This window comes from Gorilla gorilla, chromosome 20 (genome assembly GCF_029281585.2).
Source record: "Gorilla gorilla gorilla isolate KB3781 chromosome 20, NHGRI_mGorGor1-v2.1_pri, whole genome shotgun sequence".
Lineage (NCBI taxonomy): Eukaryota > Metazoa > Chordata > Mammalia > Primates > Hominidae > Gorilla > Gorilla gorilla.
This window is the reverse complement of record NC_073244.2, coordinates 48691283-48833304: the sequence shown is the minus strand read 5'-3', so window position 1 is coordinate 48833304 and position 142022 is coordinate 48691283. Positions and strand designations below refer to the sequence as shown.

General features: G+C 56.4%; 2 protein-coding genes and 1 long non-coding RNA gene across 5 annotated transcripts; 1 reads left to right on the top strand and 2 right to left on the bottom strand.

Annotated features, from left to right (window-relative positions):
- Positions 1 to 41285: 41285 nt before the first annotated feature.
- On the top strand, positions 41286 to 60507 carry LOC115930085 (zinc finger protein 383). The gene is made up of 5 exons (XM_031006335.3): positions 41286 to 42065; positions 42319 to 42399; positions 47138 to 47264; positions 47568 to 47663; positions 54232 to 60507. The coding sequence occupies exons 2-5, from the start codon at positions 42370 to 42372 to the stop codon at positions 55314 to 55316; spliced, it is 1338 nt and encodes a 445-aa protein (XP_030862195.2). The 5' UTR covers positions 41286 to 42065; positions 42319 to 42369; the 3' UTR covers positions 55317 to 60507.
- LOC129528519 (uncharacterized) lies at positions 46866 to 63573 on the bottom strand. Its single transcript, XR_008673763.2, has 3 exons — positions 63279 to 63573; positions 62493 to 62547; positions 46866 to 47394 (listed from the first exon to the last, which is right to left on the bottom strand). It is a non-coding gene; the product is annotated as an uncharacterized lncRNA (long non-coding RNA).
- Positions 63574 to 77788: 14215 nt separating this feature from the next.
- LOC129528518 (uncharacterized) lies at positions 77789 to 133410 on the bottom strand. Of its 3 annotated transcripts, none has more exons than XR_008673762.2 (3): positions 80592 to 83433; positions 78659 to 78828; positions 77789 to 77929 (listed from the first exon to the last, which is right to left on the bottom strand). XR_008673762.2 is itself a non-coding variant. In XM_055369219.2 (3 exons), the coding sequence occupies exons 1-3, from the start codon at positions 133311 to 133313 to the stop codon at positions 77888 to 77890; spliced, it is 327 nt and encodes a 108-aa protein (XP_055225194.1). In that variant the 5' UTR covers positions 133314 to 133410; the 3' UTR covers positions 77792 to 77887. The 3 variants fall into 3 exon arrangements, 2 of the variants coding, with proteins under 2 accessions (XP_055225194.1, XP_055225193.1); XM_055369219.2 differs by lacking the exon at positions 80592 to 83433 and adding an exon at positions 133199 to 133410 and having other exon boundaries at positions 77792 to 77929; XM_055369218.2 differs by lacking the exon at positions 80592 to 83433 and adding an exon at positions 78948 to 80575 and having other exon boundaries at positions 77793 to 77929.
- Between the last annotated feature and the right edge of the window lie 8612 nt (positions 133411 to 142022).

Below are 142022 nucleotides of genomic sequence, written 5' to 3'. Positions count from 1 at the left end.
CCACACTAAGAAGCCGCCAGGCTTCTCAGAGACGGGGCAGACACAGCAAGAGGGAGGTCAGAGCAGAGGCCAGAGCCCAGGCAGGATACGGGGGGGCCATGCCACCACCACCGGCATCCGGGGAGGGGTGTCAAACGGGTGACTCGGCCAGGAAGGCCAGCCTTTGAGAGACAGACATGCTTGCCCCATCCCCTTGCCGGCTTCCTTCTCCGTCCCTGCGTCGAGCTGTGGCTCCATTTCTCGATGAGGCCAGAGGGCGACAGGCGTGACAACCACCTTCTTGAAGCTCTGCGGGCACCCTCCTGCGGGTGGACAATGAGCGCCTGGGAGGCCGTTGTCCTTGGTTGGGGAGCGCTCGTCTGCATCCAGCCTAGCAAAGAGGCTGCTCCGGATGGGGAGGGGATGAAAACCCCTGCGGGTCCCACGCCGGTGCCCACGTTGCCCAGGCCTTCACAGACCCCCAAACTGGAACCGCCGGGACCACGACTGACAACCGGCCACACGACCCAGGCAGAGACGCGGGGAGAGGCTGACCAGAAGAAAGGCCGACGTGCAAGAAACCCACCCTCCGGCGCACAGGGCACATGTGTCCCAAGGCGCACGCACACACAGACCGACAGAGACAGAAAGAGAGGGCGACGGAAAGAGAGAGAAGGGAGAGAGAGAGAGAGAGAGAGAGAGAGAGAGAGAGAGAGAGGGGTAAGAGAGAGACAGAAGTCGGCAAACAGACACGCACCCACGCACGCACACACACAGACACACACACACAGACACACGCACACACACACACACACACACACACACACACACCCATAACGCACACAGACATACAGCAGGTGACACCCACCCCCAGGCAGCCCCTGAAGCTGCCGGGTTCTCCTCTCCGCGACTAAGAGGCATCGGTGAGAGAGCAGCCCCCGGGCACACAGGCGGACCTGTGCTCGTCATCACAAGGGCTCCACTTTTGGGGAGACTCACCCGCACACCGTCCGCGCACGCCTGAGGCTGGGATCCCGCGCTGCCTCGCCGGCGATCTGTCTGAGGTTTCTTCCTCCTGGGGTTTCTTCCTGCTGGTGGACCCTCCGCGAATCCCGGCGAATTCCGGAGACCGTCCTGGAAACTGCCCTGGCCAGGACTGGTCTCAGCCCAGACTCACACGCACGATCACACAGGGCTCCTACTTCGCCAAGTGTCAGGGACCCATCCCCGGGCAACGGTGGCTTTCACTGTGACCCAAGCGGCGGCTCGGGCCTCGCGCATGCGCACTGGCGAGGCCGACTCCCCCGCACCACCCCCCCTTACTCCGCAGAGGCAGGCTGCGGACCCTGTAAAAAATGGCGGCGGCGCGGCGGCTGCGGGGCCTGGGGCGGCGGTGCTGGAGGTTGCGGCGGCGGCGGCGGCTGCGGCGCAGCCCGAGGCGGCGGGTGGGAAGAGGACTGCCAGAGGGGCCTGCGGGAGACCCAGGGTCGGACCCATAGGAGTCCTGTGGTCAGGACCTCCTTGATCGCTCTTCTGCTTCGGCTCCCGCTGAAGGAGGAGCTTCGGGGTGCCGGCTGGGCTGCGCGGACTCCTCTTGGGGTCCGATGATGGATCCCACCGGGCGATCGGGAATGGGGTTCCAATGCAGTGAGGCGGAAAGGGTCTCGCCGGGGCACAGAAAGATCCCCAGGGCCGCAAGGCGTGCTGTCGGCTGCAAAGGCACCGACCCATGAGCCCACTGCCTCCCTCCTTCCTGGCAGGAGCAGGGGCCAGCCTTCATCTCCAAGGCCCGGGGGCTCCGGCATCCCGACGCGGCTTCCGGCGACACGGGCAAAGAGAGACACAGGCGAGTCCGAGCTGGAGCCAGTGTGACCACACGTGGCACTGTCGTCCCCCAAGAGCACATGCAGGCAGCGTGTGTCTTTGAGGCCGCAGGGGGCGACGACGAGGCGGACAGTGATGTCCAGGCGTGCGCCCCGGGGGCCACTGGAGACCTGCCCCACAAAGCGGAGGAAAAGCCAAGCGCACCTGAAAACCTGCGGGACAGGGCCTGTGCGCGAGTGCAGGCCACGTTCAGGGAGGCCCGCCAGAGGAGCCCAGAGCTTTGGACAAAGTACACCCCACCTCCAGCCCGCCGCCGGCTAGGTACCCGTGACACAACCTCCCCTGCACCCAGCCAAAACCCAGTCCCGTTGGCTCCCTGACATCCGTGGCAGCCAAAAGACTCAGTGCTACAAGGCACTTTCCCCGGGAGCGGAGGAACCGCTTGGCCCTCAAGAATCAGAGAAGAAGTGCAGGTGGGGTGCAACACCGCCTTTCCTAGAAGGCCAATGTCAGGAGGGGTGGGCTTGCCTCCCCCTCTTCCTGGACCGAGCGTGCAGCCATCACTTGGGCCAGGGAGACCAAGAGAGCTTCCCTGTCCCACACAGGTATGGAAGCCCAGAGCTCCAGGAACACCTCAGCTGCCCAATCATCCAGAAAGAGGTGTGGAGAGGGAAACAATCATGACGCGGACCCCCACGAGGTTTCTCCCTGATGGACGGGGAAGTCCTCTTTGTGAAGACACTGAGCCACACTAAGAAGCCGCCAGGCTTCTCAGAGACGGGGCAGACACAGCAAGAGGGAGGTCAGAGCAGAGGCCAGAGCCCAGGCAGGATACGGGGGGGCCATGCCACCACCACCGGCATCCGGGGAGGGGTGTCAAACGGGTGACTCGGCCAGGAAGGCCAGCCTTTGAGAGACAGACATGCTTGCCCCATCCCCTTGCCGGCTTCCTTCTCCGTCCCTGCGTCGAGCTGTGGCTCCATTTCTCGATGAGGCCAGAGGGCGACAGGCGTGACAACCACCTTCTTGAAGCTCTGCGGGCACCCTCCTGCGGGTGGACAATGAGCGCCTGGGAGGCCGTTGTCCTTGGTTGGGGAGCGCTCGTCTGCATCCAGCCTAGCAAAGAGGCTGCTCCGGATGGGGAGGGGATGAAAACCCCTGCGGGTCCCACGCCGGTGCCCACGTTGCCCAGGCCTTCACAGACCCCCAAACTGGAACCGCCGGGACCACGACTGACAACCGGCCACACGACCCAGGCAGAGACGCGGGGAGAGGCTGACCAGAAGAAAGGCCGACGTGCAAGAAACCCACCCTCCGGCGCACAGGGCACATGTGTCCCAAGGCGCACGCACACACAGACCGACAGAGACAGAAAGAGAGGGCGACGGAAAGAGAGAGAAGGGAGAGAGAGAGAGAGAGAGAGAGAGAGAGAGAGAGAGAGGGGTAAGAGAGAGACAGAAGTCGGCAAACAGACACGCACCCACGCACGCACACACACAGACACACACACACAGACACACGCACACACACACACACACACACACACACACACACACCCATAACGCACACAGACATACAGCAGGTGACACCCACCCCCAGGCAGCCCCTGAAGCTGCCGGGTTCTCCTCTCCGCGACTAAGAGGCATCGGTGAGAGAGCAGCCCCCGGGCACACAGGCGGACCTGTGCTCGTCATCACAAGGGCTCCACTTTTGGGGAGACTCACCCGCACACCGTCCGCGCACGCCTGAGGCTGGGATCCCGCGCTGCCTCGCCGGCGATCTGTCTGAGGTTTCTTCCTCCTGGGGTTTCTTCCTGCTGGTGGACCCTCCGCGAATCCCGGCGAATTCCGGAGACCGTCCTGGAAACTGCCCTGGCCAGGACTGGTCTCAGCCCAGACTCACACGCACGATCACACAGGGCTCCTACTTCGCCAAGTGTCAGGGACCCATCCCCGGGCAACGGTGGCTTTCACTGTGACCCAAGCGGCGGCTCGGGCCTCGCGCATGCGCACTGGCGAGGCCGACTCCCCCGCACCACCCCCCCTTACTCCGCAGAGGCAGGCTGCGGACCCTGTAAAAAATGGCGGCGGCGCGGCGGCTGCGGGGCCTGGGGCGGCGGTGCTGGAGGTTGCGGCGGCGGCGGCGGCTGCGGCGCAGCCCGAGGCGGCGGGTGGGAAGAGGACTGCCAGAGGGGCCTGCGGGAGACCCAGGGTCGGACCCATAGGAGTCCTGTGGTCAGGACCTCCTTGATCGCTCTTCTGCTTCGGCTCCCGCTGAAGGAGGAGCTTCGGGGTGCCGGCTGGGCTGCGCGGACTCCTCTTGGGGTCCGATGATGGATCCCACCGGGCGATCGGGAATGGGGTTCCAATGCAGTGAGGCGGAAAGGGTCTCGCCGGGGCACAGAAAGATCCCCAGGGCCACAAGGCGTGCTGTCGGCTGCAAAGGCACCGACCCATGAGCCCACTGCCTCCCTCCTTCCTGGCAGGAGCAGGGGCCAGCCTTCATCTCCAAGGCCCGGGGGCTCCGGCATCCCGACGCGGCTTCCGGCGACACGGGCAAAGAGAGACAGAGGCGAGTCCGAGCTGGAGCCAGTGTGACCACACGTGGCACTGTCGTCCCCCAAGAGCACATGCAGGCAGCGTGTGTCTTTGAGGCCGCAGGGGGCGACGACGAGGCGGACAGTGATGTCCAGGCGTGCGCCCCGGGGGCCACTGGAGACCTGCCCCACAAAGCGGAGGAAAAGCCAAGCGCACCTGAAAACCTGCGGGACAGGGCCTGTGCGCGAGTGCAGGCCACGTTCAGGGAGGCCCGCCAGAGGAGCCCAGAGCTTTGGACAAAGTACACCCCACCTCCAGCCCGCCGCCGGCTAGGTACCCGTGACACAACCTCCCCTGCACCCAGCCAAAACCCAGTCCCGTTGGCTCCCTGACATCCGTGGCAGCCAAAAGACTCAGTGCTACAAGGCACTTTCCCCGGGAGCGGAGGAACCGCTTGGCCCTCAAGAATCAGAGAAGAAGTGCAGGTGGGGTGCAACACCGCCTTTCCTAGAAGGCCAATGTCAGGAGGGGTGGGCTTGCCTCCCCCTCTTCCTGGACCGAGCGTGCAGCCATCACTTGGGCCAGGGAGACCAAGAGAGCTTCCCTGTCCCACACAGGTATGGAAGCCCAGAGCTCCAGGAACACCTCAGCTGCCCAATCATCCAGAAAGAGGTGTGGAGAGGGAAACAATCATGACGCGGACCCCCACGAGGTTTCTCCCTGATGGACGGGGAAGTCCTCTTTGTGAAGACACTGAGCCACACTAAGAAGCCGCCAGGCTTCTCAGAGACGGGGCAGACACAGCAAGAGGGAGGTCAGAGCAGAGGCCAGAGCCCAGGCAGGATACGGGGGGGCCATGCCACCACCACCGGCATCCGGGGAGGGGTGTCAAACGGGTGACTCGGCCAGGAAGGCCAGCCTTTGAGAGACAGACATGCTTGCCCCATCCCCTTGCCGGCTTCCTTCTCCGTCCCTGCGTCGAGCTGTGGCTCCATTTCTCGATGAGGCCAGAGGGCGACAGGCGTGACAACCACCTTCTTGAAGCTCTGCGGGCACCCTCCTGCGGGTGGACAATGAGCGCCTGGGAGGCCGTTGTCCTTGGTTGGGGAGCGCTCGTCTGCATCCAGCCTAGCAAAGAGGCTGCTCCGGATGGGGAGGGGATGAAAACCCCTGCGGGTCCCACGCCGGTGCCCACGTTGCCCAGGCCTTCACAGACCCCCAAACTGGAACCGCCGGGACCACGACTGACAACCGGCCACACGACCCAGGCAGAGACGCGGGGAGAGGCTGACCAGAAGAAAGGCCGACGTGCAAGAAACCCACCCTCCGGCGCACAGGGCACATGTGTCCCAAGGCGCACGCACACACAGACCGACAGAGACAGAAAGAGAGGGCGACGGAAAGAGAGAGAAGGGAGAGAGAGAGAGAGAGAGAGAGAGAGAGAGAGAGAGAGAGGGGTAAGAGAGAGACAGAAGTCGGCAAACAGACACGCACCCACGCACGCACACACACAGACACACACACACAGACACACGCACACACACACACACACACACACACACACACACCCATAACGCACACAGACATACAGCAGGTGACACCCACCCCCAGGCAGCCCCTGAAGCTGCCGGGTTCTCCTCTCCGCGACTAAGAGGCATCGGTGAGAGAGCAGCCCCCGGGCACACAGGCGGACCTGTGCTCGTCATCACAAGGGCTCCACTTTTGGGGAGACTCACCCGCACACCGTCCGCGCACGCCTGAGGCTGGGATCCCGCGCTGCCTCGCCGGCGATCTGTCTGAGGTTTCTTCCTCCTGGGGTTTCTTCCTGCTGGTGGACCCTCCGCGAATCCCGGCGAATTCCGGAGACCGTCCTGGAAACTGCCCTGGCCAGGACTGGTCTCAGCCCAGACTCACACGCACGATCACACAGGGCTCCTACTTCGCCAAGTGTCAGGGACCCATCCCCGGGCAACGGTGGCTTTCACTGTGACCCAAGCGGCGGCTCGGGCCTCGCGCATGCGCACTGGCGAGGCCGACTCCCCCGCACCACCCCCCCTTACTCCGCAGAGGCAGGCTGCGGACCCTGTAAAAAATGGCGGCGGCGCGGCGGCTGCGGGGCCTGGGGCGGCGGTGCTGGAGGTTGCGGCGGCGGCGGCGGCTGCGGCGCAGCCCGAGGCGGCGGGTGGGAAGAGGACTGCCAGAGGGGCCTGCGGGAGACCCAGGGTCGGACCCATAGGAGTCCTGTGGTCAGGACCTCCTTGATCGCTCTTCTGCTTCGGCTCCCGCTGAAGGAGGAGCTTCGGGGTGCCGGCTGGGCTGCGCGGACTCCTCTTGGGGTCCGATGATGGATCCCACCGGGCGATCGGGAATGGGGTTCCAATGCAGTGAGGCGGAAAGGGTCTCGCCGGGGCACAGAAAGATCCCCAGGGCCGCAAGGCGTGCTGTCGGCTGCAAAGGCACCGACCCATGAGCCCACTGCCTCCCTCCTTCCTGGCAGGAGCAGGGGCCAGCCTTCATCTCCAAGGCCCGGGGGCTCCGGCATCCCGACGCGGCTTCCGGCGACACGGGCAAAGAGAGACACAGGCGAGTCCGAGCTGGAGCCAGTGTGACCACACGTGGCACTGTCGTCCCCCAAGAGCACATGCAGGCAGCGTGTGTCTTTGAGGCCGCAGGGGGCGACGACGAGGCGGACAGTGATGTCCAGGCGTGCGCCCCGGGGGCCACTGGAGACCTGCCCCACAAAGCGGAGGAAAAGCCAAGCGCACCTGAAAACCTGCGGGACAGGGCCTGTGCGCGAGTGCAGGCCACGTTCAGGGAGGCCCGCCAGAGGAGCCCAGAGCTTTGGACAAAGTACACCCCACCTCCAGCCCGCCGCCGGCTAGGTACCCGTGACACAACCTCCCCTGCACCCAGCCAAAACCCAGTCCCGTTGGCTCCCTGACATCCGTGGCAGCCAAAAGACTCAGTGCTACAAGGCACTTTCCCCGGGAGCGGAGGAACCGCTTGGCCCTCAAGAATCAGAGAAGAAGTGCAGGTGGGGTGCAACACCGCCTTTCCTAGAAGGCCAATGTCAGGAGGGGTGGGCTTGCCTCCCCCTCTTCCTGGACCGAGCGTGCAGCCATCACTTGGGCCAGGGAGACCAAGAGAGCTTCCCTGTCCCACACAGGTATGGAAGCCCAGAGCTCCAGGAACACCTCAGCTGCCCAATCATCCAGAAAGAGGTGTGGAGAGGGAAACAATCATGACGCGGACCCCCACGAGGTTTCTCCCTGATGGACGGGGAAGTCCTCTTTGTGAAGACACTGAGCCACACTAAGAAGCCGCCAGGCTTCTCAGAGACGGGGCAGACACAGCAAGAGGGAGGTCAGAGCAGAGGCCAGAGCCCAGGCAGGATACGGGGGGGCCATGCCACCACCACCGGCATCCGGGGAGGGGTGTCAAACGGGTGACTCGGCCAGGAAGGCCAGCCTTTGAGAGACAGACATGCTTGCCCCATCCCCTTGCCGGCTTCCTTCTCCGTCCCTGCGTCGAGCTGTGGCTCCATTTCTCGATGAGGCCAGAGGGCGACAGGCGTGACAACCACCTTCTTGAAGCTCTGCGGGCACCCTCCTGCGGGTGGACAATGAGCGCCTGGGAGGCCGTTGTCCTTGGTTGGGGAGCGCTCGTCTGCATCCAGCCTAGCAAAGAGGCTGCTCCGGATGGGGAGGGGATGAAAACCCCTGCGGGTCCCACGCCGGTGCCCACGTTGCCCAGGCCTTCACAGACCCCCAAACTGGAACCGCCGGGACCACGACTGACAACCGGCCACACGACCCAGGCAGAGACGCGGGGAGAGGCTGACCAGAAGAAAGGCCGACGTGCAAGAAACCCACCCTCCGGCGCACAGGGCACATGTGTCCCAAGGCGCACGCACACACAGACCGACAGAGACAGAAAGAGAGGGCGACGGAAAGAGAGAGAAGGGAGAGAGAGAGAGAGAGAGAGAGAGAGAGAGAGAGAGAGAGGGGTAAGAGAGAGACAGAAGTCGGCAAACAGACACGCACCCACGCACGCACACACACAGACACACACACACAGACACACGCACACACACACACACACACACACACACACACCCATAACGCACACAGACATACAGCAGGTGACACCCACCCCCAGGCAGCCCCTGAAGCTGCCGGGTTCTCCTCTCCGCGACTAAGAGGCATCGGTGAGAGAGCAGCCCCCGGGCACACAGGCGGACCTGTGCTCGTCATCACAAGGGCTCCACTTTTGGGGAGACTCACCCGCACACCGTCCGCGCACGCCTGAGGCTGGGATCCCGCGCTGCCTCGCCGGCGATCTGTCTGAGGTTTCTTCCTCCTGGGGTTTCTTCCTGCTGGTGGACCCTCCGCGAATCCCGGCGAATTCCGGAGACCATCCTGGAAACTGCCCTGGCCAGGACTGGTCTCAGCCCAGACTCACACGCACGATCACACAGGGCTCCTACTTCGCCAAGTGTCAGGGACCCATCCCCGGGCAACGGTGGCTTTCACTGTGACCCAAGCGGCGGCTCGGGCCTCGCGCATGCGCACTGGCGAGGCCGACTCCCCCGCACCACCCCCCCTTACTCCGCAGAGGCAGGCTGCGGACCCTGTAAAAAATGGCGGCGGCGCGGCGGCTGCGGGGCCTGGGGCGGCGGTGCTGGAGGTTGCGGCGGCGGCGGCGGCTGCGGCGCAGCCCGAGGCGGCGGGTGGGAAGAGGACTGCCAGAGGGGCCTGCGGGAGACCCAGGGTCGGACCCATAGGAGTCCTGTGGTCAGGACCTCCTTGATCGCTCTTCTGCTTCGGCTCCCGCTGAAGGAGGAGCTTCGGGGTGCCGGCTGGGCTGCGCGGACTCCTCTTGGGGTCCGATGATGGATCCCACCGGGCGATCGGGAATGGGGTTCCAATGCAGTGAGGCGGAAAGGGTCTCGCCGGGGCACAGAAAGATCCCCAGGGCCGCAAGGCGTGCTGTCGGCTGCAAAGGCACCGACCCATGAGCCCACTGCCTCCCTCCTTCCTGGCAGGAGCAGGGGCCAGCCTTCATCTCCAAGGCCCGGGGGCTCCGGCATCCCGACGCGGCTTCCGGCGACACGGGCAAAGAGAGACAGAGGCGAGTCCGAGCTGGAGCCAGTGTGACCACACGTGGCACTGTCGTCCCCCAAGAGCACATGCAGGCAGCGTGTGTCTTTGAGGCCGCAGGGGGCGACGACGAGGCGGACAGTGATGTCCAGGCGTGCGCCCCGGGGGCCACTGGAGACCTGCCCCACAAAGCGGAGGAAAAGCCAAGCGCACCTGAAAACCTGCGGGACAGGGCCTGTGCGCGAGTGCAGGCCACGTTCAGGGAGGCCCGCCAGAGGAGCCCAGAGCTTTGGACAAAGTACACCCCACCTCCAGCCCGCCGCCGGCTAGGTACCCGTGACACAACCTCCCCTGCACCCAGCCAAAACCCAGTCCCGTTGGCTCCCTGACATCCGTGGCAGCCAAAAGACTCAGTGCTACAAGGCACTTTCCCCGGGAGCGGAGGAACCGCTTGGCCCTCAAGAATCAGAGAAGAAGTGCAGGTGGGGTGCAACACCGCCTTTCCTAGAAGGCCAATGTCAGGAGGGGTGGGCTTGCCTCCCCCTCTTCCTGGACCGAGCGTGCAGCCATCACTTGGGCCAGGGAGACCAAGAGAGCTTCCCTGTCCCACACAGGTATGGAAGCCCAGAGCTCCAGGAACACCTCAGCTGCCCAATCATCCAGAAAGAGGTGTGGAGAGGGAAACAATCATGACGCGGACCCCCACGAGGTTTCTCCCTGATGGACGGGGAAGTCCTCTTTGTGAAGACACTGAGCCACACTAAGAAGCCGCCAGGCTTCTCAGAGACGGGGCAGACACAGCAAGAGGGAGGTCAGAGCAGAGGCCAGAGCCCAGGCAGGATACGGGGGGGCCATGCCACCACCACCGGCATCCGGGGAGGGGTGTCAAACGGGTGACTCGGCCAGGAAGGCCAGCCTTTGAGAGACAGACATGCTTGCCCCATCCCCTTGCCGGCTTCCTTCTCCGTCCCTGCGTCGAGCTGTGGCTCCATTTCTCGATGAGGCCAGAGGGCGACAGGCGTGACAACCACCTTCTTGAAGCTCTGCGGGCACCCTCCTGCGGGTGGACAATGAGCGCCTGGGAGGCCGTTGTCCTTGGTTGGGGAGCGCTCGTCTGCATCCAGCCTAGCAAAGAGGCTGCTCCGGATGGGGAGGGGATGAAAACCCCTGCGGGTCCCACGCCGGTGCCCACGTTGCCCAGGCCTTCACAGACCCCCAAACTGGAACCGCCGGGACCACGACTGACAACCGGCCACACGACCCAGGCAGAGACGCGGGGAGAGGCTGACCAGAAGAAAGGCCGACGTGCAAGAAACCCACCCTCCGGCGCACAGGGCACATGTGTCCCAAGGCGCACGCACACACAGACCGACAGAGACAGAAAGAGAGGGCGACGGAAAGAGAGAGAAGGGAGAGAGAGAGAGAGAGAGAGAGAGAGAGAGAGAGAGAGAGAGAGGGGTAAGAGAGAGACAGAAGTCGGCAAACAGACACGCACCCACGCACGCACACACACAGACACACACACACAGACACACGCACACACACACACACACACACACACACACACCCATAACGCACACAGACATACAGCAGGTGACACCCACCCCCAGGCAGCCCCTGAAGCTGCCGGGTTCTCCTCTCCGCGACTAAGAGGCATCGGTGAGAGAGCAGCCCCCGGGCACACAGGCGGACCTGTGCTCGTCATCACAAGGGCTCCACTTTTGGGGAGACTCACCCGCACACCGTCCGCGCACGCCTGAGGCTGGGATCCCGCGCTGCCTCGCCGGCGATCTGTCTGAGGTTTCTTCCTCCTGGGGTTTCTTCCTGCTGGTGGACCCTCCGCGAATCCCGGCGAATTCCGGAGACCATCCTGGAAACTGCCCTGGCCAGGACTGGTCTCAGCCCAGACTCACACGCACGATCACACAGGGCTCCTACTTCGCCAAGTGTCAGGGACCCATCCCCGGGCAACGGTGGCTTTCACTGTGACCCAAGCGGCGGCTCGGGCCTCGCGCATGCGCACTGGCGAGGCCGACTCCCCCGCACCACCCCCCCTTACTCCGCAGAGGCAGGCTGCGGACCCTGTAAAAAATGGCGGCGGCGCGGCGGCTGCGGGGCCTGGGGCGGCGGTGCTGGAGGTTGCGGCGGCGGCGGCGGCTGCGGCGCAGCCCGAGGCGGCGGGTGGGAAGAGGACTGCCAGAGGGGCCTGCGGGAGACCCAGGGTCGGACCCATAGGAGTCCTGTGGTCAGGACCTCCTTGATCGCTCTTCTGCTTCGGCTCCCGCTGAAGGAGGAGCTTCGGGGTGCCGGCTGGGCTGCGCGGACTCCTCTTGGGGTCCGATGATGGATCCCACCGGGCGATCGGGAATGGGGTTCCAATGCAGTGAGGCGGAAAGGGTCTCGCCGGGGCACAGAAAGATCCCCAGGGCCGCAAGGCGTGCTGTCGGCTGCAAAGGCACCGACCCATGAGCCCACTGCCTCCCTCCTTCCTGGCAGGAGCAGGGGCCAGCCTTCATCTCCAAGGCCCGGGGGCTCCGGCATCCCGACGCGGCTTCCGGCGACACGGGCAAAGAGAGACAGAGGCGAGTCCGAGCTGGAGCCAGTGTGACCACACGTGGCACTGTCGTCCCCCAAGAGCACATGCAGGCAGCGTGTGTCTTTGAGGCCGCAGGGGGCGACGACGAGGCGGACAGTGATGTCCAGGCGTGCGCCCCGGGGGCCACTGGAGACCTGCCCCACAAAGCGGAGGAAAAGCCAAGCGCACCTGAAAACCTGCGGGACAGGGCCTGTGCGCGAGTGCAGGCCACGTTCAGGGAGGCCCGCCAGAGGAGCCGAGAGCTTTGGACAAAGTACACCCCACCTCCAACCCGCCGCCGGCTAGGTACCCGTGACACAACCTCCCCTGCACCCAGCCAAAACCCAGTCCCGTTGGCTCCCTGACATCCGTGGCAGCCAAAAGACTCAGTGCTACAAGGCACTTTCCCCGGGAGCGGAGGAACCCCTTGGCCCTCAAGAATCAGAGAAGAAGTGCAGGTGGGGTGCAACACCGCCTTTCCTAGAAGGCCAATGTCAGGAGGGGTGGGCTTGCCTCCCCCTCTTCCTGGACCGAGCGTGCAGCCATCACTTGGGCCAGGGAGACCAAGAGAGCTTCCCTGTCCCACACAGGTATGGAAGCCCAGAGCTCCAGGAACACCTCAGCTGCCCAATCATCCAGAAAGAGGTGTGGAGAGGGAAACAATCATGACGCGGACCCCCACGAGGTTTCTCCCTGATGGACGGGGAAGTCCTCTTTGTGAAGACACTGAGCCACACTAAGAAGCCGCCAGGCTTCTCAGAGACGGGGCAGACACAGCAAGAGGGAGGTCAGAGCAGAGGCCAGAGCCCAGGCAGGATACGGGGGGGCCATGCCACCACCACCGGCATCCGGGGAGGGGTGTCAAACGGGTGACTCGGCCAGGAAGGCCAGCCTTTGAGAGACAGACATGCTTGCCCCATCCCCTTGCCGGCTTCCTTCTCCGTCCCTGCGTCGAGCTGTGGCTCCATTTCTCGATGAGGCCAGAGGGCGACAGGCGTGACAACCACCTTCTTGAAGCTCTGCGGGCACCCTCCTGCGGGTGGACAATGAGCGCCTGGGAGGCCGTTGTCCTTGGTTGGGGAGCGCTCGTCTGCATCCAGCCTAGCAAAGAGGCTGCTCCGGATGGGGAGGGGATGAAAACCCCTGCGGGTCCCACGCCGGTGCCCACGTTGCCCAGGCCTTCACAGACCCCCAAACTGGAACCGCCGGGACCACGACTGACAACCGGCCACACGACCCAGGCAGAGATGCGGGAAGAGGCTGACCAGAAGAAAGGCCGACGTGCAAGAAACCCACCCTCCGGCGCACAGGGCACATGTGTCCCAAGGCGGACGCACACACAGACCGACAGAGACAGAAAGAGAGGGCGACGGAAAGAGAGAGAAGGGAGAGAGAGAGAGAGAGAGAGAGAGAGAGAGGGGGGTAAGAGAGAGACAGAAGTCGGCAAACAGACACGCACCCACGCACGCACACACACAGACACACACACACAGACACACGCACACACACACACACACACACACACACACCCATAACGCACACAGACATACAGCAGGTGACACCCACCCCCAGGCAGCCCCTGAAGCTGCCGGGTTCTCCTCTCCGCGACTAAGAGGCATCGGTGAGAGAGCAGCCCCCGGGCACACAGGCGGACCTGTGCTCGTCATCACAAGGGCTCCACTTTTGGGGAGACTCACCCGCACACCGTCCGCGCACGCCTGAGGCTGGGATCCCGCGCTGCCTCGCCGGCGATCTGTCTGAGGTTTCTTCCTCCTGGGGTTTCTTCCTGCTGGTGGACCCTCCGCGAATCCCGGCGAATTCCGGAGACCGTCCTGGAAACTGCCCTGGCCAGGACTGGTCTCAGCCCAGACTCACACGCACGATCACACAGGGCTCCTACTTCGCCAAGTGTCAGGGACCCATCCCCGGGCAACGGTGGCTTTCACTGTGACCCAAGCGGCGGCTCGGGCCTCGCGCATGCGCACTGGCGAGGCCGACTCCCCCGCACCACCCCCCCTTACTCCGCAGAGGCAGGCTGCGGACCCTGTAAAAAATGGCGGCGGCGCGGCGGCTGCGGGGCCTGGGGCGGCGGTGCTGGAGGTTGCGGCGGCGGCGGCGGCTGCGGCGCAGCCCGAGGCGGCGGGTGGGAAGAGGACTGCCAGAGGGGCCTGCGGGAGACCCAGGGTCGGACCCATAGGAGTCCTGTGGTCAGGACCTCCTTGATCGCTCTTCTGCTTCGGCTCCCGCTGAAGGAGGAGCTTCGGGGTGCCGGCTGGGCTGCGCGGACTCCTCTTGGGGTCCGATGATGGATCCCACCGGGCGATCGGGAATGGGGTTCCAATGCAGTGAGGCGGAAAGGGTCTCGCCGGGGCACAGAAAGATCCCCAGGGCCGCAAGGCGTGCTGTCGGCTGCAAAGGCACCGACCCATGAGCCCACTGCCTCCCTCCTTCCTGGCAGGAGCAGGGGCCAGCCTTCATCTCCAAGGCCCGGGGGCTCCGGCATCCCGACGCGGCTTCCGGCGACACGGGCAAAGAGAGACACAGGCGAGTCCGAGCTGGAGCCAGTGTGACCACACGTGGCACTGTCGTCCCCCAAGAGCACATGCAGGCAGCGTGTGTCTTTGAGGCCGCAGGGGGCGACGACGAGGCGGACAGTGATGTCCAGGCGTGCGCCCCGGGGGCCACTGGAGACCTGCCCCACAAAGCGGAGGAAAAGCCAAGCGCACCTGAAAACCTGCGGGACAGGGCCTGTGCGCGAGTGCAGGCCACGTTCAGGGAGGCCCGCCAGAGGAGCCGAGAGCTTTGGACAAAGTACACCCCACCTCCAGCCCGCCGCCGGCTAGGTACCCGTGACACAACCTCCCCTGCACCCAGCCAAAACCCAGTCCCGTTGGCTCCCTGACATCCGTGGCAGCCAAAAGACTCAGTGCTACAAGGCACTTTCCCCGGGAGCGGAGGAACCGCTTGGCCCTCAAGAATCAGAGAAGAAGTGCAGGTGGGGTGCAACACCGCCTTTCCTAGAAGGCCAATGTCAGGAGGGGTGGGCTTGCCTCCCCCTCTTCCTGGACCGAGCGTGCAGCCATCACTTGGGCCAGGGAGACCAAGAGAGCTTCCCTGTCCCACACAGGTATGGAAGCCCAGAGCTCCAGGAACACCTCAGCTGCCCAATCATCCAGAAAGAGGTGTGGAGAGGGAAACAATCATGACGCGGACCCCCACGAGGTTTCTCCCTGATGGACGGGGAAGTCCTCTTTGTGAAGACACTGAGCCACACTAAGAAGCCGCCAGGCTTCTCAGAGACGGGGCAGACACAGCAAGAGGGAGGTCAGAGCAGAGGCCAGAGCCCAGGCAGGATACGGGGGGGCCATGCCACCACCACCGGCATCCGGGGAGGGGTGTCAAACGGGTGACTCGGCCAGGAAGGCCAGCCTTTGAGAGACAGACATGCTTGCCCCATCCCCTTGCCGGCTTCCTTCTCCGTCCCTGCGTCGAGCTGTGGCTCCATTTCTCGATGAGGCCAGAGGGCGACAGGCGTGACAACCACCTTCTTGAAGCTCTGCGGGCACCCTCCTGCGGGTGGACAATGAGCGCCTGGGAGGCCGTTGTCCTTGGTTGGGGAGCGCTCGTCTGCATCCAGCCTAGCAAAGAGGCTGCTCCGGATGGGGAGGGGATGAAAACCCCTGCGGGTCCCACGCCGGTGCCCACGTTGCCCAGGCCTTCACAGACCCCCAAACTGGAACCGCCGGGACCACGACTGACAACCGGCCACACCACCCAGGCAGAGACGCGGGGAGAGGCTGACCAGAAGAAAGGCCGACGTGCAAGAAACCCACCCTCCGGCGCACAGGGCACATGTGTCCCAAGGCGGACGCACACACAGACCGACAGAGACAGAAAGAGAGGGCGACGGAAAGAGAGAGAAGGGAGAGAGAGAGAGAGAGAGAGAGAGAGAGAGAGAGGGGTAAGAGAGAGACAGAAGTCGGCAAACAGACACGCACCCACGCACGCACACACACAGACACACACACACAGACACACGCACACACACACACACACACACACACACACACACCCATAACGCACACAGACATACAGCAGGTGACACCCACCCCCAGGCAGCCCCTGAAGCTGCCGGGTTCTCCTCTCCGCGACTAAGAGGCATCGGTGAGAGAGCAGCCCCCGGGCACACAGGCGGACCTGTGCTCGTCATCACAAGGGCTCCACTTTTGGGGAGACTCACCCGCACACCGTCCGCGCACGCCTGAGGCTGGGATCCCGCGCTGCCTCGCCGGCGATCTGTCTGAGGTTTCTTCCTCCTGGGGTTTCTTCCTGCTGGTGGACCCTCCGCGAATCCCGGCGAATTCCGGAGACCGTCCTGGAAACTGCCCTGGCCAGGACTGGTCTCAGCCCAGACTCACACGCACGATCACACAGGGCTCCTACTTCGCCAAGTGTCAGGGACCCATCCCCGGGCAACGGTGGCTTTCACTGTGACCCAAGCGGCGGCTCGGGCCTCGCGCATGCGCACTGGCGAGGCCGACTCCCCCGCACCACCCCCCCTTACTCCGCAGAGGCAGGCTGCGGACCCTGTAAAAAATGGCGGCGGCGCGGCGGCTGCGGGGCCTGGGGCGGCGGTGCTGGAGGTTGCGGCGGCGGCGGCGGCTGCGGCGCAGCCCGAGGCGGCGGGTGGGAAGAGGACTGCCAGAGGGGCCTGCGGGAGACCCAGGGTCGGACCCATAGGAGTCCTGTGGTCAGGACCTCCTTGATCGCTCTTCTGCTTCGGCTCCCGCTGAAGGAGGAGCTTCGGGGTGCCGGCTGGGCTGCGCGGACTCCTCTTGGGGTCCGATGATGGATCCCACCGGGCGATCGGGAATGGGGTTCCAATGCAGTGAGGCGGAAAGGGTCTCGCCGGGGCACAGAAAGATCCCCAGGGCCGCAAGGCGTGCTGTCGGCTGCAAAGGCACCGACCCATGAGCCCACTGCCTCCCTCCTTCCTGGCAGGAGCAGGGGCCAGCCTTCATCTCCAAGGCCCGGGGGCTCCGGCATCCCGACGCGGCTTCCGGCGACACGGGCAAAGAGAGACAGAGGCGAGTCCGAGCTGGAGCCAGTGTGACCACACGTGGCACTGTCGTCCCCCAAGAGCACATGCAGGCAGCGTGTGTCTTTGAGGCCGCAGGGGGCGACGACGAGGCGGACAGTGATGTCCAGGCGTGCGCCCCGGGGGCCACTGGAGACCTGCCCCACAAAGCGGAGGAAAAGCCAAGCGCACCTGAAAACCTGCGGGACAGGGCCTGTGCGCGAGTGCAGGCCACGTTCAGGGAGGCCCGCCAGAGGAGCCGAGAGCTTTGGACAAAGTACACCCCACCTCCAGCCCGCCGCCGGCTAGGTACCCGTGACACAACCTCCCCTGCACCCAGCCAAAACCCAGTCCCGTTGGCTCCCTGACATCCGTGGCAGCCAAAAGACTCAGTGCTACAAGGCACTTTCCCCGGGAGCGGAGGAACCGCTTGGCCCTCAAGAATCAGAGAAGAAGTGCAGGTGGGGTGCAACACCGCCTTTCCTAGAAGGCCAATGTCAGGAGGGGTGGGCTTGCCTCCCCCTCTTCCTGGACCGAGCGTGCAGCCATCACTTGGGCCAGGGAGACCAAGAGAGCTTCCCTGTCCCACACAGGTATGGAAGCCCAGAGCTCCAGGAACACCTCAGCTGCCCAATCATCCAGAAAGAGGTGTGGAGAGGGAAACAATCATGACGCGGACCCCCACGAGGTTTCTCCCTGATGGACGGGGAAGTCCTCTTTGTGAAGACACTGAGCCACACTAAGAAGCCGCCAGGCTTCTCAGAGACGGGGCAGACACAGCAAGAGGGAGGTCAGAGCAGAGGCCAGAGCCCAGGCAGGATACGGGGGGGCCATGCCACCACCACCGGCATCCGGGGAGGGGTGTCAAACGGGTGACTCGGCCAGGAAGGCCAGCCTTTGAGAGACAGACATGCTTGCCCCATCCCCTTGCCGGCTTCCTTCTCCGTCCCTGCGTCGAGCTGTGGCTCCATTTCTCGATGAGGCCAGAGGGCGACAGGCGTGACAACCACCTTCTTGAAGCTCTGCGGGCACCCTCCTGCGGGTGGACAATGAGCGCCTGGGAGGCCGTTGTCCTTGGTTGGGGAGCGCTCGTCTGCATCCAGCCTAGCAAAGAGGCTGCTCCGGATGGGGAGGGGATGAAAACCCCTGCGGGTCCCACGCCGGTGCCCACGTTGCCCAGGCCTTCACAGACCCCCAAACTGGAACCGCCGGGACCACGACTGACAACCGGCCACACGACCCAGGCAGAGACGCGGGGAGAGGCTGACCAGAAGAAAGGCCGACGTGCAAGAAACCCACCCTCCGGCGCACAGGGCACATGTGTCCCAAGGCGGACGCACACACAGACCGACAGAGACAGAAAGAGAGGGCGACGGAAAGAGAGAGAAGGGAGAGAGAGAGAGAGAGAGAGAGAGAGAGAGAGAGGGGTAAGAGAGAGACAGAAGTCGGCAAACAGACACGCACCCACGCACGCACACACACAGACACACACACACAGACACACGCACACACACACACACACACACACACACACACACCCATAACGCACACAGACATACAGCAGGTGACACCCACCCCCAGGCAGCCCCTGAAGCTGCCGGGTTCTCCTCTCCGCGACTAAGAGGCATCGGTGAGAGAGCAGCCCCCGGGCACACAGGCGGACCTGTGCTCGTCATCACAAGGGCTCCACTTTTGGGGAGACTCACCCGCACACCGTCCGCGCACGCCTGAGGCTGGGATCCCGCGCTGCCTCGCCGGCGATCTGTCTGAGGTTTCTTCCTCCTGGGGTTTCTTCCTGCTGGTGGACCCTCCGCGAATCCCGGCGAATTCCGGAGACCGTCCTGGAAACTGCCCTGGCCAGGACTGGTCTCAGCCCAGACTCACACGCACGATCACACAGGGCTCCTACTTCGCCAAGTGTCAGGGACCCATCCCCGGGCAACGGTGGCTTTCACTGTGACCCAAGCGGCGGCTCGGGCCTCGCGCATGCGCACTGGCGAGGCCGACTCCCCCGCACCACCCCCCCTTACTCCGCAGAGGCAGGCTGCGGACCCTGTAAAAAATGGCGGCGGCGCGGCGGCTGCGGGGCCTGGGGCGGCGGTGCTGGAGGTTGCGGCGGCGGCGGCGGCTGCGGCGCAGCCCGAGGCGGCGGGTGGGAAGAGGACTGCCAGAGGGGCCTGCGGGAGACCCAGGGTCGGACCCATAGGAGTCCTGTGGTCAGGACCTCCTTGATCGCTCTTCTGCTTCGGCTCCCGCTGAAGGAGGAGCTTCGGGGTGCCGGCTGGGCTGCGCGGACTCCTCTTGGGGTCCGATGATGGATCCCACCGGGCGATCGGGAATGGGGTTCCAATGCAGTGAGGCGGAAAGGGTCTCGCCGGGGCACAGAAAGATCCCCAGGGCCGCAAGGCGTGCTGTCGGCTGCAAAGGCACCGACCCATGAGCCCACTGCCTCCCTCCTTCCTGGCAGGAGCAGGGGCCAGCCTTCATCTCCAAGGCCCGGGGGCTCCGGCATCCCGACGCGGCTTCCGGCGACACGGGCAAAGAGAGACACAGGCGAGTCCGAGCTGGAGCCAGTGTGACCACACGTGGCACTGTCGTCCCCCAAGAGCACATGCAGGCAGCGTGTGTCTTTGAGGCCGCAGGGGGCGACGACGAGGCGGACAGTGATGTCCAGGCGTGCGCCCCGGGGGCCACTGGAGACCTGCCCCACAAAGCGGAGGAAAAGCCAAGCGCACCTGAAAACCTGCGGGACAGGGCCTGTGCGCGAGTGCAGGCCACGTTCAGGGAGGCCCGCCAGAGGAGCCGAGAGCTTTGGACAAAGTACACCCCACCTCCAGCCCGCCGCCGGCTAGGTACCCGTGACACAACCTCCCCTGCACCCAGCCAAAACCCAGTCCCGTTGGCTCCCTGACATCCGTGGCAGCCAAAAGACTCAGTGCTACAAGGCACTTTCCCCGGGAGCGGAGGAACCGCTTGGCCCTCAAGAATCAGAGAAGAAGTGCAGGTGGGGTGCAACACCGCCTTTCCTAGAAGGCCAATGTCAGGAGGGGTGGGCTTGCCTCCCCCTCTTCCTGGACCGAGCGTGCAGCCATCACTTGGGCCAGGGAGACCAAGAGAGCTTCCCTGTCCCACACAGGTATGGAAGCCCAGAGCTCCAGGAACACCTCAGCTGCCCAATCATCCAGAAAGAGGTGTGGAGAGGGAAACAATCATGACGCGGACCCCCACGAGGTTTCTCCCTGATGGACGGGGAAGTCCTCTTTGTGAAGACACTGAGCCACACTAAGAAGCCGCCAGGCTTCTCAGAGACGGGGCAGACACAGCAAGAGGGAGGTCAGAGCAGAGGCCAGAGCCCAGGCAGGATACGGGGGGGCCATGCCACCACCACCGGCATCCGGGGAGGGGTGTCAAACGGGTGACTCGGCCAGGAAGGCCAGCCTTTGAGAGACAGACATGCTTGCCCCATCCCCTTGCCGGCTTCCTTCTCCGTCCCTGCGTCGAGCTGTGGCTCCATTTCTCGATGAGGCCAGAGGGCGACAGGCGTGACAACCACCTTCTTGAAGCTCTGCGGGCACCCTCCTGCGGGTGGACAATGAGCGCCTGGGAGGCCGTTGTCCTTGGTTGGGGAGCGCTCGTCTGCATCCAGCCTAGCAAAGAGGCTGCTCCGGATGGGGAGGGGATGAAAACCCCTGCGGGTCCCACGCCGGTGCCCACGTTGCCCAGGCCTTCACAGACCCCCAAACTGGAACCGCCGGGACCACGACTGACAACCGGCCACACGACCCAGGCAGAGACGCGGGGAGAGGCTGACCAGAAGAAAGGCCGACGTGCAAGAAACCCACCCTCCGGCGCACAGGGCACATGTGTCCCAAGGCGCACGCACACACAGACCGACAGAGACAGAAAGAGAGGGCGACGGAAAGAGAGAGAAGGGAGAGAGAGAGAGAGAGAGAGAGAGAGAGAGAGAGGGGTAAGAGAGAGACAGAAGTCGGCAAACAGACACGCACCCACGCACGCACACACACAGACACACACACACAGACACACGCACACACACACACACACACACACACACCCATAACGCACACAGACATACAGCAGGTGACACCCACCCCCAGGCAGCCCCTGAAGCTGCCGGGTTCTCCTCTCCGCGACTAAGAGGCATCGGTGAGAGAGCAGCCCCCGGGCACACAGGCGGACCTGTGCTCGTCATCACAAGGGCTCCACTTTTGGGGAGACTCACCCGCACACCGTCCGCGCACGCCTGAGGCTGGGATCCCGCGCTGCCTCGCCGGCGATCTGTCTGAGGTTTCTTCCTCCTGGGGTTTCTTCCTGCTGGTGGACCCTCCGCGAATCCCGGCGAATTCCGGAGACCGTCCTGGAAACTGCCCTGGCCAGGACTGGTCTCAGCCCAGACTCACACGCACGATCACACAGGGCTTCTACTTCGCCAAGTGTCAGGGACCCATCCCCGGGCAACGGTGGCTTTCACTGTGACCCAAGCGGCGGCTCGGGCCTCGCGCATGCGCACTGGCGAGGCCGACTCCCCCGCACCACCCCCCCTTACTCCGCAGAGGCAGGCTGCGGACCCTTTAAAAAATGGCGGCGGCGCGGCGGCTGCGGGGCCTGGGGCGGCGGTGCTGGAGGTTGCGGCGGCGGCGGCGGCTGCGGCGCAGCCCGAGGCGGCGGGTGGGAAGAGGACTGCCAGAGGGGCCTGCGGGAGACCCAGGGTCGGACCCATAGGAGTCCTGTGGTCAGGACCTCCTTGATCGCTCTTCTGCTTCGGCTCCGGCTGAAGGAGGAGCTTCGGGGTGCCGGCTGGGCTGCGCGGACTCCTCTTGGGGTCCGATGATGGATCCCACCGGGCGATCGGGAATGGGGTTCCAATGCAGTGAGGCGGAAAGGGTCTCGCCGGGGCACAGAAAGATCCCCAGGGCCGCAAGGCGTGCTGTCGGCTGCAAAGGCACCGACCCATGAGCCCACTGCCTCCCTCCTTCCTGGCAGGAGCAGGGGCCAGCCTTCATCTCCAAGGCCCGGGGGCTCCGGCACCCCGACGCGGCTTCCGGCGACACGGGCAAAGAGAGACAGAGGCGAGTCCGAGCTGGAGCCAGTGTGACCACACGTGGCACTGTCGTCCCCCAAGAGCACATGCAGGCAGCGTGTGTCTTTGAGGCCGCAGGGGGCGACGACGAGGCGGACAGTGATGTCCAGGCGTGCGCCCCGGGGGCCACTGGAGACCTGCCCCACAAAGCGGAGGAAAAGCCAAGCGCACCTGAAAACCTGCGGGACAGGGCCTGTGCGCGAGTGCAGGCCACGTTCAGGGAGGCCCGCCAGAGGAGCCCAGAGCTTTGGACAAAGTACACCCCACCTCCAGCCCGCCGCCGGCTAGGTACCCGTGACACAACCTCCCCTGCACCCAGCCAAAACCCAGTCCCGTTGGCTCCCTGACATCCGTGGCAGCCAAAAGACTCAGTGCTACAAGGCACTTTCCCCGGGAGCGGAGGAACCGCTTGGCCCTCAAGAATCAGAGAAGAAGTGCAGGTGGGGTGCAACACCGCCTTTCCTAGAAGGCCAATGTCAGGAGGGGTGGGCTTGCCTCCCCCTCTTCCTGGACCGAGCGTGCAGCCATCACTTGGGCCAGGGAGACCAAGAGAGCTTCCCTGTCCCACACAGGTATGGAAGCCCAGAGCTCCAGGAACACCTCAGCTGCCCAATCATCCAGAAAGAGGTGTGGAGAGGGAAACAATCATGACGCGGACCCCCACGAGGTTTCTCCCTGATGGACGGGGAAGTCCTCTTTGTGAAGACACTGAGCCACACTAAGAAGCCGCCAGGCTTCTCAGAGACGGGGCAGACACAGCAAGAGGGAGGTCAGAGCAGAGGCCAGAGCCCAGGCAGGATACGGGGGGGCCATGCCACCACCACCGGCATCCGGGGAGGGGTGTCAAACGGGTGACTCGGCCAGGAAGGCCAGCCTTTGAGAGACAGACATGCTTGCCCCATCCCCTTGCCGGCTTCCTTCTCCGTCCCTGCGTCGAGCTGTGGCTCCATTTCTCGATGAGGCCAGAGGGCGACAGGCGTGACAACCACCTTCTTGAAGCTCTGCGGGCACCCTCCTGCGGGTGGACAATGAGCGCCTGGGAGGCCGTTGTCCTTGGTTGGGGAGCGCTCGTCTGCATCCAGCCTAGCAAAGAGGCTGCTCCGGATGGGGAGGGGATGAAAACCCCTGCGGGTCCCACGCCGGTGCCCACGTTGCCCAGGCCTTCACAGACCCCCAAACTGGAACCGCCGGGACCACGACTGACAACCGGCCACACGACCCAGGCAGAGACGCGGGGAGAGGCTGACCAGAAGAAAGGCCGACGTGCAAGAAACCCACCCTCCGGCGCACAGGGCACATGTGTCCCAAGGCGCACGCACACACAGACCGACAGAGACAGAAAGAGAGGGCGACGGAAAGAGAGAGAAGGGAGAGAGAGAGAGAGAGAGAGAGAGAGAGAGAGAGAGAGAGAGAGGGGTAAGAGAGAGACAGAAGTCGGCAAACAGACACGCACCCACGCACGCACACACACAGACACACACACACAGACACACGCACACACACACACACACACACACACACACCCATAACGCACACAGACATACAGCAGGTGACACCCACCCCCAGGCAGCCCCCGAAGCTGCCGGGTTCTCCTCTCCGCGACTAAGAGGCATCGGTGAGAGAGCAGCCCCCGGGCACACAGGCGGACCTGTGCTCGTCATCACAAGGGCTCCACTTTTGGGGAGACTCACCCGCACACCGTCCGCGCACGCCTGAGGCTGGGATCCCGCGCTGCCTCGCCGGCGATCTGTCTGAGGTTTCTTCCTCCTGGGGTTTCTTCCTGCTGGTGGACCCTCCGCGAATCCCGGCGAATTCCGGAGACCGTCCTGGAAACTGCCCTGGCCAGGACTGGTCTCAGCCCAGACTCACACGCACGATCACACAGGGCTCCTACTTCGCCAAGTGTCAGGGACCCATCCCCGGGCAACGGTGGCTTTCACTGTGACCCAAGCGGCGGCTCGGGCCTCGCGCATGCGCACTGGCGAGGCCGACTCCCCCGCACCACCCCCCCTTACTCCGCAGAGGCAGGCTGCGGACCCTGTAAAAAATGGCGGCGGCGCGGCGGCTGCGGGGCCTGGGGCGGCGGTGCTGGAGGTTGCGGCGGCGGCGGCGGCTGCGGCGCAGCCCGAGGCGGCGGGTGGGAAGAGGACTGCCAGAGGGGCCTGCGGGAGACCCAGGGTCGGACCCATAGGAGTCCTGTGGTCAGGACCTCCTTGATCGCTCTTCTGCTTCGGCTCCCGCTGAAGGAGGAGCTTCGGGGTGCCGGCTGGGCTGCGCGGACTCCTCTTGGGGTCCGATGATGGATCCCACCGGGCGATCGGGAATGGGGTTCCAATGCAGTGAGGCGGAAAGGGTCTCGCCGGGGCACAGAAAGATCCCCAGGGCCGCAAGGCGTGCTGTCGGCTGCAAAGGCACCGACCCATGAGCCCACTGCCTCCCTCCTTCCTGGCAGGAGCAGGGGCCAGCCTTCATCTCCAAGGCCCGGGGGCTCCGGCATCCCGACGCGGCTTCCGGCGACACGGGCAAAGAGAGACAGAGGCGAGTCCGAGCTGGAGCCAGTGTGACCACACGTGGCACTGTCGTCCCCCAAGAGCACATGCAGGCAGCGTGTGTCTTTGAGGCCGCAGGGGGCGACGACGAGGCGGACAGTGATGTCCAGGCGTGCGCCCCGGGGGCCACTGGAGACCTGCCCCACAAAGCGGAGGAAAAGCCAAGCGCACCTGAAAACCTGCGGGACAGGGCCTGTGCGCGAGTCCAGGCCACGTTCAGGGAGGCCCGCCAGAGGAGCCGAGAGCTTTGGACAAAGTACACCCCACCTCCAGCCCGCCGCCGGCTAGGTACCCGTGACACAACCTCCCCTGCACCCAGCCAAAACCCAGTCCCGTTGGCTCCCTGACATCCGTGGCAGCCAAAAGACTCAGTGCTACAAGGCACTTTCCCCGGGAGCGGAGGAACCGCTTGGCCCTCAAGAATCAGAGAAGAAGTGCAGGTGGGGTGCAACACCGCCTTTCCTAGAAGGCCAATGTCAGGAGGGGTGGGCTTGCCTCCCCCTCTTCCTGGACCGAGCGTGCAGCCATCACTTGGGCCAGGGAGACCAAGAGAGCTTCCCTGTCCCACACAGGTATGGAAGCCCAGAGCTCCAGGAACACCTCAGCTGCCCAATCATCCAGAAAGAGGTGTGGAGAGGGAAAAAATCATGACGCGGACCCCCACGAGGTTTCTCCCTGATGGACGGGGAAGTCCTCTTTGTGAAGACACTGAGCCACACTAAGAAGCCGCCAGGCTTCTCAGAGACGGGGCAGACACAGCAAGAGGGAGGTCAGAGCAGAGGCCAGAGCCCAGGCAGGATACGGGGGGGCCATGCCACCACCACCGGCATCCGGGGAGGGGTGTCAAACGGGTGACTCGGCCAGGAAGGCCAGCCTTTGAGAGACAGACATGCTTGCCCCATCCCCTTGCCGGCTTCCTTCTCCGTCCCTGCGTCGAGCTGTGGCTCCATTTCTCGATGAGGCCAGAGGGCGACAGGCGTGACAACCACCTTCTTGAAGCTCTGCGGGCACCCTCCTGCGGGTGGACAATGAGCGCCTGGGAGGCCGTTGTCCTTGGTTGGGGAGCGCTCGTCTGCATCCAGCCTAGCAAAGAGGCTGCTCCGGATGGGGAGGGGATGAAAACCCCTGCGGGTCCCACGCCGGTGCCCACGTTGCCCAGGCCTTCACAGACCCCCAAACTGGAACCGCCGGGACCACGACTGACAACCGGCCACACGACCCAGGCAGAGACGCGGGGAGAGGCTGACCAGAAGAAAGGCCGACGTGCAAGAAACCCACCCTCCGGCGCACAGGGCACATGTGTCCCAAGGCGCACGCACACACAGACCGACAGAGACAGAAAGAGAGGGCGACGGAAAGAGCGAGAAGGGAGAGGGAGAGAGAGAGAGAGAGAGGGGTAAGAGAGAGACAGAAGTCGGCACACAGACACGCACCCACGCACGCACACACACAGACACACACACACAGACACACGCACACACACACACACACACACACACACACACCCATAACGCACACAGACATACAGCAGGTGACACCCACCCCCAGGCAGCCCCTGAAGCTGCCGGGTTCTCCTCTCCGCGACTAAGAGGCATCGGTGAGAGAGCAGCCCCCGGGCACACAGGCGGACCTGTGCTCGTCATCACAAGGGCTCCACTTTTGGGGAGACTCACCCGCACACCGTCCGCGCACGCCTGAGGCTGGGATCCCGCGCTGCCTCGCCGGCGATCTGTCTGAGGTTTCTTCCTCCTGGGGTTTCTTCCTGCTGGTGGACCCTCCGCGAATCCCGGCGAATTCCGGAGACCGTCCTGGAAACTGCCCTGGCCAGGACTGGTCTCAGCCCAGACTCACACGCACGATCACACAGGGCTTCTACTTCGCCAAGTGTCAGAGACCCATCCCCGGGCAACGGTGGCTTTCACTGTGACCCAAGCGGCGGCTCGGGCCTCGCGCATGCGCACTGGCGAGGCCGACTCCCCCGCACCCTACCCCCTTACTCCGCAGAGGCAGGCTGCGGACCCTGTAAAAAATGGCGGCGGCGCGGCGGCTGCGGGGCCTGGGGCGGCGGTGCTGGAGGTTGCGGCGGCGGCGGCGGCTGCGGCGCAGCCCGAGGCGGCGGGTGGGAAGAGGACTGCCAGAGGGGCCTGCGGGAGACCCAGGGTCGGACCCATAGGAGTCCTGTGGTCAGGACCTCCTTGATCGCTCTTCTGCTTCGGCTCCCGCTGAAGGAGGAGCTTCGGGGTGCCGGCTGGGCTGCGCGGACTCCTCTTGGGGTCCGATGATGGATCCCACCGGGCGATCGGGAATGGGGTTCCAATGCAGTGAGGCGGAAAGGGTCTCGCCGGGGCACAGAAAGATCCCCAGGGCCGCAAGGCGTGCTGTCGGCTGCAAAGGCACCGACCCATGAGCCCACTGCCTCCCTCCTTCCTGGCAGGAGCAGGGGCCAGCCTTCATCTCCAAGGCCCGGGGGCTCCGGCATCCCGACGCGGCTTCCGGCGACACGGGCAAAGAGAGACACAGGCGAGTCCGAGCTGGAGCCAGTGTGACCACACGTGGCACTGTCGTCCCCCAAGAGCACATGCAGGCAGCGTGTGTCTTTGAGGCCGCAGGGGGCGACGACGAGGCGGACAGTGATGTCCAGGCGTGCGCCCCGGGGGCCACTGGAGACCTGCCCCACAAAGCGGAGGAAAAGCCAAGCGCACCTGAAAACCTGCGGGACAGGGCCTGTGCGCGAGTGCAGGCCACGTTCAGGGAGGCCCGCCAGAGGAGCCGAGAGCTTTGGACAAAGTACACCCCACCTCCAGCCTGCCGCCGGCTAGGTACCCGTGACACAACCTCCCCTGCACCCAGCCAAAACCCAGTCCCGTTGGCTCCCTGACATCCGTGGCAGCCAAAAGACTCAGTGCTACAAGGCACTTTCGCCGGCAGCGGAGGAACCGCTTGGCCCTCAAGAATCAGAGAAGAAGTGCAGGTGGGGTGCAACACCGCCTTTCCTAGAAGGCCAATGTCAGGAGGGGTGGGCTTGCCTCCCCCTCTTCCTGGACCGAGCGTGCAGCCATCACTTGGGCCAGGGAGACCAAGAGAGCTTCCCTGTCCCACACAGGTATGGAAGCCCAGAGCTCCAGGAACACCTCAGCTGCCCAATCATCCAGAAAGAGGTGTGGAGAGGGAAACAATCATGACGCGGACCCCCACGAGGTTTCTCCCTGATGGACGGGGAAGTCCTCTTTGTGAAGACACTGAGCCACACTAAGAAGCCGCCAGGCTTCTCAGAGACGGGGCAGACACAGCAAGAGGGAGGTCAGAGCAGAGGCCAGAGCCCAGGCAGGATACGGGGGGGCCATGCCACCACCACCGGCATCCGGGGAGGGGTGTCAAACGGGTGACTCGGCCAGGAAGGCCAGCCTTTGAGAGACAGACATGCTTGCCCCATCCCCTTGCCGGCTTCCTTCTCCGTCCCTGCGTCGAGCTGTGGCTCCATTTCTCGATGAGGCCAGAGGGCGACAGGCGTGACAACCACCTTCTTGAAGCTCTGCGGGCACCCTCCTGCGGGTGGACAATGAGCGCCTGGGAGGCCGTTGTCCTTGGTTGGGGAGCGCTCGTCTGCATCCAGCCTAGCAAAGAGGCTGCTCCGGATGGGGAGGGGATGAAAACCCCTGCGGGTCCCACGCCGGTGCCCACGTTGCCCAGGCCTTCACAGACCCCCAAACTGGAACCGCCGGGACCACGACTGACAACCGGCCACACGACCCAGGCAGAGACGCGGGGAGAGGCTGACCAGAAGAAAGGCCGACGTGCAAGAAACCCACCCTCCGGCGCACAGGGCACATGTGTCCCAAGGCGCACGCACACACAGACCGACAGAGACAGAAAGAGAGGGCGACGGAAAGAGAGAGAAGGGAGAGAGAGAGAGAGAGAGAGAGAGAGAGAGAGAGGGGTAAGAGAGAGACAGAAGTCGGCAAACAGACACGCACCCACGCACGCACACACACAGACACACACACACAGACACACGCACACACACACACACACACACACACACACCCATAACGCACACAGACATACAGCAGGTGACACCCACCCCCAGGCAGCCCCTGAAGCTGCCAGGTTCTCCTCTCCGCGACTAAGAGGCATCGGTGAGAGAGCAGCCCCCGGGCACACAGGCGGACCTGTGCTCGTCATCACAAGGGCTCCACTTTTGGGGAGACTCACCCGCACACCGTCCGCGCACGCCTGAGGCTGGGATCCCGCGCTGCCTCGCCGGCGATCTGTCTGAGGTTTCTTCCTCCTGGGGTTTCTTCCTGCTGGTGGACCCTCCGCGAATCCCGGCGAATTCCGGAGACCGTCCTGGAAACTGCCCTGGCCAGGACTGGTCTCAGCCCAGACTCACACGCACGATCACACAGGGCTCCTACTTCGCCAAGTGTCAGGGACCCATCCCCGGGCAACGGTGGCTTTCACTGTGACCCAAGCGGCGGCTCGGGCCTCGCGCATGCGCACTGGCGAGGCCGACTCCCCCGCACCACCCCCCCTTACTCCGCAGAGGCAGGCTGCGGACCCTTTAAAAAATGGCGGCGGCGCGGCGGCTGCCGGGCCTGGGGCGGCGGTGCTGGAGGTTGCGGCGGCGGCGGCGGCTGCGGCGCAGCCCGAGGCGGCGGGTGGGAAGAGGACTGCCAGAGGGGCCTGCGGGAGACCCAGGGTCGGACCCATAGGAGTCCTGTGGTCAGGACCTCCTTGATCGCTCTTCTGCTTCGGCTCCCGCTGAAGGAGGAGCTTCGGGGTGCCGACTGGGCTGCGCGGACTCCTCTTGGGGTCCGATGATGGATCCCACCGGGCGATCGGGAATGGGGTTCCAATGCAGTGAGGCGGAAAGGGTCTCGCCGGGGCACAGAAAGATCCCCAGGGCCGCAAGGCGTGCTGTCGGCTGCAAAGGCACCGACCCATGAGCCCACTGCCTCCCTCCTTCCTGGCAGGAGCAGGGGCCAGCCTTCATCTCCAAGGCCCGGGGGCTCCGGCATCCCGACGCGGCTTCCGGCGACACGGGCAAAGAGAGACACAGGCGAGTCCGAGCTGGAGCCAGTGTGACCACACGTGGCACTGTCGTCCCCCAAGAGCACATGCAGGCAGCGTGTGTCTTTGAGGCCGCAGGGGGCGACGACGAGGCGGACAGTGATGTCCAGGCGTGCGCCCCGGGGGCCACTGGAGACCTGCCCCACAAAGCGGAGGAAAAGCCAAGCGCACCTGAAAACCTGCGGGACAGGGCCTGTGCGCGAGTGCAGGCCACGTTCAGGGAGGCCCGCCAGAGGAGCCGAGAGCTTTGGACAAAGTACACCCCACCCCCAGACCGCCGCCGGCTAGGTACCCCTGACGCAACCTCCCCTGCACCCAGCCAAAACCCAGTCCCGTTGGCTCCCTGACATCCGTGGCAGCCAAAAGACTCAGTGCTACAAGGCACTTTCGCCGGCAGCGGAGGAACCGCTTGGCCCTCAAGAATCAGAGAAGAAGTGCAGGTGGGGTACAACACCGCCTTTCCTAGAAGGCCAATGTCAGGAGCGGTGGGCTTGCCTCCCCCTCTTCCTGAACCGAGCGTGCAGCCATCACTTGGGCCAGGGAGACCAAGAGAGCTTCCCTGTCCCACACAGGTATGGAAGCCCAGAGCTCCAGGAACACCTCAGCTGCCCAATCATCCAGAAAGAGGTGTGGAGAGGGAAACAATCATGACGCGGACCCCCACGAGGTTTCTCCCTGATGGACGGGGAAGTCCTCTTTGTGAAGACACTGAGCCACACTAAGAAGCCGCCAGGCTTCTCAGAGACGGGGCAGACACAGCAAGAGGGAGGTCAGAGCAGAGGCCAGAGCCCAGGCAGGATACGGGGGGGCCATGCCACCACCACCGGCATCCGGGGAGGGGTGTCAAACGGGTGACTCGGCCAGGAAGGCCAGCCTTTGAGAGACAGACATGCTTGCCCCATCCCCTTGCCGGCTTCCTTCTCCGTCCCTGCGTCGAGCTGTGGCTCCATTTCTCGATGAGGCCAGAGGGCGACAGGCGTGACAACCACCTTCTTGAAACTCTGCGGGCACCCTCCCGCGGGTGGACAATGAGCGCCTGGGAGGCCGTTGTCCTTGGTTGGGGAGCGCTCGTCTGCATCCAGCCTAGCAAAGAGGCTGCTCCGGATGGGGAGGGGATGAAAACCCCTGCGGGTCCCACGCCGGTGCCCACGTTGCCCAGGCCTTCACAGACCCCCAAACTGGAACCGCCGGGACCACGACTGACAACCGGCCACACCACCCAGGCAGAGACGCGGGCAGAGGCTGACCAGAAGAAAGGCCGACGTGCTAGAAACCCACCCTCCGGCGCACAGGGCACATGTGTCCCAAGGCGCACGCACACACAGACCGACAGAGACAGAAAGAGAGGGCGACGGAAAGAGCGAGAAGGGAGAGGGAGAGAGAGAGAGAGAGAGAGAGAGAGGGGTAAGAGAGAGACAGAAGTCGGCACACAGACACGCACCCACGCACGCACACACACAGACACACGCACACACACACACACACACACACACCCATAACGCACACAGACATACAGCAGGTGACACCCACCCCCAGGCAGCCCCTGAAGCTGCCGGGTTCTCCTCTCCGCGACTAAGAGGCATCGGTGAGAGAGCAGCCCCCGGGCACACAGGCGGACCTGTGCTCGTCATCACAAGGGCTCCACTTTTGGGGAGACTCACCCGCACACCGTCCGCGCACGCCTGAGGCTGGGATCCCGCGCTGCCTCGCCGGCGATCTGTCTGAGGTTTCTTCCTCCTGGGGTTTCTTCCTGCTGGTGGACCCTCCGCGAATCCCGGCGAATTCCGGAGACCGTCCTGGAAACTGCCCTGGCCAGGACTGGTCTCAGCCCAGACTCACACGCACGATCACACAGGGCTCCTACTTCGCCAAGTGTCAGGGACCCATCCCCGGGCAACGGTGGCTTTCACTGTGACCCAAGCGGCGGCTCGGGCCTCGCGCATGCGCACTGGCGAGGCCGACTCCCCCGCACCACCCCCCCTTACTCCGCAGAGGCAGGCTGCGGACCCTGTAAAAAATGGCGGCGGCGCGGCGGCTGCGGGGCCTGGGGCGGCGGTGCTGGAGGTTGCGGCGGCGGCGGCGGCTGCGGCGCAGCCCGAGGCGGCGGGTGGGAAGAGGACTGCCAGAGGGGCCTGCGGGAGACCCAGGGTCGGACCCATAGGAGTCCTGTGGTCAGGACCTCCTTGATCGCTCTTCTGCTTCGGCTCCCGCTGAAGGAGGAGCTTCGGGGTGCCGGCTGGGCTGCGCGGACTCCTCTTGGGGTCCGATGATGGATCCCACCGGGCGATCGGGAATGGGGTTCCAATGCAGTGAGGCGGAAAGGGTCTCGCCGGGGCACAGAAAGATCCCCAGGGCCGCAAGGCGTGCTGTCGGCTGCAAAGGCACCGACCCATGAGCCCACTGCCTCCCTCCTTCCTGGCAGGAGCAGGGGCCAGCCTTCATCTCCAAGGCCCGGGGGCTCCGGCATCCCGACGCGGCTTCCGGCGACACGGGCAAAGAGAGACAGAGGCGAGTCCGAGCTGGAGCCAGTGTGACCACACGTGGCACTGTCGTCCCCCAAGAGCACATGCAGGCAGCGTGTGTCTTTGAGGCCGCAGGGGGCGACGACGAGGCGGACAGTGATGTCCAGGCGTGCGCCCCGGGGGCCACTGGAGACCTGCCCCACAAAGCGGAGGAAAAGCCAAGCGCACCTGAAAACCTGCGGGACAGGGCCTGTGCGCGAGTGCAGGCCACGTTCAGGGAGGCCCGCCAGAGGAGCCGAGAGCTTTGGACAAAGTACACCCCACCTCCAGCCCGCCGCCGGCTAGGTACCCGTGACGCAACCTCCCCTGCACCCAGCCAAAACCCAGTCCCGTTGGCTCCCTGACATCCGTGGCAGCCAAAAGACTCAGTGCTCCAAGGCACTTTCCCCGGGAGTGGAGGAACCGCTTGGCCCTCAAGAATCAGAGAAGAAGTGCAGGTGGGGTGCAACACCGCCTTTCCTAGAAGGCCAATGTCAGGAGCGGTGGGCTTGCCTCCCCCTCTTCCTGAACCGAGCGTGCAGCCATCACTTGGGCCAGGGAGACCATGACAGCTTCCCTGTCCCACACAGGTATGGAAGCCCAGAGCTCCAGGAACACCTCAGCTACCCAATCATCCAGAAAGAGGTGTGGAGAGGGAAACAATCATGACGCGGACCCCCAAGAGGTTTCTCCGTGATGGACGGGGAAGTCCTCTTTGTGAAGACACTGAGCCACACTAAGAAGCCGCCAGGCTTCTCAGAGACGGGGCAGACACAGCAAGAGGGAGGTCAGAGCAGAGGCCAGAGCCCAGGCAGGATACGGGGGGGCCATGCCACCACCACCGGCATCCGGGGAGGGGTGTCAAACGGGTGACTCGGCCAGGAAGGCCAGCCTTGAGAGACAGACATGCTTGCCCCATCCCCTTGCCGGCTTCCTTCTCCGTCCCTGCGTCGAGCTGTGGCTCCATTTCTCAATGAGGGCAGAGGGCAACGGGCGTGACAACCACCTTCTTGAAGCTCTGCGGGCACCCTCCTGCGGGTGGACAATGAGCGCCTGGGAGGCCGTTGTCCTTGGTTGGGGAGCGCTCGTCTGCATCCAGCCTAGCAAAGAGGCTGCTCCGGATGGGGAGGGGATGAAAACCCCTGCGGGTCCCACGCCGGTGCCCACGTTGCCCAGGCCTTCACAGACCCCCAAACTGGAACCGCCGGGACCACGACTGACAACCGGCCACACGACCCAGGCAGAGACGCGAGGAGAGGCTGACCAGAAGAAAGGCCGACGTGCAAGAAACCCACCCTCCGGCGCACAGGGCACATGTGTCCCAAGGCGCACGCACACACAGACCGACAGAGACAGAAAGAGAGGGCGACGGAAAGAGCGAGAAGGGAGAGGGAGAGAGAGAGAGAGAGAGGGGTAAGAGAGAGACAGAAGTCGGCACACAGACACGCACCCACGCACGCACACACACAGACACACACACACAGACACACGCACACACACACACACACACACACACCCATAACGCACACAGACATACAGCAGGTGACACCCACCCCCAGGCAGCCCCTGAAGCTGCCGGGTTCTCCTCTCCGCGACTAAGAGGCATCGGTGAGAGAGCAGCCCCCGGGCACACAGGCGGACCTGTGCTCGTCATCACAAGGGCTCCACTTTTGGGGAGACTCACCCGCACACCGTCCGCGCACGCCTGAGGCTGGGATCCCGCGCTGCCTCGCCTGCGATCTTTCTGAGGTTTCTTCCTCCTGGGGTTTCTTCCTGCTGGGGGACCCTCCGCGAATCCCGGCGAATTCCGGAGACCGTCCTGGAAACTGCCCTGGCCAGGACTGGTCTCAGCCCAGACTCACACGCACGATCACACAGGGCTCCTACTTCGCCAAGTGTCAGGGACCCATCCCCGGGCAACGGTGGCTTTCACTGTGACCCAAGCGGCGGCTCGGGCCTCGCGCATGCGCACTGGCGAGGCCGACTCCCCCGTACCACCCACCCTTACTCCGCAGAGGCAGGCTGCGGACCCTTTAAAAAATGGCGGCGGCGCGGCGGCTGCCGGGCCTGGGGCGGCGGTGCTGGAGGTTGCGGCGGCGGCGGCGGCTGCGGCGCAGCCCGAGGCGGCGGGTGGGAAGAGGACTGCCAGAGGGGCCTGCGGGAGACCCAGGGTCGGACCCATAGGAGTCCTGTGGTCAGGACCTCCTTGATCGCTCTTCTGCTTCGGCTCCCGCTGAAGGAGGAGCTTCGGGGTGCCGGCTGGGCTGCGCGGACTCCTCTTGGGGTCCGATGATGGATCCCACCGGGCGATCGGGAATGGGGTTCCAATGCAGTGAGGCGGAAAGGGTCTCGCCGGGGCACAGAAAGATCCCCAGGGCCGCAAGGCGTGCTGTCGGCTGCAAAGGCACCGACCCATGAGCCCACTGCCTCCCTCCTTCCTGGCAGGAGCAGGGGCCAGCCTTCATCTCCAAGGCCCGGGGGCTCCGGCATCCCGACGCGGCTTCCGGCGACACGGGCAAAGAGAGACAGAGGCGAGTCCGAGCTGGAGCCAGTGTGACCACACGTGGCACTGTCGTCCCCCAAGAGCACATGCAGGCAGCGTGTGTCTTTGAGGCCGCAGGGGGCGACGACGAGGCGGACAGTGATGTCCAGGCGTGCGCCCCGGGGGCCACTGGAGACCTGCCCCACAAAGCGGAGGAAAAGCCAAGCGCACCTGAAAACCTGCGGGACAGGGCCTGTGCGCGAGTGCAGGCCACGTTCAGGGAGGCCCGCCAGAGGAGCCGAGAGCTTTGGACAAAGTACACCCCACCCCCAGACCGCCGCCGGCTAGGTACCCCTGACGCAACCTCCCCTGCACCCAGCCAAAACCCAGTCCCGTTGGCTCCCTGACATCCGTGGCAGCCAAAAGACTCAGTGCTACAAGGCACTTTCCCCGGGAGCGGAGGAACCGCTTGGCCCTCAAGAATCAGAGAAGAAGTGCAGGTGGGGTGCAACACCGCCTTTCCTAGAAGGCCAATGTCAGGAGCGGTGGGCTTGCCTCCCCCTCTTCCTGGACCGAGTGTGCAGCCATCACTTGGGCCAGGGAGACCAAGAGAGCTTCCCTGTCCCACACAGGTATGGAAGCCCAGAGCTCCAGGAACACCTCAGCTGCCCAATCATCCAGAAAGAGGTGTGGAGAGGGAAACAATCATGACGCGGACCCCCACGAGGTTTCTCCCTGATGGACGGGGAGGTCTTTGTGGAAGACACTGAGCCACTCTAAGGATCCGCCAGGCTTCTCAGAGACCTGTCAGACACAGGAAGAGGGAGGTCAGAGCAGAGGCCAGAGCCCAGGCAGGATACGGGGGGGCCATGCCACCACCACCGGCATCCGGGGAGGAGTGTCAAACTACTCAGGAGGCTGAGACAGAGAGTTGCTTGAACCGGGGAGGCAGAGGTTGCAGTGAGCCAAGATCGTGCCACTGCACTCCAGCCTGGGCGGCAGAGTGTGGCTCCATCTCAAAAAATAAAAGTAAAAAATTAATGTTGAAAAATTAATGATGTATGTATTCATCTCAAGAAGCTAAGGAAAAGTCTAGAAAGTTAAACCCCCAAAATTAAAATCTAGGAAATAATAAGAATAAAAGCCCAAATATAAAATTTTTAGTTTATTTTGTATTGCATACATTTAAGGTATACGTGTTTTAATGTACATAACGAACATATATTGAAATACAAAATGAATGTACAGTGACGAAAACTAACAAAGGCAAAAGCTTATTTTTGGGAATTAATAAAATTAATAAATCTCTAACAAAACTTAAAATATGAAGTAACACAAAAATTGCCAATATCTGATAAGAGGAAAATTAAAGCAACCACAGACTTAACTTAAAGGCTGAGGGCTCAATTAATTAATTAGTGTTTGGTACCTGGGACTTGGTTCCACAAAATAAGCTCATTGGAATCTGAGCCACTGATCATTATACTGGGTCCCTTTTTATACTTCATTGAACATGTAGATTTTTCTGGTTTTTTGTTTTTTTCTTTTTTTTAGAGACGGGCCTCTCACTCTGTCACCCAGGCTGGAGTGCAGTGGTGTAGTCACAGCTCACTGCAAACTCGACCTCCCAGGCTCAGGTGATTGTCCCATCACAGCCTCCCGGGTAGCTGGGACTACAGACAATGTGCCACCATGCCCGGCTAGCTTTTTGTTTTTTTCAATGATTTTGTTTTCCTTTTAATTGTGGTATAAAAGACAATGTAAAATTTACCATCTTAATCTTTGTTTTTTTTTTTAGGCGGAGTCTCACTCTGTTGCCCAAGCTGGAGTGCAATGGCATGAGCTCAGCTCACTGCAGCCTCTGCTTCCCGGGTTCAAGCGATTCTCTTGCCTCAGCCTCCTGAGTAGCTGGGATTACAGGTGGGTGCCACCATGCCTGGCTAATTTTTGTGTTTTTAGTAGAGACGGGGTTTCACCATGTTGGTCAGGCTGGTCTTGAACTCTTGACCTCGTGATCACCTGCCTTGGCCTCCCAAAGTGGTGGGATTACAGGCATGCGCCACTACGCCTGGCCATCTTAATAATTTTTTTTTTTGAGACGAGTTTTGATCTTGTTGCCCAGGCTGAAGTGCAATGGTGCGATCTTGGCTCACTGCAACCTCTGCCTCCCAGGTTCAAGTGATCTCCTGCCTCAGCCTCCTGAGTAGCTGGGAATACAGGGATGCGCCACCAAGCCCAGGTAATTTTGTATTTTTAGTAGAGACAGGGTTTCTCCATGTTGGTCAGGCTGGTCCCGAACTCCGACCTCAGGTGATCCACCTGCCTTGGCCTCCCAAAGTGCTGGAATTACAGGTGTGAACCACCACACCAAGCTAATCATTTTTAAATGTACATTCCAGTGTTAAGTATATTCATATTGTACAACAGATCTTTAGAACTTTTTCATCTTGCAAACTGAATTATAGCTATTAAGCTACAATGTCCCATTTCCCTCTTTCCCCAGCCCCTGGCAGCCACTGTTCTACTTTCTGTTTCTATGAGTTTGACTACCTTAGATACCTCTGTAAGTGGAATCATATATAATAGTATTTGTCTTTTTGTGACTGGCTTCTTTCCAGTCACAATACCCCAAGATAGAAAGGGGATTCGCTGCAGTTAGTCAGTAGACACACACAAACCCAAGTAGTAACGGGATACAATATAATAATGAATTAGTTAAATGCTTTGATAAATTAGCTTGACATGTTTTTTTTATTATCATTCAGTTTAATTTTTTTTTTTTTTTTTTTTTGAGAAGGAGTCTCGCTCTTGTCACCAGGCTGGAGTGCAATGGTGCGATCTCAGCTCACTGCAACCTCCGCCTCCTGGGTTCAAGTGATTCCCCTGCCTCAGCCTCCCAAGTAGCTGGGACTACAGGCGTGCACCACCATGCCTAACTAATTTTTTTTGTGTGTATTTTAGTAGAGACGGGGTTTCACCATGTTGCCCAGTATGGTCTCGATCTCCTGACCTCGTAAAATATTTTTAACTTCCATTGCAATTTATTCTTTGAGCCACCAGTTATTTATAAATACATTGCTTGAATCCCTGACTTAGCATAATGTCCTCAGGATTCAAACATGTAGCATGTGACAGGACTTACTTTTTTGTTGTTGTTTATTTGTTTTAATATGCTTTATTTTTTAGGGTACTTTTAGGTTCACAGTAAAATTGAGCAGAAGGTACAGAGATTTCCCATATACGTCTTTCCCCCACACGTATGGTCTCCCCCATCATCAACATCCCCCACCAGAGTGGTACATTTATTACAACTAATGGACCCACATGGACACATCATTATCACTCTGAGTCTATAGTTTACATTAGGGTTCACTCCTGGTGTTACACATCCAGGGGTATGGACAAATGTATAATGACATTTATCTCCATTATGATGTCATCCACATTAATTCCATTGCTCTAAAAGGCCTCTGTGCCCTGACTGATCCTCCCTCCCTGTCAACTCCTAGTCTTTTTATTGTCTCCATAGTTTTGCCTTTTCCAGAATGTTGTAATCATACAGTGTGTAGTCTTTTTGAATTGGCTTCTTTCACTTAGTAATGTGCATTTAAGTTTCCTAAGCTGTTGATCATGAGACTGAGTCTCTTTTTATACTTCAACAGACATGTAAGTTTCTATTTTTAATACAGATTTTAATTTTTGTAAGTTCATTTATTGGACAAGATGTGTGCTTTAAATTTTTGCATGGTGAAATCTGCAGTTTCACTATAAGATATATTGACCTGGGGTAGTCGTATTTTTAAAATTTATTTATTTATTCTTTTTTTGAGAAGTAGTCTTGCTCTGTTGCCAGGCTGGAATGCAGTGGTACGATCTCAGCTCACTGCAACCTCCGCCTCCTGGTTCTCCTGCCTCAGCCTCCCAAGTAGCTGCGACTACAGGCGTGCATCACCATGCCCAGCTAATTTTTGTATTTTTAGTAAAGATAGAATTTCACCATGTTGGCCAGGATGGTCTTGATCTGTTGACCTCGTGATCTGCCCGCCTTAGCCTCCCAAAGTGCTGGGATTACAGGCATGAGCCACTGCACCCAGCCAGGCTTTTTTTTTTTTTTTTTTTGAGACAGAGGTTCGCTCTTTTTGCCCAGGCTGGAGTGCGATGGCGCGACCTCGGCTCACCGCAACCTCCGCCTCCCAGGTTCAAGTGATTCTCCTGCCTCAGCCTCCCTAGTAGCTGGGGTTACAGGCATGTACCACCACGCCCGGCTAATTTTGTATTTTTAGTAGAGACGGGGTTTCTCTGTGTTGGTCGGGCTGGTCTTGAACTCCCGACCTCGGGTGATCAGCCCGCCTCGGCCTCCCCAAGTGCTGGGATTACAGCCATGAGCCACCGCGCCCAGCCATCTGGCCGGGCATTTTTTAAAAAACTTAAATCTCCCTTGTTAATATCACTATGTAATTATTAGGGGTTTAATATTGCTAATAGAATGTTTACTTCCTAGGCGATACCAGCCCTGCAGGGCCTGTGGGATTTTCTCTTTGTGTGTGGAGACGAGAGATTGTAGAAATAAAGACCCAAGACAGAGAGAGAAGAAAAGACAGCTGGGCCTGGGGGACCACTATCACCAAGACACAGAGACCGGTAGTGGCCCCGAATGCCTGGTCGCGCTGTTATTTGTTGTGTATAAGGCAAAGGGGCAGGGTATGGAGTGAGAGTCATCTCCAATGATCGGTAAGGTCGCGTGAGTCACGTGTCCACCAGACAGGGGGCCCTTCCCTATTTGGTAGCCGAGGCAGAGAGAGAGAGGGGACAGTTTACGTCATAATTTTTTTAATGTATTTTAAAGACTTTAGTTTTGTTACTGTCAAACAAAGTTTGTAACTAATTTTGTTACTGTTATTTAGAAGGCAGAGCCAGGTGTACAGGGCGGAACATGAAAGCGGACCAGGAGCGTGACCGCTGAAGCACAGCATCACAGGAGGACAGGCCTCTGGATGGCTGTGGGCGGGCCTGACTAACGTCAGGCCTTTTTACAAGAGATGGTGGAGCAGAGTGTTTTTTAACTCCCCCAGGGAAAGGGAGACTCCTTTTCCTGGTCTGTTAAGTAACGGGTGCCTTCCCAGTTACTGGCGCTACCGCTAGACCAAGGTCGGCTAACAGGTGCCTTCCCAGGTACTGGCGTTACCGGTAGACCAAGGAGCCCTCTAGTGGCCCTATCTGGGCATAACAGAGGGCTCGCATTTTTGTTTTTTGGTCACTTTTTATCGTGTCCCTTTAGTTTTTATCTCTGTACTGTGTTCCTTTAGTTTCTATCTCTGTATGGCTTGGGTTTTTTTAGGTTATAATTGTAGAACAAAGATTATTATTGGAATAAAGAGTAATGCTACAAACTAATGATTAATATTTATATATAATTATAATTTATTTTTAGTAAAACTATTTTTATTCTATATATTTTCTTTATTATACTAAAACAGATTGTGCCCTTGGTCTCTTCCCTTAACACCTGGGTGGCTTGCCGCCCAGAGTATGCAATAAGCTCTCATTTGGAACATTCGGCTAATTTGTTATTTTATTGTATCCCATTTCTACTTGGTTTTGTGTGTGTCTACTAACTGCAGTCAATCCCCTTTTCATCTTGGGATATTGTGTGAGGCCACTGTTGTGATGGGTCCTTCTGCCTTTGGTATAGTTTTTCCTTTTTCTGGGACTAACTGGCTTTTTCAAAGTTCCCGAGTTTATTCTTTTTGTCTTGTGTAGATGGAAACAAGCCACTAATACTAGAACTATAAAAACAGGATAAGAAAAAAACACATATATAATCCTTCTCTAATTATTGTATGTAAAAAAAAATTATTTTATTCGCCCACCTTTTGTGTGCACTTTATAACAATTTTTTTCTTACATATTATTATGGACTTAGAGCATTTCATAGCTATTTCAACTGACTGATAGCTGTTAAAGACTATCATAGTGTGGAGGAGTGGCAGAAGTATTCTGTTTATTGTTGTGTAAGTTTTCATTGGTTGACTAATGGGATCCCCTTTTAGGAGACTCTTAAAAGGAGTTCTTTCAGCACAGATATTTTTAAAAACAGCCTCACCTTTTGGCAACGGCAAAAGGTTGAATTTCTTTTTTTTTTTTTTTTTTTTTTTTTTTGAGACAGAGTTTCGCTCTTGTTGCCCAGGCTGGAGTGCAATGGCGTGATCTCGGCTCATTGCAATCTCCACCTCCTGGGTTCAAGTGATTCTTCTGCCGCAGCCTCCCGAGTAGCTAAGATTACAGGCATGTGTCACCATGCATGGCTAATTTTGTATTTTTTTTTTTTTAGTAGAGATGGTTTCTCCATGTTGATCAGGCTGGTCTCGAACTCCCAACCTCAGGTGGTCTACTTGCCTCAGCCTCCCAAAGTGCTGAGATTACGGGCTGTGAGCCACTGCACCCAGCTTTTTTTTTTTTTTTTTTTTTGAGTCAGAGTCTCACCCTGTCACCCAGGTTGGAGTGTGATGGCACAATCTCAGTTCACTGCAACCTCTGCCTCCCAGGTTCAAGGGATTTTTGTGCCTCAGCCTCCCAAGTAGCTGGGATTACAAGCATATATATATATATATATATTTTTTTTTAATAAAACAGAGATAGAAGAATTAGTGCCCCCCTGCATCCCTGTGTGTTTAGGGGTGGGTGCGGGTGTTGTGTGTGTGCATGTGGTGAGGGAAGTTGACTTCTTGAGGGTTGAGAAACAAAAAGACTTGATTAGGGAAGTCTTTGGTCTTTCTGATCTGAGTGCACTGTGCTCCTGGCCAAAGGGCACCATTTGTGTGAGTCTGGTTTGGGGACCTGAGGGCTGCAAAGGAGGTCATGGTAGCTCAGTCTTGGGTCATAGTAGGTCAGTAGCTCAGGGCAGACCATAATAGCTCAATCGTGGGTTCAGAGCAACATCACTGAGGTGGGACAAGGTCTGGCCCGAATCCCTTGGCTAAGGCAGGAACTTAGGTTGTTTGCATGAGGGAGAATGAATCTGGGTCCTTGTCTTGCTGCAGCTAAAGCCTGAGGTTTGTAGGATTGAGGAAGGAGTAGGATTTGTTCCATATTCCTACTAACTGGAGTTGTATCTTAAGACCAAGAAATATGGAGGTGGTTTTATCTGACCTCTAGTGTGATTTCTAGAGGGTTTTACTTCCCCAGTCATGCAATCTCAGAACACTGTCCTTTTTCAGGAGAACAGCCTCAAGGAAGACTAACCATCTGCAATACTAGAAGCCATGGCTGAGGTGAGTTGATGCTTTTTCTTGCCTTCCTGACATTTAGTTTAAAAAAAAAAAAAAAAGACATGAGCATTTGCTTTCCTTATCCTGACATTTCTGGCTAACAGAGTTCCCCTTCAGAATCCTTGTCCCCATTTTTTCTTAGCTAGATAATCCTATACCATCTCTAAGTATCCCTTTTATTTTTATAAATCAACCAGCATTAATATTTTCATTCCGTAAATACCTGAGCATCTCTTTTTTTGAACTCTTTCCCAAGGACTATGATAGGGGATGAATTATCTCAAGGAAGCAAGAATAGATTCGTAAAATGAACTTACCCTGTCTGGACCATTATTTGGTGAGTTGAAGGTGTGAGTTACTTAGCTGGAAATATAGACAAGCCAAGATTATCTCTACAGAGTAGCATTCTCCAGTAAGACAGGATGAAGTGTGGTGCTGGTAGTTCCAAATGGTGGATTGTTGCAAGATCTGGTTTAGGCACCTTTGGGGATCACGGGGTTGGTGGCTGATACAGATCTCTGCAACTCTGTAAGAACATCCTGGAGAGAAGTCCAATTTAAGGTTGGATAGGAAGTTTGGATTGTAAGGAATTTCTGTGAATCATCGAGTTTTCTGTATCTCAGAATTAAGGATAGTGATAATGGATGTTTACAATGGTTCAGCCAATGCATAAGTCATGTGGATCACACTGTCAGAGCTCAGAAGAACCTTTTAAGTCTTATCCAGTAATATCTGTATTGTAGAAAATTCTACCAGAAAAATAATTATTAAAGAATTTGTAAAACGCCAGGCGCGGTGGCTCATGCCTGTAATCTCAGCACTTTGGGAAGCAGAGGCGGGCGGATCACCTGAGGTCAGGAGTTAGAGACTGGGCTGGCCAACATGGTGAAACCCCATCTCTACTAGAAATACAAAAAATTAGCCAGGTGTGGTGGCACATTCCTGTAGTCCCAGCTACTTGGGAGGCTGAGGCAGGAGAATCCTTGAACCTGGGAGGCAGAAATTGCGGTAAGCCAAGATCACACCACTGTACTCCAGCCTGAGCAACATCTCAAAAAAATAAAAATAAATAAAATAACTTTACATATAACTTTATGTATCTTTTTCGTAGCTTTGATTGATGCTCTAAGATCACATGGGGGTAGTTTAGAATATATTAGATGAAGGACAACTTTGAACATAACACAGACCAAGAGTTGAGAACTTTTGCATCAGGCACAAGCAAACTGATTATAATTGTGTTATACCAGATCATGTAGCTGCTGTGTAACGTGACCTTAAATAGTCTTCCTGCATAGGACGAGCAAAAGGGGATGATTCATCAATAGGATAGAGATTTAAGACATTCTCTGGCTACCCCTTGCATTGTTAGGTGATGTCTTTTAGCAGAATTATGAAGACCTTTTTCTCCCTTAATAAAGGAGAAAAACTGATGGCCTGAGAAATCTTTCTCTGCTTTTCAATTTTATGAATTTTTTCAGAAGTTATAACACTATTACTGACTTTTTACTTATTTGATAAACATTAACTATTTTTGTTTTGGTCAGATAAATTATTGACAAAACTAATTCGTATTTTTTTATAAGTAAAACATTTTCCTCAAAAAGGTTTTTTTTTTTTTTTTTTTTGAGACGGAGTCTCACTCTGTCGCCTAGGCTAGAGTGCAGTGGCACGATCTTGGCTCACTGCAACCTCTGCCTCCCAGGTTCAAGCAATTCTCTGCCTCAGCCTCTCGAGTAGCTGTGACTACAGGCCGCTGCCACCACGCCTGGCTAATTTTTTCGGTTTGAGTAGAGACTGGGTTTCATCCTGTTGGCCAGACTGGTCTTGAATTCCTGACCTCGTGATCCACCCACCTTGGCTTCCCAAAGTTCTGGGATTACAGGTGTGAGCCACCACGCCCGGCCAAAAATGTTTTTTTCACGTAGGTCTATATAGCTAACTGGTAGACCAGAGAATTACCTCATCTTATTTTGGTTTTATACCAATAAAATATATCTTGGATACTCAATAAATAAATACTCAAAAAATAAAAAAATAAGGTCATGATGCATAATTTTATTAGGATGCACATTGTATCTGGTTCTCTTTCTTTTTGTAATATTACCAGTTATTGATAATTTTTAGATTCATTCATTAGGGGTTACAAGTGATCTTTTAATTCTGTCATTCTTCCTTCATAGATTAAGTGGAATACGTCTATCTATAAAGTAAAACTTTCCCTCATCAATTGTTTGGTTACCCTGAAGGACAGTTCATATAGGAAAGAAGAATGTTTGATTCTTTCCATTTAATTACCCGTTTTCCAAATAATGAGTTGGCTTCTTAGACTTGTCCAAAAGTGACCAATAATGTTTTAAAATAGTGTTGTGAACTCATGGATTAAACATTTTTAATATGATCAGTCCGTTGCCATTGTCCATATAATTTGATGTGCAACCAATCCTAGTGAACACGTATTATTCTCTTTTATAATGCTATTGCATTATATTCTCTTATTTTTTTTAATCCTCTTGATTTCTCTGCAGAAAATAGGGAAATTCATCAAAAACAATGGAAAGTTTCCTTGGAAGATTATTATCTAGTCACACTTGCATACAGTCCCCTCTTACAGCATTCTACAGTTTGGGATTTTGTTTGTTTGTTTATTTGTTTTTGTATTTATTTATTTATTTATTGAGATGGAGTCTCACTCTGTCGCCCAGGCTGGAGTGCAGTGGTACTATCTCAGCTCACTGCAAGCTCCGCCTCCTGGGTTCAAGTGATTCTCCTGCTTCAGCCTCCCGAGCAGCTGGGATTACAGGCGCGTGCCACCACGCCCAGCTAATTTTTTTTGTATTTTTAGTAGAGACAGGGTTTCACTGTGTTAGCCAGGATGGTCTTGATCTCCTGACCTCATGATCTGCCTGCCTTGGCCTCCCAAAGTTCTGGGATTACAGGCGTGAGCCACTGCGCCCGGCTGTTTTTATTTTTTTTTTTGAGATGGAGTCTTGCTCTCTTGCCCAGGCTGGAGTGCAGTGGTGCCATCTTGGCTCACTGCAACCTCCGCCTCCCAGGTTCAAGGGATTCTGCTGTCTCAGACTCCCAAGTAGCTGGGACTACAGGCGCACACCACCACGCCTGGCTAATTTTTGTATTTTTAGTAGAGACAGGGTTTCACCATGATGGTCAAACTGGTCTTGAACTCCTGACCTCGTGATCCGCCCGCCTCAGCCTCCCAAAGTGCTGGGATTACCGGTGTGAGCCACCACGCCGGGCCTGGGATTTGTTTTTAATCCTATGGGAAATGTCCTAATAGGGCTTTGGCATATCTTTGTTCCAATTTCTACATTGAGGAGGGGAAGAAGCTTTCTTTTTATTAAATAAAATACACATCTTTTTATTTTTTTTTAATTTTATTTATTTATTTTTTCGAGACGGAGTTTCGCTTTTATCGCCCAGGCTGGAGTGCAATGGTGGAATCTCTGCTCACTGCAACCTCCACCTCCCAGGTTCAAGCGATTCTCCTGCCTCAGCCTCCCAAGTAGCTGGGATTACAGGCATGTGTCACCACGCCCAGCTAATTTTGTATTTTTAGTAAAGACGGGGTTTCTCCATGTTGGTCAGGCTGGTCTTGAACTCCTGACCTCAGGTGATCCGCCCACCTCGGCCTCCCAAAGTGCTGGGATTAGAGGCATGAGCCACCACGCACGGCCCACATCTATTTTATTAAATAGGTGCTTCAAGCATTGGTTGCTCATGAAACAAAAATACAAATGAAACATCTAAATATCCAAATACCACATTTTCTCTAGATTTCCCCCAAAATGTGCCTCATCTCCCTGTACTTTTACATAATATTTCTAGTATCTTCATTTTGTTAGTTTTGCAATGTCACTGTCAAGATAGAATTATTTGATGGCTTAAGACAACTTTTCTTTTCTTTTTTTTTTTTGAGACAGAGTCTTGCTCTGTTGCCCAGGCTGGAGGGCAGTGGCGCAATCTCGGCTCAGTGCAAGCTCCGCCTCCCGGGTTCACGCCATTCTCCTGCCTCAGCCTCCTGAGTAGCTGAGGACTACAGGCGCCCGCCACCACGCCTGGCTAATTTTTTTGTATTTTTAGTAGAGACAGGGTTTCACCGTGTTAGCCAGGATGGTCTCAATCTCCTGACCTCGCGATCAGCCCACCTTGGCGTCCCAAAATGCTGGGATTACAGGCATGAGCCACCATGCCCAGCCAACTTTTGTAAGATTTTCAAACTCTAAATTTATAAATCCTATTACAAAAAAAATTATAATAATTTGACGTGCAAGTTGTAACAGTATTGGTCAGTGGGAGTATCTTCAAGTTGCCTCCTAGTCTCATCAGCATGATCCTAACAGTTTTTGGTTACTTTCTTGCTTTTTGGTATAACAAGACGTTCAGACTCATCCTGTGCATTTTGTAAAAGTTGCTCTTGTGGATTTCGTGAAATCAGTTCTTTTCCCAAAGAACCTTGGTTTCTTTTATTTGCAAATGATATTTAGAAACCACAATATAGGCTGGCTACAGTGGCTCATGCCGTAATCCCAGCACTTTGGGAGGCCGAGGCGGGCAGATCACCTGAGGTCAGGAGTTTGAGACCAGCCTGGCCAACATGGTGAAACCCTGTCTCTACTTGAAATACAAAAATTAGCTAGGTGTGGTGGTGCGTACCTGTAATCCCCGCTACTCGGGAGGCTGAGGCAGGAGAATTGCTTGAACCCAGGAGGCGGAGGTTGCGGTGAGCCGACATCATGCCACTGCACTCTAGTCTGGGTGACAAAAGTGAATTTCTGTCTCAAAAAAAAAAAAAAAGAAAAGAAACCACAATCTAGACTCTAGGGATGCTCGTTGCTACTGGATTAGTCATTATTTCTAGGCCGTTTCAATGGACAGAGTCAGGAATTTGTTTAATATAAACTTCCTACTCTTGCATCTATTTCTGAGATCTAAAGATACAGGTTCTCAGTGACACCAATATAATGACTCATTTTGTATTACCCCACAATACAAGCACCGTAGTCTCTGATACATTTTTTTAATTACACAAGTAATACGTATGTTTATTGTTTCAGGGATCAGTGATGTTCAGTGATGTGTCCATAGACTTCTCTCAGGAGGAGTGGGACTGCCTGGACCCTGTTCAGAGGGACTTATACAGAGATGTGATGTTGGAGAACTACAGCAATCTGGTTTCAATGGGTAAGGGCATCTGTACCAGTGATTCCCAGTTCTCCTCTGGAATGTCTGCTTCTTCCACAGTGAATTTCTCAGCTGCTTTTCAGGTTACTAGCTGAATTTCTGTTCTTTATTACCAAACAAATGGTTTGAGCTGAAATGAAAAGGAAGAGTGGGAAATTGGCAACTCCAGTGGGCTGTGGTTGAAGCTTCATCTTCATCTTTCTTTGGCTGTTCCTGTAGTGGCATCTCTTCCTGTGATCATCAAGGGACTGGATCTCCTTTACCCCCAGCATAACCATGTTCCATATCTTTTCTCGTGAGCAGGACTTTACACTCCTAAGCCTCAAGTGATCTCCTTATTGGAACAAGGGAAAGAGCCCTGGATGGTTGGCAGAGAGCTTACAAGAGGCCTGTGTTCAGGTAAGTGAGAAATGACTGGACAGGAGAAAGTCACGATAGGTCAGAACTCAGCTGGTCAGGGAGGAAACAGCACCTTTGAGATGTTATCCCTGAAGCTCCCATCAAGAAACTAGGCCAGTGGAGAAAATGAAGTCCTTTTAGCATAGTTGTTAAATAACCTGTTTCGCCCTTTTCCTCACTTACCACTATTTCTACTACTCCTCTCCAACCCTCCTCTTAATTTCAAGCAGAATGTACCTTTTAATTCTCTAAAAAAACCCTATTTTACCCATATTTTAGATTCAGCTGCTTGCTAGCTTTTTTTACCTCTCTCTTTTTTTTTCTTTTTTTTAAAGGGTCTGGCTCTGTCACCCAGGCTAGAGTGCAGTGACATGATCATAACTTATTGTAGGCTGAAACTTCTGGGCTTAGGCAGTCTCCCTGCCTCAGCCTTCCAAGTAGCTGGGACCGTAGGCCTGTGCCACCATGCCTGGCTAATTCTTTTTCTTCCTCTTCTGCATTTTTTTTTTTGAGATGGAGTCTCGCTCCATTGCTCAGGCTGGAGTGCAGGGCGCGATCTTGGTTCACTGCAACCTCTGCCTCCTGGGTTCAGGCGATTCTTCTGCCTCAGCCTCCTGAGTAGCTGGGACTACAGGCGCGTGCCACCATGCCCGGCTAATTTTTGTATTTTTAGTTGAGGTGGGGTTTCACCATATTGGCCAGGCTGTTCTTGAACTCCTGACCTCATGATCCACCCGCCTCAGCCTCCCAAAGTGCTGGGATTACAGGCATGAGCCACCGCGTCCGGCCTCTCATCTGCATTTTTTAGACTTGTACAGGTGTTTTCTACTACCGCTCCCCAAAATAATATAATTGCGTCTGTATACACAGATGTGAATACACACACACACACACACACACACACACACAGAGACACACACACACACCCCCCTTGCCCAAGTACTGGTCTTCATTATAGCTGCCTGTCAGTGACCTGTTTTATCAGACTGTCTTCAATGTTTCCTTTATGGAACTTTTTTTAATTTCCTGGTTTGTGTAAGGGAATCTTCCAGGTGCTACAGTTTACTAACTGTGTTACCTTTACAAACTCAAGGTCCAAAAGTGGTGCTAAAATATATACATATATGACTTCCACAAAGTAGAATAGTATAAAAGAGAAATGAGATAAGGAGTTTAGCAGAAAGTCAAAGGCTAACTATGTAGAAGTGGAATTAATCCCTATTGAAGTAGTAGGTGGAGCCTTGGAAGTGACTGCAATCACTATGTATAGAGATATTGTTGGGGCCAAGAAAAAAAAAAGGATCTGTGCCTATATTAAAAAGGAAGAGGTGGCAGAGCAGGAGAGATTTGGGATGAAGTAGGAGAACCAGAAGAGTACTTATTGAGCACTACTATGTACCAAGCATTGGTCCAAGGGCTGGGACTGTAGCATTCATGAAGGCATTCTAAAGTTCTGCACTTCTGAAGCCTACATTCTAGAGGGTAAGAGAGAAAATGTCTTAGTCCATTTTGTGCTGTTACAACAGAATACCTCACAATGAGTAATTTATAAAGAACAGACATTTATTTTCTCATAGATCTGGAGGCTAAGAATTCTAAGATCAAGGCACTGTCCTCTGATGAGGGCCTTCTTGCATCTTCGTGTGGCAGAAGGCAGTAGGGCAAGAGAGCCAACTCCTTCCATCAAGCCCCTTCATAAGAGCACCCAAACCCATTCTTGAGGGATGGGTCCTCGAAGCCCGATCATCTCTTAAAGGCCTCACCTCTTCGTTTTTTGAAATTTTTTTTTTTTTTTTGAGACAGGGTCTCACTCTGTCACCCAGGCTGAAGTGCAGCGGCACAATCATGGCTCACCACAGCCTCAACCTCCCGGGCTCAGGTGATCCTCCCACCTCAGCCTCCCGAGTAGCTGGGCCCACAGGCACACGTCACCACGCCCAGCTAATTTTTCTATTTTTTGGAGAGACAGGGTTTTGCCATGTTGTGCAGGCTGGTCTCTAACTCCTGGGTTCAAGCGATCCACCCACCTTGGCCTCCCAAAGTGCTAGGATTAAAGGCTTGAGCCACTGTGTCTGGCCCCCACCTCTTAATACTATCACATTGGCAACAGCTGAATTTTCAAGGAGAGACATTCAAACCGTAGCAGAAGATAAACATGAATGTCCACTATATATGTATAAAACAATATTAGCATGACATTAATATTATATAATATATAAATATATTTTTAGAATTATATATCACATATTTATCTACATGTAACTAATATATTGGTATAGTATAAATATATATCATATATTAATAATATTTCTATATTATTATATGTCCATGTGTATATGAAATGTCAGGTGGTGGGTGATAGATAAGTGCTGTGAAGAGAGGCTAGAGAGGGCCTCTCTGATGAGGTGTTCTTTTAGTGAAGACTTGAAGGAAGTGAGGGAACAGGTAATGTAAATATCTGCTAGGAGAGATTCAGGCAAAGGGAACAGGAAGAACCAAGTACTCGAGTTCAGAGCTTTTTGGCAGCCACCATTGTGGCTGAAATTGAATGAGCAAAGCGGGAATTGTAGAAGAGGAGATCAGGAAAGTAGCAGGCTTATGAGTGTTTGCATGCTGGGTGCAGGTCAGGATGGGAGTTGGATGTACCTGTAGATGATTTTGGGTCTTGTGGACCTTGAATTTTACTCCGAATGAGGTGTAAATCCATTGAATGATTTAGCAGAGTGATATTATCATGTTTGCAAAGGATCATTCTTGCTCTAGGGGTTCCTAGCTTTGGATTCCTTTAGGTAGAATTCAGGGAGTCCATGAACTTGGATGAGAAGAAAAAAATACATCTTTTTGTTTTTTTTCGAGACAGAGTCTCACTCTGTCACCCAGGCTTGAGTGCAGTGGTGTGATCTCAGCTCACTGTAGCCTCCACCCCGCAGGTTCAAGCGATTCTACTGCCTCAGCCTTCTGAGTAGCTGGGATTATAGGCGCCTGCCACTGCGCCTGGCTCATTTTTGTATTTTTAGTAGAGACGGGGTTTCACCATCTTTGCCAGGCTGGTCTTGAACTCTTGACCTCATGATCCACCTGCCTTGGTCTCCCAAAGTGCTGGGATTACAGGCATGAACCACTGTGCCCAGGCCAAAAATACATCTTTATATTTAATAACCTGTAATTGAGATATAACATTTCTTCCTATCGTGATGTATGGGACAAACCATAGTAGCAGTAGTAGTAGTAGTAGTAGTTACTGTGACTTTGACATTAATGGAAATCACAGATACGTTCATATTATTTTACTGTTATTGTAGGCATATTGAAATATTTATGCTCATCACTACTTCAGAATTAATGTAGTACTAGGCTTGCCACTAGGTCTTGTTTAATGTTTTACTAGAGAAGAAAACTCCAGGCAGAGAGAAGAACCCCTGTGAAGGCTCTGATGGGGAAAAGCTTGGTGTGTTTGAAGGACTAAATGCCAGTGTTGGTGGGCCCCATGATCAAGTGGGAGTGGAGTGTGAGTCAGGGTTTGGACAGACAGGCAGGAGCCACAGCATTCAGCCTTTGCAGGAGATTGTAAGGAGTTCGGACTTTGAGCAGTGGAAACCTAAGCCAAATGATATTATTCCCTGAATAGATTAAAGGGTGAGAGAGCTTGGTGGGGAGACTGGTTGAGGAGGCTACTTCACTGGTCTGGGTAAGAGTTGATTCTGGTTTGGAAGATGACATTGGCAGTGGAAGACAGAAGAGGGCAGTTTCAAAACTTTACTTGGGAGCTTAACTAGATGAAAGTTACTGCAAGATCTGCTGGGCGCGGTGGCTCACGCCTATAATCCCAGCACTTTGGGAGGCCGAGGCGGGAGGATCATGAGGTCAGGAGATTGAGACCATCCTGGCCAACATGGTGAAACCCCATCTTTCCTAAAATACAAAAAAATTAGCCGGGCGTGGTGGTGGTGCACGCCTGTAGTCCCAGCTACTCGGGAGACTGAGGCAGGGGAATCGCTTGAACCCTGGAGGTGGAGGTTGCAGTGAGCCGAGATCACACCACTGCACTCCAGCCTGGCAACAGAGTGACACTGCATTTCAAAAAAAAAAAAAAGTTATTGCAAGAGCATATAGAGATAGGAGGAGAAGGATTGTGTTGGAATGAATTCCCTGTTCCTGTTTTGAGATACTCCAATAGGCTTCATTTTGGTATCTTCAAACCATTTAATTTGCCTAATATCCCCATTTTTAGTAAGAAATTGTTTCATAATACCTGAACTTTACTCCAAAACATGTATATACATTTTCCTGTAACCCCCCAGTAATCATGAGTTAAGGATTATTGCCCTTTTACAGATGAAGAAATGGTAGCCTAGAGATTAAATAATTGCTTGTGAGCACACAACGATTAAGTATCAGAATTGGCAGTCAGCTCTCATCAATCTGCTTCTGGTTCCTGTTATCTTTCTATGGCAGTATGTTGTACTGTGTCTTAATTTCTTTCCATCTTCCTTAAACTTTAGCTCCTTCTCTCTCATTCACTGTGGTGGTACATAAGCAAGTCTCCTCTCCCCTAAGACCAGCATCTCAAAATTCCAAGGCAAACAATATTTCCATTGAATCCCCAGCACATAAAATAATTCTGAGTTTTCCTATCTGCCACTTACACACCTACATCAAATTAGTTCAATACATTAGACTTACATCTGTCTCTTCCCTCATGTGAATAACCCGCTGTTACCAATTCCTTTTTTTTTGTTGTTTTGAGATGGAGTCTCACTCTGTCACCCAGGTGGAGTGCAGTGGTGCGATCTCAGCTCACGGCAGCCTCTGCCTCCTGGGTTCAAGCAGTTCTTCTGCCTCAGCCTCCGGAGTAGCTGGGATTACAGGCACGTGCCACCATGCCTGGCTAATTTTTGTATTTTTAGTAGAGACAGGGTTTCACCATGCTGGCCAGGCTGGTCTGGAGCTCCTGACCTCAGGTGATCTGCCCGCCTCGTCCTCCCAAAGTGCTGGGATTACAGGTGTGAGCCACCATGCCCGGCCACCACATTCAAATTGTATCCACTGTGTATCCTTTATTAAAGACCTTATTCTGTTTCCACCCCAACTGGGTTTGCTGCAGTTCACTTCTGACACTATTCAGGATGTGCAGACCTCACAGTCTTCCTTAGTACTGTCCTCACCTCAGATGCCAGCTGCAAGTCTTGGGAGTCCCCCGGCTACCTGCAGGTCAGCCAGCTAACAGCAATAAATTAAGGGGTTTCCAAGGTCTCAGGTTCAATAATTTGTTAGAATGACTCATAGAAATCAGGAAAGCTCTGTATTTAAAGCTACAGTTTTATTAGGATACATATTTGAGCAAGATCTGGAACTGGACAGTTTCCATGCCCTCTCCCTGTGGAGTCAGTTTGTCACTCTCCTATCACATCAGTGCATTCACCAACCAGAAAGCTCCACTGAATTTACTGCCCAGCATTTTTATGGAGGTTTTATTACACAGGCACAATTGATTAAATCCGTGCCACTCAATCTCTAGCCTCTCTACACTTCTCAGAGGTCAAGCAGCTGCAAGTCCCACCCTTGTAATCACAAGCTAGTGTTTCTGGTAATCAGACCCCACCCTGAAGCTTTCTAAGGTCCTGCCATGAATTACCTTATTAGCATAACAAAGACCTCCTGTCAGGAAATTCCAAGTGTTTTTGAAGCTCAGTGTGGGGCTTTATTATACCTCAGAGCCAAAGATTCTTCCCCATATGCATTTATTTCTCTCAGGAGACCTTTAATGGAGGCTAGAAAATGATCCACTTCATGTTACACATATTGTGTGATATACTTATCTCTTATGTACACACGCATACTTATATAGATATATGTATATCATATATATCTATATAAGTGTATATATACTATATAATGTCTATATATACTATATAAATATATATACTTATCTATATATACTATAAAGATACTATATATAGTATAGATACTATATAGATACTACATATAGTATCTATATATACTATATATAGATACTATATAGTATCTATACTATATAGTATAGTATCTATATATAGAGTATATATATAGTATCTATACTATATAGTATAGTATAGTACTATAGTATCTATACTATATAGATACTATATATACTATATATATACTATATAAGTATACTTTCATAGTATATATAGATACTACATATAGTATCTATATCTATATATGTCTAAGATATATCACATATCTATATAAGTATACTTATATATATATGGCCAGTCATGTTTTAATATGGAAAATAGCCCAACCATTGTATATTTACCAGCCTTTCCAGTTGACTCTGATCCACATCCATATTTGAGTATCATTGTAGTAACTTATTTGCGTAGTTACCTTCCTCTGCTTCCTGCATTATCTTACTAATTTCTTTGTCTTTCTTGTCCATTTTTTCAGAGAACACAGATATCCTTGTGAACCCTGTGTCATTTACCTAGTAGATACTATTCTTACTTTAATTTTTCCATTTCTATTATAAAAGTTTAACTTTTCACAAATAGGAAAAAAGAACATTTACCATTTTATTTTCTTTCAGATCTGGAATCAATGTGTGAAACCAAGTTATTATCTCTAAAGAAGGAAGTTTATGAAATAGAATTATGCCAGAGGGAGATAATGGGACTTACAAAGCATGGCCTTGAGTACTCCAGTTTTGGAGACGTTTTGGAATATAGAAGCCACCTTGCAAAACAACTGGGATATCCAAATGGGCATTTTAGTCAAGAAATATTCACTCCTGAATACATGCCCACATTTATTCAACAGACATTCCTTACTCTCCATCAAATAATTAATAATGAAGACAGACCCTATGAATGTAAGAAATGTGGAAAGGCCTTTAGTCAGAACTCACAATTTATTCAACATCAGAGAATTCATATTGGTGAAAAATCTTATGAATGTAAAGAGTGTGGGAAATTCTTTAGTTGTGGTTCACATGTTACTCGGCATCTGAAAATTCATACTGGCGAAAAACCCTTTGAATGTAAGGAATGTGGAAAGGCCTTCAGTTGTAGCTCATACCTTTCTCAACATCAGAGAATCCATACCGGTAAGAAACCCTATGAATGTAAGGAATGTGGGAAGGCCTTTAGTTATTGCTCAAATCTTATTGACCATCAGCGAATTCACACTGGTGAAAAACCTCATGAATGTAAAGTATGCGGGAAAGCCTTTACTAAGAGCTCACAACTTTTTCAGCATGCACGAATTCATACAGGTGAGAAACCCTATGAATGTAAGGAATGTGGCAAAGCCTTTACCCAGAGCTCAAAGCTTGTTCAACATCAGAGAATTCATACTGGTGAGAAACCCTATGAGTGCAAGGAATGTGGCAAAGCCTTTAGTAGTGGCTCAGCACTTACTAATCATCAGAGAATTCACACTGGTGAGAAACCCTATGATTGTAAGGAATGTGGAAAGGCTTTTACTCAGAGCTCACAGCTTTGTCAACATCAGAGAATTCACGCTGGTGAGAAACCCTTTGAATGTCTTGAATGTGGGAAGGCCTTTACTCAGAACTCACAACTTTTCCAGCATCAGAGAATTCATACAGATGAAAAACCATATGAATGTAATGAATGTGGAAAGGCCTTTAATAAATGCTCAAACCTTACTTGACATCTGAGAATTCACACTGGTGAAAAGCCCTATAACTGTAAGGAATGTGGGAAGGCTTTTAGTAGTGGCTCGGATCTCATTCGTCATCAGGGAATTCATACTAATGAATAATAAAAATTAAAGCCCCTGTCACCTTCCTCATATTTTAAACCAAAAATCATGTCTAATAGTTACCCTCTTCCATAGTTTTTTTAAAACTTTGTATTTAAATTTTGTATCCAAATGTATTTCATTCCAGGTTATAAATTCAGAGTCTGAAGTGACATTCCCTCTCTCCCCCAGTCATATACCGATGCCAGCTGTTCTATAATTCTTTCGTTCATTGTTTTGTTCTCCTTTCTTGGTGACGCATTATACTCATGTTTATATTTGCTTGTGTTTTTAGAGCTATCTTTTCTGATCTGTGTATTTGTGTTTGCACCAGTATCACACTGTTTGAATTGTGTGACCTTTAATATTTTTAAATTCCTTGTGGAGGTTTAACTTTGTTTTTGAAGTTAGTGTTAGTCTTTTTGTTTTATTTTATTATTATTATTATTATTATTTATGTTTTTTGAGACAGAGTTTCACTCTGTTGCCCAGGCTGGAGTGCAGTGGCGCAATCTCGGCTCGCTGCAACCTCCACCTCCCGGCTTCAAGCAATTCTCCTGCCTCAGACTCCTGAGTAGCTGGGATCACAGGCGTGTGCCACCACACCCTGCTAATTTTCTATTTTTAGTAGAGACAGGGTTTCTCCATGTTGGTCAGGATAGTCTTGAACTCCTGACCTCAGGTGATCCACCTGCCTCAGCCTCCCAAAGTGCTGGGATTACAGGCATGAGAGATTGCACCTGGCTTTATTTTTTGTTGAGACGGAGTTTCGCTCTTGTTGCCTAGGCTGGAGTGCAATGGTGCAATCTCGGCTCGTCACAACCTTCGCCTCCCAGGTTCAAGTGGTTCTTCTGCCTCAGCCTTTTGAGTAGTTGGGATTACAGGCATGTGCCACAACACCCAGCTAATTTTTTGTATTTTTAGTAGAGACGGGGTTTCACCATGTTAGCCAGGATGGTCTCAATCTCCTGACTTCAGGTGATCCACCCGCCTCGGCCTCCGAAAGTGCTAGGATTACAGGCGTGAGCCACTGCGGCCGGCCTTTTTATTTTAAAAATGTACATTTTTAATTGTTAAGCCAAAATCACAAAGCAAAAAATTACAAACTAAAAAGCCAAAATTAATTGTAATCACACTTATAGATGGCTGCTCTCAATTTGGTAGAGAAAATCGTGCTATACTTTGCTTTTTTAAGAAAGTGTAATTATGATATGCATGCCGTACCCTTAACTGCTTTTATCATGCCAAAGATTTCATGAGTGCCATTTCAGTAAATATAGATTTTTATTATCTTCATGACATATTTAATGACTTTAAAATGACTATTCCCATTATGGTTGCCTCTAAATTTTTGCAGCTATAAAAGCTGACCTCGGCTGGGCACAGTGGCTCATGCCTGTAATCCCAGCACTTTGGGAGGCCGAGGTGGGCGGATCACAAGGTCTGAAGATTAAGGCCATCCTGGCTAACGTGAAACTCCGTCTCTACTTAGCTGGGCGTGGTGGCATGTACCTGTAATCCCAGCTACTTGGGAGGCTGAGACAGGAGAATTGCTTGAACCTGGGAGGCGGAGGTTGCAGTGAGCTGAGATGGTGCCTCTGCACTCCAGCCTGGGGGACAGAGTGAGATTCCGTCTCTAAAAAACACAAAAACTGCTGACCTCATTGGATGCTTATTTTTACTTTTAAAACGTTTATTTTAATTGCTAAAATTATCCACATTTTCTCCTTGTGAGCTGTTTTGTTCCTTTACATCAATCCTAATCCCAATGCCATACTAGAAAGTAACACTGTTATGAAAGTGTTATTTATCAATCCAGATATTAATTTTGTTTTGTTTTGTTTTGTTTTTTGAGATGGAGTTTCACTCTGTTGCCCAGGCTGAAGTGCAGTGGCACAATCTCAGTTCACCACAACTGCTGCCTCCCGGGTTCAAGCGATTCTCCTGCCTCAGCCTTCCTAGTATCTGAGACTACAGGTGCACGCCACCATGCCTGGCTAATTTTTGTATTTTTAGTAGAGACGGGGTTTCACTATGTTGGCCAGGCTGGTCTTGAACTCTTGACCTTGTGATCCACCTGCCTCGGCCTCCCAAAGTTCGGGGATTACAGGTGTGAGCCACCGTGCCCGGTCAATTATTTTTTCTTATAGCTATTAGTGGTGTTTTTGTTTTTTGAGACAGAGTCTCGCTCTGTTGCCCAGGCTGGAGGGCAGTGGTGCAATCTCGGCTCACTGCAACCTCCGCCTCCCGAGTTCAAGTGAGTCTTCCGCCTCAGCCTCCCGAGTAGCTGGGACTACAGGCGCACGCCACCATGCCCAGCTAATTTTTGTATTATTAGTAGAGATGGGGTTTCACCATATTGGCCAGGCTGCTCTCGAACTCCTGACCTCGTGATCCTCCTGCCTTGGCTTCCCAAAGTGCTGGGATTATAGGTGTGAGCCACCGCCCCTGGCTGTTAGTGGTATTTTAAAAAATTATGTCTAGGCATCTATAATAAGGCTGTATGTATTGGATTGCTGTGAAGAGTCAATGAATTAATAAATGCAAAGTACCTCAAACTGTTATCACATAATACAGGTTTAGTAAAAGTTTTCCACTATTACCAGTGATATACTCATTATCATAAGTATCTTCATTAGGATTTATGGAAAGGATTTTAACCATGTTGTTTACCTTTGGCAAATTTATAATTCATGGTGGAAAAAGAGAAACACTTGTAATGAGTATAACGAAGCCTTTCCCTATCATTATTATTCAGTGTGGAATTTTAAAAGGAAGAGAAAAAGTATGTGTGCATAGTCTTTGTTCAGACTTCATCTTCTATGCTACATAAAGAATACCAGTCTGAGGCTGGGCGCGGTGGCTCACACCTGTAATCCTAGCACTTTGGGAGGCCAAGGTGGGTGGATCACTTGAGGTCAGGAGTTCGAGACCAGCCTGGCCAACATGGTGAAACCCCGTCTCTACTAAAAATACAAAAAGAAAAAAAAAAAAAAAAAGCCAGGCATGGTGTTGCATGCCTGTAATCCTAGCTACTCAAGAGGCTGAGGTGGGAGGATTGCTTGAACCTGGGAGTTGGAGGTTATAGTGAGCTGAGATTGCGCCACTGCACACTCCAGACTGGGTGACAGAGCGAGACTCTGTCTTACAAAATAAAAAATAAAAGGTTACCAATCTGAAACCCTGAAAATATGATGAGTAGTAGAAAGCACAGCTGTCAAAAAAGCAGGAAGAGATTATAAAATTTTTTCTAATATTTCCCCCCCAAATGCAGAAAACATACTGGCAACATTATTTGACCAGAAGAAGCAGTACAATAGGATAACCATCAAATATCTGATTATTAATTCAATATTCCCTCTTAATTAACATGGGTTAAGGAATAAATCCCTAATATATACATTATTTAAATGTACATGAAAATGAAAACAATTGAAAAACCTGTGAGTGGCAGTAAAAGTTGTATTGGAAGTTTTATAACCTAATATTTGTGCATATGTTGTAATACTAGGAAGAAAAAATATAGAACCCAAGGAACTAAAACAAGCTGAAATGAATTGTGGGAGGAAGGAGGTAGTATTATTTTAAAAGGCAGAAATAATTGAAAGAAAAAAACTGGATCTGAATCCAAAATTGATATTTGATGGAAGAGAAAAAAAAGGAGACAAAGTTTAGTGATTCCAGAGGTGAAATAAGGATGACAAATAAACAATATTGTATATGAGAAATTGAAATGGCTATATATTTAAACTTAAAAGAACTGTGTCATTTGGGGTAACGAAAATGTGGCATGGGTAAAGGTTGTACAATTTTGTTTATATACTACAGGTCACTCAACTATACAGTTTAAAAGGGTGAATATTATGCTGTGTGAATTTGATCTCAATTTAAAAACTTAAGGCTGGGTGCAGTGGCTCATGCCTGTAATTCCAGCACTTTGGGAGGCTGAGGTAGGAGAATGGCTTGAGGCCAGGAGTTCAAGACCAGTCTAGGTAACATAATGAGATCCCCCTCCCCTCATCTCTACAGAAAAAAAAAAAAAATTAAAACAACAAACTTAAAAGTTGGTATTATAGACATTTTTATAATATATCTGAAAATCTGGAAAAAGTCTGTGATTTTTAATAAGTTGACGACATCAGAATTAACTGGAGGTGTAAAATCTTAATAGACCTCCCTCCAGAATAAACTTATTTAAAAAAATAAGACTGGCCAGGCATGGTGGCTCACGCCTATAATCTCAGCATTCTGTTAGGCTGAGGCGGGTGGATCACCTGAGGTCGGGGATTTGAGACCAGCCTGACCAACATGGAGAAACCCTGTCTCTACTAAAAATACAAAAAATTAGCTGGGCGTGGTGGCTCATGCCTGTAATCCCGGCTACTCAGGAGGCTGAGGCAGGAGAAAGGCTTGAACCTGGGAGGCAGAGATTGCGGTGAGCGGGGATCATGCCATTGCACTCCAGCCTGGGCAACAAGAGTGAAACTCTCTCAAAAATAAATAAGTGAAATAAAATTTTTCTTAAAATATATTTTAAATGTCAAATTGCTACACTAAAAAAGACACCAAGGTAGAGATTTTTATAGGTGAAATCTATGAAGTGTCTTAGGAAACTCTTCTAGGACATAGACTGAGATAGCAAATTATCTATTTTTTAAATTTGTCATAATCCTGATGTTACAACCTACTAGAAGAACCCAAAACAATTTGTCCAGAATCAGTTATGAAAATACAGCATTATAAATTAGCAAATCAAATCTAGTAACCCATTGAAAATAAATATTTGTCACATTCTGAATTTAGGAAAAAACAATTCTGATAAATCAAACTTTCTACTTTCTGAAACTTGAAAATCAAATTGATTTAGATAAGATTGTATTTCTTAGTGTCTGAACTCAGGAACCAAATAGATGTGGATAGCATGAGATTTTTGGAATACAAGATAAGATAATTCACATGGGATTGCGAAAGTTCAAATAACTAAAGTTCTGTCAATGAAAATATATGCTCTAACCTCAACATCTTCTAGATGAACCCTTTTTTCTAGCAGTATTTGACAGGATGGGATATATTTTATAAATAAACTTGCACTATTATCCTATCTGCTGCAGTATCACTGTTCATTCATTTATGCCCTTTACTTCCTACTTGAAGGGTCTTTAAACATAGCCAACATATCCAGTCATTGCTGTGCATTTTGGATGAGGGTGGATTGCGGGGCTGCATTCAAAGCCATCCTGGGCCACATGCAGCCTATGGGGCGTGGGTTGGATGAGCTTGATGTACCACGTTTTCTTTATCCAGTCTACCATTGATGGGCACCTGGGTTGATTCCATATCATTGCTATTGTGAATAGTGCTGCGATCAACATACAAGTGCATTTGTCTTTTTGGTAGAATGATTTCTTTTCTTTTGGGTAGATACACAGTAATGGGATTGCTGGGTCAAATGGTAGCTCTGTTTTAAGTTCTCTCAGAAGTCTCCAGGCTGCTTTTCACACTGGCTGGACTATTTTATGCTCTCACCAACAGTGTATAAGCATTCTCTTTTCTCCGCAGCCTCACCAGCATCAGTTGTTTTTTGACTTTTCGTTTGAGATAGAGTCTCGCTGTGTCACCCAGGCTGGAGTGCAGTGGCATGATCTTGGCTAACTGCAACCTCCGCCTGTTGGGCTCAAACAATTCTCCCACTTTGGCGTCCCAAGTACGTGGGATTACAGGTGCATGCCACCACACCCACCTAATTTTTGTATTTTTTGTACAGATGGGGTTTCACCATGTTGCCTAGGCTGGTCTCAAACTCCTGGGTTCAAGCAATCCCCTACCTTGGCCTCCCAAACTGCTAGGATTACAGGAGTGAGCCACGGCACCCAGCTTATATTTGTGTATACGTTAAATTGTATATGTTATTTTATGTATGTGTATATATTAAGTTGTAGATTCACATATATAATTATATACACATATATTACATTATATACACATATTACATTATATACACATATATTACAGTATATACACATATATTTGTTTACTCGTGCAATTTGTCCCAGCAGAAGTAAAAACTCATATAAGTAAAATAATATTTACAGGCTGGGCGTGGTGGCTCACATCTGTAATCCCAGCACTTTGGGAGGCTGAGGCGGGAGGATCACCTGAAGTCAGGAGTTTGAGACCAGCCTGGCCAACATGGTGAAACCCCGTCTCTACTAAAAATACAAAAATTAGCCGGGTGTGGTGGCGCATGCTTGTAATCCCAGCTACTCGGGAGGCTAAGGCAGGAGAATCGCTTGAGCCCGGGAGGCAGGGTTTGCAGTAAGCCAAGATCACACCATTGCACTCCAGCCTGGGGTACAAGAGTGAAACTCCATCTCAAAAAAAAAAAAAAAGTATTATTTTTGGTGCAAAAGTACTTTAACATCTTAAATGCTCATATAATGGAAGATACTTTAACTCTTAGAAAGAATGAGTTAGCTCCTTATCTACTCTAAAGGTATCCTAACATCTTTGTACCTGAAGTGGTATCTGATTCAAATTGTTATATTAAAAAAGGAAAATGCTTTATAATAATAATAATAAAAAAAGAAACTTTATATAGTAGCTCTCCCTTATCTGCAGGAGATGTGTTCTAAGACCCGCAGAGGATGTATGAAACCGTGGATAGTATGACCCAATTGCTGTCGATCAGAACACATTTCTGTCTATGTTTTCCAAGCACAAATTTAATGTTTTTTTTTTAATCTTAACTAAGCACTTATCACACACGTGGCTGTATTTTTTAGAGCTTGGGGTTCAAGAAACAAGACTAGCAGAAATTTCTTTTCCTCCTTACACTTTCACAGCTAGAAGATTTGTTCTTACCATAGATCTTAGCAACTTCAGCACACGACTTATTTTCCTTATTCAGTCAAGAATTTTCACATTTTCACTTAAAGAAAACACTTCAGGGCTCCTCTTCTGCATATCTAAATTGACAGCATCACTACTCTTGCATTTTAGGGCTATCATTAGGTACAATTAGCGTCACTTAAACACAAGCGCTGTGATACTGCGGCAGTCAATCTGATAACCAAGTTGGCTACTCACCGACTAAGGGTAGCGCATACAGCATGCATCTGCTGAACAAAGGGGTGTTCATATCCTAGGCAGAACAAAGCAGGACAGTGAGATATTTCATCACGCTCCTCAGAACAGCCCACAGTTTAAAGCTTATGAATTGTTTCTTTCGGGAATCTTGCATTTAATATTTTCAGACCACAATTTACTGTGGGTAACCGAAACTGTGGGAAGTAGAACCATGAATAAAGGGGGGACTACTGTATATGCTTCTGTATGTGTGTAAATACATGAATCGTGGAGAACATAATGGGAAGATGCTCATCATCTTGTTAACTCGTTATTGCAAGAGTGGAACTGGAGGGGGAATACTGCCTTTCCTTTATATTTATTTGTAATATTTCATTTTCATTATGAACATGTGTTATTTTAGTATTTTTAAATATTAATAATAAAGACGGGCAAAACATGTAATTTTAATTCAAGCTGAAATCTTCAAGGCAATCATATATAATTAAACAGAGCAAATAAAACATTCTAAATCCTTGAAGGGAAAGGGGAAAAGAAAGCACAATGTAAAAACCAAGTGAGTCTAAAAGCAACAATATATCATAATGCCTAAGTTCGTGGGACCAATTCCAATCCAGTCCAAGGAAGCAGAGACTGGCGACCAACATTCCCTTTCAGGCCCCTGCAGGGTCAAGAGCATGCTCCTGGAATAGACTGAGAAACTAGAGCAGGCTAAGTGAGGTGCCAGGAATAAAGACACCGCCTGACTGACACATTCTCCACTCTCCCTACACCCGCTCCTCTCACCAGCGCTTCCATCAGGCTCCAATTCCGCCCTCTTCCCAAGAGCCTCAGATCGAAACCTTGCAAGGAAGACACCGATTCTCAAAGTCACAGGCTTGGTAATCTGAGCGGCAAAGGTGAATGATCTCGTGCTCCCCCTAATCCCCTCTACTCCCCTCGCCACTGCTGCCTAGCACCAGCCCCTCCTCCATAATTTGAACTGTCCTCCCAGGACTTGGAGGCGGGTCGGCCCAAGCACTTCTTACTGGCCAACATGGGGCAAACCTCCCCTCTCTTGCACATCCATTGGCTAAAAGATCTGTCTACTTAAGTCTGACTGCCACCTTCCCTTCTTTCTGTGTTGCCTGGATAGGACTGTCAGCTGGTCGCGTTTCCCATTGGTCACCGTTTCTGGAAGCCCGCCCCCACGTTTCCGGGAGCCCGGCGGACGCTGGGTCTGCAGATGCCATCCAGGCGCACGGCGGGTATAGTGGTTCCGCAACCTTGGGATGTTCGGCCGAGCGCCTGCCTAACATGGGAGCGCCTGCCTAACCCTCCTGACTGGAGGGTCAGCGGCGGGGAGTCCTGGCCTTCAATCGGCCATCGCCACGGCAGAAACTGGGGCCCGGGCTGCGTCCAGGCCCTTCCCCGTCCGTCCACAGGTCTCATGGGCGCCCGGACTGGGGCTGATGTAGTTTCCCGACCTCTGACACATAGGATCTGGAGATTAAAGGTATAAAAACGGGGACTTTTCAGCCCACTCAAGTAAAACACCCTTTTATTTTTCGGCAGGTGTTTTGCTGCAGAATGCCCTGAGGGGAGGGAGTGACTGCTGGGTTTCGGTTTATAAAATAAAATAAACTCCTGATTTAGATTATGTATAATATGGCTCCCCAACCTTTAAAAATCCCACTTTTTGCCAGTTGTATTATTTAGTGGGATGTTGAAGGGGGGGGGCTGCGCCTCCACACCTGTGGGCGTTTCTCCTCAGGTGGGATGAGAGACTGAGAAAAGAAAAAGACACAGAGACAAAGTATACAGAAAGAAAAGTGGGCCCAGGGGACCGGCGCTCAGCATATGGAGGACCTGCGCCAGCACTGGTCTCTGAGTTCCCTCAGTATTTATTGATCATTATCTCTACCATCTCGGAGAGGGGAATGTGGCAGGACAGTAGGGTAATAGTGGGGAGAGGGTCAGCAGGAAAACATGTGAACAAAGGTCTGTCATAAACAAGGTTAAGAAAAGGTGCTGTGCTTTGGTGTGCGCGTACACAAACATCTCGGTGCATTAAAGAGCAGTATTGCTGCCAGCGTGTCTCACCTCCAGCCTTAAGGCAGTTTTCGCCTATCTCAGTAAATAGAACATACAATCGGGTTTTACACGGAGACATTCCATTGCCCAGGGATGAGCAGGAGACAGATGCCTTCCTCTTACCTCAACTGCAAAGATGCCCTCCTGTTTCACTAATCCTCCTCAGCACAGACCCTTTATGGGTGTCCGGCTGGGGGATGGTCAGGTCTTTCCCTTTGCTCTGTTACCAGGCTGGAGTGCAGTGGCACAATCTCCACTCACTGCAATCTCTACCTCCCAGATTCAAGTGATTCTCTTACTTCAGCCTCCCGAGTAGCTAGGATTACAGGCGTGTGTCACCACGCCCAGCTAATTTTTGTATTTTTAGTAGAGATGGGGTTTCACCATGTTGGCCAGGATGATCTCGATCTCTTGACCTCATGATTTGCCCGCCTCGGCCTCCCAAAGTGGGTTTTGATTTTTTTTATAGTGGTAATGATTCTGTCTTCTTAACTCCTTTAAAATCTTAGTCAGTGGGCTGGGCGCTGTGGCTCATGCCTGTAATCCTAGCACTTTGGGAGGCCGAGGCGGGTGGATCACTTGAGGTCAGGTGTTTGAGACCAGCCTGGCCAACATGGTGAAACCCCATCTCTACTAAAAATACAAAAATTAGCCGGGCGTGGTGGCGGGCACCTGTAATCCCAGCTACCCAGGAGGCTGAGGCACGAGAATCACTTGAACCTGGGAGGCGGAGGTTTCTTTGAGCCGAGATTGTGCCACTGCACTCCAGCCTGGGCATAGAGCAAGACTCACTCTAAAAATATGTATATATATATATATGTTGGTGGATCTCTTACTTTCACAGGATTTATTTCATAGTGTGAATGAGACACCTCCTATAGGCTCCAGGTCGCTAACTTCATGAGGTGTGAAGATTCGGTGCTTTATAAAACAGCCCCCACATTCTTCATAGGCCTGTCCTTAATTCTCAGCACCCCTCTGCTTCTGACATTGTACCTAAAATTAAGTTTTTTGTGGTTCTATGAGAGCTCTGGAAATGCCCAGCATTAGCCACTAATGTTTCCGTTTGATATTTCCCCATATCTTAATAGTGACCCTCAATCCATTACTCAGATGGGTGTCCTTTTCTTGGATGTCTGGAAACTAATACCAGCTATCCCTCTGACCTCCCTGCTGAGCCACCATTTTATCTTTTCTCTCTTTTCTTGTCTACAGTTGTGTTCGTAACCCTCAGCTCTTTCATGAGCAGCCTTGATGCTTTCGACTGCTTCTAACTCTGAGTTTATTACCCGCAGTTTCCATGAGCCAAGTTTAGGGACCTGTGAGACCGTCCCATGTAAATTTTCACATTCCTCTAACCAAAATGTAGTGTTTCCTTCCATCCAGAATGTAGGCCGTAGACCCTGTGGGTATGGGGCATTGTTAACAGTGAGACCACAGCAGTTTTTATGTCATCTGACAGCATCTCCAAATAGCCTTCATGGTTGTCACTGCTTCCCAATGACAATTCCAAATAACAGTTCCCAGTGATGACTTGCTACTTGATATTGTTACTTAATATGTTAAGGTGGCTGTTGTAGGCACTATTACTGTGTAAGAAATTACACCAAAATTTAGTGGCTCAACACAATCATTATGTTTGTGGATTCTCATGCTCATGGTCAAGATTTCAGACAGGGCACAAGAGTGGCCTGCTGTCTCTGTCCATGATGTCTGGCTTCAGCACGGAAGACTCAACAGCTGGGGGCTGGAACCATTTGGAGGCTTGTTCCCTTATATCTGATACCTGGCTTGGGATGTTGGAAGATGGGGCTCAGCTGGGACTGAGTGCCTACATGTAGTGTTTCCATGTGGCCTTGACTTCCTTACAGCCTGGCAGTCTCAGGGTAGTCAGAATTCTTAGGTGGCACAGGTTCCCAGGGCAGATGCTGAGTGGTCTTTTATGAGGTAGCACAGCAAATCCACCCAGGATCGGGGAGACAGGACATCGATTCTGCCTCTCAAAGGGAGGAGTGGCCATTTTTTAAAAATTGCCACCACAACATGCCTATTAATGTATCAGAAAAATGTGAAGTATCCTGATAGCTGCATTTCTTTTTTTTTTTTTTTTTTTTTTAAACGGAGTCTCTCTCTGTCATCCAGGCTGGAGGAGTGCAGTAGCACGATCTCGGCTCATTGCAACCTCCGCCTCCCGGGTTCAAACGATTCTCCTGCCTCAGCCTCCTGAGTAGCTGGGACTACAGGCACACGTCACCATGCCCAGCTACTTTTGTATTTTTAGTAGAGACAGGGTTTCACTGTGTTGGCCAGGATGGTCTCGATCTCTTGACCTCATGATCTGCCCACCTCAGCCTCCCAAAGTGCTGGGATTACAGGGGTGAGCCACCACGCCTGGCCAATAGCTGCATTTCTAAGTAATTGGTCTCCTTTGAAATTCTATGAATTTTATTTCCTGTAGTTTACAGCATTATTTTGAGAAGGGATCAAAGACTCTTCCATATATCAGAAGGATCCTGGACAGAACAAGCTCACTGCCAACCATTTCCCCCAATATATACATGTATATATGTTTTTTTTTTTTTTTTTTTTTGAGACACAGTCTCACTCTGTTGCCCAGGCTGGAGTGCAGTGGTGCAATCTCGGCTCACTGCAGCTTCCGCCTCATGGGTTTGAGCGATTCTCGTGCCTCAGTCTTCCAAGTAGCTGGGATTACAGTTGTGCACCACCACTCCTGGCTCATTTTTTCTATTTTTAGTAGAGACTGGTTTCATTGTGTTGGCAGGGCTAGTCTTGAACTCCTGGTCTCAGTGATCCGCCCGCCTTGGCCTCCCGTAGTGCTGGGATTATAGGCGGGAGCCACCATGCCCAGTCCACTTCCCCCAGTATTTGAAATGCACAGTTTCTGCTCTGGTTCATTGGTCAGGGCAGGACTTTCTCGTTTGCCTGAAACCTAACAGTAGTTTAGAAATTGGCCTGTAACTTTTTTTGGCATGATTTCCTTCTGTTTGTGCTGATATTTTTCTCACCTCAGTGAGGATCAGGAGCTTCTTTTCCTTTTTTTTTTTTTTTTCCAGGTAGAATCATGTTTTCTTTTAATTGAATACTTAACTCACAATGTTTCCTCTTTTGCAGCTGCTCTGCTAATAATTAGGTTCCCACCTCTCAAGATCATTAGGAGCTTCTTTTCCAATTCCTCTGTTTTGCATGCATTGGAAGGTAAGTTTCCTTGTAAACCAGATTTTGGACTCTGCAGGCTTTGCCAAATGGCCTTTTTACCCTCATGTATATTGCATTTTCTTTGGATAGTCTCATGGATTCTCAAGGATATTGTATTCCCGTATTTTACCATTCATGAGTTTAGAAGTGTGTTTACTTTCCTGAGTTTTCATTTTCTTTTTCTTCTATCATATGTAATTTACAGAGCAAATACCTACCAGAACAGATAACTTGAGAGATGTGGAAAGTGAGTTTCTTTGCGCTTATCTAGTGAGGGTGATTTTTAGTCAATAAGCATTTGGTATATGCCTGGGAATCCAACAGCTGCTATTTAGATTCAGAGCCAGCCTTTATTTATCAGCTTTCTGATGCTGAACCCATCAGTGAACTTCTCTGTATATTTGATTCATCATGAGGAAAATGGTGACGCCGAGGGTGACTGATTTCCAGGTTTACATCGGTTGCCCCAGGGGAAGTGCCTGGCCCCCATCTGGTCCTTGCTGCTCTAACTTTGCCCTGTTAATTGAAGAAATGCAGCTATAAACACTTCCTGGGTTGTTGCTGGCGTTTACTGTCCTCACAGTTTACAGAGAAGCCCATATTTTCAGCCTCTTCCTCTGCTTTCTGTCATTTCTGAACCATCTCGCCCGACCTGGTGTAATTTTCATTGTGTGTGAGTTTGCACAGATGTAATTTGGGCCTACATGTCTCCACATAGCCTAATGCCCACCTCCCACCTCCACTAGGATCTGGAGCTCAGGACCCACTACCTCCCCGGCCCACTGCAAGCTTGAACATTTGATGGTGGACACCCCTCCCTGACTTTGTATTATGGTGAGTTCTCTTGGGTCTTGTTCTCTGTGGGTCTGTCCTGCGCTATAGTGTGTGGAGCCGGGGGGATTTTCCCTGTGTTCCTGAAAGAGGGTCACAAGGAGTTTTTGAGCAAAGAGGGGCTGATAGTTCTTAAGGGTATCCCACAGAAGGGAGAGGCCAGACATATTCAGGAAAATCTTGTTTTTTTTATTCTTGTAGGTCCAGATTTTGGATGAATCTCTATAATAGAGATTGAACAGGTAAGGCTCACCTTTCAATAGTTACACCAAGAAAGGCCTAGGTGGTGACTTAAGCTATGGTTTTGGGCAGCACGAGAGTGGTCAGGTGGACAGTAGGGAAGTCTACATGTAACCCAAACGGAAAAGAGAAAAGGCCCCTGAGAAATCAGGGCAAAGTCCCACAGTGTCTCTTTCCCCATAGTGTCACTGGCGTGGGGGTTACCTTCCCACTGTGTCCCCCAGAAGACATGAGGCCACAGACTGCAGTGCCCGTGGACAGAGGAGCTGTGGGGATGGAAGTGTGATTGCTTCATTCAAATGCACGCCCCGGTGCGTGTGCGTCTCTTCTGATGCAGTGCCCCATGGGTAAGCTCTGTGCTTCTCCACACAGTGGATCAGGAATGGAAGCATTCTGTCTGTTTAGCACTTGACGGTTTGGTGGTGACCTGATGTCATGGTGATAATAGAGGCAATGATCCTAACAGCTTAGAACTGTTCAGCTTGGCCGGGCCTGGTGGCTCACACCTGTAATCCCAGCACTTTGGGAGACTGAGGTGGGTGTATCACCTGAGGTCAGGAGTTTGAGACCAGGCTGGCCAACATGGCGAAACCCCGTCTCTACTAAAAATACAAAAATTAGCCGGGTATGGTGGCACATGCCTGTAATCCCAGCTACTTGGGAGGCTGAGGCAGGAGAATCGCTTGAACCCGGAAGGTGGAGGCTTCAGTGAGCTGAGATCTTGCCATTGCACTCCAGCCTGGGTGACGGAGCGAGACTCTGTCTCAAAAAAAAAAAAAAAAAAAATTGTTCAGCTTGTGGGTAGGTATTTGGGAAACATTATATGTATTACCTGGTCTTAGTTATCTGCAGTGGTTTTGTTATTTTTTGCATAAACTGCTGAGAATGTTTAATAATTGTAGATGATAGATCACTAGTCACTCTAAAATCTTCCCATTTCTTGGTCTAGAGCTGGGGCTAGATCCCTCAGCAACGAGGAGACCTGAAAACTAGAGGAAAAAAAGCAGGTCCTCCCTATAAACCACTTATCTGTGCTCTCTTCCAATTTATTCTCCTTTTGTGTACATAATTTTAAGGGGCTATAATCATCTTGTTCAGACCTCAGGATATAAAATGACCCATCTGTAGACCTCCAGCTGTATCCCAAGGTTGTCTGTTTTGTTTTTTTTTGAAATTCCTGACAAGTTTCAGTTGTAGCTGTGCCCTGAGGAAACATTCCCGATTCCCGGAGTAGCTTCCAGGTTAAAGTCCTGTAGGCTTCTTCTGTTTTTAGAAATTCCTATCAGAGAAAGACCTGATTTTGGATTTTTAGCTTTAATGCTTGTGAAAAGCTATAAAAATAATTTTCTACGCCTAGCTTTGAAGTACTGTTAGTGAGAAATTAAAATTCCTTCAGGAGGATTAAACTGCCATTTCTGTTACCCTAATTCCAAAAGTTTTGGTTGTTAGAATTTTCTTTACTGTTCATGAAGAAGTATTTTATGTTTTCCTTCGACATTCATTCTCTTTAGCAGGTAATTTTGAACTTTAGTTTCTTAAATACCCAAATTTGGTTTTTCCTCAGTCTTCTCTCCGCTACAGATTTCTGACTTAACAGGAAAGGCAATTTTCCTCAAAAAGGGCAAAGAACAGCGGGAACAGTAGAGGGCACCTTCAACCCCAGCATGGAATTGAGGTTCCTGCTTCAAAATGAACCATCACAGCAATCTTGGCTTTTTGATTTGGACCCTCATTTCCCTTATAATTTGATCTTATATTGGAGAGAAGGGGCCTGTCTCTTAAGCCAGCTAGTTTTTGTACTGGATATTTATATATCATTTCATTTGTTCCTTAGTGTTTTTTCATTTCTATTATGATTTGTTCTGTGGGCTGTGACTTACCCGTGTGTTTTTCACATGTTTATAAAGCTGAATACTTCTGTATGTCAGCTCAGCACCCCTAGCGTCAGCCATGCTACTCTCCTGCTGTGCATAGATGGGGGCCTGTCCCCCTGCTGAATCTCCTGGGTTCCTGCTGTCAACACCTGAAGGTACCCACCAGATGTGTCTGTCACTTCCCTCCATCCACCTCTCTTGTGTTTCTCATGTTTCTGCCTCCCTAGAGACCATTTCTCTCTAGAGCAGTGCTTTCCAATAGAAATACAATGCCAGACACATACGTCATTTTAGATTTTCTAGTAGTCACTTTAGAAAAGTTAAAAAGAGGCTGGGCATGGTAGCTCACACCTGTAATCCCAGCACTTTGGGAGGCTGAGGTGGGCAGATTAGCTGAGGTCAGGAGTTTGAGACCAGCCTGGCCAACATGGTGAAACCCCGTCACTACTAAAAATACAAAAATTAGCCGGGTATGGTAGCTGGTGCCTGGGATTACAGCCTCCCGAGTAGGCTGAGACATGAGAATCACTTGATTCTGGGAGGTGGAGGCTGCAGTGAGCCGAGGTCATGTGCACCACTGCAATCCAACCTTGGCAACAGAGCAAGACTTTGTCTCACACAAAAAAAGAAAAGAAAGAAAAGAAAGAAAAGTTAAAAGGGAGCAGGTGAAATTAATAATGTGTTTTATTTCACCTAAAATGTTAGTATTATCCAGAATATCACTTCAACGTCTTATCAAAATAAAAATTATTAATGAGATAGTTTGCATTCTTCCTCTTTTTTGAGATGGGCTCCTGCTTTGTTGCCCAGGCTGGAATGCAGTGGCACCAGCATAGCTCACTGCAGCCTCAAACTCCTGGGCTCGAGATCCTCCTGCCTCAGCCTTCCTAGTAGTTAGGACTACAGGCACACACCACCATGCCCAGCTAATTGTTTTTCTTTTTTTGTTTGTTTGTTTTTCTTTTTTTTCTCTTTTCTTTTTTTTTTTTTTGAGAGGAAATCTCACTCTGTCACCCAGGGTGGAGTGCAATGGCATGATCTCAGCTCATTGCAACCTCTGCCTCCCAGGTTTAAGTGATTTTCCTGTCTCAGCCTCCCAAGTAGCTGGGACTACAGGCGTGCGCCACCATGCCTGGCTAATTTTTTTGTATTTTTAGTAGAGACAGGGTTTCACTATGTTGGCCAGGCTGGTCTTGAACTCCTGACCTCAGCTGATCCACCCACCTCGGCCTCCCAAAGTGCTGGGATTACAGGTGTGAGCCACTGTGCCAAGCCTTTTTTTTTTTTTTTTTTTTTTCGAGATAGGGTGATAGGGTCTCACTCTGTCACCCAGGCTGGAGTGCAGTGGTATGATCTTGGCTCACTGCAACCTCTGCCTTCCAGGTTCCAGTGATTTTTCCCACCTCAGCTTCCCTATCAGCTGGGACTACAGGTACACGCCACCAAACCTGGCCAATTTTTGTATTTTTTGTATACATAGGGTTTCACCATGTTGGCCAGGCTGGTCTCGAACTCCTGACGTCAAGTGATCCATCTGGCTTGGCCTCCCAAAGTGCTGGGATTACAGGCGCGAGTCACCGCACTTGGCCTTAGCAATCTTTCAAGTGCTCAGCAGCCACATGTGGCAGTGGCTGCCTTATTGGACAGCGCAGCTCTGAATCGTGATTTTATGTACATCCCCACTGCTCTCTCTGCCTCCTTTATTCCCATCTACCCCACACCCCTGATGTCTATTGGAGGGAGTCTACTGGGAGTGTGGAGGCTTTCCTGTCCCTAGCATGGATGACATCAGCAGGTGGTGATGAAAGTGATTAAACAGCATTCTCATCACAAAAAAAAGTCAAGTATTTGAGGTAATGGGTTGGTTAATTTGATTTCATCATTCCACATCGTAATGAAAAGTCATACCATCATTTTATACCCCATAAATATATACAATTTAGAAGATAGATAAAAATCAGCCAAAACAATTCTTTGAAATATTTTTAAACAAACATGTACAATTTATGGGGTACAATATCATTTGTCAGTATATATAATTTTTTTTTATGGGGAGTCAGTTAACACAGGAAACAGCCCCTTGAAAGGGAGATACCCCCACACCCCTGGAGTAGCCCCTGGAGGACTATCGCCTCCCTCTCTCCTCTCTTTCTGTCTCATATTCCTTTAATTTGGAGAATCATTTCCAATTCCTTAACATTCTGGCCTGATTTTTTTCTGTCTTACATTCAAAGGTCACAGTTTTCCTCTCACCCTCATTTCAGTCTTTTCCCATAAGATGTGACGTGCCTTTTTGTCTTGGTTGGGCATTTATTTGCAATACAAGAATGATTGTTTTCTTTGATACATTAATGACTTAGATACTTTTCCTAGTAAAATGTATCTTAACAGAATTCCAAATTAATTCTAGAGTTAAACTAGACAGCATATTTTTAAAGGTGTGTATAGAGCTCCTTATGTTTCTTCCTTGGTTTTTAAAATGACATATTTAGGTCTATATATTTTAGGATATAAGATCTCTACGTGTTGCTTTGCTTCATTGAACATTTTTGGTGATTATTTTTATTTTCTGTGTATTTTAGGATTTCCATTAAACTATATTCTCATTTCAAATTTCTATCTGAGTGATAGAATTATTTTAATGTAGGAAAGGTTCATCAAAAATGGGTGTAGTGATTGTGTTCTTTCCTATGCTCGAATGGAAAATGATGAGGGGACACGATGTTAGAGTTGCAGTGGGAAGGGGTGGAAAAGAGGGATTCCAGAGTGCCAGGCACACAGGTTTTCTGGAAGGTTTACATGAGGACTGCTGTGGTTTGAATGTGTTCCCCGAAGTTCATGTGTTGGAAACTCAACCCCTAATGCAACAGTGTTGACCAGTGGAACCTTTAAGAGGTGATTAGGTCATGAAGGCTCTGCCCTCATGAATGGATGAAGCTAGAGTGGGTTAGTTATCTTGGGAGGGGGTTCCTGATAAAAGGATGAGGTTGGCTTCCTCCCTTTCTGTCTTTCCCCTTCTCCCTCTCACATGTGGTCACTCTCTTGCCCTTCCACCTTCCACCATAGGACGGCACAGCGAGACCTTCACCAGATGCAGGCCCCTCACTTTCCCAGTGTTCAGAACCGTAAACCAAGTGAACTCTTGCTTATAAATCACCCAGTCTGTGGTATTCTGTTATAGCAACACAAACAGACTAAGGGACACTCAGTGGGCTCTTCTCTCTACCTGATGGAGCACTCCCTGCGTGGTGCCTTGTATTTGTAGACATGATGCTGTAAATGCTCTTTGAATGTCTTGAAGGCTTTTATGTTTGAGGAGTTTACAGAGAAGCCCCTACAGGCTTCAGGTCCCTTCTTCTGTTGCTTCTTTGCTCTTTAGTACCTCCCCTAACCTGGTGCTAAATTAGATCATAGTGTGGTCCTTGGACCAACAGTATCAGTAGCACCTGAAAATCATGCTGGAAATACAGATTCACAGGCTGCTCCCCAGAATACTGAAGAAGGAACTCTAGGAGTGAGACCCAACAATCTGTATTTAACAAGTCCCCAGGTGAGTCTGATGCACACAGAAATGTGAGCTGCTGTATTAGATGGTGTTGAGTTCATGCCACCGAATCACTGACACACACGTCTGCTCACTGCTTGCTCTTTGCACAGGCCCCTGGATCCTCCTGGAATCCCCGATCCCTGTTGCTCCCTCACGGAGTTTTCTAGTCCCTCTTACTTGAAGCATGTCTTTCAGAGCCCGGCACCACCCAAGTTGGGTGTCTGGTGAATTCTGTGGTCTGCATGTCCATGTTTGTGACATTCTGGGAAGGGTGGCCCAGGCTGTGATTTGCCATCTACTGCAGGCTATGGATGGTATTCAGAAGGGAGGGGAGATGCTGTGTGCGTGTTCTGAAGGGTTTCCCACTAAACAGACCAACCCTCTCCATAACTATTTGATTTTTACTTTATCTCCTCGTTGACTTCACAGTGTCAGTGCAGTTTGTGGAAACATCTCTACGGGGTGATGCATGCAGATAAATGTTTATGTGAACATATAAAGTCTGCATGTGTGGGTGAACACTCCACATGAGGTCATTGTCCATCATTACATATCTGTGGTGTCTGGCTCATTCCTCTCATTTTCTGTCATTTTACCTACTTTTACCTGAAGTACTATGACTATTTAATAACTATTAAATATTTCATTTCAGCTACACCTCTATGGTATTTTTTCTCCTTACATCGGACCTTCCTCCCTTACTGGACTTCAGTGTGGGACCTGCAGGTCTCAGGCCTTCTGGGAAGTGCCAGCTTTTCTTGAATGTTCTCTCTGTCTGGCCAGCTCAGGCTGGAACAGTGGGTGTTGGTGCCATCCTGTGGCTATAGGTGATAAGCCGGCTGTTCTTCACTGACCCGGTCTTACCTTGAACCCTGGAGTTCTCACATGCATGGATTTAAATGCTGTGTCTTTCTAAGGGCACATTATGGCCATTTTCCTTATCTCCCTCCCAAGGGGCTGTTTCCTGTGTTTATTGACTCCCTGTTTAAAAAAAAATATATGTATATATAGACAAATTGGATTGCATCCCATAAACTGCATGTTTTAAAAATACTTCAAAGAATAGTTTTTCATTTTTTTCTTGCTGATTTTTATGTATCTTCTAAATTGTATATATTTATGGGGTATAAAATGATGTTGTGATTTTTCAATACAGTGTGGAATGAGAATCAAATTAACCTATCCGTTACCTCAAGTACTTGACTTTTTTTGTGATGAGAAGGCTGTTTATCACTTTCACTCACCAGCTCCTGCTGTCTTCCATGCTGGGGACAGGAAAGGCTCCACGCTTGACTTTCCCTCCTGTTTTCTTATCTGCTGTCAACCCCTGAATGTACCCTCCAGGATTGCCTTCTATACCTTCTACATCTAGCTCGATTGTTGTGCACCCACCTTCCTCCCAGGGACTGTCCTTAGGGAGTGACTTTATACACAAACTTCACATGCTCTTCCTGCCTCCTTCATCCCCAGAAGCCCCCATCTCAGCCCCATCTGATTATTTCTTCCCTCTCTCATTTCCTGTTATGCTGTTGGTTTTCTAACCTGAAGGGTAACTTCTTACTCCTTAGTTTTTTGCCTTAATTTCTAAGTCATAGGCTACTTTCAGGCTAAAAGTTTTCCTCCAGCCGTGGTTTTAGTCTCATTCTATAAGTCTTGCTAGGTAGTTTATTCATTGGAAATTTTTTGTTTTTGAGACAGAGTCTCGCTCTGTCACCCAGGCTGTAGTATAGTGGTGCCATCTCAGCTCACTGCAACCTCCGGTTCCCGGGCTCAAGCAGTTCTCTTTCCTCAGCCTCCTGAGTAGCTGGGATTATGGGTGCGTGCCACCACACCCAGCTAATTTTTGTATTTTTAGTAGAGACGGCATTTCGCCATGTCAGCCAGGTTGGTCTCGAACTCGTGACCTCAAGTGATCCGCCCGCCTTGGCCTCCCAAAATACTGGGATTACAGGGGTGAGTCACCGCACCCCACCCCTTGGCACTATATTTAAGTGATGATATTTTTGGACACTGAGGTAGCCTCATTCCACAGGTTTAGATCTGAAGCATTTTCACTATTGCTTCTTTCCATGTATTTCCTGGTTTGCAGGTCAGTTTCTTCTTTTAATTCGTCATTGACACAGTGGTTTATATGGCTTTTAATTTCAAAAGATTTTTTAAAATATCTTTTTGCCGATTTTTATCTATGTTAATTTTAACTAGACATGTTCCCTGGAAGGACATCACTAGTTTTTTTTTTTTTCACTCTGTTTATAATTTAGATGGATTTTCACATCTCAAGCCAGCTAAGAGTATGGGAAATAGGACTCGTTAAAGCACAGATATCACACAAGTGATTCAGATTCACGAGGGTAACCCAGATGAAGGTATATCGTTGTACCTGGCCCGCATCACTCAGTAACTGTCACCTTTGATTTATTGATTTACTTGAGATGGAGTTTGGTTCTGTCCCCGAGGCTGGAGTGCAATGGCGTGATCTCTGCTCACTACAACCTCTGCCTCCCAGGTTCAGAGTGATTCTCCTGCCTCAGCCTCTTTAGCTGGGATTACAGGCACCCACCAACATGTCCAGCTAATTTTTGTATTTTTAGTAGAGAGGAGCTTTCACCATAATGGCCAGGCTGGTCTTGAACCTCAAATGATCTGCCCACCTTGGCCTCCCAAAGTGCTAGGATTACAGGCTGGAGCTACAGAGCCCAGCCTGTCACCTTGATTTAAATGAATGCAGCTTTCTTGGTGTCTTGATGTTTGTGAATTTCTGTGGAGTTTGATACTGCTCCTTTTGCTGCTTGTTCTGTTTTTCCAGAGTCCCCTTATCACTTGACGTGCTGTTATATTATGTTTGATTTATTACAGATACCCCATCAGCCTGAGTCTCTTAAAGGCCTTTATACACATATGTCTACACATAGGGATTTGGATTATCTCGGGATCCCACATCCTCGCTGTCCCCTGTCCCCCCGCAACATCCCCCACCAATAACTTTCTGAAGTTTTCTAGTCCCTCCTTTTTGTTTGTGCTCCTTAAAGCCCAGCCCCATGCCTGACTTTGGTTCCCAGTGAGCATTGTACATTTGTGGATATTAAATCTTTGGCAAAGTCATTTACCTGGGCTGGAATAGGGCTCTTGGCTGATTCTTTTTCCTAAACACCCACCCAATGGGAGAGGCTGATACTCAACATGCAAACCTTGTGTTTTATTTCTCCAGGCGAAGGGATGTTGGAAGACATTCTGGAAGGGGTGGGGTGTGAAGATTTAAAAATAATCTTTGAATATCTGCTTCATGATAGGTCTTGGAGGTGCCTTGTGGGTGTGGCTTTGGGGGGATGGTTACGAGGAAATTGTGGATATTAAGGAAGTCAGGAAAGGAAAAGATCAGTCACAATTCAACAATTCAGAGAAAGCTCCTAAGGGACTTTCTGGCTGCTTGATGCCCAGAGGCCAGGCCCTCACTTCGTATTAAGGCTCAGGACTGTGGATAGAGAATTTAAAGGGGCACCAAAAAAACATTAAAATAGATAAGCATATTTTTAATGGAATACCTTTAAAAATGCAAATCAATGCACAAAGAAAACGCCCATGTTGAACAAAATGGTTACAACTGTGCCTTCTCTTCAACACCACCCCACCCTCCAGAAGTTTCCTTCAAGCCGTACCTGTAAGAAAGAGTAAAAAGAGAGAAAAATAAAAACCTTTAAGTTAAAAGATAAAAATGAGCTGGGTGTGGGGGCTCATGCCTGTAATCCCAGCACTTTGGGAGGCCGAGGCAGGTGGATCACTTGAGGTCAGGAGTTCGAGACCAGGCTGGGCAATGTGGTGAAACACCGTCTCTACTAAAAATACAAAAAAACAAAAAAAATTGAGGTGGGCACAGTGGCAGGTGCCTGTAATCTCAGCTACTTGGGAGGCTGAGGCAGGAGAATCGCTTGAACCTGGGAGGCGGAGGTTGCAATGAGCCAAGAGCATGCCATTGCACTACCTCCTGGGAGACAGATCAAGACTCTGTCTCAAAAAAACAAAACAAACACCTCGGGAATTTCTGGCTCAAGCCTCTGATCCTCACCACCACTATCACCAGGGGATCTTTTGCTGTTCACCCAAGTCCAGCCTTCATCCCCTAAACTCCTGGGGAAATGCGACCAGACTCTCCCCATCTCCATTCCGGGAGTTTGCCCCAAGCCAATCTTCTTCTCCCTGAAAACAGCCTTGGGGTTCCCCATCCTGGTACACCCTCCTACTCTAGGGGACACAGGGCCGATGTCGCCCCCAAACCGGCAGTCCCAGGAGCGCATCGCTTCTCCCTGAACTACTGCTACCCCAACCTGGCATCTGCTCGGGGAAGGGCACCCCCCAGGGTGGAGACTTGCATGGTGAGCTCAGCTCACCTTCAGGTGAAGGTCAGCGCACACTGGCCACCCGGGACCACATTTTCCAGAATCCTTTGGCGGTCCCGCGATGCTCTCGTGGTCAGCAGATCTCATTGGGTTGCAGAGGAGAAACTTGTCCATGTCACTGGGGCATCTTAACAGTCGGCTCCTAAGCTTGGTTGTGTGTGCTGTGCAGATGTGAGAGGCACACCATGTGGGCGAAGCCAACTACTTGCCCGCCTCTCTAGTTCCAAAACTACAATCCCCAGAGGCCTCTGCGGTCACTTCCACTACCCACCCTACACACCTTCTGTGTGTCGCGTTAATGTCAGAAGCACTTCTGTTTGGTGGCCCCGGCTGGTTAGGCTGGTTGGCATCCAGGGAGGCACCCAGGTCTTCCCCACACCTCTGCACCTCATTACGTGGCCGGCTTCTGGATCCGCAGCCTGCATCTGCAGTCTGTGAGTCCCCTATAGGCACTCAGTATGCCCCTCTGCGTGTCCCTCTGTTACTCATGGGGACGCAGTCTGGGAGCCGTAGACCTGTCTGAGAACTAGGGCGCCCTCCTGTGGGCACCTCCAGGCCATTTTCCTTTCACTGGAGCCCACCGGGTTAGAGACAGACCCTCACTCTGTTGCTTGGGGACAAGGGCTTCACTCCCTGGCCCGAGCTTGGGGCTGAGCTAGAGGGTTCGGGGTCATCCTGGGCCCCCTCTGGATGGGAATTGGCTGCCCTGTTAATTTCTGTGACATCCCCGACCCCAACAGTGGGGCTCTGGAGCAGACTGTGCTTCACCCCATGGGAAGGGGGTTTCCACCTGAGAGTCAAAAAAGAGGTGAGAATTATCTGTAATTCCATCTTGACTATCAACAGGATGGATTCTGTTACCATTTCTTGCCCTGGAGGCTGCCTTGTTGGTACTGGGGAAAGTTCATTCCTAGTCCTGGAAAAGTGGCTCATTCTAACTGGAGTCCTCCCTCAGCATTCCTTTCTGCTGCATCCATACCGCAGCCATTCATGTTGTTAATTGTAAACACACATGGAACAGTTTAAATAAAACTACACAGATGTGTTTGCTTAATTGTTCAGTCATGTGGATGAAGGGCAGGGACAGCAGAGATGCCTGTGATTTCAAGGGCTTGGGGAGGACTCCTAGAAGTAGAGCTGTCTCAGCTACCCCTGACCGGTTTGGTACCTTGGAGATTCGGGGGAAGGCATTGCAGTCGGAGGCACAAGGAAGCATAGTCTGAGGCTGGGCTCTTGCTACAGTGTAGGAAGGATTATGGTGGCCAAGAGCCTTCTTAAGGTTGATTTTTTAATATGCATAGGTGAAGATACAGACTAGCTGTTCACACATAGAACAAGGAGAAGCTTTATAGAGTGTGACCTAAATTTTACATCAGAGAACACGTTCACCTTCCGGCAACTGGGACATTTCACCCAAAATTTGAAATTCCCTCCTACTCTGAAAATAAATCTGGCCTAACTCTGCACTGTTAATTTTTTTTTCTTTTTTTTGAGACAGAGTTTTGTGCTTGTTACCCAGGATAGAGTGCAGTGGCACAATCTCCACTCACCGCAACCTCTGCCACACGGGTTCAAACGATTCTCCTGCCTCAGCCTCCCAAATAGCTGGGATTTACAGGCATATGCCACCACACCGAGCTAACGGCCTTGTACTTTTTTTTAGTACCCACAGAGTTTCATCATGTTGGTTAGGCTGCTGTGATCCCCTGACCTCAAGTGATCCATCCGCCAAAGCCTCCGAAACTGCTGGGATTAAAGATGTGAGACACCTCACTTTGCCAGCATGCATTGTTCTTAGGGTCAGCCCCTGAAACTGCTGCTTCTGCTTTACACCACTATGAGCCACCGGTGAGAGAGCAGCCCACGGGCACACAGGCAGACCTGTCCTACTCATCACAAGGGCGCCACTTTTGGGGAGACTCACCCGCACACCGTCCGCGCACGCCTGAGGCTGGGATCCCGCGCTGCCTCGCCGGCGATCTGTCTGAGCTTTCTTCCTCCTGGGGTTTCTTCCTGCTGGTGGACCCCGCGCGAATCCCCGCCTCCGGAGACTGTCCTGGTAACTGCCCTGGCCAGGACTGGTCTCAGCCCAGACTCAGATGCACGATCGCACAGGGCTCCTACTTCGCCAAGTGTCAGGGACCCATCCCCGGGCAACGGTGGCTTTCACTGTGACCCAAGAGGCGGCTCGGGCCTTGCGCATGCGCACTGGCGAGGCCGACACCCCCGCACCAACCCCCTTACTCCGCAGAGTCAGGCTGCGGATCCTTTAAAAAATGGCGGCGACGCTGCGGCTGAGGGGCCTGGGGCGGCGGTGCTGGAGGTTGCGGCGGCGACGGCGGCTGCGGCGCAGCCCGAGGCGGCGGGTGGCAAGAGGACTCCCAGAGGGGCCTGCGGGAGACCCAGGGTCGGACCCATAGGAGTCCTGTGGTCAGGACCTCCTTGATGGCTCTTCTGCTTCGGCTCCCGCTGAAGGAGGAGCTTCGGGGTGCCGGCTGGGCTGCGCGGACTCCTCTTGGGGTCCGATGAGGGATCCCACCGGGCGATCGGAAGTGGGGTTCCAATGCAGTGAGGCGGAAAGGGTCTCGCCGGGGCACAGAAAGATCCTCAGGGCCGCAAGGCGTGCTGTCGGCTGCAAAGGCACCGACCCATGAGCCCACTGCCTCCCTCCTTCCTGGCAGGAGCAGGGGCTAGCCTTCATCTCCAAGGCCCGGGGGCTCCGGCATCCCGACGCGGCTTCCGGCGACACGGGCAAAGAGAGACACAGGCGAGTCCGAGCTTGAGCCAGTGTGACCACACGTGGCACTGTCGTCCCCCAAGAGCACATGCAGGCAGCGTGTGTCTTTGAGGCCGTAGGGGGCGACGACGAGACGGACAGTGATGTCCAGGCGTGCGCCCCGGGGGCCACTGGAGACCTGCCCCACAAAGCGGAGGAAAAGCCAAGCGCACCTGAAAACCTGCGAGACAGGGCCTGTGCGCGAGTCCAGGCCACGTTCAGGGAGGCCCGCCAGAGGAGCCGAGAGCTTTGGACAAAGTACACCCCACCCCCAGCCCGCCGCCGGCTAGGTACCCCTGACGCAACCTCCCCTGCACCCAGCCAAATCCCAGTCCCGTTGGCTCCCTGACATCCGTGGCAGCCAAAAGATTCAGTGCTAGAAGGCACTTTCCCCAGGAGCGGAGGAACCGGTTGGCCCTCAAGAATCAGAGAGGAAGTGCAGGTGGGATGCAACACCGCCTTTCCTAGAAGGCCAATGTCAGGAGCGGTGGGCTTGCCTCCCCCTCTTCCTGGACCGAGCGTGCACCCATCACTTGGGCCAGGGAGACCAAGAGAGCTTCCCTGTCCCACACAGCTATGGAAGCCCAGAGCTCCAGGAACACCTCAGCTGCCCAATCACCCAGAAAGAGGTGTGGAGAGGGAAACAATCATGACGCGGACCCCCACGAGGTTTCTCCCTGATGGACGGGGACGTCTTCTTTGTGGAAGACACTGAGCCACACTAAGAAGCCGCCAGGCTTCTCAGAGACGGGGCAGACACAGCAAGAGGGAGGTCAGAGCAGAGGCCAGAGCCCAGGCAGGATACGGGGGGGCCATGCCACCACCACCGGCATCCGGGGAGGAGTGTCAAACGGGTGACTCGGCCAGGAAGGCCAGCCTTTGAGAGACAGACATGCTTGCCCCATCCCCTTGCCGGCTTCCTTCTCCGTCCCTGCGTCGAGCTGTGGCTCCATTTCTCGATGAGGGCAGAGGGCGACAGGCGTGACAACCACCTTCTTGAAGCTCTGCGGGCACCCTCCTGCGGGTGGACAATGAGCGCCTGGGAGGCCGTTGTCCCTGGTTGGGGAGCGCTCGTCTGGATCCAGCCTAGCAAAGAGGCTGCTCCGGATGGGGAGTGGATGAAAACCCCTGCGGGTCCCACGCCGATGCCCACGTTGCCCAGGCCTTCACAGACCCCCAAACTGGAACCGCCGGGACCACGACTGCCAACCGGCCACACGACCCAGGCAGAGACGCGGGGAGAGGCTGACCAGAAGAAAGGCCGACGTGCAAGAAACCCACTGTCCGGCGCACAGGGCGCATGTGTCCCAAGGCGCACGCACACAGAGACGGACAGAGACAGAAAGAGAGGGCGACGGAAAGAGCGAGAAGGGAGAGAGAGAGAGAGAGAGAGAGAGAGGCGTAAGAGAGAGACAGAAGTCGGCACACAGACACGCACGCACGCACGCACGCACACACAAAGCCACACACACATACACGCACACACACACACACACCCATAACGCACACATACAGCAGGTAACACCCACCCCCAGGCAGCCCCTGAAGCTGCCGGATTCTGCTCTCCGCGACTAACAGCCGTCGGTGAGAGAGCAGTCCACGGGCACACAGGCGGACCTGTGCTCGTCATCACAAGGGCTCCACTTTTGGGGAGACTCACCCGCACACCGTCCGCGCACGCCTGAGGCTGGGATCCCGCGCTGCCTCGCCGGCGATCTGTCTGAGCTTTCTTCCTCCTGGGGTTTCTTCCTGCTGGTAGACCCTCCGCGAATCCCGGCCTCCGGAGACCGTCCCGGTAGCTGCCCTGGCCAGGACTGGTCTCAGCCCAGACTCAGACGCACGATCACACAGGGCTCCTACTTCGCCAAGTGTCAGGGACCCATCCCCGGGCAACGGTGGCTTTCACTGTGACCCAAGCGGCGGCTCGGGCCTCGCGCATGCGCACTGGCGAGGCCGACTCCCCCGCCCCACCCCCCCTTACTCCGCAGAGTCAGGCTGCGGACCCTTTAAAAAATGGCGGCGAGGCGGCGGCTGCGGGGCCTGGGGCGGCGGTGCTGGAGGTTGCGGCGGCGGCGGCGGCGGCTGCGGCGCAGCCCGAGGCGGCGGGTGGGAAGAGGACTGCCAGAGGGGCCTGCGGGAGACCCAGGGTCGGACCCATAGGAGTCCTGCGGTCAGGACCTCCTTGATCGCTCTTCTGCTTCGGCTCCCGCTGAAGGAGGAGCTTCGGGGTGCCGGCTGGGCTGCGCGGACTCCTCTTGGGGTCCGATGATGGATCCCACCGGGCGATCGGAAGTGGGGTTCCAATGCAGTGAGGCGGAAAGGGTCTCGCCGGGGCACAGAAAGATCCCCAGGGCCGCAAGGCGTGCTGTCGGCTGCAAAGGCACCGACCCATGAGCCCACTGCCTCCCTCCTTCCTGGCAGGAGCAGGGGCTAGCCTTCATCTCCAAGGCCCGGGGGCTCCGGCATCCCGACGCGGCTTCCGGCGACACGGGCAAAGAGAGACACAGGCGAGTCCGAGCTGGAGCCAGTGTGACCACACGTGGCACTGTCGTCCCCCAAGAGCACATGCAGGCAGCGTGTGTCTTTGAGGCCGTAGGGGGCGACGACGAGACGGACAGTGATGTCCAGGCGTGCGCCCCGGGGGCCACTGGAGACCTGCCCCACAAAGCGGAGGAAAAGCCAAGCGCACCTGGAAACCTGCGAGACAGGGCCTGTGCGCGAGTGCAGGCCACGTTCAGGGAGGCCCGCCAGAGGAGCCGAGAGCTTTGGACAAAGTACACCCCACCCCCAGCCCGCCGCCGGCTAGGTACCCCTGACGCAACCTCCCCTGCACCCAGCCAAATCCCAGTCCCGTTGGCTCCCTGACATCCGTGGCAGCCAAAAGATTCAGTGCTAGAAGGCACTTTCCCCAGGAGCGGAGGAACCGGTTGGCCCTCAAGAATCAGAGAGGAAGTGCAGGTGGGATGCAACACCGCCTTTCCTAGAAGGCCAATGTCAGGAGCGGTGGGCTTGCCTCCCCCTCTTCCTGGACCGAGCGTGCACCCATCACTTGGGCCAGGGAGACCAAGAGAGCTTCCCTGTCCCACACAGCTATGGAAGCCCAGAGCTCCAGGAACACCTCAGCTGCCCAATCACCCAGAAAGAGGTGTGGAGAGGGAAACAATCATGACGCGGGCCCCCACGAGGTTTCTCCCTGATGGACGGGGACGTCTTCTTTGTGGAAGACACTGAGCCACACTAAGAAGCCGCCAGGCTTCTCAGAGACGGGGCAGACACAGCAAGAGGGAGGTCAGAGCAGAGGCCAGAGCCCAGGCAGGATACGGGGGGGCCATGCCACCACCACCGGCATCCGGGGAGGAGTGTCAAACGGGTGACTCGGCCAGGAAGGCCAGCCTTTGAGAGACAGACATGCTTGCCCCATCCCCTTGCCGGCTTCCTTCTCCGTCCCTGCGTCGAGCTGTGGCTCCATTTCTCGATGAGGCCAGAGGGCGACAGGCGTGACAACCACCTTCTTGAAGCTCTGCGGGCACCCTCCTGTGGGTGGACAATGAGCGCCTGGGAGGCCGTTGTCCCTGGTTGGGGAGCGCTCGTCTGGATCCAGCCTAGCAAAGAGGCTGCTCCGGATGGGGAGGGGATGAAAACCCCTGCGGGTCCCACGCCGATGCCCACGTTGCCCAGGCCTTCACAGACCCCCAAACTGGAACCGCCGGGACCACGACTGCCAACCGGCCACACGACCCAGGCAGAGACGCGGGGAGAGGCTGACCAGAACAAAGGCCGACGTGCAAGAAACCCACCGTCCGGCGCACAGGGCGCATGTGTCCCAAGGCGCACGCACACAGAGACGGACAGAGACAGAAAGAGAGGGCGACGGAAAGAGCGAGAAGGGAGAGAGAGAGAGAGAGAGAGAGGCGTAAGAGAGAGACAGAAGTCGGCACACAGACACGCACGCACGCACGCACGCACACACAAAGCCACACACACATACACGCACACACACACACACACCCATAACGCACACATACAGCAGGTAACACCCACCCCCAGGCAGCCCCTGAAGCTGCCGGATTCTGCTCTCCGCGACTAACAGCCGTCGGTGAGAGAGCAGTCCACGGGCACACAGGCGGACCTGTGCTCGTCATCACAAGGGCTCCACTTTTGGGGAGACTCACCCGCACACCGTCCGCGCACGCCTGAGGCTGGGATCCCGCGCTGCCTCGCCGGCGATCTGTCTGAGCTTTCTTCCTCCTGGGGTTTCTTCCTGCTGGTGGACCCTCCGCGAATCCCGGCCTCCGGAGACCGTCCCGGTAGCTGCCCTGGCCAGGACTGGTCTCAGCCCAGACTCAGACGCACGATCACACAGGGCTCCTACTTCGCCAAGTGTCAGGGACCCATCCCCGGGCAACGGTGGCTTTCACTGTGACCCAAGCGGCGGCTCGGGCCTCGCGCATGCGCACTGGCGAGGCCGACTCCCCCGCACCACCCCCCCTTACTCCGCAGAGTCAGGCTGCGGACCCTTTAAAAAATGGCGGCGAGGCGGCGGCTGCGGGGCCTGGGGCGGCGGTGCTGGAGGTTGCGGCGACGGCGGCGGCGGCTGCGGCGCAGCCCGAGGCGGCGGGTGGGAAGAGGACTGCCAGAGGGGCCTGCGGGAGACCCAGGGTCGGACCCATAGGAGTCCTGCGGTCAGGACCTCCTTGATCGCTCTTCTGCTTCGGCTCCCGCTGAAGGAGGAGCTTCGGGGTGCCGGCTGGGCTGCGCGGACTCCTCTTGGGGTCCGATGATGGATCCCACCGGGCGATCGGAAGTGGGGTTCCAATGCAGTGAGGCGGAAAGGGTCTCGCCGGGGCACAGAAAGATCCCCAGGGCCGCAAGGCGTGCTGTCGGCTGCAAAGGCACCGACCCATGAGCCCACTGCCTCCCTCCTTCCTGGCAGGAGCAGGGGCTAGCCTTCATCTCCAAGGCCCGGGGGCTCCGGCATCCCGACGCGGCTTCCGGCGACACGGGCAAAGAGAGACACAGGCGAGTCCGAGCTGGAGCCAGTGTGACCACACGTGGCACTGTCGTCCCCCAAGAGCACATGCAGGCAGCGTGTGTCTTTGAGGCCGTAGGGGGCGACGACGAGACGGACAGTGATGTCCAGGCGTGCGCCCCGGGGGCCACTGGAGACCTGCCCCACAAAGCGGAGGAAAAGCCAAGCGCACCTGGAAACCTGCGAGACAGGGCCTGTGCGCGAGTCCAGGCCACGTTCAGGGAGGCCCGCCAGAGGAGCCGAGAGCTTTGGACAAAGTACACCCCACCCCCAGCCCGCCGCCGGCTAGGTACCCCTGACGCAACCTCCCCTGCACCCAGCCAAATCCCAGTCCCGTTGGCTCCCTGACATCCGTGGCAGCCAAAAGATTCAGTGCTAGAAGGCACTTTCCCCAGGAGCGGAGGAACCGGTTGGCCCTCAAGAATCAGAGAGGAAGTGCAGGTGGGATGCAACACCGCCTTTCCTAGAAGGCCAATGTCAGGAGCGGTGGGCTTGCCTCCCCCTCTTCCTGGACCGAGCGTGCACCCATCACTTGGGCCAGGGAGACCAAGAGAGCTTCCCTGTCCCACACAGCTATGGAAGCCCAGAGCTCCAGGAACACCTCAGCTGCCCAATCACCCAGAAAGAGGTGTGGAGAGGGAAACAATCATGACGCGGACCCCCACGAGGTTTCTCCCTGATGGACGGGGACGTCTTCTTTGTGGAAGACACTGAGCCACACTAAGAAGCCGCCAGGCTTCTCAGAGACGGGGCAGACACAGCAAGAGGGAGGTCAGAGCAGAGGCCAGAGCCCAGGCAGGATACGGGGGGGCCATGCCACCACCACCGGCATCCGGGGAGGAGTGTCAAACGGGTGACTCGGCCAGGAAGGCCAGCCTTTGAGAGACAGACATGCTTGCCCCATCCCCTTGCCGGCTTCCTTCTCCGTCCCTGCGTCGAGCTGTGGCTCCATTTCTCGATGAGGCCAGAGGGCGACAGGCGTGACAACCACCTTCTTGAAGCTCTGCGGGCACCCTCCTGTGGGTGGACAATGAGCGCCTGGGAGGCCGTTGTCCCTTGTTGGGGAGCGCTCGTCTGGATCCAGCCTAGCAAAGAGGCTGCTCCGGATGGGGAGGGGATGAAAACCCCTGCGGGTCCCACGCCGATGCCCACGTTGCCCAGGCCTTCACAGACCCCCAAACTGGAACCGCCGGGACCACGACTGCCAACCGGCCACACGACCCAGGCAGAGACGCGGGGAGAGGCTGACCAGAACAAAGGCCGACGTGCAAGAAACCCACCGTCCGGCGCACAGGGCGCATGTGTCCCAAGGCGCACGCACACAGAGACGGACAGAGACAGAAAGAGAGGGCGACGGAAAGAGCGAGAAGGGAGAGAGAGAGAGAGAGAGAGAGGCGTAAGAGAGAGATAGAAGTCGGCACACAGACACGCACGCACGCACGCACGCACACACAAAGCCACACACACATACACGCACACACACACACACACCCATAACGCACACATACAGCAGGTAACACCCACCCCCAGGCAGCCCCTGAAGCTGCCGGATTCTGCTCTCCGCGACTAACAGCCGTCGGTGAGAGAGCAGTCCACGGGCACACAGGCGGACCTGTGCTCGTCATCACAAGGGCTCCACTTTTGGGGAGACTCACCCGCACACCGTCCGCGCACGCCTGAGGCTGGGATCCCGCGCTGCCTCGCCGGCGATCTGTCTGAGCTTTCTTCCTCCTGGGGTTTCTTCCTGCTGGTGGACCCTCCGCGAATCCCGGCCTCCGGAGACCGTCCCGGTAGCTGCCCTGGCCAGGACTGGTCTCAGCCCAGACTCAGACGCACGATCACACAGGGCTCCTACTTCGCCAAGTGTCAGGGACCCATCCCCGGGCAACGGTGGCTTTCACTGTGACCCAAGCGGCGGCTCGGGCCTCGCGCATGCGCACTGGCGAGGCCGACTCCCCCGCACCACCCCCCCTTACTCCGCAGAGTCAGGCTGCGGACCCTTTAAAAAATGGCGGCGAGGCGGCGGCTGCGGGGCCTGGGGCGGCGGTGCTGGAGGTTGCGGCGACGGCGGCGGCGGCTGCGGCGCAGCCCGAGGCGGCGGGTGGGAAGAGGACTGCCAGAGGGGCCTGCGGGAGACCCAGGGTCGGACCCATAGGAGTCCTGCGGTCAGGACCTCCTTGATCGCTCTTCTGCTTCGGCTCCCGCTGAAGGAGGAGCTTCGGGGTGCCGGCTGGGCCGCGCGGACTCCTCTTGGGGTCCGATGATGGATCCCACCGGGCGATCGGAAGTGGGGTTCCAATGCAGTGAGGCGGAAAGGGTCTCGCCGGGGCACAGAAAGATCCCCAGGGCCGCAAGGCGTGCTGTCGGCTGCAAAGGCACCGACCCATGAGCCCACTGCCTCCCTCCTTCCTGGCAGGAGCAGGGGCTAGCCTTCATCTCCAAGGCCCGGGGGCTCCGGCATCCCGACGCGGCTTCCGGCGACACGGGCAAAGAGAGACACAGGCGAGTCCGAGCTGGAGCCAGTGTGACCACACGTGGCACTGTCGTCCCCCAAGAGCACATGCAGGCAGCGTGTGTCTTTGAGGCCGTAGGGGGCGACGACGAGACGGACAGTGATGTCCAGGCGTGCGCCCCGGGGGCCACTGGAGACCTGCCCCACAAAGCGGAGGAAAAGCCAAGCGCACCTGGAAACCTGCGAGACAGGGCCTGTGCGCGAGTCCAGGCCACGTTCAGGGAGGCCCGCCAGAGGAGCCGAGAGCTTTGGACAAAGTACACCCCACCCCCAGCCCGCCGCCGGCTAGGTACCCCTGACGCAACCTCCCCTGCACCCAGCCAAATCCCAGTCCCGTTGGCTCCCTGACATCCGTGGCAGCCAAAAGATTCAGTGCTAGAAGGCACTTTCCCCAGGAGCGGAGGAACCGGTTGGCCCTCAAGAATCAGAGAGGAAGTGCAGGTGGGATGCAACACCGCCTTTCCTAGAAGGCCAATGTCAGGAGCGGTGGGCTTGCCTCCCCCTCTTCCTGGACCGAGCGTGCACCCATCACTTGGGCCAGGGAGACCAAGAGAGCTTCCCTGTCCCACACAGCTATGGAAGCCCAGAGCTCCAGGAACACCTCAGCTGCCCAATCACCCAGAAAGAGGTGTGGAGAGGGAAACAATCATGACGCGGACCCCCACGAGGTTTCTCCCTGATGGACGGGGACGTCTTCTTTGTGGAAGACACTGAGCCACACTAAGAAGCCGCCAGGCTTCTCAGAGACGGGGCAGACACAGCAAGAGGGAGGTCAGAGCAGAGGCCAGAGCCCAGGCAGGATACGGGGGGGCCATGCCACCACCACCGGCATCCGGGGAGGAGTGTCAAACGGGTGACTCGGCCAGGAAGGCCAGCCTTTGAGAGACAGACATGCTTGCCCCATCCCCTTGCCGGCTTCCTTCTCCGTCCCTGCGTCGAGCTGTGGCTCCATTTCTCGATGAGGGCAGAGGGCGACAGGCGTGACAACCACCTTCTTGAAGCTCTGCGGGCACCCTCCTGCGGGTGGACAATGAGCGCCTGGGAGGCCGTTGTCCCTGGTTGGGGAGCGCTCGTCTGGATCCAGCCTAGCAAAGAGGCTGCTCCGGATGGGGAGGGGATGAAAACCCCTGCGGGTCCCACGCCGATGCCCACGTTGCCCAGGCCTTCACAGACCCCCAAACTGGAACCGCCGGGACCACGACTGCCAACCGGCCACACGACCCAGGCAGAGACGCGGGGAGAGGCTGACCAGAAGAAAGGCCGACGTGCAAGAAACCCACCGTCCGGCGCACAGGGCGCATGTGTCCCAAGGCGCACGCACACAGAGACGGACAGAGACAGAGAGGGCGACGGAAAGAGCGAGAAGGGAGAGAGAGAGAGAGAGAGAGAGGCGTAAGAGAGAGACAGAAGTCGGCACACAGACACGCACGCACGCACGCACGCACGCACACACAAAGCCACACACACATACACGCACACACACACACACACCCATAACGCACACATACAGCAGGTAACACCCACCCCCAGGCAGCCCCTGAAGCTGCCGGATTCTGCTCTCCGCGACTAACAGCCGTCGGTGAGAGAGCAGTCCACGGGCACACAGGCGGACCTGTGCTCGTCATCACAAGGGCTCCACTTTTGGGGAGACTCACCCGCACACCGTCCGCGCACGCCTGAGGCTGGGATCCCGCGCTGCCTCGCCGGCGATCTGTCTGAGCTTTCTTCCTCCTGGGGTTTCTTCCTGCTGGTGGACCCTCCGCGAATCCCGGCCTCCGGAGACCGTCCCGGTAGCTGCCCTGGCCAGGACTGGTCTCAGCCCAGACTCAGACGCACGATCACACAGGGCTCCTACTTCGCCAAGTGTCAGGGACCCATCCCCGGGCAACGGTGGCTTTCACTGTGACCCAAGCGGCGGCTCGGGCCTCGCGCATGCGCACTGGCGAGGCCGACTCCCCCGCCCCACCCCCCCTTACTCCGCAGAGGCAGGCTGCGGACCCTTTAAAAAATGGCGGCGAGGCGGCGGCTGCGGGGCCTGGGGCGGCGGTGCTGGAGGTTGCGGCGGCGGCGGCGGCGGCTGCGGCGCAGCCCGAGGCGGCGGGTGGGAAGAGGACTGCCAGAGGGGCCTGCGGGAGACCCAGGGTCGGACCCATAGGAGTCCTGCGGTCAGGATCTCCTTGATCGCTCTTCTGCTTCGGCTCCCGCTGAAGGAGGAGCTTCGGGGTGCCGGCTGGGCTGCGCGGACTCCTCTTGGGGTCCGATGATGGATCCCACCGGGCGATCGGAAGTGGGGTTCCAATGCAGTGAGGCGGAAAGGGTCTCGCCGGGGCACAGAAAGATCCCCAGGGCCGCAAGGCGTGCTGTCGGCTGCAAAGGCACCGACCCATGAGCCCACTGCCTCCCTCCTTCCTGGCAGGAGCAGGGGCTAGCCTTCATCTCCAAGGCCCGGGGGCTCCGGCATCCCGACGCGGCTTCCGGCGACACGGGCAAAGAGAGACACAGGCGAGTCCGAGCTGGTGCCAGTGTGACCACACGTGGCACTGTCGTCCCCCAAGAGCACATGCAGGCAGCGTGTGTCTTTGAGGCCGTAGGGGGCGACGACGAGACGGACAGTGATGTCCAGGCGTGCGCCCCGGGGGCCACTGGAGACCTGCCCCACAAAGCGGAGGAAAAGCCAAGCGCACCTGGAAACCTGCGAGACAGGGCCTGTGCGCGAGTCCAGGCCACGTTCAGGGAGGCCCGCCAGAGGAGCCGAGAGCTTTGGACAAAGTACACCCCACCCCCAGCCCGCCGCCGGCTAGGTACCCCTGACGCAACCTCCCCTGCACCCAGCCAAATCCCAGTCCCCTTGGCTCCCTGACATCCGTGGCAGCCAAAAGATTCAGTGCTAGAAGGCACTTTCCCCAGGAGCGGAGGAACCGGTTGGCCCTCAAGAATCAGAGAGGAAGTGCAGGTGGGATGCAACACCGCCTTTCCTAGAAGGCCAATGTCAGGAGCGGTGGGCTTGCCTCCCCCTCTTCCTGGACCGAGCGTGCACCCATCACTTGGGCCAGGGAGACCAAGAGAGCTTCCCTGTCCCACACAGCTATGGAAGCCCAGAGCTCCAGGAACACCTCAGCTGCCCAATCACCCAGAAAGAGGTGTGGAGAGGGAAACAATCATGACGCGGACCCCCACGAGGTTTCTCCCTGATGGACGGGGACGTCTTCTTTGTGGAAGACACTGAGCCACACTAAGAAGCCGCCAGGCTTCTCAGAGACGGGGCAGACACAGCAAGAGGGAGGTCAGAGCAGAGGCCAGAGCCCAGGCAGGATACGGGGGGGCCATGCCACCACCACCGGCATCCGGGGAGGAGTGTCAAACGGGTGACTCGGCCAGGAAGGCCAGCCTTTGAGAGACAGACATGCTTGCCCCATCCCCTTGCCGGCTTCCTTCTCCGTCCCTGCGTCGAGCTGTGGCTCCATTTCTCGATGAGGGCAGAGGGCGACAGGCGTGACAACCACCTTCTTGAAGCTCTGCGGGCACCCTCCTGCGGGTGGACAATGAGCGCCTGGGAGGCCGTTGTCCCTGGTTGGGGAGCGCTCGTCTGGATCCAGCCTAGCAAAGAGGCTGCTCCGGATGGGGAGGGGATGAAAACCCCTGCGGGTCCCACGCCGATGCCCACGTTGCCCAGGCCTTCACAGACCCCCAAACTGGAACCGCCGGGACCACGACTGCCAACCGGCCACACGACCCAGGCAGAGACGCGGGGAGAGGCTGACCAGAACAAAGGCCGACGTGCAAGAAACCCACCGTCCGGCGCACAGGGCGCATGTGTCCCAAGGCGCACGCACACAGAGACGGACAGAGACAGAAAGAGAGGGCGACGGAAAGAGCGAGAAGGGAGAGAGAGAGAGAGAGAGAGAGAGAGGCGTAAGAGAGAGACAGAAGTCGGCACACAGACACGCACGCACGCACGCACGCACACACAAAGCCACACACACATACACGCACACACACACACACACCCATAACGCACACATACAGCAGGTAACACCCACCCCCAGGCAGCCCCTGAAGCTGCCGGATTCTGCTCTCCGCGACTAACAGCCATCGGTGAGAGAGCAGTCCACGGGCACACAGGCGGACCTGTGCTCGTCATCACAAGGGCTCCACTTTCGGGGAGACTCACCCGCACACCGTCCGCGCACGCCTGAGGCTGGGATCCCGCGCTGCCTCGCCGGCGATCTGTCTGAGCTTTCTTCCTCCTGGGGTTTCTTCCTGCTGGTGGACCCTCCGCGAATCCCGGCCTCCGGAGACCGTCCCGGTAGCTGCCCTGGCCAGGACTGGTCTCAGCCCAGACTCAGACGCACGATCACACAGGGCTCCTACTTCGCCAAGTGTCAGGGACCCATCCCCGGGCAACGGTGGCTTTCACTGTGACCCAAGCGGCGGCTCGGGCCTCGCGCATGCGCACTGGCGAGGCCGACTCCCCCGCCCCACCCCCCCTTACTCCGCAGAGGCAGGCTGCGGACCCTTTAAAAAATGGCGGCGAGGCGGCGGCTGCGGGGCCTGGGGCGGCGGTGCTGGAGGTTGCGGCGGCGGCGGCGGCTGCGGCGCAGCCCGAGGCGGCGGGTGGGAAGAGGACTGCCAGAGGGGCCTGCGGGAGACCCAGGGTCGGACCCATAGGAGTCCTGCGGTCAGGACCTCCTTGATCGCTCTTCTGCTTCGGCTCCCGCTGAAGGAGGAGCTTCGGGGTGCCGGCTGGGCTGCGCGGACTCCTCTTGGGGTCCGATGATGGATCCCACCGGGCGATCGGAAGTGGGGTTCCAATGCAGTGAGGCGGAAAGGGTCTCGCCGGGGCACAGAAAGATCCCCAGGGCCGCAAGGCGTGCTGTCGGCTGCAAAGGCACCGACCCATGAGCCCACTGCCTCCCTCCTTCCTGGCAGGAGCAGGGGCTAGCCTTCATCTCCAAGGCCCGGGGGCTCCGGCATCCCGACGCGGCTTCCGGCGACACGGGCAAAGAGAGACACAGGCGAGTCCGAGCTGGAGCCAGTGTGACCACACGTGGCACTGTCGTCCCCCAAGAGCACATGCAGGCAGCGTGTGTCTTTGAGGCCGTAGGGGGCGACGACGAGACGGACAGTGATGTCCAGGCGTGCGCCCCGGGGGCCACTGGAGACCTGCCCCACAAAGCGGAGGAAAAGCCAAGCGCACCTGGAAACCTGCGAGACAGGGCCTGTGCGCGAGTCCAGGCCACGTTCAGGGAGGCCCGCCAGAGGAGCCGAGAGCTTTGGACAAAGTACACCCCACCCCCAGCCCGCCGCCGGCTAGGTACCCCTGACGCAACCTCCCCTGCACCCAGCCAAATCCCAGTCCCGTTGGCTCCCTGACATCCGTGGCAGCCAAAAGATTCAGTGCTAGAAGGCACTTTCCCCAGGAGCGGAGGAACCGGTTGGCCCTCAAGAATCAGAGAGGAAGTGCAGGTGGGATGCAACACCGCCTTTCCTAGAAGGCCAATGTCAGGAGCGGTGGGCTTGCCTCCCCCTCTTCCTGGACCGAGCGTGCACCCATCACTTGGGCCAGGGAGACCAAGAGAGCTTCCCTGTCCCACACAGCTATGGAAGCCCAGAGCTCCAGGAACACCTCAGCTGCCCAATCACCCAGAAAGAGGTGTGGAGAGGGAAACAATCATGACGCGGACCCCCACGAGGTTTCTCCCTGATGGACGGGGACGTCTTCTTTGTGGAAGACACTGAGCCACACTAAGAAGCCGCCAGGCTTCTCAGAGACGGGGCAGACACAGCAAGAGGGAGGTCAGAGCAGAGGCCAGAGCCCAGGCAGGATACGGGGGGGCCATGCCACCACCACCGGCATCCGGGGAGGAGTGTCAAACGGGTGACTCGGCCAGGAAGGCCAGCCTTTGAGAGACAGACATGCTTGCCCCATCCCCTTGCCGGCTTCCTTCTCCGTCCCTGCGTCGAGCTGTGGCTCCATTTCTCGATGAGGGCAGAGGGCGACAGGCGTGACAACCACCTTCTTGAAGCTCTGCGGGCACCCTCCTGCGGGTGGACAATGAGCGCCTGGGAGGCCGTTGTCCCTGGTTGGGGAGCGCTCGTCTGGATCCAGCCTAGCAAAGAGGCTGCTCCGGATGGGGAGGGGATGAAAACCCCTGCGGGTCCCACGCCGATGCCCACGTTGCCCAGGCCTTCACAGACCCCCAAACTGGAACCGCCGGGACCACGACTGCCAACCGGCCACACGACCCAGGCAGAGACGCGGGGAGAGGCTGACCAGAACAAAGGCCGACGTGCAAGAAACCCACCGTCCGGCGCACAGGGCGCATGTGTCCCAAGGCGCACGCACACAGAGACGGACAGAGACAGAAAGAGAGGGCGACGGAAAGAGCGAGAAGGGAGAGAGAGAGAGAGAGAGAGAGGCGTAAGAGAGAGACAGAAGTCGGCACACAGACACGCACGCACGCACGCACGCACACACAAAGCCACACACACATACACGCACACACACACACACACCCATAACGCACACATACAGCAGGTAACACCCACCCCCAGGCAGCCCCTGAAGCTGCCGGATTCTGCTCTCCGCGACTAACAGCCGTCGGTGAGAGAGCAGTCCACGGGCACACAGGCGGACCTGTGCTCGTCATCACAAGGGCTCCACTTTTGGGGAGACTCACCCGCACACCGTCCGCGCACGCCTGAGGCTGGGATCCCGCGCTGCCTCGCCGGCGATCTGTCTGAGCTTTCTTCCTCCTGGGGTTTCTTCCTGCTGGTGGACCCTCCGCGAATCCCGGCCTCCGGAGACCGTCCCGGTAGCTGCCCTGGCCAGGACTGGTCTCAGCCCAGACTCAGACGCACGATCACACAGGGCTCCTACTTCGCCAAGTGTCAGGGACCCATCCCCGGGCAACGGTGGCTTTCACTGTGACCCAAGCGGCGGCTCGGGCCTCGCGCATGCGCACTGGCGAGGCCGACTCCCCCGCCCCACCCCCCCTTACTCCGCAGAGGCAGGCTGCGGACCCTTTAAAAAATGGCGGCGAGGCGGCGGCTGCGGGGCCTGGGGCGGCGGTGCTGGAGGTTGCGGCGGCGGCGGCGGCTGCGGCGCAGCCCGAGGCGGTGGGTGGGAAGAGGACTGCCAGAGGGGCCTGCGGGAGACCCAGGGTCGGACCCATAGGAGTCCTGCGGTCAGGATCTCCTTGATCGCTCTTCTGCTTCGGCTCCCGCTGAAGGAGGAGCTTCGGGGTGCCGGCTGGGCCGCGCGGACTCCTCTTGGGGTCCGATGATGGATCCCACCGGGCGATCGGAAGTGGGGTTCCAATGCAGTGAGGCGGAAAGGGTCTCGCCGGGGCACAGAAAGATCCCCAGGGCCGCAAGGCGTGCTGTCGGCTGCAAAGGCACCGACCCATGAGCCCACTGCCTCCCTCCTTCCTGGCAGGAGCAGGGGCTAGCCTTCATCTCCAAGGCCCGGGGGCTCCGGCATCCCGACGCGGCTTCCGGCGACACGGGCAAAGAGAGACACAGGCGAGTCCGAGCGGGAGCCAGTGTGACCACACGTGGCACTGTCGTCCCCCAAGAGCACATGCAGGCAGCGTGTGTCTTTGAGGCCGTAGGGGGCGACGACGAGACGGACAGTGATGTCCAGGCGTGCGCCCCGGGGGCCACTGGAGACCTGCCCCACAAAGCGGAGGAAAAGCCAAGCGCACCTGGAAACCTGCGAGACAGGGCCTGTGCGCGAGTCCAGGCCACGTTCAGGGAGGCCCGCCAGAGGAGCCGAGAGCTTTGGACAAAGTACACCCCACCCCCAGCCCGCCGCCGGCTAGGTACCCCTGACGCAACCTCCCCTGCACCCAGCCAAATCCCAGTCCCGTTGGCTCCCTGACATCCGTGGCAGCCAAAAGATTCAGTGCTAGAAGGCACTTTCCCCAGGAGCGGAGGAACCGGTTGGCCCTCAAGAATCAGAGAGGAAGTGCAGGTGGGATGCAACACCGCCTTTCCTAGAAGGCCAATGTCAGGAGCGGTGGGCTTGCCTCCCCCTCTTCCTGGACCGAGCGTGCACCCATCACTTGGGCCAGGGAGACCAAGAGAGCTTCCCTGTCCCACACAGCTATGGAAGCCCAGAGCTCCAGGAACACCTCAGCTGCCCAATCACCCAGAAAGAGGTGTGGAGAGGGAAACAATCATGACGCGGACCCCCACGAGGTTTCTCCCTGATGGACGGGGACGTCTTCTTTGTGGAAGACACTGAGCCACACTAAGAAGCCGCCAGGCTTCTCAGAGACGGGGCAGACACAGCAAGAGGGAGGTCAGAGCAGAGGCCAGAGCCCAGGCAGGATACGGGGGAGCCATGCCACCACCACCGGCATCCGGGGAGGAGTGTCAAACGGGTGACTCGGCCAGGAAGGCCAGCCTTTGAGAGACAGACATGCTTGCCCCATCCCCTTGCCGGCTTCCTTCTCCGTCCCTGCGTCGAGCTGTGGCTCCATTTCTCGATGAGGGCAGAGGGCGACAGGCGTGACAACCACCTTCTTGAAGCTCTGCGGGCACCCTCCTGCGGGTGGACAATGAGCGCCTGGGAGGCCGTTGTCCCTGGTTGGGGAGCGCTCGTCTGGATCCAGCCTAGCAAAGAGGCTGCTCCGGATGGGGAGGGGATGAAAACCCCTGCGGGTCCCACGCCGATGCCCACGTTGCCCAGGCCTTCACAGACCCCCAAACTGGAACCGCCGGGACCACGACTGCCAACCGGCCACACGACCCAGGCAGAGACGCGGGGAGAGGCTGACCAGAACAAAGGCCGACGTGCAAGAAACCCACCGTCCGGCGCACAGGGCGCATGTGTCCCAAGGCGCACGCACACAGAGACGGACAGAGACAGAAAGAGAGGGCGACGGAAAGAGCGAGAAGGGAGAGAGAGAGAGAGAGAGAGAGGCGTAAGAGAGAGACAGAAGTCGGCACACAGACACGCACGCACGCACGCACGCACACACAAAGCCACACACACATACACGCACACACACACACACACCCATAACGCACACATACAGCAGGTAACACCCACCCCCAGGCAGCCCCTGAAGCTGCCGGATTCTGCTCTCCGCGACTAACAGCCGTCGGTGAGAGAGCAGTCCACGGGCACACAGGCGGACCTGTGCTCGTCATCACAAGGGCTCCACTTTCGGGGAGACTCACCCGCACACCGTCCGCGCACGCCTGAGGCTGGGATCCCGCGCTGCCTCGCCGGCGATCTGTCTGAGCTTTCTTCCTCCTGGGGTTTCTTCCTGCTGGTGGACCCTCCGCGAATCCCGGCCTCCGGAGACCGTCCCGGTAGCTGCCCTGGCCAGGACTGGTCTCAGCCCAGACTCAGACGCACGATCACACAGGGCTCCTACTTCGCCAAGTGTCAGGGACCCATCCCCGGGCAACGGTGGCTTTCACTGTGACCCAAGCGGCGGCTCGGGCCTCGCGCATGCGCACTGGCGAGGCCGACTCCCCCGCCCCACCCCCCCTTACTCCGCAGAGGCAGGCTGCGGACCCTTTAAAAAATGGCGGCGAGGCGGCGGCTGCGGGGCCTGGGGCGGCGGTGCTGGAGGTTGCGGCGGCGGCGGCGGCTGCGGCGCAGCCCGAGGCGGCGGGTGGGAAGAGGACTGCCAGAGGGGCCTGCGGGAGACCCAGGGTCGGACCCATAGGAGTCCTGCGGTCAGGATCTCCTTGATCGCTCTTCTGCTTCGGCTCCCGCTGAAGGAGGAGCTTCGGGGTGCCGGCTGGGCCGCGCGGACTCCTCTTGGGGTCCGATGATGGATCCCACCGGGCGATCGGAAGTGGGGTTCCAATGCAGTGAGGCGGAAAGGGTCTCGCCGGGGCACAGAAAGATCCCCAGGGCCGCAAGGCGTGCTGTCGGCTGCAAAGGCACCGACCCATGAGCCCACTGCCTCCCTCCTTCCTGGCAGGAGCAGGGGCTAGCCTTCATCTCCAAGGCCCGGGGGCTCCGGCATCCCGACGCGGCTTCCGGCGACACGGGCAAAGAGAGACACAGGCGAGTCCGAGCTGGAGCCAGTGTGACCACACGTGGCACTGTCGTCCCCCAAGAGCACATGCAGGCAGCGTGTGTCTTTGAGGCCGTAGGGGGCGACGACGAGACGGACAGTGATGTCCAGGCGTGCGCCCCGGGGGCCACTGGAGACCTGCCCCACAAAGCGGAGGAAAAGCCAAGCGCACCTGGAAACCTGCGAGACAGGGCCTGTGCGCGAGTCCAGGCCACGTTCAGGGAGGCCCGCCAGAGGAGCCGAGAGCTTTGGACAAAGTACACCCCACCCCCAGCCCGCCGCCGGCTAGGTACCCCTGACGCAACCTCCCCTGCACCCAGCCAAATCCCAGTCCCGTTGGCTCCCTGACATCCGTGGCAGCCAAAAGATTCAGTGCTAGAAGGCACTTTCCCCAGGAGCGGAGGAACCGGTTGGCCCTCAAGAATCAGAGAGGAAGTGCAGGTGGGATGCAACACCGCCTTTCCTAGAAGGCCAATGTCAGGAGCGGTGGGCTTGCCTCCCCCTCTTCCTGGACCGAGCGTGCACCCATCACTTGGGCCAGGGAGACCAAGAGAGCTTCCCTGTCCCACACAGCTATGGAAGCCCAGAGCTCCAGGAACACCTCAGCTGCCCAATCACCCAGAAAGAGGTGTGGAGAGGGAAACAATCATGACGCGGACCCCCACGAGGTTTCTCCCTGATGGACGGGGACGTCTTCTTTGTGGAAGACACTGAGCCACACTAAGAAGCCGCCAGGCTTCTCAGAGACGGGGCAGACACAGCAAGAGGGAGGTCAGAGCAGAGGCCAGAGCCCAGGCAGGATACGGGGGGGCCATGCCACCACCACCGGCATCCGGGGAGGAGTGTCAAACGGGTGACTCGGCCAGGAAGGCCAGCCTTTGAGAGACAGACATGCTTGCCCCATCCCCTTGCCGGCTTCCTTCTCCATCCCTGCGTCGAGCTGTGGCTCCATTTCTCGATAAGGGCAGAGGGCGACAGGCGTGACAACCACCTTCTTGAAGCTCTGCGGGCACCCTCCTGCGGGTGGACAATGAGCGCCTGGGAGGCCGTTGTCCCTGGTTGGGGAGCGCTCGTCTGGATCCAGCCTAGCAAAGAGGCTGCTCCGGATGGGGAGGGGATGAAAACCCCTGCGGGTCCCACGCCGATGCCCACGTTGCCCAGGCCTTCACAGACCCCCAAACTGGAACCGCCGGGACCACGACTGCCAACCGGCCACACGACCCAGGCAGAGACGCGGGGAGAGGCTGACCAGAAGAAAGGCCGACGTGCAAGAAACCCACCGTCCGGCGCACAGGGCGCATGTGTCCCAAGGCGCACGCACACAGAGACGGACAGAGACAGAAAGAGAGGGCGACGGAAAGAGCGAGAAGGGAGAGAGAGAGAGAGAGAGAGAGAGGCGTAAGAGAGAGACAGAAGTCGGCACACAGACACGCACGCACGCACGCACGCACACACAAAGCCACACACACATACACGCACACACACACACACACCCATAACGCACACATACAGCAGGTAACACCCACCCCCAGGCAGCCCCTGAAGCTGCCGGATTCTGCTCTCCGCGACTAACAGCCGTCGGTGAGAGAGCAGTCCACGGGCACACAGGCGGACCTGTGCTCGTCATCACAAGGGCTCCACTTTTGGGGAGACTCACCCGCACACCGTCCGCGCACGCCTGAGGCTGGGATCCCGCGCTGCCTCGCCGGCGATCTGTCTGAGCTTTCTTCCTCCTGGGGTTTCTTCCTGCTGGTGGACCCTCCGCGAATCCCGGCCTCCGGAGACCGTCCCGGTAGCTGCCCTGGCCAGGACTGGTCTCAGCCCAGACTCAGACGCACGATCACACAGGGCTCCTACTTCGCCAAGTGTCAGGGACCCATCCCCGGGCAACGGTGGCTTTCACTGTGACCCAAGCGGCGGCTCGGGCCTCGCGCATGCGCACTGGCGAGGCCGACTCCCCCGCCCCACCCCCCCTTACTCCGCAGAGGCAGGCTGCGGACCCTTTAAAAAATGGCGGCGAGGCGGCGGCTGCGGGGCCTGGGGCGGCGGTGCTGGAGGTTGCGGCGGCGGCGGCGGCGGCTGCGGCGCAGCCCGAGGCGGCGGGTGGGAAGAGGACTGCCAGAGGGGCCTGCGGGAGACCCAGGGTCGGACCCATAGGAGTCCTGCGGTCAGGATCTCCTTGATCGCTCTTCTGCTTCGGCTCCCGCTGAAGGAGGAGCTTCGGGGTGCCGGCTGGGCCGCGCGGACTCCTCTTGGGGTCCGATGATGGATCCCACCGGGCGATCGGAAGTGGGGTTCCAATGCAGTGAGGCGGAAAGGGTCTCGCCGGGGCACAGAAAGATCCCCAGGGCCGCAAGGCGTGCTGTCGGCTGCAAAGGCACCGACCCATGAGCCCACTGCCTCCCTCCTTCCTGGCAGGAGCAGGGGCTAGCCTTCATCTCCAAGGCCCGGGGGCTCCGGCATCCCGACGCGGCTTCCGGCGACACGGGCAAAGAGAGACACAGGCGAGTCCGAGCTGGAGCCAGTGTGACCACACGTGGCACTGTCGTCCCCCAAGAGCACATGCAGGCAGCGTGTGTCTTTGAGGCCGTAGGGGGCGACGACGAGACGGACAGTGATGTCCAGGCGTGCGCCCCGGGGGCCACTGGAGACCTGCCCCACAAAGCGGAGGAAAAGCCAAGCGCACCTGGAAACCTGCGAGACAGGGCCTGTGCGCGAGTCCAGGCCACGTTCAGGGAGGCCCGCCAGAGGAGCCGAGAGCTTTGGACAAAGTACACCCCACCCCCAGCCCGCCGCCGGCTAGGTACCCCTGACGCAACCTCCCCTGCACCCAGCCAAATCCCAGTCCCGTTGGCTCCCTGACATCCGTGGCAGCCAAAAGATTCAGTGCTAGAAGGCACTTTCCCCAGGAGCGGAGGAACCAGTTGGCCCTCAAGAATCAGAGAGGAAGTGCAGGTGGGATGCAACACCGCCTTTCCTAGAAGGCCAATGTCAGGAGCGGTGGGCTTGCCTCCCCCTCTTCCTGGACCGAGCGTGCACCCATCACTTGGGCCAGGGAGACCAAGAGAGCTTCCCTGTCCCACACAGCTATGGAAGCCCAGAGCTCCAGGAACACCTCAGCTGCCCAATCACCCAGAAAGAGGTGTGGAGAGGGAAACAATCATGACGCGGACCCCCACGAGGTTTCTCCCTGATGGACGGGGACGTCTTCTTTGTGGAAGACACTGAGCCACACTAAGAAGCCGCCAGGCTTCTCAGAGACGGGGCAGACACAGCAAGAGGGAGGTCAGAGCAGAGGCCAGAGCCCAGGCAGGATACGGGGGGGCCATGCCACCACCACCGGCATCCGGGGAGGAGTGTCAAACGGGTGACTCGGCCAGGAAGGCCAGCCTTTGAGAGACAGACATGCTTGCCCCATCCCCTTGCCGGCTTCCTTCTCCGTCCCTGCGTCGAGCTGTGGCTCCATTTCTCGATGAGGGCAGAGGGCGACAGGCGTGACAACCACCTTCTTGAAGCTCTGCGGGCACCCTCCTGCGGGTGGACAATGAGCGCCTGGGAGGCCGTTGTCCCTGGTTGGGGAGCGCTCGTCTGGATCCAGCCTAGCAAAGAGGCTGCTCCGGATGGGGAGGGGATGAAAACCCCTGCGGGTCCCACGCCGATGCCCACGTTGCCCAGGCCTTCACAGACCCCCAAACTGGAACCGCCGGGACCACGACTGCCAACCGGCCACACGACCCAGGCAGAGACGCGGGGAGAGGCTGACCAGAACAAAGGCCGACGTGCAAGAAACCCACCGTCCGGCGCACAGGGCGCATGTGTCCCAAGGCGCACGCACACAGAGACGGACAGAGACAGAAAGAGAGGGCGACGGAAAGAGCGAGAAGGGAGAGAGAGAGAGAGAGAGAGAGAGGCGTAAGAGAGAGACAGAAGTCGGCACACAGACACGCACGCACGCACGCACGCACACACAAAGCCACACACACATACACGCACACACACACACACACCCATAACGCACACATACAGCAGGTAACACCCACCCCCAGGCAGCCCCTGAAGCTGCCGGATTCTGCTCTCCGCGACTAACAGCCGTCGGTGAGAGAGCAGTCCACGGGCACACAGGCGGACCTGTGCTCGTCATCACAAGGGCTCCACTTTCGGGGAGACTCACCCGCACACCGTCCGCGCACGCCTGAGGCTGGGATCCCGCGCTGCCTCGCCGGCGATCTGTCTGAGCTTTCTTCCTCCTGGGGTTTCTTCCTGCTGGTGGACCCTCCGCGAATCCCGGCCTCTGGAGACCGTCCCGGTAGCTGCCCTGGCCAGGACTGGTCTCAGCCCAGACTCAGACGCACGATCACACAGGGCTCCTACTTCGCCAAGTGTCAGGGACCCATCCCCGGGCAACGGTGGCTTTCACTGTGACCCAAGCGGCGGCTCGGGCCTCGCGCATGCGCACTGGCGAGGCCGACTCCCCCGCCCCACCCCCCCTTACTCCGCAGAGTCAGGCTGCGGACCCTTTAAAAAATGGCGGCGAGGCGGCGGCTGCGGGGCCTGGGGCGGCGGTGCTGGAGGTTGCGGCGGCGGCGGCGGCTGCGGCGCAGCCCGAGGCGGCGGGTGGGAAGAGGACTGCCAGAGGGGCCTGCGGGAGACGCAGGGTCGGACCCATAGGAGTCCTGTGGTCAGGACCTCCTTGATCGCTCTTCTGCTTCGGCTCCCGCTGAAGGAGGAGCTTCGGGGTGCCGGCTGGGCTGCGCGGACTCCTCTTGGGGTCCGATGATGGATCCCACCGGGCGATCGGAAGTGGGGTTCCAATGCAGTGAGGCGGAAAGGGTCTCGCCGGGGCACAGAAAGATCCCCAGGGCCGCAAGGCGTGCTGTCGGCTGCAAAGGCACCGACCCATGAGCCCACTGCCTCCCTCCTTCCTGGCAGGAGCAGGGGCTAGCCTTCATCTCCAAGGCCCGGGGGCTCCGGCATCCCGACGCGGCTTCCGGCGACACGGGCAAAGAGAGACACAGGCGAGTCCGAGCTGGAGCCAGTGTGACCACACGTGGCACTGTCGTCCCCCAAGAGCACATGCAGGCAGCGTGTGTCTTTGAGGCCGTAGGGGGCGACGACGAGACGGACAGTGATGTCCAGGCGTGCGCCCCGGGGGCCACTGGAGACCTGCCCCACAAAGCGGAGGAAAAGCCAAGCGCACCTGGAAACCTGCGAGACAGGGCCTGTGCGCGAGTCCAGGCCACGTTCAGGGAGGCCCGCCAGAGGAGCCGAGAGCTTTGGACAAAGTACACCCCACCCCCAGCCCGCCGCCGGCTAGGTACCCCTGACGCAACCTCCCCTGCACCCAGCCAAATCCCAGTCCCGTTGGCTCCCTGACATCCGTGGCAGCCAAAAGATTCAGTGCTAGAAGGCACTTTCCCCAGGAGCGGAGGAACCGGTTGGCCCTCAAGAATCAGAGAGGAAGTGCAGGTGGGATGCAACACCGCCTTTCCTAGAAGGCCAATGTCAGGAGCGGTGGGCTTGCCTCCCCCTCTTCCTGGACCGAGCGTGCACCCATCACTTGGGCCAGGGAGACCAAGAGAGCTTCCCTGTCCCACACAGCTATGGAAGCCCAGAGCTCCAGGAACACCTCAGCTGCCCAATCACCCAGAAAGAGGTGTGGAGAGGGAAACAATCATGACGCGGACCCCCACGAGGTTTCTCCCTGATGGACGGGGACGTCTTCTTTGTGGAAGACACTGAGCCACACTAAGAAGCCGCCAGGCTTCTCAGAGACGGGGCAGACACAGCAAGAGGGAGGTCAGAGCAGAGGCCAGAGCCCAGGCAGGATACGGGGGGGCCATGCCACCACCACCGGCATCCGGGGAGGAGTGTCAAACGGGTGACTCGGCCAGGAAGGCCAGCCTTTGAGAGACAGACATGCTTGCCCCATCCCCTTGCCGGCTTCCTTCTCCGTCCCTGCGTCGAGCTGTGGCTCCATTTCTCGATGAGGCCAGAGGGCGACAGGCGTGACAACCACCTTCTTGAAGCTCTGCGGGCACCCTCCTGCGGGTGGACAATGAGCGCCTGGGAGGCCGTTGTCCCTGGTTGGGGAGCGCTCGTCTGGATCCAGCCTAGCAAAGAGGCTGCTCCGGATGGGGAGGGGATGAAAACCCCTGCGGGTCCCACGCCGATGCCCACGTTGCCCAGGCCTTCACAGACCCCCAAACTGGAACCGCCGGGACCACGACTGCCAACCGGCCACACGACCCAGGCAGAGACGCGGGGAGAGGCTGACCAGAAGAAAGGCCGACGTGCAAGAAACCCACCGTCCGGCGCACAGGGCGCATGTGTCCCAAGGCGCACGCACACAGAGACGGACAGAGACAGAAAGAGAGGGCGACGGAAAGAGCGAGAAGGGAGAGAGAGAGAGAGAGAGAGAGAGGCGTAAGAGAGAGACAGAAGTCGGCACACAGACACGCACGCACGCACGCACGCACACACAAAGCCACACACACATACACGCACACACACACACACACCCATAACGCACACATACAGCAGGTAACACCCACCCCCAGGCAGCCCCTGAAGCTGCCGGATTCTGCTCTCCGCGACTAACAGCCGTCGGTGAGAGAGCAGTCCACGGGCACACAGGCGGACCTGTGCTCGTCATCACAAGGGCTCCACTTTTGGGGAGACTCACCCGCACACCGTCCGCGCACGCCTGAGGCTGGGATCCCGCGCTGCCTCGCCGGCGATCTGTCTGAGCTTTCTTCCTCCTGGGGTTTCTTCCTGCTGGTGGACCCTCCGCGAATCCCGGCCTCCGGAGACCGTCCCGGTAGCTGCCCTGGCCAGGACTGGTCTCAGCCCAGACTCAGACGCACGATCACACAGGGCTCCTACTTCGCCAAGTGTCAGGGACCCATCCCCGGGCAACGGTGGCTTTCACTGTGACCCAAGCGGCGGCTCGGGCCTCGCGCATGCGCACTGGCGAGGCCGACTCCCCCGCCCCACCCCCCCTTACTCCGCAGAGTCAGGCTGCGGACCCTTTAAAAAATGGCGGCGAGGCGGCGGCTGCGGGGCCTGGGGCGGCGGTGCTGGAGGTTGCGGCGGCGGCGGCGGCGGCTGCGGCGCAGCCCGAGGCGGCGGGTGGGAAGAGGACTGCCAGAGGGGCCTGCGGGAGACCCAGGGTCGGACCCATAGGAGTCCTGCGGTCAGGATCTCCTTGATCGCTCTTCTGCTTCGGCTCCCGCTGAAGGAGGAGCTTCGGGGTGCCGGCTGGGCCGCGCGGACTCCTCTTGGGGTCCGATGATGGATCCCACCGGGCGATCGGAAGTGGGGTTCCAATGCAGTGAGGCGGAAAGGGTCTCGCCGGGGCACAGAAAGATCCCCAGGGCCGCAAGGCGTGCTGTCGGCTGCAAAGGCACCGACCCATGAGCCCACTGCCTCCCTCCTTCCTGGCAGGAGCAGGGGCTAGCCTTCATCTCCAAGGCCCGGGGGCTCCGGCATCCCGACGCGGCTTCCGGCGACACGGGCAAAGAGAGACACAGGCGAGTCCGAGCTGGAGCCAGTGTGACCACACGTGGCACTGTCGTCCCCCAAGAGCACATGCAGGCAGCGTGTGTCTTTGAGGCCGTAGGGGGCGACGACGAGACGGACAGTGATGTCCAGGCGTGCGCCCCGGGGGCCACTGGAGACCTGCCCCACAAAGCGGAGGAAAAGCCAAGCGCACCTGGAAACCTGCGAGACAGGGCCTGTGCGCGAGTCCAGGCCACGTTCAGGGAGGCCCGCCAGAGGAGCCGAGAGCTTTGGACAAAGTACACCCCACCCCCAGCCCGCCGCCGGCTAGGTACCCCTGACGCAACCTCCCCTGCACCCAGCCAAATCCCAGTCCCGTTGGCTCCCTGACATCCGTGGCAGCCAAAAGATTCAGTGCTAGAAGGCACTTTCCCCAGGAGCGGAGGAACCGGTTGGCCCTCAAGAATCAGAGAGGAAGTGCAGGTGGGATGCAACACCGCCTTTCCTAGAAGGCCAATGTCAGGAGCGGTGGGCTTGCCTCCCCCTCTTCCTGGACCGAGCGTGCACCCATCACTTGGGCCAGGGAGACCAAGAGAGCTTCCCTGTCCCACACAGCTATGGAAGCCCAGAGCTCCAGGAACACCTCAGCTGCCCAATCACCCAGAAAGAGGTGTGGAGAGGGAAACAATCATGACGCGGACCCCCACGAGGTTTCTCCCTGATGGACGGGGACGTCTTCTTTGTGGAAGACACTGAGCCACACTAAGAAGCCGCCAGGCTTCTCAGAGACGGGGCAGACACAGCAAGAGGGAGGTCAGAGCAGAGGCCAGAGCCCAGGCAGGATACGGGGGGGCCATGCCACCACCACCGGCATCCGGGGAGGAGTGTCAAACGGGTGACTCGGCCAGGAAGGCCAGCCTTTGAGAGACAGACATGCTTGCCCCATCCCCTTGCCGGCTTCCTTCTCCGTCCCTGCGTCGAGCTGTGGCTCCATTTCTCGATGAGGGCAGAGGGCGACAGGCGTGACAACCACCTTCTTGAAGCTCTGCGGGCACCCTCCTGCGGGTGGACAATGAGCGCCTGGGAGGCCGTTGTCCCTGGTTGGGGAGCGCTCGTCTGGATCCAGCCTAGCAAAGAGGCTGCTCCGGATGGGGAGGGGATGAAAACCCCTGCGGGTCCCACGCCGATGCCCACGTTGCCCAGGCCTTCACAGACCCCCAAACTGGAACCGCCGGGACCACGACTGCCAACCGGCCACACGACCCAGGCAGAGACGCGGGGAGGGGCTGACCAGAACAAAGGCCGACGTGCAAGAAACCCACCGTCCGGCGCACAGGGCGCATGTGTCCCAAGGCGCACGCACACAGAGACGGACAGAGACAGAAAGAGAGGGCGACGGAAAGAGCGAGAAGGGAGAGAGAGAGAGAGAGAGAGAGAGGCGTAAGAGAGAGACAGAAGTCGGCACACAGACACGCACGCACGCACGCACGCACACACAAAGCCACACACACATACACGCACACACACACACACACCCATAACGCACACATACAGCAGGTAACACCCACCCCCAGGCAGCCCCTGAAGCTGCCGGATTCTGCTCTCCGCGACTAACAGCCGTCGGTGAGAGAGCAGTCCACGGGCACACAGGCGGACCTGTGCTCGTCATCACAAGGGCTCCACTTTTGGGGAGACTCACCCGCACACCGTCCGCGCACGCCTGAGGCTGGGATCCCGCGCTGCCTCGCCGGCGATCTGTCTGAGCTTTCTTCCTCCTGGGGTTTCTTCCTGCTGGTGGACCCTCCGCGAATCCCGGCCTCCGGAGACCGTCCCGGTAGCTGCCCTGGCCAGGACTGGTCTCAGCCCAGACTCAGACGCACGATCACACAGGGCTCCTACTTCGCCAAGTGTCAGGGACCCATCCCCGGGCAACGGTGGCTTTCACTGTGACCCAAGCGGCGGCTCGGGCCTCGCGCATGCGCACTGGCGAGGCCGACTCCCCCGCCCCACCCCCCCTTACTCCGCAGAGGCAGGCTGCGGACCCTTTAAAAAATGGCGGCGAGGCGGCGGCTGCGGGGCCTGGGGCGGCGGTGCTGGAGGTTGCGGCGGCGGCGGCGGCGGCTGCGGCGCAGCCCGAGGCGGCGGGTGGGAAGAGGACTGCCAGAGGGGCCTGCGGGAGACCCAGGGTCGGACCCATAGGAGTCCTGCGGTCAGGACCTCCTTGATCGCTCTTCTGCTTCGGCTCCCGCTGAAGGAGGAGCTTCGGGGTGCCGGCTGGGCTGCGCGGACTCCTCTTGGGGTCCGATGATGGATCCCACCGGGCGATCGGAAGTGGGGTTCCAATGCAGTGAGGCGGAAAGGGTCTCGCCGGGGCACAGAAAGATCCCCAGGGCCGCAAGGCGTGCTGTCGGCTGCAAAGGCACCGACCCATGAGCCCACTGCCTCCCTCCTTCCTGGCAGGAGCAGGGGCTAGCCTTCATCTCCAAGGCCCGGGGGCTCCGGCATCCCGACGCGGCTTCCGGCGACACGGGCAAAGAGAGACACAGGCGAGTCCGAGCTGGAGCCAGTGTGACCACACGTGGCACTGTCGTCCCCCAAGAGCACATGCAGGCAGCGTGTGTCTTTGAGGCCGTAGGGGGCGACGACGAGACGGACAGTGATGTCCAGGCGTGCGCCCCGGGGGCCACTGGAGACCTGCCCCACAAAGCGGAGGAAAAGCCAAGCGCACCTGGAAACCTGCGAGACAGGGCCTGTGCGCGAGTCCAGGCCACGTTCAGGGAGGCCCGCCAGAGGAGCCGAGAGCTTTGGACAAAGTACACCCCACCCCCAGCCCGCCGCCGGCTAGGTACCCCTGACGCAACCTCCCCTGCACCCAGCCAAATCCCAGTCCCGTTGGCTCCCTGACATCCGTGGCAGCCAAAAGATTCAGTGCTAGAAGGCACTTTCCCCAGGAGCGGAGGAACCGGTTGGCCCTCAAGAATCAGAGAGGAAGTGCAGGTGGGATGCAACACCGCCTTTCCTAGAAGGCCAATGTCAGGAGCGGTGGGCTTGCCTCCCCCTCTTCCTGGACCGAGCGTGCACCCATCACTTGGGCCAGGGAGACCAAGAGAGCTTCCCTGTCCCACACAGCTATGGAAGCCCAGAGCTCCAGGAACACCTCAGCTGCCCAATCACCCAGAAAGAGGTGTGGAGAGGGAAACAATCATGACGCGGACCCCCACGAGGTTTCTCCCTGATGGACGGGGACGTCTTCTTTGTGGAAGACACTGAGCCACACTAAGAAGCCGCCAGGCTTCTCAGAGACGGGGCAGACACAGCAAGAGGGAGGTCAGAGCAGAGGCCAGAGCCCAGGCAGGATACGGGGGGGCCATGCCACCACCACCGGCATCCGGGGAGGAGTGTCAAACGGGTGACTCGGCCAGGAAGGCCAGCCTTTGAGAGACAGACATGCTTGCCCCATCCCCTTGCCGGCTTCCTTCTCCGTCCCTGCGTCGAGCTGTGGCTCCATTTCTCGATGAGGGCAGAGGGCGACAGGCGTGACAACCACCTTCTTGAAGCTCTGCGGGCACCCTCCTGCGGGTGGACAATGAGCGCCTGGGAGGCCGTTGTCCCTGGTTGGGGAGCGCTCGTCTGGATCCAGCCTAGCAAAGAGGCTGCTCCGGATGGGGAGGGGATGAAAACCCCTGCGGGTCCCACGCCGATGCCCACGTTGCCCAGGCCTTCACAGACCCCCAAACTGGAACCGCCGGGACCACGACTGCCAACCGGCCACACGACCCAGGCAGAGACGCGGGGAGAGGCTGACCAGAAGAAAGGCCGACGTGCAAGAAACCCACCGTCCGGCGCACAGGGCGCATGTGTCCCAAGGCGCACGCACACAGAGACGGACAGAGACAGAAAGAGAGGGCGACGGAAAGAGCGAGAAGGGAGAGAGAGAGAGAGAGAGAGAGAGGCGTAAGAGAGAGACAGAAGTCGGCACACAGACACGCACGCACGCACGCACGCACACACAAAGCCACACACACATACACGCACACACACACACACACCCATAACGCACACATACAGCAGGTAACACCCACCCCCAGGCAGCCCCTGAAGCTGCCGGATTCTGCTCTCCGCGACTAACAGCCGTCGGTGAGAGAGCAGTCCACGGGCACACAGGCGGACCTGTGCTCGTCATCACAAGGGCTCCACTTTTGGGGAGACTCACCCGCACACCGTCCGCGCACGCCTGAGGCTGGGATCCCGCGCTGCCTCGCCGGCGATCTGTCTGAGCTTTCTTCCTCCTGGGGTTTCTTCCTGCTGGTGGACCCTCCGCGAATCCCGGCCTCCGGAGACCGTCCCGGTAGCTGCCCTGGCCAGGACTGGTCTCAGCCCAGACTCAGACGCACGATCACACAGGGCTCCTACTTCGCCAAGTGTCAGGGACCCATCCCCGGGCAACGGTGGCTTTCACTGTGACCCAAGCGGCGGCTCGGGCCTCGCGCATGCGCACTGGCGAGGCCGACTCCCCCGCCCCACCCCCCCTTACTCCGCAGAGGCAGGCTGCGGACCCTTTAAAAAATGGCGGCGAGGCGGCGGCTGCGGGGCCTGGGGCGGCGGTGCTGGAGGTTGCGGCGGCGGCGGCGGCGGCTGCGGCGCAGCCCGAGGCGGCGGGTGGGAAGAGGACTGCCAGAGGGGCCTGCGGGAGACCCAGGGTCGGACCCATAGGAGTCCTGCGGTCAGGATCTCCTTGATCGCTCTTCTGCTTCGGCTCCCGCTGAAGGAGGAGCTTCGGGGTGCCGGCTGGGCCGCGCGGACTCCTCTTGGGGTCCGATGATGGATCCCACCGGGCGATCGGAAGTGGGGTTCCAATGCAGTGAGGCGGAAAGGGTCTCGCCGGGGCACAGAAAGATCCCCAGGGCCGCAAGGCGTGCTGTCGGCTGCAAAGGCACCGACCCATGAGCCCACTGCCTCCCTCCTTCCTGGCAGGAGCAGGGGCTAGCCTTCATCTCCAAGGCCCGGGGGCTCCGGCATCCCGACGCGGCTTCCGGCGACACGGGCAAAGAGAGACACAGGCGAGTCCGAGCTGGAGCCAGTGTGACCACACGTGGCACTGTCGTCCCCCAAGAGCACATGCAGGCAGCGTGTGTCTTTGAGGCCGTAGGGGGCGACGACAAGACGGACAGTGATGTCCAGGCGTGCGCCCCGGGGGCCACTGGAGACCTGCCCCACAAAGCGGAGGAAAAGCCAAGCGCACCTGGAAACCTGCGAGACAGGGCCTGTGCGCGAGTCCAGGCCACGTTCAGGGAGGCCCGCCAGAGGAGCCGAGAGCTTTGGACAAAGTACACCCCACCCCCAGCCCGCCGCCGGCTAGGTACCCCTGACGCAACCTCCCCTGCACCCAGCCAAATCCCAGTCCCGTTGGCTCCCTGACATCCGTGGCAGCCAAAAGATTCAGTGCTAGAAGGCACTTTCCCCAGGAGCGGAGGAACCGGTTGGCCCTCAAGAATCAGAGAGGAAGTGCAGGTGGGATGCAACACCGCCTTTCCTAGAAGGCCAATGTCAGGAGCGGTGGGCTTGCCTCCCCCTCTTCCTGGACCGAGCGTGCACCCATCACTTGGGCCAGGGAGACCAAGAGAGCTTCCCTGTCCCACACAGCTATGGAAGCCCAGAGCTCCAGGAACACCTCAGCTGCCCAATCACCCAGAAAGAGGTGTGGAGAGGGAAACAATCATGACTCGGACCCCCACGAGGTTTCTCCCTGATGGACGGGGACGTCTTCTTTGTGGAAGACACTGAGCCACACTAAGAAGCCGCCAGGCTTCTCAGAGACGGGGCAGACACAGCAAGAGGGAGGTCAGAGCAGAGGCCAGAGCCCAGGCAGGATACGGGGGGGCCATGCCACCACCACCGGCATCCGGGGAGGAGTGTCAAACGGGTGACTCGGCCAGGAAGGCCAGCCTTTGAGAGACAGACATGCTTGCCCCATCCCCTTGCCGGCTTCCTTCTCCGTCCCTGCGTCGAGCTGTGGCTCCATTTCTCGATGAGGGCAGAGGGCGACAGGCGTGACAACCACCTTCTTGAAGCTCTGCGGGCACCCTCCTGCGGGTGGACAATGAGCGCCTGGGAGGCCGTTGTCCCTGGTTGGGGAGCGCTCGTCTGGATCCAGCCTAGCAAAGAGGCTGCTCCGGATGGGGAGGGGATGAAAACCCCTGCGGGTCCCACGCCGATGCCCACGTTGCCCAGGCCTTCACAGACCCCCAAACTGGAACCGCCGGGACCACGACTGCCAACCGGCCACACGACCCAGGCAGAGACGCGGGGAGAGGCTGACCAGAACAAAGGCCGACGTGCAAGAAACCCACCGTCCGGCGCACAGGGCGCATGTGTCCCAAGGCGCACGCACACAGAGACGGACAGAGACAGAAAGAGAGGGCGACGGAAAGAGCGAGAAGGGAGAGAGAGAGAGAGAGAGAGAGAGGCGTAAGAGAGAGACAGAAGTCGGCACACAGACACGCACGCACGCACGCACGCACACACAAAGCCACACACACATACACGCACACACACACACACACCCATAACGCACACATACAGCAGGTAACACCCACCCCCAGGCAGCCCCTGAAGCTGCCGGATTCTGCTCTCCGCGACTAACAGCCGTCGGTGAGAGAGCAGTCCACGGGCACACAGGCGGACCTGTGCTCGTCATCACAAGGGCTCCACTTTCGGGGAGACTCACCCGCACACCGTCCGCGCACGCCTGAGGCTGGGATCCCGCGCTGCCTCGCCGGCGATCTGTCTGAGCTTTCTTCCTCCTGGGGTTTCTTCCTGCTGGTGGACCCTCCGCGAATCCCGGCCTCCGGAGACCGTCCCGGTAGCTGCCCTGGCCAGGACTGGTCTCAGCCCAGACTCAGACGCACGATCACACAGGGCTCCTACTTCGCCAAGTGTCAGGGACCCATCCCCGGGCAACGGTGGCTTTCACTGTGACCCAAGCGGCGGCTCGGGCCTCGCGCATGCGCACTGGCGAGGCCGACTCCCCCGCCCCACCCCCCCTTACTCCGCAGAGTCAGGCTGCGGACCCTTTAAAAAATGGCGGCGAGGCGGCGGCTGCGGGGCCTGGGGCGGCGGTGCTGGAGGTTGCGGCGGCGGCGGCGGCTGCGGCGCAGCCCGAGGCGGCGGGTGGGAAGAGGACTGCCAGAGGGGCCTGCGGGAGACCCAGGGTCGGACCCATAGGAGTCCTGCGGTCAGGATCTCCTTGATCGCTCTTCTGCTTCGGCTCCCGCTGAAGGAGGAGCTTCGGGGTGCCGGCTGGGCCGCGCGGACTCCTCTTGGGGTCCGATGATGGATCCCACCGGGCGATCGGAAGTGGGGTTCCAATGCAGTGAGGCGGAAAGGGTCTCGCCGGGGCACAGAAAGATCCCCAGGGCCGCAAGGCGTGCTGTCGGCTGCAAAGGCACCGACCCATGAGCCCACTGCCTCCCTCCTTCCTGGCAGGAGCAGGGGCTAGCCTTCATCTCCAAGGCCCGGGGGCTCCGGCATCCCGACGCGGCTTCCGGCGACACGGGCAAAGAGAGACACAGGCGAGTCCGAGCTGGAGCCAGTGTGACCACACGTGGCACTGTCGTCCCCCAAGAGCACATGCAGGCAGCGTGTGTCTTTGAGGCCGTAGGGGGCGACGACGAGACGGACAGTGATGTCCAGGCGTGCGCCCCGGGGGCCACTGGAGACCTGCCCCACAAAGCGGAGGAAAAGCCAAGCGCACCTGGAAACCTGCGAGACAGGGCCTGTGCGCGAGTCCAGGCCACGTTCAGGGAGGCCCGCCAGAGGAGCCGAGAGCTTTGGACAAAGTACACCCCACCCCCAGCCCGCCGCCGGCTAGGTACCCCTGACGCAACCTCCCCTGCACCCAGCCAAATCCCAGTCCCGTTGGCTCCCTGACATCCGTGGCAGCCAAAAGATTCAGTGCTAGAAGGCACTTTCCCCAGGAGCGGAGGAACCGGTTGGCCCTCAAGAATCAGAGAGGAAGTGCAGGTGGGATGCAACACCGCCTTTCCTAGAAGGCCAATGTCAGGAGCGGTGGGCTTGCCTCCCCCTCTTCCTGGACCGAGCGTGCACCCATCACTTGGGCCAGGGAGACCAAGAGAGCTTCCCTGTCCCACACAGCTATGGAAGCCCAGAGCTCCAGGAACACCTCAGCTGCCCAATCACCCAGAAAGAGGTGTGGAGAGGGAAACAATCATGACGCGGACCCCCACGAGGTTTCTCCCTGATGGACGGGGACGTCTTCTTTGTGGAAGACACTGAGCCACACTAAGAAGCCGCCAGGCTTCTCAGAGACGGGGCAGACACAGCAAGAGGGAGGTCAGAGCAGAGGCCAGAGCCCAGGCAGGATACGGGGGGGCCATGCCACCACCACCGGCATCCGGGGAGGAGTGTCAAACGGGTGACTCGGCCAGGAAGGCCAGCCTTTGAGAGACAGACATGCTTGCCCCATCCCCTTGCCGGCTTCCTTCTCCGTCCCTGCGTCGAGCTGTGGCTCCATTTCTCGATGAGGCCAGAGGGCGACAGGCGTGACAACCACCTTCTTGAAGCTCTGCGGGCACCCTCCTGCGGGTGGACAATGAGCGCCTGGGAGGCCGTTGTCCCTGGTTGGGGAGCGCTCGTCTGGATCCAGCCTAGCAAAGAGGCTGCTCCGGATGGGGAGGGGATGAAAACCCCTGCGGGTCCCACGCCGATGCCCACGTTGCCCAGGCCTTCACAGACCCCCAAACTGGAACCGCCGGGACCACGACTGCCAACCGGCCACACGACCCAGGCAGAGACGCGGGGAGAGGCTGACCAGAAGAAAGGCCGACGTGCAAGAAACCCACCGTCCGGCGCACAGGGCGCATGTGTCCCAAGGCGCACGCACACAGAGACGGACAGAGACAGAAAGAGAGGGCGACGGAAAGAGCGAGAAGGGAGAGAGAGAGAGAGAGAGAGAGAGGCGTAAGAGAGAGACAGAAGTCGGCACACAGACACGCACGCACGCACGCACGCACACACAAAGCCACACACACATACACGCACACACACACACACACCCATAACGCACACATACAGCAGGTAACACCCACCCCCAGGCAGCCCCTGAAGCTGCCGGATTCTGCTCTCCGCGACTAACAGCCGTCGGTGAGAGAGCAGTCCACGGGCACACAGGCGGACCTGTGCTCGTCATCACAAGGGCTCCACTTTTGGGGAGACTCACCCGCACACCGTCCGCGCACGCCTGAGGCTGGGATCCCGCGCTGCCTCGCCGGCGATCTGTCTGAGCTTTCTTCCTCCTGGGGTTTCTTCCTGCTGGTGGACCCTCCGCGAATCCCGGCCTCCGGAGACCGTCCCGGTAGCTGCCCTGGCCAGGACTGGTCTCAGCCCAGACTCAGACGCACGATCACACAGGGCTCCTACTTCGCCAAGTGTCAGGGACCCATCCCCGGGCAACGGTGGCTTTCACTGTGACCCAAGCGGCGGCTCGGGCCTCGCGCATGCGCACTGGCGAGGCCGACTCCCCCGCCCCACCCCCCCTTACTCCGCAGAGTCAGGCTGCGGACCCTTTAAAAAATGGCGGCGAGGCGGCGGCTGCGGGGCCTGGGGCGGCGGTGCTGGAGGTTGCGGCGGCGGCGGCGGCTGCGGCGCAGCCCGAGGCGGCGGGTGGGAAGAGGACTGCCAGAGGGGCCTGCGGGAGACCCAGGGTCGGACCCATAGGAGTCCTGCGGTCAGGATCTCCTTGATCGCTCTTCTGCTTCGGCTCCCGCTGAAGGAGGAGCTTCGGGGTGCCGGCTGGGCCGCGCGGACTCCTCTTGGGGTCCGATGATGGATCCCACCGGGCGATCGGAAGTGGGGTTCCAATGCAGTGAGGCGGAAAGGGTCTCGCCGGGGCACAGAAAGATCCCCAGGGCCGCAAGGCGTGCTGTCGGCTGCAAAGGCACCGACCCATGAGCCCACTGCCTCCCTCCTTCCTGGCAGGAGCAGGGGCTAGCCTTCATCTCCAAGGCCCGGGGGCTCCGGCATCCCGACGCGGCTTCCGGCGACACGGGCAAAGAGAGACACAGGCGAGTCCGAGCTGGAGCCAGTGTGACCACACGTGGCACTGTCGTCCCCCAAGAGCACATGCAGGCAGCGTGTGTCTTTGAGGCCGTAGGGGGCGACGACGAGACGGACAGTGATGTCCAGGCGTGCGCCCCGGGGGCCACTGGAGACCTGCCCCACAAAGCGGAGGAAAAGCCAAGCGCACCTGGAAACCTGCGAGACAGGGCCTGTGCGCGAGTCCAGGCCACGTTCAGGGAGGCCCGCCAGAGGAGCCGAGAGCTTTGGACAAAGTACACCCCACCCCCAGCCCGCCGCCGGCTAGGTACCCCTGACGCAACCTCCCCTGCACCCAGCCAAATCCCAGTCCCGTTGGCTCCCTGACATCCGTGGCAGCCAAAAGATTCAGTGCTAGAAGGCACTTTCCCCAGGAGCGGAGGAACCGGTTGGCCCTCAAGAATCAGAGAGGAAGTGCAGGTGGGATGCAACACCGCCTTTCCTAGAAGGCCAATGTCAGGAGCGGTGGGCTTGCCTCCCCCTCTTCCTGGACCGAGCGCGCACCCATCACTTGGGCCAGGGAGACCAAGAGAGCTTCCCTGTCCCACACAGCTATGGAAGCCCAGAGCTCCAGGAACACCTCAGCTGCCCAATCACCCAGAAAGAGGTGTGGAGAGGGAAACAATCATGACGCGGACCCCCACGAGGTTTCTCCCTGATGGACGGGGACGTCTTCTTTGTGGAAGACACTGAGCCACACTAAGAAGCCGCCAGGCTTCTCAGAGACGGGGCAGACACAGCAAGAGGGAGGTCAGAGCAGAGGCCAGAGCCCAGGCAGGATACGGGGGGGCCATGCCACCACCACCGGCATCCGGGGAGGAGTGTCAAACGGGTGACTCGGCCAGGAAGGCCAGCCTTTGAGAGACAGACATGCTTGCCCCATCCCCTTGCCGGCTTCCTTCTCCGTCCCTGCGTCGAGCTGTGGCTCCATTTCTCGATGAGGCCAGAGGGCGACAGGCGTGACAACCACCTTCCTGAAGCTCTGCGGGCACCCTCCTGCGGGTGGACAATGAGCGCCTGGGAGGCCGTTGTCCCTGGTTGGGGAGCGCTCGTCTGGATCCAGCCTAGCAAAGAGGCTGCTCCGGATGGGGAGGGGATGAAAACCCCTGCGGGTCCCACGCCGATGCCCACGTTGCCCAGGCCTTCACAGACCCCCAAACTGGAACCGCCGGGACCACGACTGCCAACCGGCCACACGACCCAGGCAGAGACGCGGGGAGAGGCTGACCAGAACAAAGGCCGACGTGCAAGAAACCCACCGTCCGGCGCACAGGGCGCATGTGTCCCAAGGCGCACGCACACAGAGACGGACAGAGACAGAAAGAGAGGGCGACGGAAAGAGCGAGAAGGGAGAGAGAGAGAGAGAGAGAGAGAGGCGTAAGAGAGAGACAGAAGTCGGCACACAGACACGCACGCACGCACGCACGCACACACAAAGCCACACACACATACACGCACACACACACACACACCCATAACGCACACATACAGCAGGTAACACCCACCCCCAGGCAGCCCCTGAAGCTGCCGGATTCTGCTCTCCGCGACTAACAGCCGTCGGTGAGAGAGCAGTCCACGGGCACACAGGCGGACCTGTGCTCGTCATCACAAGGGCTCCACTTTTGGGGAGACTCACCCGCACACCGTCCGCGCACGCCTGAGGCTGGGATCCCGCGCTGCCTCGCCGGCGATCTGTCTGAGCTTTCTTCCTCCTGGGGTTTCTTCCTGCTGGTGGACCCTCCGCGAATCCCGGCCTCCGGAGACCGTCCCGGTAGCTGCCCTGGCCAGGACTGGTCTCAGCCCAGACTCAGACGCACGATCACACAGGGCTCCTACTTCGCCAAGTGTCAGGGACCCATCCCCGGGCAACGGTGGCTTTCACTGTGACCCAAGCGGCGGCTCGGGCCTCGCGCATGCGCACTGGCGAGGCCGACTCCCCCGCCCCACCCCCCCTTACTCCGCAGAGGCAGGCTGCGGACCCTTTAAAAAATGGCGGCGAGGCGGCGGCTGCGGGGCCTGGGGCGGCGGTGCTGGAGGTTGCGGCGGCGGCGGCGGCGGCTGCGGCGCAGCCCGAGGCGGCGGGTGGGAAGAGGACTGCCAGAGGGGCCTGCGGGAGACCCAGGGTCGGACCCATAGGAGTCCTGCGGTCAGGATCTCCTTGATCGCTCTTCTGCTTCGGCTCCCGCTGAAGGAGGAGCTTCGGGGTGCCGGCTGGGCCGCGCGGACTCCTCTTGGGGTCCGATGATGGATCCCACCGGGCGATCGGAAGTGGGGTTCCAATGCAGTGAGGCGGAAAGGGTCTCGCCGGGGCACAGAAAGATCCCCAGGGCCGCAAGGCGTGCTGTCGGCTGCAAAGGCACCGACCCATGAGCCCACTGCCTCCCTCCTTCCTGGCAGGAGCAGGGGCTAGCCTTCATCTCCAAGGCCCGGGGGCTCCGGCATCCCGACGCGGCTTCCGGCGACACGGGCAAAGAGAGACACAGGCGAGTCCGAGCTGGAGCCAGTGTGACCACACGTGGCACTGTCGTCCCCCAAGAGCACATGCAGGCAGCGTGTGTCTTTGAGGCCGTAGGGGGCGACGACGAGACGGACAGTGATGTCCAGGCGTGCGCCCCGGGGGCCACTGGAGACCTGCCCCACAAAGCGGAGGAAAAGCCAAGCGCACCTGGAAACCTGCGAGACAGGGCCTGTGCGCGAGTCCAGGCCACGTTCAGGGAGGCCCGCCAGAGGAGCCGAGAGCTTTGGACAAAGTACACCCCACCCCCAGCCCGCCGCCGGCTAGGTACCCCTGACGCAACCTCCCCTGCACCCAGCCAAATCCCAGTCCCGTTGGCTCCCTGACATCCGTGGCAGCCAAAAGATTCAGTGCTAGAAGGCACTTTCCCCAGGAGCGGAGGAACCGGTTGGCCCTCAAGAATCAGAGAGGAAGTGCAGGTGGGATGCAACACCGCCTTTCCTAGAAGGCCAATGTCAGGAGCGGTGGGCTTGCCTCCCCCTCTTCCTGGACCGAGCGTGCACCCATCACTTGGGCCAGGGAGACCAAGAGAGCTTCCCTGTCCCACACAGCTATGGAAGCCCAGAGCTCCAGGAACACCTCAGCTGCCCAATCACCCAGAAAGAGGTGTGGAGAGGGAAACAATCATGACGCGGACCCCCACGAGGTTTCTCCCTGATGGACGGGGACGTCTTCTTTGTGGAAGACACTGAGCCACACTAAGAAGCCGCCAGGCTTCTCAGAGACGGGGCAGACACAGCAAGAGGGAGGTCAGAGCAGAGGCCAGAGCCCAGGCAGGATACGGGGGGGCCATGCCACCACCACCGGCATCCGGGGAGGAGTGTCAAACGGGTGACTCGGCCAGGAAGGCCAGCCTTTGAGAGACAGACATGCTTGCCCCATCCCCTTGCCGGCTTCCTTCTCCGTCCCTGCGTCGAGCTGTGGCTCCATTTCTCGATGAGGGCAGAGGGCGACAGGCGTGACAACCACCTTCTTGAAGCTCTGCGGGCACCCTCCTGCGGGTGGACAATGAGCGCCTGGGAGGCCGTTGTCCCTGGTTGGGGAGCGCTCGTCTGGATCCAGCCTAGCAAAGAGGCTGCTCCGGATGGGGAGGGGATGAAAACCCCTGCGGGTCCCACGCCGATGCCCACGTTGCCCAGGCCTTCACAGACCCCCAAACTGGAACCGCCGGGACCACGACTGCCAACCGGCCACACGACCCAGGCAGAGACGCGGGGAGAGGCTGACCAGAACAAAGGCCGACGTGCAAGAAACCCACCGTCCGGCGCACAGGGCGCATGTGTCCCAAGGCGCACGCACACAGAGACGGACAGAGACAGAAAGAGAGGGCGACGGAAAGAGCGAGAAGGGAGAGAGAGAGAGAGAGAGAGAGAGGCGTAAGAGAGAGACAGAAGTCGGCACACAGACACGCACGCACGCACGCACGCACACACAAAGCCACACACACATACACGCACACACACACACACACCCATAACGCACACATACAGCAGGTAACACCCACCCCCAGGCAGCCCCTGAAGCTGCCGGATTCTGCTCTCCGCGACTAACAGCCGTCGGTGAGAGAGCAGTCCACGGGCACACAGGCGGACCTGTGCTCGTCATCACAAGGGCTCCACTTTTGGGGAGACTCACCCGCACACCGTCCGCGCACGCCTGAGGCTGGGATCCCGCGCTGCCTCGCCGGCGATCTGTCTGAGCTTTCTTCCTCCTGGGGTTTCTTCCTGCTGGTGGACCCTCCGCGAATCCCGGCCTCCGGAGACCGTCCCGGTAGCTGCCCTGGCCAGGACTGGTCTCAGCCCAGACTCAGACGCACGATCACACAGGGCTCCTACTTCGCCAAGTGTCAGGGACCCATCCCCGGGCAACGGTGGCTTTCACTGTGACCCAAGCGGCGGCTCGGGCCTCGCGCATGCGCACTGGCGAGGCCGACTCCCCCGCCCCACCCCCCCTTACTCCGCAGAGGCAGGCTGCGGACCCTTTAAAAAATGGCGGCGAGGCGGCGGCTGCGGGGCCTGGGGCGGCGGTGCTGGAGGTTGCGGCGGCGGCGGCGGCGGCTGCGGCGCAGCCCGAGGCGGCGGGTGGGAAGAGGACTGCCAGAGGGGCCTGCGGGAGACCCAGGGTCGGACCCATAGGAGTCCTGCGGTCAGGACCTCCTTGATCGCTCTTCTGCTTCGGCTCCCGCTGAAGGAGGAGCTTCGGGGTGCCGGCTGGGCCGCGCGGACTCCTCTTGGGGTCCGATGATGGATCCCACCGGGCGATCGGAAGTGGGGTTCCAATGCAGTGAGGCGGAAAGGGTCTCGCCGGGGCACAGAAAGATCCCCAGGGCCGCAAGGCGTGCTGTCGGCTGCAAAGGCACCGACCCATGAGCCCACTGCCTCCCTCCTTCCTGGCAGGAGCAGGGGCTAGCCTTCATCTCCAAGGCCCGGGGGCTCCGGCATCCCGACGCGGCTTCCGGCGACACGGGCAAAGAGAGACACAGGCGAGTCCGAGCTGGAGCCAGTGTGACCACACGTGGCACTGTCGTCCCCCAAGAGCACATGCAGGCAGCGTGTGTCTTTGAGGCCGTAGGGGGCGACGACGAGACGGACAGTGATGTCCAGGCGTGCGCCCCGGGGGCCACTGGAGACCTGCCCCACAAAGCGGAGGAAAAGCCAAGCGCACCTGGAAACCTGCGAGACAGGGCCTGTGCGCGAGTCCAGGCCACGTTCAGGGAGGCCCGCCAGAGGAGCCGAGAGCTTTGGACAAAGTACACCCCACCCCCAGCCCGCCGCCGGCTAGGTACCCCTGACGCAACCTCCCCTGCACCCAGCCAAATCCCAGTCCCGTTGGCTCCCTGACATCCGTGGCAGCCAAAAGATTCAGTGCTAGAAGGCACTTTCCCCAGGAGCGGAGGAACCGGTTGGCCCTCAAGAATCAGAGAGGAAGTGCAGGTGGGATGCAACACCGCCTTTCCTAGAAGGCCAATGTCAGGAGCGGTGGGCTTGCCTCCCCCTCTTCCTGGACCGAGCGTGCACCCATCACTTGGGCCAGGGAGACCAAGAGAGCTTCCCTGTCCCACACAGCTATGGAAGCCCAGAGCTCCAGGAACACCTCAGCTGCCCAATCACCCAGAAAGAGGTGTGGAGAGGGAAACAATCATGACGCGGACCCCCACGAGGTTTCTCCCTGATGGACGGGGACGTCTTCTTTGTGGAAGACACTGAGCCACACTAAGAAGCCGCCAGGCTTCTCAGAGACGGGGCAGACACAGCAAGAGGGAGGTCAGAGCAGAGGCCAGAGCCCAGGCAGGATACGGGGGGGCCATGCCACCACCACCGGCATCCGGGGAGGAGTGTCAAACGGGTGACTCGGCCAGGAAGGCCAGCCTTTGAGAGACAGACATGCTTGCCCCATCCCCTTGCCGGCTTCCTTCTCCGTCCCTGCGTCGAGCTGTGGCTCCATTTCTCGATGAGGGCAGAGGGCGACAGGCGTGACAACCACCTTCTTGAAGCTCTGCGGGCACCCTCCTGCGGGTGGACAATGAGCGCCTGGGAGGCCGTTGTCCCTGGTTGGGGAGCGCTCGTCTGGATCCAGCCTAGCAAAGAGGCTGCTCCGGATGGGGAGGGGATGAAAACCCCTGCGGGTCCCACGCCGATGCCCACGTTGCCCAGGCCTTCACAGACCCCCAAACTGGAACCGCCGGGACCACGACTGCCAACCGGCCACACGACCCAGGCAGAGACGCGGGGAGAGGCTGACCAGAACAAAGGCCGACGTGCAAGAAACCCACCGTCCGGCGCACAGGGCGCATGTGTCCCAAGGCGCACGCACACAGAGACGGACAGAGACAGAAAGAGAGGGCGACGGAAAGAGCGAGAAGGGAGAGAGAGAGAGAGAGAGAGAGAGGCGTAAGAGAGAGACAGAAGTCGGCACACAGACACGCACGCACGCACGCACGCACACACAAAGCCACACACACATACACGCACACACACACACACACCCATAACGCACACATACAGCAGGTAACACCCACCCCCAGGCAGCCCCTGAAGCTGCCGGATTCTGCTCTCCGCGACTAACAGCCGTCGGTGAGAGAGCAGTCCACGGGCACACAGGCGGACCTGTGCTCGTCATCACAAGGGCTCCACTTTTGGGGAGACTCACCCGCACACCGTCCGCGCACGCCTGAGGCTGGGATCCCGCGCTGCCTCGCCGGCGATCTGTCTGAGCTTTCTTCCTCCTGGGGTTTCTTCCTGCTGGTGGACCCTCCGCGAATCCCGGCCTCCGGAGACCGTCCCGGTAGCTGCCCTGGCCAGGACTGGTCTCAGCCCAGACTCAGACGCACGATCACACAGGGCTCCTACTTCGCCAAGTGTCAGGGACCCATCCCCGGGCAACGGTGGCTTTCACTGTGACCCAAGCGGCGGCTCGGGCCTCGCGCATGCGCACTGGCGAGGCCGACTCCCCCGCCCCACCCCCCCTTACTCCGCAGAGTCAGGCTGCGGACCCTTTAAAAAATGGCGGCGAGGCGGCGGCTGCGGGGCCTGGGGCGGCGGTGCTGGAGGTTGCGGCGGCGGCGGCGGCGGCTGCGGCGCAGCCCGAGGCGGCGGGTGGGAAGAGGACTGCCAGAGGGGCCTGCGGGAGACCCAGGGTCGGACCCATAGGAGTCCTGCGGTCAGGACCTCCTTGATCGCTCTTCTGCTTCGGCTCCCGCTGAAGGAGGAGCTTCGGGGTGCCGGCTGGGCCGCGCGGACTCCTCTTGGGGTCCGATGATGGATCCCACCGGGCGATCGGAAGTGGGGTTCCAATGCAGTGAGGCGGAAAGGGTCTCGCCGGGGCACAGAAAGATCCCCAGGGCCGCAAGGCGTGCTGTCGGCTGCAAAGGCACCGACCCATGAGCCCACTGCCTCCCTCCTTCCTGGCAGGAGCAGGGGCTAGCCTTCATCTCCAAGGCCCGGGGGCTCCGGCATCCCGACGCGGCTTCCGGCGACACGGGCAAAGAGAGACACAGGCGAGTCCGAGCTGGAGCCAGTGTGACCACACGTGGCACTGTCGTCCCCCAAGAGCACATGCAGGCAGCGTGTGTCTTTGAGGCCGTAGGGGGCGACGACGAGACGGACAGTGATGTCCAGGCGTGCGCCCCGGGGGCCACTGGAGACCTGCCCCACAAAGCGGAGGAAAAGCCAAGCGCACCTGGAAACCTGCGAGACAGGGCCTGTGCGCGAGTCCAGGCCACGTTCAGGGAGGCCCGCCAGAGGAGCCGAGAGCTTTGGACAAAGTACACCCCACCCCCAGCCCGCCGCCGGCTAGGTACCCCTGACGCAACCTCCCCTGCACCCAGCCAAATCCCAGTCCCGTTGGCTCCCTGACATCCGTGGCAGCCAAAAGATTCAGTGCTAGAAGGCACTTTCCCCAGGAGCGGAGGAACCGGTTGGCCCTCAAGAATCAGAGAGGAAGTGCAGGTGGGATGCAACACCGCCTTTCCTAGAAGGCCAATGTCAGGAGCGGTGGGCTTGCCTCCCCCTCTTCCTGGACCGAGCGTGCACCCATCACTTGGGCCAGGGAGACCAAGAGAGCTTCCCTGTCCCACACAGCTATGGAAGCCCAGAGCTCCAGGAACACCTCAGCTGCCCAATCACCCAGAAAGAGGTGTGGAGAGGGAAACAATCATGACGCGGACCCCCACGAGGTTTCTCCCTGATGGACGGGGACGTCTTCTTTGTGGAAGACACTGAGCCACACTAAGAAGCCGCCAGGCTTCTCAGAGACGGGGCAGACACAGCAAGAGGGAGGTCAGAGCAGAGGCCAGAGCCCAGGCAGGATACGGGGGGGCCATGCCACCACCACCGGCATCCGGGGAGGAGTGTCAAACGGGTGACTCGGCCAGGAAGGCCAGCCTTTGAGAGACAGACATGCTTGCCCCATCCCCTTGCCGGCTTCCTTCTCCGTCCCTGCGTCGAGCTGTGGCTCCATTTCTCGATGAGGCCAGAGGGCGACAGGCGTGACAACCACCTTCTTGAAGCTCTGCGGGCACCCTCCTGCGGGTGGACAATGAGCGCCTGGGAGGCCGTTGTCCCTGGTTGGGGAGCGCTCGTCTGGATCCAGCCTAGCAAAGAGGCTGCTCCGGATGGGGAGGGGATGAAAACCCCTGCGGGTCCCACGCCGATGCCCACGTTGCCCAGGCCTTCACAGACCCCCAAACTGGAACCGCCGGGACCACGACTGCCAACCGGCCACACGACCCAGGCAGAGACGCGGGGAGAGGCTGACCAGAACAAAGGCCGACGTGCAAGAAACCCACCGTCCGGCGCACAGGGCGCATGTGTCCCAAGGCGCACGCACACAGAGACGGACAGAGACAGAAAGAGAGGGCGACGGAAAGAGCGAGAAGGGGGAGAGAGAGAGAGAGAGAGAGAGGCGTAAGAGAGAGACAGAAGTCGGCACACAGACACGCACGCACGCACGCACGCACACACAAAGCCACACACACATACACGCACACACACACACACACCCATAACGCACACATACAGCAGGTAACACCCACCCCCAGGCAGCCCCTGAAGCTGCCGGATTCTGCTCTCCGCGACTAACAGCCGTCGGTGAGAGAGCAGTCCACGGGCACACAGGCGGACCTGTGCTCGTCATCACAAGGGCTCCACTTTTGGGGAGACTCACCCGCACACCGTCCGCGCACGCCTGAGGCTGGGATCCCGCGCTGCCTCGCCGGCGATCTGTCTGAGCTTTCTTCCTCCTGGGGTTTCTTCCTGCTGGTGGACCCTCCGCGAATCCCGGCCTCCGGAGACCGTCCCGGTAGCTGCCCTGGCCAGGACTGGTCTCAGCCCAGACTCAGACGCACGATCACACAGGGCTCCTACTTCGCCAAGTGTCAGGGACCCATCCCCGGGCAACGGTGGCTTTCACTGTGACCCAAGCGGCGGCTCGGGCCTCGCGCATGCGCACTGGCGAGGCCGACTCCCCCGCCCCACCCCCCCTTACTCCCCAGAGTCAGGCTGCGGACCCTTTAAAAAATGGCGGCGAGGCGGCGGCTGCGGGGCCTGGGGCGGCGGTGCTGGAGGTTGCGGCGGCGGCGGCGGCGGCTGCGGCGCAGCCCGAGGCGGCGGGTGGGAAGAGGACTGCCAGAGGGGCCTGCGGGAGACCCAGGGTCGGACCCATAGGAGTCCTGCGGTCAGGATCTCCTTGATCGCTCTTCTGCTTCGGCTCCCGCTGAAGGAGGAGCTTCGGGGTGCCGGCTGGGCCGCGCGGACTCCTCTTGGGGTCCGATGATGGATCCCACCGGGCGATCGGAAGTGGGGTTCCAATGCAGTGAGGCGGAAAGGGTCTCGCCGGGGCACAGAAAGATCCCCAGGGCCGCAAGGCGTGCTGTCGGCTGCAAAGGCACCGACCCATGAGCCCACTGCCTCCCTCCTTCCTGGCAGGAGCAGGGGCTAGCCTTCATCTCCAAGGCCCGGGGGCTCCGGCATCCCGACGCGGCTTCCGGCGACACGGGCAAAGAGAGACACAGGCGAGTCCGAGCTGGAGCCAGTGTGACCACACGTGGCACTGTCGTCCCCCAAGAGCACATGCAGGCAGCGTGTGTCTTTGAGGCCGTAGGGGGCGACGACGAGACGGACAGTGATGTCCAGGCGTGCGCCCCGGGGGCCACTGGAGACCTGCCCCACAAAGCGGAGGAAAAGCCAAGCGCACCTGGAAACCTGCGAGACAGGGCCTGTGCGCGAGTCCAGGCCACGTTCAGGGAGGCCCGCCAGAGGAGCCGAGAGCTTTGGACAAAGTACACCCCACCCCCAGCCCGCCGCCGGCTAGGTACCCCTGACGCAACCTCCCCTGCACCCAGCCAAATCCCAGTCCCGTTGGCTCCCTGACATCCGTGGCAGCCAAAAGATTCAGTGCTAGAAGGCACTTTCCCCAGGAGCGGAGGAACCGGTTGGCCCTCAAGAATCAGAGAGGAAGTGCAGGTGGGATGCAACACCGCCTTTCCTAGAAGGCCAATGTCAGGAGCGGTGGGCTTGCCTCCCCCTCTTCCTGGACCGAGCGTGCACCCATCACTTGGGCCAGGGAGACCAAGAGAGCTTCCCTGTCCCACACAGCTATGGAAGCCCAGAGCTCCAGGAACACCTCAGCTGCCCAATCACCCAGAAAGAGGTGTGGAGAGGGAAACAATCATGACGCGGACCCCCACGAGGTTTCTCCCTGGTGGACGGGGACGTCTTCTTTGTGGAAGACACTGAGCCACACTAAGAAGCCGCCAGGCTTCTCAGAGACGGGGCAGACACAGCAAGAGGGAGGTCAGAGCAGAGGCCAGAGCCCAGGCAGGATACGGGGGGGCCATGCCACCACCACCGGCATCCGGGGAGGAGTGTCAAACGGGTGACTCGGCCAGGAAGGCCAGCCTTTCAGAGACAGACATGCTTGCCCCATCCCCTTGCCGGCTTCCTTCTCCGTCCCTGCGTCGAGCTGTGGCTCCATTTCTCGATGAGGGCAGAGGGAGACAGGCGTGACAACCACCTTCTTGAAGCTCTGCGGGCACCCTCCTGCGGGTGGACAATGAGCGCCTGGGAGGCCGTTGTCCCTGGTTGGGGAGCGCTCGTCTGGATCCAGCCTAGCAAAGAGGCTGCTCCGGATGGGGAGGGGATGAAAACCCCTGCGGGTCCCACGCCGATGCCCACGTTGCCCAGGCCTTCACAGACCCCCAAACTGGAACCGCCGGGACCACGACTGCCAACCGGCCACACGACCCAGGCAGAGACGCGGGGAGAGGCTGACCAGAACAAAGGCCGACGTGCAAGAAACCCACCGTCCGGCGCACAGGGCGCATGTGTCCCAAGGCGCACGCACACAGAGACGGACAGAGACAGAAAGAGAGGGCGACGGAAAGAGCGAGAAGGGAGAGAGAGAGAGAGAGAGAGAGAGGCGTAAGAGAGAGACAGAAGTCGGCACACAGACACGCACGCACGCACGCACGCACACACAAAGCCACACACACATACACGCACACACACACACACACCCATAACGCACACATACAGCAGGTAACACCCACCCCCAGGCAGCCCCTGAAGCTGCCGGATTCTGCTCTCCGCGACTAACAGCCGTCGGTGAGAGAGCAGTCCACGGGCACACAGGCGGACCTGTGCTCGTCATCACAAGGGCTCCACTTTCGGGGAGACTCACCCGCACACCGTCCGCGCACGCCTGAGGCTGGGATCCCGCGCTGCCTCGCCGGCGATCTGTCTGAGCTTTCTTCCTCCTGGGGTTTCTTCCTGCTGGTGGACCCTCCGCGAATCCCGGCCTCCGGAGACCGTCCCGGTAGCTGCCCTGGCCAGGACTGGTCTCAGCCCAGACTCAGACGCACGATCACACAGGGCTCCTACTTCGCCAAGTGTCAGGGACCCATCCCCGGGCAACGGTGGCTTTCACTGTGACCCAAGCGGCGGCTCGGGCCTCGCGCATGCGCACTGGCGAGGCCGACTCCCCCGCCCCACCCCCCCTTACTCCGCAGAGTCAGGCTGCGGACCCTTTAAAAAATGGCGGCGAGGCGGCGGCTGCGGGGCCTGGGGCGGCGGTGCTGGAGGTTGCGGCGGCGGCGGCGGCGGCTGCGGCGCAGCCCGAGGCGGCGGGTGGGAAGAGGACTGCCAGAGGGGCCTGCGGGAGACCCAGGGTCGGACCCATAGGAGTCCTGCGGTCAGGATCTCCTTGATCGCTCTTCTGCTTCGGCTCCCGCTGAAGGAGGAGCTTCGGGGTGCCGGCTGGGCCGCGCGGACTCCTCTTGGGGTCCGATGATGGATCCCACCGGGCGATCGGAAGTGGGGTTCCAATGCAGTGAGGCGGAAAGGGTCTCGCCGGGGCACAGAAAGATCCCCAGGGCCGCAAGGCGTGCTGTCGGCTGCAAAGGCACCGACCCATGAGCCCACTGCCTCCCTCCTTCCTGGCAGGAGCAGGGGCTAGCCTTCATCTCCAAGGCCCGGGGGCTCCGGCATCCCGACGCGGCTTCCGGCGACACGGGCAAAGAGAGACACAGGCGAGTCCGAGCTGGAGCCAGTGTGACCACACGTGGCACTGTCGTCCCCCAAGAGCACATGCAGGCAGCGTGTGTCTTTGAGGCCGTAGGGGGCGACGACGAGACGGACAGTGATGTCCAGGCGTGCGCCCCGGGGGCCACTGGAGACCTGCCCCACAAAGCGGAGGAAAAGCCAAGCGCACCTGGAAACCTGCGAGACAGGGCCTGTGCGCGAGTCCAGGCCACGTTCAGGGAGGCCCGCCAGAGGAGCCGAGAGCTTTGGACAAAGTACACCCCACCCCCAGCCCGCCGCCGGCTAGGTACCCCTGACGCAACCTCCCCTGCACCCAGCCAAATCCCAGTCCCGTTGGCTCCCTGACATCCGTGGCAGCCAAAAGATTCAGTGCTAGAAGGCACTTTCCCCAGGAGCGGAGGAACCGGTTGGCCCTCAAGAATCAGAGAGGAAGTGCAGGTGGGATGCAACACCGCCTTTCCTAGAAGGCCAATGTCAGGAGCGGTGGGCTTGCCTCCCCCTCTTCCTGGACCGAGCGTGCACCCATCACTTGGGCCAGGGAGACCAAGAGAGCTTCCCTGTCCCACACAGCTATGGAAGCCCAGAGCTCCAGGAACACCTCAGCTGCCCAATCACCCAGAAAGAGGTGTGGAGAGGGAAACAATCATGACTCGGACCCCCACGAGGTTTCTCCCTGATGGACGGGGACGTCTTCTTTGTGGAAGACACTGAGCCACACTAAGAAGCCGCCAGGCTTCTCAGAGACGGGGCAGACACAGCAAGAGGGAGGTCAGAGCAGAGGCCAGAGCCCAGGCAGGATACGGGGGGGCCATGCCACCACCACCGGCATCCGGGGAGGAGTGTCAAACGGGTGACTCGGCCAGGAAGGCCAGCCTTTGAGAGACAGACATGCTTGCCCCATCCCCTTGCCGGCTTCCTTCTCCGTCCCTGCGTCGAGCTGTGGCTCCATTTCTCGATGAGGGCAGAGGGCGACAGGCGTGACAACCACCTTCTTGAAGCTCTGCGGGCACCCTCCTGCGGGTGGACAATGAGCGCCTGGGAGGCCGTTGTCCCTGGTTGGGGAGCGCTCGTCTGGATCCAGCCTAGCAAAGAGGCTGCTCCGGATGGGGAGGGGATGAAAACCCCTGCGGGTCCCACGCCGATGCCCACGTTGCCCAGGCCTTCACAGACCCCCAAACTGGAACCGCCGGGACGACGACTGCCAACCGGCCTCACGACCCAGGCTGAGAGGCGGGGAGAGGCGGACCAGAAAAAGACTGACCAGAAGAAAGGCTGACATGCAGGAAACCGAGCATGCGGCGTACAGGGCACATGTGTCCCAAGAGAGACGCACAGACAGATGGACAGAGACAGAAAGAGAGAGCGAGGGAAAGAGCGAGAAGCGAGAGAGGGGACGTAAGAGAGCGAGAGAAGTGGGCACCCAGACACGTACACGCGCGCACACATATACACACACACACACAGACACACACACACACACACACCCGTAAGGCACACAGACCTACAGCAGTTAACAGCCGCCTCCAGGCATCCCCGGAAGCTGCCGGGTTCTGGTCTCCGTGACTACGACCCACCGGTGAGAGAGCAGCCCCAAGGGCACAAAGGCAGACCTGTCCTCGACATCTCAAGGGCACCACTTTTGGAGAGACTCACCGGCACACCGTCCGCGCTCTCCTGCGGCTGGATTCCCGCGCTGCCTCCCCGCGATCTGTCTGAGGTTTCTTGCTGCTGTTGTTTCTTCCTGGTGGTGTACCTTCCGCGAATCCCGGGCTCCGGAGACCGCGGTGTTAACTTCCCTGGCCAGGACTGGTCTGAACCCCAACTCTGACGCACTATCCCACAGAGCTCCTACTTTCCCAGGTCTCAGGGACCCATCCCGGGGCAACTGTGGCGGTCCCTGTGACCAAAGCAGCGGCTCGGACCTCGCGCATGCGCACTGGCGAGGCCTAATCCCCCGCCCGCCTTGTTACTCCGGAGACTAAGGTCGCGGATCCTTTGCAAAATGGCGTCTACGCTGCTGCTGCTGGGAGTGGGGTGTCGACGGCCGCAGCACTGTTGGAGGTATCGTGTGGGGTGAGGAATGGGAGAGGTTCCTGTGGGAGACCCAGGGTCAGACCCATAGGATTCCCGTGGTCAAGACCTCCTTGATGTGTCTTCTGCTTCAATTCCCAGTGGCGGAGTAGCTTCAGGGCGCCGGCTGGCCTCTCCGGAGTCCTCTTCGGATCTGATTATGGATCCGACCCGGTGATCAGTAATGGCGTTACGATGTAGTGAGGTGGGAAAGGTCTCGCTGGGGCACAGAAAGATCCCATGGGCCCCAAGATGTGGTGTCTACTGAAATTACACTGACCCGTGAGTCCACTGGCTCCCACTTTCTTTGGTGAAACGGTGGCCTGCTTTAATCTTTAAGGCCCAGGGGGTCCGGAATCCCTACACTGCTTTGCTTGACATGTGCAGAGAGAGACAGAGGCGAGTCCGGGGGGGAGCCAATGGGACCACAGGTGGCACTGGCATCCCCCAAGAGCAGATGGAGTGAGCTTGTGTCTCCGAGGCCGTATGGAGAGATGCTGAGACGGACAGTGGTGTCCCGGGATGCGCCCGTGGACCACTGGAGACGTCCTGCACAAAGCTGAGGAAAAGCCTAGCACACCGGAAAACCTGCGAGACAGGGCCTGTGCCCGAGTCCAAGCCACATTCAGGGACGCCTGCCAGAGGAGCCGAGAGGTTTCGACAAAATACACCTCACCTTCACGCCGCCACTGGGTAGGTGCCACTGATGCTGCCTCTCCTGCACCCAGCAAAACCCTGTCCCTTTTGCTTCCTGACATCCGTGGCAGCCAGAAGATTCAGTGCCTCAAGGCACTTTCCCCAGGAGCAGAGGAGCCAGATGGCCCTGAAGAATCAGAGAGGAAAGGCAGGTGTGATACGACACCACATTTCCTAGAAGGTAAGAGGCCAGCCACCTTCGCCTCCCGCTCTTCCTATACCAGTCAGGCAGCCATCACTTGTGACATGGATACCAAGGGAGCTTCCTTGTCCCAGACAGGTATGGAAGCCCAGAGCTCCGGGCTTCCTGCCCAATCATCCAGAAATAGGTTTGGAGAGGGAAACAATCATGAAACCCATCCTCACGAAGTTTCTCCCTGATGGACTGGGAAGTCTTCTTTGTTGAAGACATTCAGCCAAAGAAGCCTCTAGGCTTCTCAGAAACAGGGCATACAGAGCAAGAGGGAGGCCAGAGCAGAGGCCAGAGCCCAGGCTCCATACAGCACAATGCCACCACCTTGGGCATGTGTGGAGGGGTGCCAAACCGGTGATTTGGCCAAGAAGGCCAGTATTCGAGTGCAGAGATGCTTGCTACATCCCGTACCTGGCGTTCTTTTCTTTCCTTGTTTCCAGCAGTGTCTAGATATCTCAATGAGGGCACACGGCGAGAGGAGTGAGACCCATCTTCTTTGAGGTCGGTGGGCACCTCTCATGCAGGTGGATATTGAGCTTCTGTGAGAATTTTGTCCTTTGCTGGAGTGTGGTCGTCTTGATACTAGCAATGAGCCCGCTCACGATGGGGAGCCGATTTAATCCCCTGCGGGTCCGACGCAACTCCCCACGTTGTCCAGGCCGTCACGAACCCAAACGGGAACCACCGGGAAAACGAATGATAACCGGCCAGATGACCCAGGCAGAGACGCGGGGAGAGGCTCACCAGAAGAAAGGCCGTACAAGAAACTGCCCTTCAGCGCATATGCATCCAAACACACACGCACAGGAGCACACACAGACGGAAACAGGTAGAGATCGACAGAGAAAGGAGACAGAGAGAAATAAGAGAAAGAAAGAGACAGAACCCAGACACACTGCAGTGGCACAGTAACATTCACCCTCAGGCAGCCCCTGAAGCCTCCGGGTTCTGCTTTCCGCGACAACGACCCTGGGGTGAGAGAGCAGCCCTTGGGCATACAAGCAGACCTGTCCTCGAGATCGCAAAGGCACGACTTTTGGGGAAACTCACCGGCACACCGTTCGCGCAGGCCTGAGCCTGGGATCCTGCGGTGCTTCCCAGGCGCTCCTCCTGAGGTTTCTTCCTCCTGGTCGACCCTCCGCGAATCCTGGCCTCCGGATACCATCCTGTCGACCCCGTGGCGAGGACTGGCCTTAGCCCGGAGTTCGACGTGCTGCCACAGAAGGCTCCTCCTTCGCGAAGCGTCAAGGACTCATCTCCAGGCAACGGTGGCTGTCTCTGTGACTTGAGCATCCGCTGATGATTCGCGCATGCGCTTTGGCAAGGCTGACTGCGCTCTACTCTGGGTCAGGCTGCAGCTCCTGAAAAAAATTGCTGGGGCTGTGTGTGTGAATGGGGGTGTGCATGTATGTCTTCGGACGAACGTCCCCTGTTCGCTGGAGGGCGGTTTCTTGCACGTCGTCCTTTTTGGTGAGCCTCTTTCTCGGTCTCTGCCTGGGTCGTGTAGCCGGTCGTGTGACCGGAACCGGCAGTCATTTTCCTGGCGGTTGCACTTTTGGTTTCTGAAGGCCTTGGCGAGGTTTGGTGCTGTGTCAGACCCGCAGGCGTTCAAGTCACCTGCCCATTCTGAGTGGCCCTTTTTCTAAAAATCCTCCACCCAGGAGCAGAGGACCCAGATGTCTCTCAAGAATTAGAAAGGAAGTGCAGATTATTGCAAAGCACATGGTAGCTAACACTGGATAGATGAGATGAACATTGGTTTGCTAATTACCCATACTTACGCCCCAGGGAAGGAGGGCCCAGCACACCATACGGGATACCGTGTTGCACTTAGGAACAGAGTAATCAGGTGGAGGCTATACCAGGAGGCTTTGTAGTACCAAGAGTATGGGAGGTAACCCCTGGTTCTTGAAGGAGGGTGTGATTGGCCTGTTTGAATAATTCTGCAGGCTGGCTGGAACCTGACGCCCGCTACTATGCAGTAAGCAGGTAATGTGCCGGTCCTCTGAGGGAAGTGATTCGGCTAGGGCACCTTATTCAAAGGAGTACAACGGGGCAAGGAATTTGCAGTTAATCCATTCAGGCCTCCTTGTTTTCCCCCCAGTGTCAGGGCACATATAATATTGAGCCTTAATCTTAGGTCTTATACCACACTTGACCCCTTGATGTCTTGACATCTCTTGGCGATACTGATACTTCTAGAGTGTAGAACTGTTACTGGATGGAAGGTCTTGACTGTAAGTTGTCCACATTTCTGGCTCGTTGAAGAAAGCATTAAACAAACTACACGAAGCAACAAAAGAACGAAGCCACGAAAGAAGAAAGAAGCAACGAAACCGCAGGTTTATTTAAGCAAAAGTCCACTCTACAGAGCCAGAGCCGGCTAGAGCAAGTGGCTGAAGAGCCCAGATTACAATGTTCTTTAGAGTTTTTATTAAGCTAAAGAATTTGATAACACCAATAAGTGCCCCTTCGAGGCCTCCAATTGGTTACACACTGTGAAGGACTGGCCCGTGGCTGAACTCAGAGGCTGAACTGGAGACTTGTGTGTTGTTATCACAGGAGTGAGGATGTGGCCTGTGTGCTGCTTAACCTGGCCGAGAACTTGCTGCACCTGCTGTTCTTTTGCTTCCACCTTAACCCTTAGTTTATGCTAATTTTCTATTCTCCTGCCTCAGAAGTGCCTCCTTAGGAGGCCAAGCAGGCTCTTACCTGCTTCAGGTGAGCAGGTAACCAGGAGGGAGCGGACCACAGTTGCTATCATGTCTATGATTAGTGTTTGGAAACCTGTGCAGAGCCTTTGGCTCCACTTGGATGGGATAGCCAAGAGAACAGATGTGTGGTTTTCGGATCATGATATGTCTTTGAATATTTGTGTAACCTTATGTATTACCATCAGTTTTTATTTGTTAGGCATGGTTATTCTTGCTCGTATTATTATTATTTTGATAGAGTCTCACTCTGTTGCCAGGCTGGAGTGCAATGCTGCCGTATTGGCTCACTGCAACCTCTGCCTCTCAGGTTCAAGCGATTCTCCTGCCTCAGCCTCCCAAGTAGCTGGGAATACAGGCACACGCCACCACACCCAGCTAATTTTTGTATTTTTAGTAGAGACGGGGTTTCACGGTGTTGGCCAGGATGATCTCGATCTCTTGACCTTGTGATCCACCCAACTTGGCCTTCCAAAGTGCTGAGATTACAGGCATAAGCCACCATGCCCAGCCAAAAATTTTTTTAATAAAATAAAATATGTGAGTATTGGCCAGGTGCAGTGGCTTATGTCTGTAATCCCAGCATTTTGGGAGGCTGAGATAGGAGGATCACTTGAGGCCAGGAGTTCAAGACCAGCCTGGACAACACAGCAAGACCCCACCTCTAAAGAAAAAAAGTGTGTGTGTGTGTGTGTGTGTAATATGACATAAACAAGTGTGGGTATATCAATCATTGTTCACCAGTTACTGATGCTGTATAACACACCACTCCAAACTTAGTAGTTTAAGACAACCATTTTACGGTGCTCACTGATTCTGTGGGTTAGGCATTTAGAGAGCTCACAGAAGAGATGGTGTGCCTCTGCTCCTGATGTCTCTGGCCTCAACCAGGAGGATTCAAAGGCTGGGAATAACCTGATGCCTGAGGGCTGCAAACCTATGAAGCCTGCTTTGCACACATGTCTGGCACATGCAGTGGGAGGACTCAAAGACTCAGACTAGTAGCCTCCCCACATGACTTGGCTTCCTCATAGCATGGCGGCTCATAGCACTTGGAACTTCTTACATGATAGCTCGAGACTTCAAACACAGGAGTTTCAGCTAATGAGGTGAAGGCCACAGTGCCTCTTATGACTCAGCCTTGGGAGTCACACAGCATTGGTTACAAACAATAAACAAATCCAGATTCACGGGCAGAGGAGTTAGACTCCACCCTTAAAGTGGGAATTGCAAGATTCTAGAACAACATATGAGACAAGCCTATTGTTGCAACCATCTTTGGAGAATACAATCTGCAGCTATCACCTTTGGAGACTAGGAAACCAATGCAGTATTCTGAAACTCGTAATTCTGAAAACTAATGAATATGAATGGAAAGAATCAAGCATTTATCCTCCCTTTCCTACACATGCTATCCCTCTAACTAATCAGATCGTTGATGTGTGGGGATTTTATTTTTATAAAAGGATTCCAGTAATGGAAATTTCAGTAATGGAAATAAAAGGATTCCAGTAATGGCTGAAAGAGAGACACAATAAGAAAGTGATCATTTTGCAACTCCTAACAACAACGAATCTAGGCAATGATCATGAATGAATGCATGACATTATGCAAAAGGCAATCACTTTACAATGGATAAATCACATTGATGACACTTAAGCCCACTACCAAAACTGATCACAAAAACAGTGACAAGCAGACCTTGCCAAAATAATTGAACTTGAATTTGACCAAGCCTCTAGAGCAGAATTTCTCAACTCTGACACTATTTACACTTTGGACCAGATGATTCTTTGGGATTGGAGGAGGCTGTCCTGTAAGGTGTATAGGATGTTTAGCAGCATCCTGGCCTCTAGCCAATAGGTGGTAGCAATACCATCCTTCCTTGCAGTTGTGACGACCAAAAATATCTCCAAACATTGCCGAATGTCTTCTAGAGGTAAGAATAAAAACAAACAAACAAAAAACAAAACCACAACTGGTTGAGAACCACTGCTCTAGTTAATGACCAGATATTTTAAAGAAAATATACAGCATCTAATTTGTTAATCAGTACCATGGGGGTGTACTCAAATGCAGTATGTGGGAACTCTATATGATCTACTGTTTGATTTCTCCAAAATATAAATAGCAAGAAAAAAGGGAAGTCAATAGATTAAAAGACATATAAGAGCCGGCTGGGCGCAGTGGCTCAAGCTTTTAATGCCAGCACTTTGGAGGCCGCAGCGGGCAGATCATCTGAGGTCAGGAAAAGTTCTTAAAAGAACTATAAGAAAAAGAGCTTTAAGAAAAGTTCTTAAAAGAACTATATTTCATACTGAAATATTTATAGATGAAATGTCTAGAATTTTCTCTAAAATAATTGAGTGGAAATGGAGATGAAGCAAAACTGGCCATGTGTTACTTGTTAAGGCTGGGTTCACTGTATTAGGCTCTCTGCACATATAATGCTGGAAGTATCCATAATAAAGAGCTTGAATTTAAAAAAAAATTACCTCCTTCCAAGTACTACTCAAATCAGCAAGCACTAATTTGGAAGGACATCCATAAGGTCTTCCCTAGAAACACAAGCTAAAAAAAAAAAATTACATATAATTCTAGTAAAGGCAAAAGGGAACAAAAATCACTCAGTATGTGTGTGTGTGCATGTCTGAGCAAGGAGAGAGGTAAAGGAAACTTACCAGACTTTTAAAATGGATAACCTTGGGGAGTTGAGAATATAAAATAACAAGAAATATACATATATTTGTCTCTGCCCCTAGCTCCTGGTCTAGAGCTCCTTAAAACCCTTGGGTACTAGGAGGATCATCTGTTCTAATATCTGGTCTTTGACCCTAGTTCCTGACAGAGTTCTCAAATCCCTTGGGATTTCCTGGCTGATAGGAGCATCTTATGTTCTAATGAGGGGACTTCTTGGTGGGCTCCTGGATGGCCAAGGGATGTGATATGAGGGTTGGAATTTTCAGCCCCACCGCTTGACCTCTGGGGAGGGGACAGCAGCTGAAGGTTGAGTTGACTGACAATGGCCAATGATGTCATCAATCATGCCTATGTAATGAAGCCTCCATGAAAATCCAAAAGGACTGGGTTCAGAGAGCTTCCAGATTGCTGAACACGTGGGGGTTCCTGGAGGATGATGTGCTGGGGAGAGAGCATTGAAGCCCAGTGCCACTTCCCACATATGTTGCCCTAGGTACCTCTTCATCGAAAACCTTTGTAATATCCTTTTTATTGCAAAAAAAGGATGCAATATCCTTTTTATTGCCAAAAAAAGGATGCAATATCCTTTTTATTGCCAAAAAAAGGATGCAATATCCTTTTTATTGCCAAAAAAAGGATGCAATATCCTTTTTATTGCCAAAAAAAGGATGCAATATCCTTTTTATTACTCTGTTACACCGGGTCCTCTTTTGGACTCCTCTGGCTGGAAGGAAAGCGTTCCTCTCATAATTTTTGCTCCCTGAACCTATCACACAGCTCTGAGACTTCCTTCTTTCCAAAGCCAGAAGATAAAGGAGGAAAATACCCCAGCAAACCTGTGGCCATCACGTCCATTCTTCACGTTTTTAACTCCCTTCACATCTGCCTGCTATTATTTGTATTTCTGAGTCTTCAGGTGGTTTCTTTTTGTATTCACTCTGGGGTGTTAAGTAGAAATCGGTGAGAGAGATGCTGAAATGTGCTTATCTCATCTTGGCCAGTAGTAGAAGTCTGCCTTGTATATGTTATTGTATGTATGTGTATATATTAAGTTGTATATACACATATTAAATATATATACATATGTTACATTTGTATACCCATACATTTGTTTCCTCATGCAATTTGTCCCAGCAGAAGTAAAAACTCATAAAGATATAAGTAAAAGAATATTTACAGAAGCATTATTTTTGGTGGCAAAAGTAATTTAATATCTTAAATGCTCGTATAATGGAAGATACTTTAACTCTTACAAAGAATGAGTTAGCTCTTTATCTACTATAAAGGTATCCTAATATCTTTATCCCTGAACTGATAACTGTGGCAGAGATCGCGCCACTGCACTCAAGCCTGGGTGACAGAGCGAGACTCCCTCTAAAAAACAAACAAAAAAATAGTTTGTGGGACCAATTCCAATCCAGTCCAGGGGAGCACACACTGGCGACCAACATCCCCCGTCAGGCCCCTTCGGGGTCGAGAGAATGCGCCTGGAACAGACTGGGAAACTCCAGCAGGCAAAGTAAGGTGCCAGGAATAAAGACACTGCCTGACACATTCTCCATGTTCCCTACACCTACTCCTCTCCCCACCACGCTTCCATCCAGCTCCAAGTTTGCCCTTTCCCCAGTAGCCTCAGATTGAAACCTTGCAAGGAAGAAGCCGATTCTCAAAGTCACAGGCTCAGGAATCTGAGCAACAAAGAAAAATGAGCCCCTGCTCCCCCAACTCCCCCCTACTCCCCTCAGCACTGCTGCCCTGCACCTGCCCCCTCCTCCATAATTTGAACTGTCCTCCCAGAAGCTGGAGAGACGGCCCGCCTGTCAGGAAAGAAAGGACCAGCATGCGGCAAATGCCTGGGGTAGGTAAGAGCAGACGGCGAGATTAGCGCAGGGATGTAAGAAACAAGTGGCTCTCAGATCAAAGAAGACTCCACGGCAGACGGCACACTAGGCCTTCATAGAGGCGTGCGCTGGACAGGAGCTCGCCAGTTACCGAAAGAATTGTCTGTCAAAGGCTCTGATCTGACCCGAAAGGCCCTTGGTTCCCACGGCAACGCCTCAGCGTCTGGCAGTAACAGGCTCTGTGCCCGGGCTCTCTGGATCTGCAGGTCCCGCCTCCGCCAGCCTCTCACAGCCCGGAGGCACCTCCCATTGGCGCCTGACGGATTGGTTAGGGCGGCTTTTCTTCCAGCTGTGACAGATCCAGCCTGAGGAGCGCTCCTGGGTCTTTCTTAGCTGTTTCTTTCCGCCCACCTGCCCCTCAAAGCCACAACCCACTTGCACGCCACCGTGTGGACACCTAAAAGCGACCGTCTAGATCTGAACCGCGCTGAGGGAATGGTCACCTTCGCTCCCATTAGATGGCTTGGCCCAAAGGACCTAGCGACTGCCCAGACAAAAATTTCTTCTGACATGCTGCATGTGTCTGTGGTCTCTAAGAGTCAAAACCAAAGCCAAAAGAAAAAGACAACCCCGCCCCCCGCGAAACAACAACAACAACAACAACAACAAACACCACCACCAACCCACCTTTCACGTGAGGAGTCCTTGAGAAGGAACTCTCCAGCCAGAACCAGGTAAAGGAATCTGTGCACTTGGCGGGACCCAGAACACACAGTGGCAGGGACTTGACAGCCACACTCTTACCCCATAGAATCTCCACCACTGACACACAGATGTGTCACCCTGAGAGATGACACCACAGTTCTGGGCTTTCACAGATTGATTCCACACTCTCTCACTGATTCCACACACATCCCATCACTCACACCAGATTCCCTCATCACTGACCCTACATACCCACAATCATTGATTCCATGGACCTCATCACTATCCCAAAGACCACCTATCACTAATCTACAGACCCTCCTCTGTCACCCCAGGGACCTCACAGATTTCCCATCCCCGATTCCAGGATCTATAGAACCTCATCTCTTACCCCCACAGACCTATTAATAAGAGAATACACTCATGGGAGACTGTGTTGACCATTTTACACATCCATTGTGTGTGTGTGTGTGTGTGTGTGTGTGTGTTGATTAATGGACTTAGGTAAACTTTAGCATTTTGGTAGGCAATGCAGTTTTTCAATGCCTTTTCATTTTCTTTCTTTTTCTTGTACATCTTTAAAGGCCTTACTCCAGGCAGTGTGAACTGCAATTTATTAATGCCTATCCCTTATTGAGTCCTTGTCATACATATTTGTTATTGATCATAATTCACAATTCTTATAACTCAGAGACACCAAAGACTCGCATAAAAAGAATGGATGTGGGTTTTTATTTATTTATTTATTTTGGTTTCTGTAGATTACAAAAGTCGTTCATTTATATCAAGTCACAAAGTGTATGCTTTGTTTTCTAAAAAAAATTCTAATTAAAAAAATTTTTTTAGACATGGTCTCCCTCTTTCACCCACGATGGAGTGCCGTGGTATAATCATGGCCACCACAGCCTCGACCTCCTGGGCTCAAGAGATCCTCCCATGTTAACCTACCTAGTAGCTGAGACCACAGGCATGCACCAATACGCCCACCTAATTATTATTATTTTTTTTATAGATATGTGGGTCTCACTATGTTGCAGAGACAGGTCTCAAACTCCTGGGCTCAAATGATACTCCCACCTTGGCCTCCCAAAGTGTTGAGATTACAGGTGTGAGCCACTGCACCCAGCTGATAAAATCTTAAAAAGAGTAAAATACTTTGGCATCTAATGGAAACTTTCCACTGAGATGATGCATCAGAAATTAAGGTAGAATAAGATGGTCCTAGGGCATCTGAAACAACGGAAACTAAATCTTGGACTGGGTATGGTGGCTCATGCCTGCAATCTCAGAACTTTGGGAGGAAAAGGTGGGGGACTCACTTGAGGTCAGAAGTTCGAGAGCAGTCTAGCCAACACGGTGAAACACTGTCTCTACTAAAAATATAAAAATTAGCCTGGAGGTTGCAGCGAGCCGAGATCGTGCCACTGCACTCCAGTCTGGGCAACAGAGGGAGACTCTGTCTCAAAAAAAAAAAAAAAAAGAAAAGAAGAAGTAGAAGAAACAAAATCTTAATTTATTCATCAAGTGTAAAAATGTGGACTAGACTCTGGAGGAATAATACATAAAAAGACATAGGCACTATTTTTTTGAAGTTTTATTGAGAAATATTAATAACATATCACAGAAGCCACCCATTGAAAGTGTAAAATTCAACGGTTTTCAGTATATTTGCACAGTTGTGCAAACAGCACCACAGTAAGTTTTAGATCATTTTCATTACCTCGAAGTAAACCCCATATCCCTCCAGTTACCCCCAACTCCCCTAACCCTGGGCCACCACTAATCTACTTTCTGTTTCTATGTATTGGTCTATTTTGGACATTTTATTTAAATGGAATTACACAACATGTGGTCTTTTGTGACTGGCTTCTTTCACTTAGCATCACATTTTCAAGGTTTATTAAATGTTGCATGTGC

Bases quoted from the DNA above. Each gene is read 5' to 3' on its own strand.
- LOC115930085 (XM_031006335.3), top strand. From the start codon at position 42,370: ATGAACTTACCCTGTCTGGACCATTATTTG. The intron at 42,400-47,137 runs GTGAGTTGAAGG...TTATTGTTTCAG, and splicing joins CCTGTCTGGACCATTATTTG to GGATCAGTGATGTTCAGTGA. The intron at 47,265-47,567 runs GTAAGGGCATCT...TCTCGTGAGCAG, and splicing joins CAGCAATCTGGTTTCAATGG to GACTTTACACTCCTAAGCCT.
- LOC129528518 (XM_055369218.2), bottom strand. From the start codon at position 79,092: ATGCAGGCTGCGGATCCAGAAGCCGGCCACGTAATGAGGTGCAGAGGT. The intron at 78,829-78,947 runs GTGTGTAGGGTG...ACATCTGCACAG, and splicing joins ATTAACGCGACACACAGAAG to CACACACAACCAAGCTTAGG. The intron at 77,930-78,658 runs GTGAGCTGAGCT...TCTTTCTTACAG, and splicing joins GCGCTGACCTTCACCTGAAG to GTACGGCTTGAAGGAAACTT.